The 114,841-nt window shown below is 34.6% G+C and overlaps 2 protein-coding genes across 4 annotated transcripts; both read right to left on the bottom strand.

The window, feature by feature from the left end:
• Positions 1-1,092: 1,092 nt before the first annotated feature.
• On the bottom strand, positions 1,093-11,612 carry LOC140148959 (uncharacterized). The gene is made up of 6 exons (XM_072171072.1): positions 11,161-11,612; positions 7,477-7,665; positions 6,226-6,785; positions 3,771-3,934; positions 2,545-3,194; positions 1,093-1,860 (listed from the first exon to the last, which is right to left on the bottom strand). Exons 3-6 carry the CDS (start codon positions 6,530-6,532, stop codon positions 1,770-1,772), a joined length of 1,212 nt encoding a protein of 403 aa, XP_072027173.1. The 5' UTR covers positions 6,533-6,785; positions 7,477-7,665; positions 11,161-11,612; the 3' UTR covers positions 1,093-1,769.
• Positions 11,613-26,668: 15,056 nt separating this feature from the next.
• On the bottom strand, positions 26,669-63,936 carry LOC140148958 (prestin-like). Of its 3 annotated transcripts, none has more exons than XM_072171070.1 (16): positions 63,756-63,936; positions 52,933-53,261; positions 51,576-51,686; positions 50,769-50,929; positions 48,191-48,355; positions 45,286-45,438; positions 44,631-44,713; positions 43,801-43,948; positions 41,504-41,617; positions 40,316-40,393; positions 39,724-39,819; positions 35,322-35,498; positions 34,251-34,454; positions 32,884-33,382; positions 31,977-32,086; positions 26,669-31,006 (listed from the first exon to the last, which is right to left on the bottom strand). In XM_072171070.1, the coding sequence occupies exons 2-16, from the start codon at positions 53,243-53,245 to the stop codon at positions 30,875-30,877; spliced, it is 2,544 nt and encodes an 847-aa protein (XP_072027171.1). In that variant the 5' UTR covers positions 53,246-53,261; positions 63,756-63,936; the 3' UTR covers positions 26,669-30,874. The 3 variants fall into 3 exon arrangements, with proteins under 3 accessions (XP_072027171.1, XP_072027170.1, XP_072027172.1); XM_072171069.1 differs by lacking the exon at positions 63,756-63,936 and adding an exon at positions 53,544-53,654; XM_072171071.1 differs by lacking the exon at positions 63,756-63,936 and adding an exon at positions 53,405-53,534.
• Positions 63,937-114,841: the final 50,905 nt, after the last annotated feature.

The following is a 114,841-nucleotide window of genomic DNA, read 5'->3' as shown; positions in this document are numbered from 1 at the left end:
TTAAGCTCCACAAGGAATACCAATAGACCATGAACAAGTCTGTACCGTGTGCAGCAGGTGCCAAAATGCTGAAGTGAGTGCATTTGCAAGTGGATTTGACAAACACACACACATCGGGGTACATATTTCATATATGCATTTTACTTAAAAATAGCTTGTGAGGACCAGATTAATTTATTTATAATGAAAATCATGTGAATGATAGTTTACTTGTAAAAACTAAATGATTTTGGGTAATCATTTTCTTGAGTGAAGTGGAGCCATGATTGTGAGCTTTTTCAAAACTTAGTTGCCATTTCTATCAAATCTATATAGTACCGATTTTAAAGTAAACCCAAAGCTTCTCATTCATATCACTTTAACACTGAAGTATCAGTCCAGATGATACTGCAGCAGATGATATGAATGCTTCCATATAAGTCATATGTATAGAACACACTTGCCTAACTAGCAAGTGTGATGTCAGTATAAAACAGTAACAAGGTAGGGTCATTTTAATATCTTGTACATATTTACATTATTTTATACTTGTTTTTAATTATAATTTACAATATATTTGTTCACTTTTTGTTTTTATGTACATAGGATCCCTTTGGGATTTTACTTACCATTGTATAAAATATGTTTCTCTGTTGTACATTTTCAACACGATGTAGTATTTTTACTGAGAACACTGTCCATACAAAAATATATGTATTAAGTCTTCAATCTCTTTTACCAGCACACATCTCACAGTGGGCCATATCTCTATGTTGAATCAATGGATGACGATTAGGCCCAAAAGTGAGACATGTGTTTGTGAAAGAGTTGGATTATGTATCATACTTGGTGTAGCTTGGTGACCATGTATTTATATATTTATTGCAAAATGCTGCCAAGTATAATTATGATATTATCACATTATTTTGATCATAAATCTACTTCACCTAATCTAGAGAAAATTAATCTGCTAGAATTACTTGGCTAATTTAGAAGTTTTAAGGTCAGTTTTATGATCAATTGAAATATATTAGAAGTGTATTATTTCATCTCGTAAAGCAATTGAGGAATAAAAATGTGATGAGACCATGATGAAGTCAAAAAGTGAAGAAATACTGTGTATATTATTTGATTTATTGTGATGCATTATTTCTGTAAAACAAGTTTTTCTCCAACAATTTTTACCAAATATTAAAGGTGTCCACTGTTCCACAGCAATATATATTTTTGAAATATATAATTAACAACTTTATAATTACAAATTGGCACTTTAATTATGCAGATTATCTCTTGTAGAATATGCGCAAAATCAAATTGCCCATCATATTGAGTTGTTTTTAGTATGCAGGAGAGCAACAATCATGAGGAATAGGATTTAAATTCCAAGGTTGAAAAATGGCCTATATGTATATCATATTTTCCATAATATGGAAAAAGTTAACCAAATATCCAAAACCGTCTAATGTTAACAAAATGTTTGAACAAAACAGGAAAATAAATAAGCCATGCACATTATCTTTTTCACTCATGGGCCCATTTCGCAACCTTGTTCTAAAATCCTATTGAATAATTATTTAAAATGTCCAAAGTAATCGTTGCAGCAGATTACACTGGTTTATACACGAGTAACTGGTCTCCAACCCTTTATAAACTTAGTAATCTTTAGTGAGTGAAATTTAGATAGTTCAAACTCGTCTTGCAATATTTTTCATCCAAGCAACTGAAAAGCACACCATCTACATCATTGTCTCTGAAAAGTTGTTGGGCTTCACTGCCGATCTTGAGAGCTTTCAGAACATCAACCACTTCATCAACTGTAAGTCTCTTGAGATTCTGCCTGTATCTAGGTAGATTGTGCTGCGTCTCATCTTGGATAATCTCCTGAAATAACAAAAGAAGTTGATATGTTAGGCAAACCATAGGCACCATCTTTATCTCATATATTCACAATTTACATTTGCTTCAAAGCTTGTCCTATTAATTGATACTGGTGACTCAAATAATGCAAAGGTATTGGTGAACCATTGCTTAACCAATCATCTCTTACTTAAAAATAAATTTACCTTTAAATAGGAAACAGGAGCAACATTGTCAGTTTTCCTCTAAATCCCAGTTAAATATTGGTTTATGTCTATGCTAATCTTACATCATAATAAAAATTTGTTTGGCTTACAATAAGCAAAACAAACTGTATTGATATAGAATGGCATACATGCAGTTGGGCGCATCACTTAAGCTATTTGCATGCTGCATGACTGGTGCACGCTTATGTGAATTTACGCAAGCTGAAGTTGGGACTTTATTGATGTGTGCAGTAATGAGCTGTAATGAAAACCGAATAATTTTCACCAATTATAAGCCAAACAAACTTTAGACCCTTCCAGGCTACCCCTATCCCATGTCTTGAGAATCCCTTTTCTGTGACCTTGATTTCAAAGGAATGGTATTATGTAAGCAAAGAGTTTATATGGCAACTGGGCAATATACAGGTGTGGCATCATATTCTATATCTAGGATAATAGTAACAATGTGCAATCTACTTGATACAGCAAACTTTTATCTTACCGGTGAAGTATCGGAACAAATATCTGGAAGAGGTAGAGTTGTACTGGTTGTTGCTCCTTAGTATTCTGGAATGATGACTCCACAAAAACATTGTCATTTAGATCCATTTCTTTATAGGCTGGTGGTGTTATCGGGCATGAAGGCAACCTGGTGGGTGTCTGTATCTCTTTCCTCTCAGTCTCTCGTCTCTGCCATACTTGGGGGCGTGGATCCTGGCCATTTTCAACAGTTCTTTTGAAAGAAGACTTTCTAGGATGTGGTTTTGGTTTGTAGTGTGAAGGGGGACGGATGCCATCTTGGACTGAGTTTTGGTAAACTATACTAGTTGTTGTATTTGGGACACAGTTTTGGTACATTATATCTTCATCCTCTAGGAAATGTGATCTATTTGGTAGAGAAGTACTAAAGGGTGCATATTGCTCTTGTGTGGTATTACTAGAGCATGGATGGTCATCATAAAGTGCTCTGTTATGAGTTCTATCCAGTGTAAGTGACGGTACAGGTGCATGGGTTGGCTTCCTCTCTGGAGGCACTATAGCAATGTTCACATAGGGGGATGTGATGATTTTGTTCCTTCTCTTTTGTAGTGTGTTTCTTCTGTCATGTCCTGGTTCATTCTTGGATAAGGTGGATTCGTTCATGTGATTGATCTATAGAAAGAAGGAAATGAAACAAAAAATACATAATTTTAAATCAATATTCATAAGTTTTTGTCAGTTTGATATCTGATGGATAGCAGAGTGAATAAAAAAATGCATATATGTGATTGATATCTTGAACATTATTAACCTTCATGCATATAAAAAAATATAATAAAATACAACTTGGATTGGAACAGTTAGCTTTGAATTTACTTGATTTACACCCACACACCAATCTTTGCAATGGAAGATACAAAAAAAACTGCCTACACAATTTTCCAAAGGAATTTTCTTCATTTTATGCTGTTCCTATTTTGTGGAGTTTTTATTTCAAACTTTTTACCATTTCATTTTATTATTCAGCATTCCTGCAATTAAATGTAGCATGCTTATAAAGTACACAAATCTACAAATCTATCACATCATGCACACTCTTTTGGGATATGTGTTTGCAGAATATATACACAAACCATAGACCCTGGAAGGATCTATGCAGAAACTCATTTACCCTGAACCTGTAAATGAGGTGTGAAATGAGCAATTACAACCTTCATATGAGGTAAACAAGTACACATATTAACTTACATTCCTAACTTGACCATCCATGAGATTCTTGTGTCCTTCATAAATCTTCCCAGTTGAAATTGTTGGTTCTTCATCAAGCGTGTCATGGCCACTGTCACTATCTGTCACGCTGTCATATGTCACACTCCTGTAATGACTGTCATCAGAATTTGTTGTTGCATCATCTGTAATGACAAGAAAGATGCATATTATTTACAATTTGACCAAATTAGAAAGCCGAGTCTAGTCCCAGGATGTAAATAATTACAATTTTATCTCCACCAGACAACTTTAATCCTAATCCTATAAACTGTTGCATGTCATGTCTGGATATGAAGGACTAGGGATCAATGATTCAATTCAACCATTCTAAATTGTCAGACTATTTTCTTCCTTGTGCTTGACTGATCTCATCAAATTTATATGAATTGCTACACCTGCCAGACAGAGTTTATCATAAATAAAAGCCTGGAAAATATTAAAAATAATGTACAAAAACTAAATCACAGATAAACATATCATAAAAATGCTGGATTCTACTCCTGTAAATGCCATTGAAAATATTTAAAGAACTTTTCTTTATATTATAATGCAACTCTATCGCTGAGCGATGAGAGATTGGTTTCTAGCCAATGAGGTAGTGCGCTTTTTATTGTGTTGGAGAAAGCGCACTACCTCATTAGTCAAATACCAATTGGTAAAAATTCAGCTTGAATACATTTGGTTGTGAGAAAACAAGAGCATTTTGTAAGTGACAATGAAATAAAAATACAATACTCTTACATGAATCAATCCATATTTTATGCTTTGCATATTGTCTGGATTAGTTTGTTTTTTGCTCTTTGTAAATTATGGCAAGGAGCAATGCTCGTAATAGGTAATACTAAAGTGGTATACAATTCATATATAGCACAAATTCTGTGCTTCCTAGACTCTAATATGCTCGATAGCAGTATATAGTCGCTGCCCGCTTCACTCGCTATTCAAGGGGCATCATGGTTTGCATATGGGGCTAGTTCTATATACCTTTTTTTTACATACAACTAATACAATGCCAAAAACTGTTGAATAATAATAGTAACCATCCATCATACTTGTTGAGAATGTCTTTTATTCAAGAATATCAAGGAAATGTAACACTTTAATGTTGAATAGTGTGCATACCAATAATATTTCAAATTACAATTGAACAATGGCAGGGTTTTCCCATATTCAATAGAGTGTTCTCAAATTATTTCATGAATTTGGCACAAGATCAGGAAGTTTCAAGGACTTGTGCTATCAGACACTGGAAAGAACAATCACGTATACCTTTAACAGTAGTATCATGCACTCATGCATGTTACTATATAGACTACATACATAAAGGAATTTGACAGACTGGGAGAATAAATTTAGCTATTTTTTGAGGAAGAGAAACTACATTTAATTAAATGATATGTACAGGTGGATTAGTCTTCCCATGGGAACACATTTGTTTAAAAACAGAAATACCAAATTACAAATTAAAGGAAAACTGAATACTACAACGTAGTTATTACTATGCTGGTGCTACTTTGTTTGATCCATTGGACATTTTGATTTGGATATATTAACTAATAGTATATTTTAGTATAATTTAGCAACAAAATTGTTTGAATGATATTTCATAAGCTAATTCTATTGATCAGCCCATCTCACACACTACTTTAATTACTTAGGCAAAACAATGTCAAAGTATTGTGATACTGAAAGCAATAATTTTTTTAACAAAATTTTAGTTTTCACTGTCATGTGTCCCTATTTCATTTTAAGCCAAACTATGAGGCAAAATGAAAGAAAATCAGAGAGCAGATGACTTCATTACAATCATTTCTGGATGAAGGAATCTTCTTGTACAAATCACACAATAATTATTGTTTAATTAAAAGTAGTTTTTGCTTGGTAATTCTGGTACCATTGCTATCTTGATCAATCAATTGGCAAGTATTAATGGTATGTCAACATCAGGGGTGTAAACAAGTAAATGACTTATGACATCACTTTATAGGAACCATTATCTGTATCAATTAAGTTGATGCATTTTTGAAGTGGTACTTATCTTACCAAAGACCTTTAAATGGGTGATATAAATCACAGGAAAAATTGTTTTAATAGAAACCACTCAGTGACTTTAGCTGTGTCCTTCTCTGCCATGTGTACAAATCTCATCAGAAAGGAATTCAAAAAGTGCAAAATGTCAGTATCTTGTGTTGTAATGTTGCATTATAAATTGAAACCAGTTGGTTCCATAGATCAAACTCTGATTTCCCTGCAAGCAAAATGCTGAATGCAAACTATTCATTTAACATTACTGTAATCTTCCTGTGATTTTTTTAAAGAATTCTCATCAGTTTGCAAAACATACATTTTATAAATTTATGAAGTATTTGTTTGTAATGCTTAAAAGTTATAAAAAAAAAGAGACTGGTTATGGACACACTAAGGCATTAATTACCTGCAATATTTGATCCTGATGAAACAGATACAGTACTAATCTCTCCGGATGGTCTTCTGAATGGTAGTACAGGTGGTGAGTCTTTGAACAGTTGTTGCCATGGTTTACATAACACAAGCTTTTCCTCCTTCTGACATATCACTTGATCCATACGAAGTTCTCCATTACTCTGAGTACTTTTTGTAAGAATCCTATGAATAATGTCATGTTCACCTGTACATGTATTACTATGGTTACGGCTGGCATTGGGAAGAAAAAATTGCACATCTGCGTCCATGTCCACGACAACACCAACACGTCCATACATATCAACACCAATCACATATTCCTTCTGATATTCACGTTTCAGTGTTAATTTCACATCATCATCATGTTCTTTTGCTGGTAACTTGTTCAACAGTGTATCACAATGTTGTTCTGGCTTTGATATACAAACTTGCTGAGGGAGTGGAAACCTGTCCAGTATCTCTGTCAGAGTATATTGGGTTTTATCTTCAAGAACTTCAAAGTTTCCTTCAAAGTCTGGATGGAGAACAAACTCACGATGCTTTTTCTGCAGTCTGTAATACAAGGATAAGAATGGTACATGTTTGCTTTGTTGACAATATAAATGTATAAACAATAACAAAGTTGGTGTTTATTTTGATTCAAAGTATAATCTAGAGCTTTCAACTAAAAGTTCCTTACTAGATCTATTGTCAACTTTCTGATTTGGAGTAAGCATAAATAGTAGAGAGGCCACTTGTGGCTACATAGGATCCCGATGCATCAATTTTGGACAATATAATTATGTACTTAATCTTCTCATTAAAATTGTATTTATAAGTACAAGTATGAATGGTCATCTTCAGTAGATAGCAGACCAGTTTATGCTATCAGTTATATCACTGAAAATAAATTGAAATTAAATGCCATGATTTGACCTGTTGAAGTATCTTCAGTAGATAGCAGACCAATTTATGCTATCACAGTTATGTCACTGAAAATAAATTGAAATTAAATGCCATGATTTGACCTGTTAAAATAAGTATCTTCAGTAGATAGAAAGCTATTCATATTCAACAATTTCCCACACAAATGCTATCTACAATAGGTCACTTTGATTGATCAGAATTGGTTGTACATCTGCATTGCACCATATCAAAAAACTTTTAACTGCCTAAAAGTTCAGTATTGAATTCCATATGAAGGAGTTAAAAAACAGGCATTACTTGGTTGCTAAATGCTTTACATAAAGAGCTACATGCTTACCTTAGGAATTCCACCACACCCACTTTGGTGAGTCTCCTTGTAGTTCCCAGTACCTCCAATATATCTCCTGCCTCCAGCTGCACTTCAGTAGGTTTACTGACGTATGCTTGTCAATACTTTGATGTATCTTGGCATAGACTTCAAGATGTCTTTAATGCTTGTGGCATGCGTATCATCAGCTGGCAAGATCTGATAGAGAAATTTAAACAAAAACAATAGATGAATGACATAGATATTACTTTAAAATGATTTGGACTCAAATAAATAATACATTGCATGTGTATATAATTTATTGTAATTATATTTAGTTAAATATTCTCTTTTTTTTTTTGATCTCTTATCTAAGTTACTAATAGTTGATTATTTTACTAATTACACTTGCAGGTCATCAAAATCTTGAGACATAGGCAAAATATGGTAATAATTTGTTTGAAAATAAATTGTTCTTCAATCAAATGAACTCTAAAAACATGAATTATTTATTTATTTTACATTTGTATTTATTTTCTTAATTTTGTTTGACAGAATGGTATAGGTTGTGACTAATTGTGTCATTTCGCCTGGAAAAGTCCTGTGCATTCTGACAACTTGCCAACCCAAACAAAAACTACAGGCGTCATATATAGATTATGCATGTCATGCTCACCAGCAATTTATTGCATTGTGAGACGTAGATGCTTCATTAAACAATTTTCACCATACTTTCCTGTGGGAACTTGAGGCCAATCAAATACACACCAAGCCTACTTACTTTAATACTTAAGGCTCTAATCAACCTTGCCATGCATATAGAATGCCAAAGTTGAGTAAATAGCTAACAATAGATAGGGAAGTTGTGTTACAGCTCACAAAAAATGCCTCAAGTAATTAAAACAATGGATTCCTACTAAGAATCAAAATCACAAGTGTTTAATTAATTGAGAGTAAATCACCCTTAGTGAAATCTAAACTTTGTACTCCATGCATTGTACTTTCATCAATTCATGGCACATTCTATTCAACTTAAAATTGAATTCTTTGGCTCAAAATGCTTGTTTTTTATTTCTTGTTTGCTCTGCAAACCAAGCCTTTATAAATAAATGGACCTACATCAAAGGGGCTATTATACCATAGTTACATAAGATTAGGATGTTTTACCAGAGGTATAAAGATAAACAAAGTCAAACAGCACAGGAGCTGTTATAATGGTCAAACATGCATTACACTACAGAGAAGATTTTGTAAAAGATTTATTTAAAATGCATGTATGCCTAGCAGCATGAAATTGGCCTAAATGTTCATTTTAGCTAACATAGTATTTATTCGGATATGACATGATGTTGAATCCTACATTGAGAATTTCTTGTGTATCAATTTCATAGCTATAGTGAATTATAATTTGTTGTTTCCCATCTAACTTTGGAATATTCAACTTCAAAGTGTATTTGTTTTAACTGATATGCTATTGCTTATCAAACATGAATGGCATCATTTATAATAGTATATTTAACTTGTAAGCAATAAAACATAAATGCCTTTCAAAGTTCAAAGATAAAATTCCCCAAAGCTATGATCAAACATGCATAAAAAGACAGAAAACCAACTTCTCCTCTCTCACTGAAGTTAAATGTTGTAGGTATAGTGAAGTATAGGCCAAATGTCTGGCTCATTGAGTGATTTCTTTATGTTTAATTTGGCATATATAGGCTATATGCCAAGATACTTTTGCTGTTTTACATATTAATTTGATTCATTCCAGCAATTTAATTTATGAAAGATGGTTATTTTAAAATTCCTAAAATTACACAAATATTTAATTTTATAATTAAGCCCAGGAACCAAGCATGTAGAGTTCAAAAGTAGGTCTACTTCCTAGGACCTGCTTCTCTGCTTCAAACTGTGCAGGTCAAACATTAACACATGGCAAGGTTTTTAAAAGACTGCAATATTATAATTTTCCATCCTATGCTGTGAAAAGAATGTCTTTACATTGACCTGTTCCAACATTTTATCCACAGGTACCTGTTAGTGCACTTAACACTCTTAACCTGTTCATGCAGCAAAAGATGAACTTCTGCTCACCCATACGCTCAACTTTAGCCGGAGGGGTTCCACAAGGTTCAATATACTGGGGTCATTCCTCTGATTTAACCTTCATTCACACAGGCCAGTGAAAATACCAAATGTTTGCTTATCCTTTATAGTAGCAGGTTGATGGAAGTAGTAGGGCATGCTTGGGCATGCAACTTGAGTGGGTTGGGTCGCCACATTGGGTCAAACTGTTTCAACTGTTCTTTGAACACCGTGGGACTTTTTCTTCCAAGCTTTACAAAATACAGATTTAAGCATAGTCTATGATTTAAGAAAGTTCACAATTTTGCCAGAAGATATAGATGGATTAAGGATTAATATGTGGTATCACGATCATTTAATATAGAAATTACAGACTTTTGAATCAAATACTTTTCTTAAAAGACTTAAATATTCAGTGAGCTTTATCCTATGGGTGTAAATACATATGCACTTTATGGTGATTTTACTTTAAGTTTAGTAATTAATTTAGATTGAAAACAATTTTTGACATTTATACTGGGCATTATACAGTGTTTACAAATGAAAGCAGTAAATTAGGTTGGTAATTTTACTGAGGACTGGGGGTGGACAGTTTAATATTGCTGATCTTCAAAAGTATGGACAAATTGGTGTTTCATATAAGTTATTTACTGAATTGATGTGTGATTTGATTTTAACAGTTAGTAAATGTGCTCTTTCAAAAGAGTGGAATGAGGGACAATTCTTCTTTTGGTAAACAGAAATGGGACAGCAACATTGATTGCTCTCAAAAGAGTGGAATACCCCCATGAAATAAAATTCTTCTTTATTTTCAGACTGATTTTCACTCTTTCAGTAAATGCTATCATCCCTTGACAGAATGACTTTTACACTATCACAATACTAAATTTATACTTTCTAAATCTGAAAAGTGATATATGAGGGTCATTCAAAAAGTTAGGCTGCTAAATAAAAGTTGGGTTTTTGAAGTCCCAAGGCATGTCAGAGCTCAAATAGGACCAAAATATTTATCCTGAGTAAGCAGTTGGACACATCTTGAAAATATTTTTATGGAGATTATCCAAAGCTATGATATGGTAAAGCTTACTAAAATTTTGGCTCCAGTTTCTAACCATTTCTGATGCACCAAATTAAATTTGTATTCGCTTTTTATCTTAACCAAAAGTCACATTTTTATCAAATAACTTTTATTTTGTAGCCTAGATTTATTAGAGTATAAGCATGGGTAATTTCAATATCCTGGCACGTACGGATAACAGAGATGTAATGATGGAGGTAGAACTTTTTGAATGACCCTCGTATAGATGAGAGCAGCTATGTGGAAACATACAAAATTAATGTATAAACTTGTTTAAATTCCATCTAGTAGCATGTGCATATTATTATCAACACCCAATTCAAATTATGGTATTTAACTTTTAAAAGGCATTTTGTTTTCTTGCTTAAACTACACGTTTTCTGAAATTGAGTTTTTCAATGATAGTATACACATACAGGCTACATGTACATAAAACCTGAGGAGATGTAACGACGTTACTAACGTAATATTAGTCCTAAATATCTTCTCTGGTAAAACAAATACGTTTATAAAACGAAGTTATTTGAGTCATTCATAGTAAATTAAATATATACCTGAAAAGGTCCATGATAATCTTTTGGTATGCTGATCTCCATTGCGTCCATACCAGGCAAATTTCGCAAATCAGTCGACAGCGAATCTTCATTCACTTGAGCCAGAACTTTCTGCACTCGTAACAACCGCTGCATGCGGTAAATTTCACCAGCCAAAATACGCCCACCTGCCCCAATTCGAGAACCACCACTTGTAGTTGCCGATTTTACCAGAAAAGGCAGTGGAAACTTCACAACTAACTCAAAAAGAGGTAGTTGATGCGAAGACCAAGCTACCTGCATCACTTTGATATCTCTATCCTCCTCTGCCATGATTACAGATGAACAACCTGTCGCACTCTGAGTTCGTACTCCGAATCTGATCTGAGTCAAGACCATGTGTTCACGCGTCCGTCCGTATAAAAAAATTGCCCCTTTTAACTTCCGTTCCGTAAGTCGAGTTGAACTTGGTACCCTTTCAGGCGATGCGACTGTTGTGTGATGGTGGTTTCATTTTTTCGCGCAAGAGCAATTCCTCACAAATGAAATTATTTTTATTACCGCAAGTGTCACAACCTTTATATTTGTATTCACATGCCAGGCATACTTTTGTCGCGGTTGGTTGTCTTGCATAATGCCCGGTATAATGTTAGTAAAATAATATATCACACATTTTTGGTTAACTTTGTTTAGTTCTTTTTTATTTTCACATTAATTATTTCCGTATCCTTGTGTTTATATACTTAGCATTTTTATTTAAAAGGGAAAAGTTCTACAGAGTACCCGACTTTCTGTTTTTTTGTATTTGGAAAGTTTAATTTTAATATATTTAAAGTGAAATTTTCTTTGAAACTCTTGCATAAAGCATTTTCGTGTGAAAATGTAAGTCCTATACTAATAGCTCCTATTAAATACTAATAGGTTGTAGGAATGTAGGTTGTATTTGTAAGAGAGTTTCTATTTCTTTTGTAAAATAGTCAATTTAGAAAGGACCAGACATCTTCCAAATATATAAGCAAAACTGTCTTGCAAGCTGCATAAAGCTGAAATTCTTTTGCAAAAGAAAGCCATTAAACTGAATTTCAGATCAATTCAATTACAAAGGTTAAAAATAAGCATTTAACGGGAGAGTACATGTATATGGTACGCCAGAGTGGACAAATTCTATTAAAAAAACCAAAAAACATTGAGGGAAAAAAAACACATTGAGAAAAAAAATTAACCAAGGATGAAAAAAAAAGTTAGCCTATAGGCCTATGCAGTGGAATCATTAACATCGTGGCTAACAGGCATTTTGAGTACAGGATTTTTTTTTACACTATTATTTTTATTATTGCTTTAGTAGGCCTACAGTTGTTTTATCGGGGTTGTGCCCAGTGAATTGAAATTTGGTAGTAACGTTTGGACAGTATTTTTTTGTGGGACATGAGAGCACATCAGACATATCGAATTGCATTCTGAATGCAAAGAACGTTCTTCTGATATCAAATAATTTTGATTTTTTTTTTAATTTGCGATATAATACTCATTTTATGGCAAATGATTAAAAATTGATAGTTTTGATATTTTCAAATAAATTTCCGGGAAAGGACTGTTAAAACAGTCCTTTCCCGGTTAACTTTATAAACCTAATGATATCAATTGAAATTTTTGACCTTTTGTATTAAAGATATGCATGGACCCCCCCCATAAAAAAAAAACCCCACCAAAACAATTTAGGTCTTTTGGGTAATAAGATACATATCTTCAATATGAAAGGTCAACATTTTCAATTGATCGCCGGCTTTTCATCCCAGCTACATACACTTGAAGTACATATCATTATAGATTTATGAAGATTTAATACTTCAAGGACTGTTAAATAGCAAAAATTTTTAAAATATCAAATTTTAATGATTTGTCATAAAATTTGTATTATATCACGATTTTCAAAAAAATAAATTATTTGATATCAGACGGACATTCCTCGTATTCAGAATGCAATTCAATATGTCTGGCGTACTCTCAGCTCCCACAAAAAAGCCTATTGTACAAACGATAATATCCGATTCCTTAATTTAAGCCCCAATTGTAGCTATTTGGGGCACTATTTTATACACTATTATCATGATTATTGGTATATAATTACATTGATTATTTTGAGTCTTATTTTTCGTGACTTTTTTTATACGCCATGAACGCATTATGCGCATCGCAGTGGGGCCAGCCTCGCAGCAACGGCCCGAGGCCATAGACCCATGAGACCGATAAATCCTCCCCCCCCAATATTTTGCCAGGGGGGATGGTCCATCCCCCAATGTTGACGCCTGAATATGGGTTTCTGACCAAATTAACCTCATATTTGACCATTTTAGCCACAAACGTGCAAATTTATTCGACTTCTGCACCATATTTCATCAGATTAGCTTCAAAATAGCAAAACATTTCAGCGGGCTTCACGCGCATTTGTATCATAAACTTATTCGGTCGCCAAAAGGTTATGGATTCACTATACTTCAAGATTTTTTGTTCAATCCCACCCCCCACCCAATGTCAAATAAAAGAAATCTACGCCACTGATCACATTTTCAAAACTGTTTTATGATTATGCTATTAAAACCCGTTTATACCCTTTATATATAACTCTACATTTAAACCTTTTCTGTTTGCTGGGAGCTGGTCCCAGATTAGTGTGCAATATGCCAAATTTACCTTAATTTGAAAGTCTAGTGTTATATGAGGGTCATTCAAAAAGTTCTACCTCCGCTCTTCCGCTCTCATAACTTTGGTTCTGTATACCTCGGCATGATTTTATGGTGACTCCGAATCCTGATTTTCATTTTTACTTAGCGACACAAATGGGACGATATTGAAACAAATATTTCTCTCAAGCTAGGTTAAGATCTGTAGGTTACAATCATGGCAAATAATTATGAAAGCACTACTAAAATGCAGAAGCTGAGATATGATGGTGGGGTTAAAACTTTCTGAATGGTCATTTGTTATATTGTGAGCCTTGTTTCTGTTTATACTTCAGGTTTCCAGCTAGTTGCAGATGCAGAGGAATGGCAACACTGTTTGAGGGGACACAATAATTACAGAATAAACAGAGGGGTCAAAAAATGTTCTGCCTCTGGAGAGGAGGGTGGTTCAAAAAGTTTAACATTGTTGAGTCCAAAAGTTTTATATCTGATACAAAGAAGGTCAAATAATTTCAGGTCCATTAGGAGGTGGGGGTAAAAATTTTGGGTTCATTTGAAGGTAAGTAAATGTGGAAAGTTGTGATAATTTATGCCACCATGATAATATTTATCTTTTAAACTACAATGTAGGCTGCAGAAAAGTTGCAAATTATCTTCATGTTTTAAAAACGCAAATATATAGAAACACAATATAATACCTAACAGACCACCCATCTCTTTCAATAAAAAAGACAAAGAGAACATTTTGATAACAGGAGACAGACGCCCAAGATGGAGAGAGGGCAAGAAGAAGAGAGATATGCTACTGAAATTTTTGAATCTCAACATACTCAATGGTGTTACTGTCTGTGTAATGCTGGTGATTGCATGTAAGAATAAAGAGTATGAGTGAGGTATGTACATTGTATGGGGGAGCTTAGGGTAAATGTGTGTGTGTAGGTGGGGGTGTGGGGTGAGGGGGGGTATGTGTGCATCAGCCATTTTGTGCATCAGCCATCTTGATGAATGACTCCTACAACATGTTAGCATAAAACCTACATTTTGTAGAACTTTATTTCAAACTCATTAGTTTCACTGATACATTATTATAAATCTACCCTTTGCATTGTTTACTCAACAAACTCAAATTTTTACAAATAATAATACTCTAGCACACAACAAACACTGATAAAAACACAACCTTACATGCCCTAAACATTCACCACTAGCATGACTAAGGGCCTACATATTGGGGCATGGGTTAAGAATGTCAAAGGGTTTTGAGCAAAATTGTTGGGAGTGGCCTTCTTTGCTTCTTTCTATTTCTTACTATTTTTCTTCCTTTTAACTATGAAGGGTCAGCAAGTTTTTTACAAGCTAAGCTAGCCTGTGTATCTCACATTGATAGGTCTGGACCATAAAGATCCATGGACCAAAGTATGTGTCCATTTCAAGCCAACCTAGGTAACATATAAACACAAATACTAGAATTTAGTCTAATGATGGACACATTTCATTAGAAGCTGGTCCATGATCTAATAGCAGCTAAATCTGCATAATCATCCTACTCTCCTATATATAGCTATAAATTGGTTTTTGTTCCAACTCAGTAAAAAACATTTTTTGTGCACCAGTATCCATGATTTGTAAAATCATTCACTATGTAGTACCATTTTATTTAAATTATGACTAGATCTTTACCTTTGGTACACAACATTTTTTATTAATTCTGAATTAATATATTACATAATATTGTACTTGTATAGTCTGCATACCTTCCTCGAGTAAGTAATTTAGATATTGTTTTTTGTAGTATCTCTAAACTTAATGATGAGAAATATGTCCAGAAAGGAAATGATGCAAGGAATCAAACTAGTATAACAGATTCCTGCAAAAATTAACAGTTTTTGAGAAAATCTCAAGATTTGATTTTACTTTACTGACTCAAGGAAGGTATATGGACCGGACTATAGAATCTGCCAATTCCTTATAGAAAGGAAGAGTTGGTGATACAAGATAACTTGAGTTGAAACCAACTTACCTGTCACATGCATAATCACAATACTGTCCAATGTGACAATTTGGCATGTTGTTTTATCATTACAGGTCATTGATGTTCCAACTTTGATTGAACTATGTATTACTGAAATATTAAGGGATCCAAAATGAGCGTTTATTGCGTTTATTAGTATTTTTTGTGGGACATGAGAGCACCTCAGACCTATCGAATTGCATTCTGAATCTGAAGCATGTCTTTCTGATATCAAATAATTTTCATTTTTTTAAATCACAATATAATACAAATTTTATGACAAATTATAAAAATTTGATATTTTTCAAATTTGTGATATATAACAGTCCTCGAAGTAAATTATATAAATCTAATTATATATTCTTAAAGTGTATGTAGCAGGGAGGAAAAGCCGACGGTCAATTGAAAATTTAGACCTTTCATATTGAAGATATGGATTTTTTCCCAAAAAGACCTAATTTTTTTTGGTGTTTTGGGAAAAAAATCCATATCTTCAATAATGAAAGGTCAAAATTTTCAATTGATCGTCGGCTTTTCATCCCACCTACATACACTTTAAGTATAAATCATCAGATTTATAAAGTTTACTTCAAGTACTGTTAAATATCAAAAATATCAATTTTAATGATTTGCCATAAAATGTGTATTAAATTGCGAATTTCAAAAATCAAAATTATTTGATATCAGAATGACATTCTTCAGATTCAGAATGCAATTCGATATGTCTGATGTGCTCTAATGTCCCAAAATAAATACTGTCCAAACGCTCATACCCCAGCCCTTAAGTGACTTATTATGTTTGCTTTTCTCATATTCGGAATTTTGTTTCCACACACACATTAGGAAGTGAGAGTAGAGCTACTTTCATTTCCCTGTACAGACTTATTCAAGATGTATTTGACAATACATAAATTGCATTATATCCCATGATACAGTTGGTAATTGAATATTGGGATTGCATCACATACTATCCCATTTTTGTGTATGGTTTTCACAACTTGTTGTTACCATTTCATCATTGTATCACAAACTGTCCTATTTGGAAAATGCATTCCTGTGATCACTTTCTCTCTTTGCCGATGTCCACATTTTAAAAGTTATTATTTAATATTTATACATATTTGAGTTAATAAATAACCATGTTACTTGTATTACAACAAGATACTAATTAACATCAACAAGATTAATTATCAAAGTCAAATTAATTAAGTTTGACAAGATTTAAATCTTCATTTTCTTATTTCCATATTTTGTCAAATTGAAAAGTATGAAAGGGTGATGTGGTGGATACCATCTACTTGAAAGCCTTTATTTGTATTAATTACAAATCTTCACCTTCAAATTTAATAGCTACAAATCTTCACCATGTGTTCAATGATGTACTAATAAGTCTTAAACTATGGCTACTACGCATACTTTGTTCAACATATCATAGGTGAAAATAATTACACAAGTCCCAATTTATGCTCACATTAATGCGTTTACAAAAGTGTTCAACGTCATACAATATGCAAACACACTTAGAGTGGGTGTGGTGGCCAATTCTGTATTAATTCATGGCGCTATGAGTCTCACCTTAAAACAAATTTAATATCTTCATACAATTCAGTATTCCGTATTGTGCAACTGAAAAGCCATGTTCAGTCTGCACCACAAAATTTTGCCTCAAACTTGAGATGAAACCCAGGTTAATGCATAAAGAAATCAAAGGCTTATGTGAACACAATCAAATGCCTTGGGAGGAAATTAAAATCAAATTCTTTAACATTGGTTGCACTGATGTGGTTTCAATTCTATACCCAATATTATATGGTGGAAGTGTAAAGGTTTATATAAAGCTTATATATACTCCCAATGTGCATAGTACCGCATTTTCACTTCCAGTGAATATAAAATGCCCACAAGACATTATAGTACTTAAGTGTCCAGGCCTGAAACAGACAATTAGCCATTGACCGATATTGGTTAAAGCCACAATACCGTAAAACCTGGGTAAAAGAGTTTGGTGGTACTTATACATCTAACATGCTCTTAGTCTTAGTATTTTAATACTAATAGTAATAAAAATATATATTTGAGATATATGTGAATAAACTTGGAGTTTAATTTGGGTATTACATTTGATAAATTATGGACAAAATCATCCACAGATACCAATTTGTACTTGAATTATGCCACAAGTGTGCTTAGTTTATATCATATGAACTTTTCCAAATAACATAACTGCAAGTTGTGATTATCTAATGTGCTATATTCCCCAGGGAATCATAGCTACATTGGTGCATGACAGACACACATTTTATCATTGTATGGCTTTGTTTTGTCATACCTGCATGCTGAATCAGTCAACCAGTTTATTTGAGTCCAGGTAGGAGGACCTAATTCTTCCCTTAGCCTTTCTCCCATGATACAGACCACTGGGCATGAAAGTGGAATCACTATGCACCAGAAACTTGCAACCTTTTCCCCATGACTGGATGGTTTTTCTGCATTCACTTGTATATTATTTGGGTTTACGTACATACCGTAGTATGTGAGAAAATATGATCATGACCTACTTGACAGACTAAATATACACTAATGCTGATTTGTACACAATTGTAATGAACTTTATTAAATGAAGTAACATACCCTGCAAAAATCAAAACCTTCTAAAGATGCTGTATATGTTTTTAAAAAATCCGTTTTTTAAGATTTAATTCATACAATCGAAATATCAATCAAAACTTGCATATGGGTGAAATGTGTCATTGCACACAAATCTTGACAGACTGATACACGGCACGCACTGACAATATAGGCAATAGTGATTTTCTTTGTATTACCTCATTTGTTTGGTTCAAAATTAATGGCAAATATCTGATAGTAAAATTTTACAATATTGCTTCAACAGACAATTATGACAATAATGACATGTACCATTTTAATGATTAATGTTATAAATTATGTATTATAAATTAAAATTTATTCATATTCTCGTGAATATTCACAATGCGTGCGATCCAATCATATTTTATTATTTGTAAAAATGCTAACACAAATGGAGGTCATTAATATCTCACAAATGACCGCAAAATGCGTAATTGTTCCAACATAAATATTAGTAACCTCCGCATGTGCCATATGTTGTGCGTCGAGCAAACTGTGTGTGTGTGCTGGCCGCCGTATTATGGATTGCGCGCTACCATATGCACAGATTGTGATATGCACTTTCGTTATTGGTCGTCCAGTTTTAGTGTTATTTTAGTGGAATTTTGTGTTATTTTGTAAAGTGAAGAGATCAAAGTGATGGTTATGAATGAGGTTAATAACTTGGCATCGGTAATATGTCGGGCATTGTGAAAAATCTAAACATTTTTGCTTTGGACCTTGGACTATCCCTCAGGCTCAGGATATTCTTTGGTTCCAAAGATAGAATGTTTAGCTTTTCCACAATGTCCTCCAAATAACCAATGCACAGTTATAAACCTGTAATTGATTAATGTAGAATACAGCATAACAAAACAGACATAAATAACACTTATTAATTTATCCAATTTCCTTTGGAATAATATGGACACACTTGATACACTGCTTTATCATTGTTACATTACAATTTCACAAAATCAAAAGACAGATAGAAACCAAAGACTTTCTAAAAGCATCAAAAAGTCCTTTTATGCACATATTGGATATGTGATTTACACCTTACAACACAGCATAAGTAGAGGCTGAAACTGAACATAAACAAATGTAAATGTAATCAGTACAATTACCTCCGACTTTGTTCATGAACAAATTTGTAAGTTTTCAAATGATAAAGCAACAGGTCTTGATGGTTTTCATATCAAACTTCTCAAGTTAGCATCTCCTATTATTTGTGAATCTATTGCTTATATCTGTAACCTCTCACTTTATTCATCAACATTTCCATCTGATTGGAAGAGAGCCAAGGTAACACCAATCTACAAAGATGGTGATAAAGGTGATGTTGGCAATTATCGCCCTATATCAGTTCTACCTATTATTTCAAAAATTATTGAACATGCAATTCATAATCAACTTAATGACTATCTCAGTATCAAAGGCATTCTTTCCCCAAGTCAATCTGGTTTTCGTCCTAATCATTCTTGTGCCACTACTTTACTTGATGTTCAAGATTATATTTTGAAAAATATGAATAATCGTCGTGCTGTAGGTGCTATTTTTCTTGACTTGAAGAAAGCCTTTGACACTGTAAATCATAATCTACTTTTGAATAGACTAAGTATGTATGGTGTTAACGGGTATGAACTTAAATGGTTCAAATCTTATCTGAGTAATAGAAATCAGTGTGTAAATATTAACTCGGTTCTTTCTGACTTTAAACCTGTTAACATAGGTATACCTCAAGGGTCTATCTTAGGACCACTTCTCTTCATAATTTTTGTAAATACTTTACCACAAAGTGTATCATGTAAATCTGTCATGTATGCTGATGATACCACCCTTCTTTGTTCTTCAGAAACTCCATCCCAACTTCAAACTGATCTTGAAAATAATTTGAATAATATCGCTGATTGGTTTAAAAAAAAACACTTAACTTTGAATATCAAAAAGACTAAATTTATGATATTTGGTACATGGCATGTTCTTTCTAAATTTGATGATATTAAGTTAAGTTATTGTGATCAAACCATTGAAAAGGTTGACCAGTTTAAATACCTTGGTGTTATATTTGATTCAAACTTAACATGGTCTAACCATATCAACTATGTTTCTAAAAATATTTCTAAAAGATGTGGTGTCATAAATCGTATTAAGTATTATCTTCCACAGTCGACTTTGACCATGCTGGCAAATGCTCTTGCTTTACCTCATTTTGATTATTGTAGCCCTGTATGGTCAAATTGTTCTGGGAACTTGCAAACTCTCTCCAAATCCTTCAGAACAGACTTGCAAGAATTATTTTGTCAGCTGACATTAGAACTCCAACAGATGAAATGATGGATAAGTTAAATTGGATTAAGCTTGACAAAAGGTGGTATAATCATTTGTTAGATATTGTTTTAAAATGTATTAAAGATCAAGCGCCTTCATACTTATCATCAAACCTTACATTTACACATTCTGTACATAATATTGAAACCAGAGGCCAAATTTCTAATATGCTTTATCTACCAAAATGGAACTCAAATTCTGGTAAACGTATTTTTAATGTTAGAGCTGTTAAAATATGGAATAATCTTCCATCTAACATTCGTAGTAACTTCAATACAATGAGTCTCTCAATGCTAAAGAATGCTACTTTGTACACCTCAACCAAGACTATTTAATTCATCAGCATAAGTTTATAATGTAAACATAATTATTTCATGTTCAAGTATGTATATTTTTCCTCATGTACTCAGTATGAATACTATTTAAGTTGTATTTTAATTTGTAAATGTATGGCTACTATCTAAGTTGTATTTTTACTTTGTTAATGTACGGCTCTTGCAGTGCTTCCATGAAGATCAGTGTTTTCATTGATGGGATTACCCTGCTTAAAGAAAGTATAAATAAATAAATAAATAAACAAGAAAGGTCTTTAAAAAGACAACTAAAAGAACGAAGACCATTACATGTGCAATTCAAGCTCTATATGCCTCCTTCCCATACCTTCAACACAGTAAAATCGCATAGTTTCCTCACTTACATTCTTTATATTAAAAAAAATTACAGTAAAGATTCTCATTAGTTCTCCACTTAAGTTACAGTACAACCACATCCCGTAAAAATGGGTTCTCTTTTTAGTGTTTATTCCTTACTAGTTCCAGAGAAAACAAATAAACCTGGCATAATATCTTAATTCTAGAATACAGCACAAGTGTAAAGCCCCATGAATATACGACCACATTCCTATCCTTTGTATTACTTAAATTGTTACATGAACACTGGCTGACTTTTATAATGAGCACAAATTATTTAATCTAGTTCAACTTCAAGGTACTAGACAGCGTTATTGAGCTTCTGATCACCTCCTGCAGTCTCACAGAAGAAACTGCCAAAGGCTTCAATTCCAAACAGGGCACCATGGTCATGTTGTGTCTAAAAGAAAATAGTGACAAGGTGACACAAGCCACCCACAGTATGCACCATCACACCCACCATTGGCTAGACAGCACTACTGTTCACTCAGTGAGTATGGCACAGCCTACTAGGATCTGGCGCACCTAAGTCTACTAATCACTACTTCATTAACAATCTGTCAAACATTTTCCAGAAGGAACACTTCACAAATCCTTGGGAATGGGAGCTCTGATTCTATATCTAACCATGACATCTTCCCAAAGCTCCAATAGAGTAGACCTTTCTAGATTTAAATCTCACAGCAGTACAGATATGGCAAAATGGACAATTGCTATGGCACTCAGAGTCCATTCAGATACATTCAGCACAGTTTGCCATTTCAATTTCTTGCTGTTGAAAGTGAACTAATTGCAGTGAAAGATAACACTTGAGTTGGCACCAACTTGTAAGTCAGAAAAATTCTACAGCTTTGGTATTTAAACTGATCAGATGACTGTTTAAAATTTTTTCCATCTATGATGTAAAACATCAGAGGAAAATAACACCAGTACTGAAGTATACATAATTATGTACTGATATCATTAATAACTCAAACAAGATGTGATATTTGACAAGAGCACACACATCGGTCCCACACAAGATCTTCAAATTCTTAAGAAAAACCTACATGAAATACACATAAACCAAAACCAAAACTCGGGTTAGGATCAACTGGGAAAAATCATACAACTCAAATGTATTCATAAATGCTTAGAATTGTGTCAAGTCATTGAAAGTGTGTGACTGCAATTGTAAGATAACATGCAAAATTACATGATATTCATTCAGAAATATAATTTTTTTACTTTTATTGGCAGTTAGTTCCAACTAAAGGATTGGGATTGGGCATGTTTCATTTGGTGAAACAGAGTAATATTTTTGAATCCCCGAATATTTAGTGCTGTATACTTTTCTGAAATTGGGAGTAGTGTCTATATTTGTTCTGAAATAATGGGCTCTGTTCACCCTAGTAATACACTGCTTTGGTATGTTGATCATTGTGAATTAAGGCAACACCATATTTACATAAAACACTTTTAAATGTACAACAAAATCAATACGGAATGGAAGTCATGTTTATTAAACTCTTTGTGAGTTCCTTGTGTATTCTTAAGCAAACATTAATGCTTTTATATTATTTCCATTACAATGTTATGTTGGAGGTAGCAAATGTCAACTAAACCACTATTCCTGTTAAAATACACCAGGAACAAACATTCACTTTGTTGTTTTTTGAATTAGACACCACATATTCATTTCACATAATTACATCAAATGTACACTTTCTGTGTACTAATTGTATAACTGAACAAATTACTTAGCAAGCAAATTTAGTCTTTGACTTCTTGCAAGACAATTTAATTCCCACAACTGTGTTCATTTATTAAAGCATCTTATGATAGATCGATTGAATTTGTGAAAATTTAATTTCTGCTGAACAGTCAGTGGGCCTTAGACAAAATTAAAATATTGCTGTGAAAATAACTGTTTTTATAGTACAATACTGCATATTTACTTCATTCACATTTGGAGGAGGTGGGATTGGAAGTCATGCATTGCTTGTGCAGAATAGGTAAGAGAGCACAAAATACTAATAGGATTAGAGTTAGGGTTAGGGTTAGGATTTAGGGTTAGGATTAGGGTAAGGGTTAGGGTAAGGGTATCCGAACATTTGGAAAAAAAACCCCATTTTTGGGTAAATTTTTTTGATAGATGCATTATCTAATCCCGTCACTTTTAAAACCGAACATTCGGCTAATCAAATGCTTGTAACTTTACTTCTTGAGGTCACATTGGATTCAATAGGGTGTCATAATGTGCAGGATTAGATGGCGCATCTATTAAAAAATAAGTTGACCCAAATATGGTTTGGTTCTAAAGTGGGCGAATACTTTTTTTTGGCGCAGTATAGAAAGAGCAGCAATATATTACGTAACGCATTATTCCTTTGATGCCGATTTGATTTGCCAACATGCTGTTCATAAAAGTGGTACCATTGGGTCAAACAAAGGCAAAACTTTAATCTAATTCTATTTTTTCCGGTGTGCATATTTAGGTGATAGTAATGAAAGATGGTAAAATTCAACACCAAGGAACACTGGAAGAAATCCAAGAGAAAGATCCCAATCTCTATAACACGTGGCAAGATGCCATACACCATGCTAATGATTCTGAAGCAGCTTCTGAGAAGTCTGGTGAAGAGACTGACACAGATACAGGAGGTGAAGGAGAGAAAACAAAAATGGCAAAACATGAACATCTTCTTGCCAGGACAGAACTACACCCACCCACCGAGTTTGAGTACCGTAGGACCTAGTTTCATGCCCATATGACAGTTTTTAGTCATTTGACCTCAAATGACCCCTTGGAGGGGGCCCCGGGGTCGGATAAAAAACGAACATAAACATCTTCTTGACAGGACAGAACTACACCCACCCACCGAGTTTGAGCCCGTCGACCTAGTTTCATGCCCATATGACAAGGGTAAGGGTTAGGATAAAGGTTAGGGTTAGGATTTGGGGTTAGGGTTAAGGTTATGATAAAGGTTAGGGTTAGGATTAGAGTTATGATTTGTTTGGTGCTCTCTTACACGAAGGATACACCACAGAATAGTAACACATCAAGGGTTCTGTGCAACGCAATAACATCAATCCCAGTCTACTCCCCTAAAAACTTGCAATTTATTCCGTATTCATCACTTTAGATTTAGGGAGTAGACCGAGATTTACGTTGCTGCCTGTGCAACACTGCATCATCATTTTTTGGCAAAAATTAGATTTTGGTACCAACAATTTCAGAAAATTATGGACTCTCCAGTGACAATACAGACTTATGTCCATTCCCATCCTCAATAAAGCCACAGACAGACCAGTGAAACATAGCCTTATATACAAAGGCCTATCATGCCAGAATTCTTTAACTACTAATTTTCTCAAATGGCCAAATTGGAGATGAGGCAATGTTACAGTGAGCCCTCAGCATATTTGATTTACAGTACTACATATATCTAGTGTGCATTGCCTGTGCAATCCTTTAAAGACAATACAATTCTTTCTTGCTACACTTGCTCATGGCTGATTAAAAACCCTATGTATAAACAATACATGTCACTTAACCCTGAATAAACTTCCTACATGACAAGACCTTCAGGAACCAGCGTGGGCACTATGGACAAACTGACCACGCCCCCTAGTAACAAGTCCTATAAAGCAAACAACTCCATACCTCTAGAAGTCCTTGCTCAAGTATGCAAACCATGCTATGCACCATACATGCAAATGTCTTCACCCCTCAATCATTATTAATTATGCTCACAAAATATAAAGACAGGTCTGTTTTCTCTCTTATTCCTGCTTTACATTTCCTTAGCATAACCTAATCACCTCGTCATTTTTTCAGGTAGTTTTCGGTTATAAATGTCCAAACAATGTCCTTAAATGTTTATTTTGTGATTCCCCCATCTTCCATATCCCACTATATCTAAAATAAATCATGAGTTCTCAACCAAATATCAGTAGTTGGCAGGTCGGATTTGGCCAGCTAGCCACCTGTTTAGAACCCCTCATTTATTGTGTACCAATGATTACTGTACATGCTATGCTATTAAACATATATATACATATATTTAAAAACAGATAGCACTTGCGACATAAGCTTTTTACATAAAAAGGCAATACATTAATCACAGTTTTCATAATTTACGGATACAATTATACACATGTCCAAGTTTCTTTGGTACTTTGATTCTGCAATTTTTCACACTAAAAGAGCACATAAAGTTATGAATGATAATGAATCAACTTTCTTCACTTATGATGTCTACATACACTAATATTTTGAACCTGTTAAAAATAACTTTCTGAAACAGTGATCGGATTTCTTAACATGGGAGTTTCCCGCTTCTGCGGTGTAGTACTGACTGACCTGGAAAATCACTGTACAATTCCCTACCTCTTTTCTGGTCTGTGTTTGTTTCTATTTACAAATTATGCAGCTCAAATGCCTGCGCTCAAATGCCTGCGTGCTCAACTAATCACTCTCAGACCTGACATGGTATCAGTTAAAAACACATATCTGCTTTATATAATATCCTTTCTAGCTTTTTATTTCACATGTTCTTCAGATAGAATGATAGGAAACATGCTTTGAAATTCGATGATATAAAACTTTTGACTAATGGGGACTATAAGTTGATATTCTGTGAGAGTATCATGATCACTGACATTTTCGTTGTGCTATCCCTCAAGTCAAAATGTTTGTGTATGTTATCACACGAGTTGGCGCAGCCCAACGAGTGTGATAACTTCTTATACATTGGTTACAAACATATATCAACTTGTACCCCCTCATTATCACTGTAATTGATGTTATGATATCAGATATATTCCCTCAACTTGTACCCCCTCATTATCACTGTAATTGATGTTATGATATCAGATATATTCCCTCAACTTTCACAGGTGGTCTGATAACACACTTATACGTTGGTTACAAACATATATCAACTTGACAGGTGGTCTAATAACACACTTATACATTGGTTACAAACATATATCAACTTTGTACCCCCTCATTATCGCTGTAATTGATGTTATATTCACAGGTGGTCTGACAGTTCTGTGTGTTCCCTGTCGTGTGCTCCCAAGGATTCTCATTGCTGGAGTGGATGGTATGATATCAGATATATTCCCTCCACTTTCAGCACACTCTTTGAGTGAATTTCCTCCGTTCATATCACAGAACACCGCATACCAATGTATAAATGTCACTATACCATTCAGCAAATTACTTCAGCGGTGTCCGTCTGCCCTGTCTGATTATCACATAAAAAGAACAAGGTCATGCGCTGCTACGCAGTTTGATCAGCGAATAATGTGATGATGACATGATTCAATTAGCCAATCAGAACCCCACTTCCGTTTACCCCAGAAACTGCGCCAAATTGACTGAAGTTCTCTGCTGAAAACTATAGTTTGCTAACTACAACCTACTACATACACATATAGCACAATAATGTAAAAATTTCAAAGATACATTTTTCAATGTAAATAAAGAATCCTTTTTAACAAATCCTTAACAATCAGCTGCATATATCTACATAAACCATTAGTTTATGTATATAATGTTGCTAAATATATTGGTATATATTACTTTGAATTTTGGCTCTATTTCAATATTGTACTTTTTAATACTATACTATATAATACTATATTATCATTTACATGTTCCCAGACATGTACACAATAAATAATAATAATAATACGCACATATTACGAAGCGCTTAAAACAAGTATATATTTCGATGCGCTGTAAAAACAGAAGAAGCATAAAAACACAAAAACGATAAGCAAAAATTACATAGTATGCTGGCAAAATATACAGAGATAAAAGCATAATAATAAAAACATGATAAAAACAGGAACACTGTTAAATAAGAAAAAAAAGATAAATTGTACAGCAAGTAGACGTTTATGGCAAAAATATACATTAGAAAACAAGAGTTAAACCATCCACGACATGCACTAAAAACATGATCTTGCAAGGCAAGGGAATGGTGAACTGAGCCCAAAGAAGGACAAGCAAACAATGGGGAGAAAAAAGATGCCATCTGTTGACCGTTGCTCAGGCAAAACAAGCAAAAATATAATAAAATCAATAACATGAATAATGGTAACAATGATTGGGATAAACTGATTAAAAGAAAAACTAAATGTTTTAACATGCACTTCACCTTTAAGGTAACTAGCACACCATTTATTCTGCTGACATTGAGATACATGAGAATAATTTCTCTTTAACAAGGGTGTAATCATAGGTCTTCTTTATGAAGGCCTATTGCTATTGTGCAACCAAAGTGTAACTCCTTGCAGCACTTGTAATTGTAATTATCCTACATGTATAACAATTTTATAATTATCTTATTACAGCTCACCATAACACCTGAGTGAGGTACGGTGGGTGAAGTAAATTAAATGGCTTGCCAAAGTGCATAACATGTTGGCGCTGCAGGGATTCAAACCCACAAAATTGACCTCTGTCAAGATTTTGTTTGGAAATCTTTACCCAGTGCCATCATAACCTTTCAATAAATAAATACAACTAGGATTATGCGGTTCATAACCAAAAAAACAAAAACAAAAAAAACCTGCTGCTTCCATGTTGTAACAAAATAAACTTAATAAATTCCATGTTATACCAAAAATTAACGTTCCATACCATTCATGTAGTAATCAAAAAACTGTTGTTCCATACATTCCATATAGTAACAAAATAAACTCTTGTTCCACAAATATATTTTAAAAAAAGAAAATCATTTTTAGTTTTGAGCTTTTCTTTGAAGAGAGAAACTTTTGGCACGTAACTATGCTTTTTTGCATAAGATACTACAAACACATACAAACATAACTGAAATACGTAGAATTCACTTTGCATATCATGATCTTAAGCTCCAAGTGAGCTCACTGCATCATTGTATAGTTTTTTTAGCTGCAAGGTGTTTTAACAGTGATATATACTAAATTATACAATGTGTACCATATTGCCTGTAAAAAATTCCCTGGCGCATGCAATTTGTCAAAAAATGGGGGGGGGGTCTATTAGAGGAAAATTTTCAATGAAAAAGAAACTGCCATGTAAATTGGGTGAAAACTGCAAACTATGGTTCACTTTCGGTTTGTTTCCTGGTTCAAATCCCATATAGTGGCACCCACATAAACAGTGTATGATCAGTAAATACTATGTTTTTATACTTATTCCTTGAAACAAAAATTCTACTCTAATTTGGCAATAAACTGAATGGATGTAGGTGTTAAGGGTATACAAGGTATTGTTGGTTGAAGCAGCCAAAAAAAATCAATTTTTGATTTATCTGAATCAATATATTATTGAAAAATAACACTTTGGTGTTTTCATTCTACAAATAATATACTTTGAAAACTTGCTTAATTTATTGTTGTTAATGAGTTATGTACGTTTTACAAAAGTGTTGTTGTTTCAGACCTCTTTACAACATAACTCAAGAACCACAGGACCTAAAAAAGTATACCTGGGATATTTGAATTCTTCTACACGCTCGCTATGAATTGAGCAATGCAATATTTGCTAAAGCTCACTACCATTCGCAAGATGCTGTGAACTACTTTTTTTTCTGCAGCTTCGACCAACAATACATCCTTAAGTTTTGTCCATACAATTTAGCTATAGTGATGGCCAGCAAATGCCAGTTTTAAGCTTACTTCGCATGATATGGAATGGACATTTGCTTTTCAGTCACTTTTTCATTAATATTGAGGCATTTATTAAAGGGGCATCTACTACAGACAATATGGTATAGGGTACATTACTGTTTTAATCACATTACACATGAACGATACACATATTTCCAAATTTATATAAAAATATCATCCTTTACCTACTAGTAAAATAAATCCCCAGATACAATTTTAAAACTATTTTGCAACAGCTGCCCAGTTTATGATACATCATTAATTCCTGCAATATCTACTCAATTTCACATCAAGGTACTGTAAGTCCATTGTTGGGAATTAGGAGGGAAATGATATCACTGATATGTTCCTATCAGTATGTTCCATTATTATACAACTATTAATGTCCATGATTTGGGCGGGTGGTGAAATGGGGTCTCCCCGTCAGTCCGAACCACCGCTACTCCGAATTTTTAAGGTTAAGTTTAGGGTTAGGTTTAGGTTTAGGGTTAGCATTAGGTAAGCTTAAAATTCGGACCAACGGTGGTTCAAACTGAGAGGGTTTTAGACTGACAGGGTGTACCCGGTGAAATATAATTACAAGGTGGAGGATGTATTGTATTTCACAAGCTGGTATGGTGAGTGAAATAGGACAACACATCATTCTCAGACTGATTATATTTCTAACATTTCACAAATTTAAGACAACTACTATTAATTTTAAATCACACAAATATGAATTCTATAATATTACATTTAAGAATATTTAATACTCATATGTCAACACAATATATCATGTTTGCTGTAAAATAATTCATATTGCAAATAATCACAGCTTCTACGGTCTGACTCTGTGATATTACTGACCCATAACTAAATCAAGGAATCAATGATAGTCGTATATGCATAACATGCATACCATGTGTCTACTGGATCTTTGTCTAGGGCTATTTATAGTAATCTGGATTTATTATCTGTTTTACTGACTGTCATCACATAAGGTAGTGTCACCTTGTTAATTTGGTTTATTGTCCCCTCCAACTATTCAAAATGGTAACCTAGCCGATACTGTTCTGTTTTCATATTGCGAAATGCAACCACACAGCATTTAGTTATATGTACATCAAAAGTATGTGTGGTGCATAAACATGGACTTATGATCAGTACTTATCAAGCACTTGGAAGAAAAAGTACAACGTTAGTGCGGTTAGTCCAAAACCATGCTTGTGGGCCATCAATTTTGGATTAAACTATCTACCAAATCCATTGTTCTATATGCAAGTGGGTATTCATTTTGCCCTCATTCAGATAATGCTCAGTGAAGGAAGCTATAACGAAAGACAGATAAAAAGACTAGTTCGCATCTAGAATTCTGACAACTAGACATAAAATGCCGTACTGCGCAGGTCGGCAGCCAATCACGGCGCGCCTTTGCCCTGATGTCAGACGCGATTTTGTCTTTTTATCTCTGTCTTTCATTATAGCTATGTCACTGCTTTAATTTAGGTCAAATCTTCTAATTCATTCTTATAGTTCTATTTCATAACAATCTGTAATTTCTACACATAATATTAATTACAGACTGCAGATAACCATTTGTTTTTGTAACATTTTTTATCTGTTTTTGAAAATAATACATTCCATAATTGACAATTTCATGACAATAATAAATTATTCAATGGTATTACTGAAAATACTGAGGAATTTTATGAATTACAATTGAATACTAGTAATGTATCTCAATCTATTCATATGTACTGTTGAGATGATCACACACTTGTCACATGACTCATAGAGTTATTATCACTGGAAGCATCATTGAAGGAAGATGGATGTGTTGCTTGTGTATTCAAGTCCACTGCTTCTGAGGTTTCTGCTTCTGTAGCATCACAGCTTCCATTCTGTAAACATTTAATAGTATATCATATGTCATTAAAATGGGCATTACAGCCAAATCGCCCTACTATAACATTTTACTGCCAATTGTTGCTGGTAATTATGAAGGATTCACATTTGATAACAATTATGAACCAGTAAGTTTGGAAAACAGAAAGACACCAGCACACACCCGAACTATCAGCAAATGCCGAAATCACTTTGCTTTTTCCTGTGTTTGAGATTTAATAGCCAAACCATGGACTTTCCAAGTTTCAATTGTACTAGCTTGGACTGACCCTACACCCCAACTGCAAACATTTTTATAATGCATTTTTATGCCACTTGCACAATCTATTAATAACGTCAATTGAAGAAGCACGGCTGTCCACAGTTCCTGTGTGCCCCCAATTACACTGTGTTTTCTCCTCCTTCCAGGTTATTCATTTACACCTAAGCCTCTTTTTATTTAATAGACAGATCCTACTTACCAACTTGTGTTAAAGTTACTTCACAAATTATGACAATCTCTCTATAGAAGGTATGCAATATGGCATCACTCATAACTATTTATCCTCATTTAAATACAATTCTATCATCCAGGGGAATAACACAGGTGGTAGGTATGAATGGTTGTAATTATGACGATCTCTCTATAGAAGGTATGCAATATGGCATCACTCACAACTATTTATCCTCATTTAAATACAATTCTATCATCCAGGGGAATAACACAGGTGGTAGGTATGAATGGTTGTAATTATGACGATCTCTCTATAGAAGGTATGCAATATGGCATCACTCACAACTATTTATCCTCATTTAAATACAATTCTGTCATCCAGGGGAATTCCCCCATGATACAATAACACAGGTGGTAGGTATGAATGGTTGTGGAATAGATTTAGAGCCCTGTCCCATTGTTATCTTAGAACTAACCAAGAGTGTCCTTCAACATAGATACCATTTCAATTGATATCCCCATAAAATACCTACCTGCAATTGGCCCTCTGCATACAGCACAGCATCATGTAGTGTAAGAAACATGCGATCCAAACCAACAACATCTATACATCCACTCTCGAAGAGAATATGTTGTATATTGGCTGAAAACAAACAGATGGATATGTAAGTGTAATGCCTGAAAAAGGTATACAAATGTTTCACGTTCACACATAATTTCCATTTCTAGAAGCTATGGACTATAATAGGCAAAATATCTAATTCTCGATCATGAGAGCCAACTTCGTTACGCACAGATATTTGCGTCAAGTGTACTACGCAAAGATACATGCTTACAGCACAACCACATCTTTTGAGGATTAACAAGTCACAAGCTCTGGTCTCATGAGTGTTGTTCCACAAAAAGTACGCTGATGCAACAGCATGCAGAAGGTACATCCTGTCATGATCAAATTTGTGATATTTTGTCTATAGCATAAGTTATCATGTGGCAGCCTCAAGAAAGTTGATAACATTGAGTTGTTATAACAAATGAATGTTTGCCAATTGAATTGGGTAACAGGTTTAGGAATAAGCAATCACAGTTATATTATATACATTTAATACTGCTTTCAGTTTGCTTTTTATGAAGGAGGTCAGCTTCGCTTGATGCTATTTATTGAATTGGTAATTATCATAGCATATGATGAATAAAGTCTCACGATTATCCACATGGAATAATAAACCTACATTGTATGGCCAGTTTTTACAAACCAAAGCTTAATTTGATTGGGCTCAATATTTGATAAATAAACATAAAAACCGCAGAATATAAATCTCCGAGTCCACAGATTCATTAAGGGGAACAACCTTTATTCTCACATGATGAAAGTGCCTTGAATGTCATCATTGACGCACAATTTTCCGGCAAATTTACTCATTTACAGTATTTGTTTCTTACCTCGACACTGTGCAAGTAACACATTGACTCCAATCTTCTGGTAATCTGTTATAAGGCCTTTGATGGTATTGATCCCTACAACATCCACAAAACTCACACCGCCTAGGTCCAATATGATAGTATGAATGCCTACAAGATTATCTTCAGGCACTTCTTCTGTTAGTATTGCAACGCTTCCATTTATTACTGCTGTTTCATTCTTCCCATTAGGATTGCATATAGAAACACCAGTTGGTGTATTAGAGTGATTATTATCATTGGAGTGGAAATTATTAGCGGAACAGTTTGGATCAAGCTGATGATCTGTGTTGTTGTCTGCAAGTGTTGATATCGTGTCATTATGGGAGGAATCAATTGTTTGATCTAATTCAACTAGGATATGATGTTTTCCATCATTGTGGTGATTGTCACTGTTATCATTTGGGACGGATGAGTTGTTCTTAGATTTATCAATGGTTGATGTGCTGCTCTTTGGTTGTAAAACATTTTCAGCTTCTTCCTGTTATGGAAAAATATGAACAAATATAAGCATTTCCATGTACAAATACAACCAGTTTATTTATTTTTCTTACTGTTACAGCAATCAAACAAATGCAACAAACATATAAACAAATAACATAATACAAAGCACCTTTGATCATGAGCGTCTTTTAAATACTTGAACTTATCGAGCAGCAAATGTATAATTAGTCTGGGTTACAAACAGCAAGATATTTAAGAAGCTGGGAGTTGGAGGAAGAAATGTTGTGCCAATAGCAGTGTAGTTGGAGAGGGAGAATCTCTGATACCAAAGTGCTAAACCTGGTGCTGCTATCCCAGCAGCACAGAATATACTTTGTTTTACCTCGAGTTTGGTAGTGATATAGGTGTGTATATCACTGGTCGCAGTTTCAAAATTGCATGTGCTAACCTAATCCCTCAGAAAAAATACGCTTGCGTACAAAGGCGGCTTGGCTCAATTGCATAAAAGCACTGACATCACTAACTTGGAGACTCTCCAGCCTAATTAGCGCTCTGGGCACTTAAATAAGTCATCTGAAGGCAACGCTTAATAATTTCCATGTTTTGAAAGTCAAACAAGATCTTTTTCATGGAAACAATTCTGTAGTTCAGAAAATATAATACCCATAGATCAAATGTCACAGACATTGTAACTTTATGTATGCAGAAATGATTTTGCTGTGATGCAATATGCATTTTACATGCTAAAAGTGCATTAAAAAGGGTGGTGCTTAAAACACATGCAAGCTAGAAAAGTTCACATGGAAACTAATTGTGTCATATACGGGTATATATTCCATGGAAGATACTTGAGAGCCCCTTTGGATAGCTATGGTGTTATTTCATAACTAGACTTTATTACTTACATCATTCTTTGACTGTTTCTTCCATTTCTTTTCTTTGTTCTTTAGTTTTGCAGCATGTTTTCTCCTTGCCTTTGCTCTTGCAACCTGTACCTTGAGTGGATGTATACCCACTTTGCTGTACAAGGTTTCTTTGATATAGTCAGCATTTGCATAGTAAATTGGTGAGTGTGCACAAAATATTTTGATATGAGGAATTTCTTGTGCCTGTATGGAAAGAATACAGATAATAATATAATATTTATTGAATGGTGTCAACATGAAAGGACAAAACAAATTGTCAGTCATATTTTCCCATTTTACTTTAGTATAAGGCTCACACCTTACGGGTAATCATGTACTCGGGTACCCAATTGAATTTTCTTTTTTTCTTTGTACAAAAATTGAAAACAAGAAAAGAAGTTACAGACCCTAAATTACTTTTGGTTGGATGTGGGTAAAACATAATGGAATTTTGACCCGGGTAGGCCAAGGACGGGTACCCGGAATTGGTGAGAGTCTAACTTTAATATTTACAAGGAAGCGTCCAAAGTGAGGAAGAAAAAAGAAACCTTTCACCTCACAATTTAAACTTGGCCATTTTTATCTCATCTCATAACCTGTGAGTGAGTGACATCAGTGCATGTTTCCTCGGGTGCAGCTGCAACTTAAAATTGTGAGCATTTGAACAAAGCACTACCATACATGGAGTGTTGCTTAGAACAATAAAATACAAAGGAAGTTTAATACTATTATTGATTATATCTCAAAATCAATATTCCCAACATCCGACTCATTTTGCCTGATCTCATCACATATATAAACAGAGCATTATAATCAAAACATTGACTACGTATATTGCATATTATACCAAATGCTCTGAAGTACGAGAAACTTCTTATTGCTTCTTACGACTGAGATAATAAAAAATTATGTTCTATATCCTGACATACTTGCCTTGTTCAAGTGCGAAGCACAACATAATTTTCATGCAATCTCCCACAACAAAGTCATTTCACTCATGTCTTATTACATGTGCCATATAATGCTGTATACAAGTTTATATGGTTCTATTTATTCCAATTGACTACTTACCATTTCATAATACTGTATATCTCTGTATATATCTGTTTCTGGAATTTTGCCCAACATATTATACTGAGGATGCTGTGTCCTGACGATGACAGTGTATATAGCAAATGCTACACCAACACCAAGACCAATGTCTACTCCTAAGAGCACCACAGCAGAGAATGTTACTATCCAGATCAACTACAACATCAAATACAAAAGTACAATCATCAATTAAAGCACAGCCAATTAGAGGTTAATGACTGCGCATCAGTTGTTTTGAGGGTATTGTGAAATATCTAAACATTGTGCTTTGGAAGTGAGGAATATCCCGAGGAGCGCAGCCCCAAGGGATATTCCAAGGTCCAAAGCACAATGTTTAGATATTCTACAATGCCCGAAAAATAATTGATGCAAAGTCATTATCCTCATTCATAACCGTCACTTTTCACTTTTTAAATTCAATTTTCGTCACATTTTCTTCTTTAAAATTTGAAAACAAAATACAATTTTAACTGTATCTTTCATTTTCCCTGTAAAAAATCGAATAGCCTATTAGGGAAACATCGCTAGTCACCAATCATACTAACGCACAATCACGCAACGTCCAAATATGGTAGCCAGCGCCCACGTAAATTTTACGAATGCCTAACATTCATGTAACACGGTCATTGTAGAGCGTCCTTTTAGCTATGTCACGAGACGCAATCATTATACTTTTTCAATGACCTGCATTTACATCCGCGTATTTACAAGTTACTATCTGTGATTGGATTGAACACATCGCGTGTATTTATGAGGTTATGAATAATTATTAAAATTGTAATGCTTATTTATCTCATAATATATTGCCTTATTGACAACAAGGCCAAAGTAACACCCATTAGACAGTTACAAAAGTGTGCATACCTTCTGAAATATGGCCATTGCCATTTTGGAGTTGGACATTAACATATTTACTTTTGGGCACTGATATATTAGACTTGAAACAGAAAATCCCATTATGCAGTTACAATAGGTGATGAATGGATAAAAACAAAACTAATTGCTGTTGAGAACCCTGCAAATCCTGCAACACCACTCATGTTACAGGTTAGTGTGTAATTTCATGATTAAACATGTCAAATTGATGATTTTTTTATAACAAAATTTAATGTATTCACAGCATAAAAGTACCAGTAGACAGCTAAATCTGACGGTATTGGCTTACAAAATAAACACATTCAGCAATATATCAGGGTTGGTAAAATTTGTGACCCTACTTCTCATACCCGACTTTTCATACCCCACCTGACTGGACTTTTTTTTCGTTAAAAATCTGTTTAAATATTTCAATGAATACTAAATAAAGTGTAAATGAAATCTACTTATCAAATCTATCTAAATATTATTTATAAACATTGCGCTTCCTCGTTCGCCGCCATAATCTCCAAACCAGTCGTTTATAAGCTGTATGTCGCATTAAGATCTACGCATGGTGACATTATAAACTTTTATATTGTCATTGCATGTAGGCCTTTTCATTGCTAGCAATATTTGGCATTTATTGAACACTGACTTCAACGTTTCTGCAAGCCATATCAACCAAGTTAGCAAATCAAGGTATAACCAGTTATTGTTTTTAGCTACTGGTAATTGGTCAATGCATTGTGATATGAGCAAACACTTATTGATTGGCTTGAGCAAACATTTTAACCAGGCTTAGCATGCTTAAAGAGATAAAAGCCGAATGCCATTTTACTCAGGGGATTGTAAACTTTGCAAATGGTCATCATTGATTAGAAAATTAAATATACAATACAAATTTGCTGAAATAGGAGAATTTGAAAGTTTCCGCATTATTTTGTTGCATTTTGATGACACAATTCTAGACAAAAATGGGTCATGACTTTTTAATTAAGGGGTCATCGAGTATATTCGACTTAAAAAATGGGGTCTATTGACAGGCACATACCGTTACTTATAAAGTTGAGTCCCCCGGATGGTCCTCCCCGCGATCTTACTTATGGCAAACGTTCCATATTATTAAAATCATTGTATCGATTAGCCCGGGCGATTAGTATTGCACAGGGCTCAAAACTCATCAATGCTAACCACAATTTGTTCAAAAAAATGCTTGAAAATGCTGTTTTTTAATCGATAATAAAGGAAATGTGTATGGTATTTGTTCAATATTTGATTACTTACTGGATACGCTGCGAATATCTAACAAAACTTTAAAAATAAGTCTGATCAAGTGGGTACCGGTATGAAAAGTCGGGTATGAGAAGTAGGGTTACAAATTGTACCAACCCAATATATCAATAGTATGAGACTTGCAACCAGGTTCCTTTCGAAGGTCAAGGACTATGTCAACAGTATAAGCCTTGTTATCTAGATTACAAGTGTATTTGTTGTAGTAGAGTTCTGATTCCTTTTTCTGGGAACAAATTGGTTGGAGCAGATGATATTGTAAATTAATATGATATCCTAAGCAAGTATCATTCTTAATCCATCCTGAAATGCAACAAATTGAATAATAATTGATTTCTGAAGCAATATCTAGTCTTCTACTAATCAGTAACCAGTCAATGAATTTTGAAAAAAGCAGGTGTGCTATAAATCGCACTCCTGGAAATAGTCAGGCGAGCTACAGGTGTGCTGTTAATTGCACTCGGTAAGGATTTTAGGTGTGCTATCATTTGCACTCGGTAAGAAGTTTAGGTGGGCTATTTGAATTATTGCACTTGATATTCAGATAAGAAGCATTGGTGTTGAATGTGGGACTACAATGTATAGGTGGGAAATCAAACTTCTTACCCAGTTAAAATTATGCAAATTTCCTAGCACTGGCCCACGCACCACTGCATGACATCACGTGCACAGAACTGACGAATCGTGTGCGTAGGATCGGTGCAATTTTTGTAAAATTTGGTAAGAAACACCTCGTGCATATTGTCCGTCTCCGTTGAAAAACTGGATCCTCCGCAGTAAAATCCACCACGACCACTTGAAATAAGCTTCCAGCAAAGTCAGAAAAAATATTCCATGTCCAACAAAAAATTATAACCAAAATTACAGATAAATGAAATTTGAGTATCTTCAGTCATCGAAATTTTTGCTCGTTTGATGCTAGAAAAAAGTCAATTTTCAAACGGCAATATTTTCCGAATGGAACCATTGATTTTCATTCCGTCTTTGCCAGGACCCAGCAGCCATCTTGAATATATATGAATATGCATTTGTCTGAGCCCAGTAAGGTCAAAAATTCATTCATAAAACCATGTCGGGTTAATTGCAACGATTCTGATCGGCCGAATAAGACCATGTGTTTGTGACGTGTTGGGTTCATGAATATTTAATGAGCAGCTCGCCCGTGTCTGACACGGTAAAAAAAGATAACGGGGATCACCAGAAGTCCGATGCTATGCACTTTGCATGCTTAGTGGTGCCTGGCGTGCTAACTGGCTCCTTTTTTCTAACTTCGTACAGCGTGAATGGGGGTAGTTCGTTCGTGGGATGGGCTTACTCAAACAACTCAAACACCAAACTTTCGACACGAATATTGTCCCGTCTGCCTCGGTTTTTTTCAAACCCCATTACATCATTAAGCTTGTAGGTTTTCCATGTCTTAATACTGGACCCATTTGTTCTTTTTGTCCGCCATGAATCCATGATGAGTAGTATAAACTGATATTTCTATCGGCAAACCTCGGTACAATTTTATCATAGCGCTACACTCACCGCTGACAGATCGCACGTGTGTAGGTCATGTCAAAATATTAAATCAGCCTTGTTCAGCTTCTAAATAATTATACAGTTCAGTTGAATGCATAAACATTATCTCATTTACTACGGTGGGCAATGGCATGTCACGGCTTTGTTGTGACATGAACAGAACGTTATCATATTTCGGTAGCATGATCTCACAAGAAAGGTCAGCTAATTTACATATTAACGTGTGTAGGTCATGTCAAAATATTAAATCAGCCTTGTTCAGCTTCTAAATAATTATACAGTTCAGTTGAATGCATAAACATTACCTCATTTACTACGGTGGGCAATGGCATGTCACGGCTTTGTTGTGACATGAACAGCACTTATCATATTTCGGTAGCGTGACCTCACAAGAAAGGCCAGCTAATTTACATATTAAATTGTCGAAAACGGCCAATCAGCGAGTAGAAAAGATATTGTTTGGGTCGTCACTTTTGTAAAGGCCATGACATCGATTTATTTTATGCAAATCACTTTCAGGAACCGCTGCAACTTTGGAAACTCCTTCAGGTGACAAGGTGCGCTATAAATCGCACTCGGTAAAGTGATTTAAGGTGGGCTATATGCGCGCGATCGCACTCGCGCGCCTTAAAATGCATTGACTGCAGCAACTAGTTATTCCTTTCAAGGGAAGGATTTTGATCAATCTCACTTGTTATTGTTTACTTACACAATCAAGTTTGGAGTACTTCCATTGATCCTTGATATCTTTAAACTGTCTAAACATCCCACGTAAAGCTACCACCACAATTGCTGCCAATACACTCTACAAAATATAAACAGTAATCATATCAGTTTCAACATGGCAGTTTCAAATTGACAACATACCACAACATGTATCTCTAGTCTAAAAAGATGCCATTTGTCAATTAAATTGTAGTAGTTGGAGAACACAAACTGTGTATTGCATGTCAGAGAAGTGCAAATTAGACAATGTTTAGTACATGTCGCTTTCTACCGACACTGACCAATTCCAAAACTGTGCTTTTGAACACAAATTTACCATGATTCACAGTTTGATAACTTAGTGTGAATAATTACAGCCTTTGCTGGTCATTCATGAAATGTATGAATTACAGCTATTCAAGTGATGAGGATAACATTATTCAAACACATTATAGGGTTGAAATCTATTTATTCTTGGGTTTTTTTAAATATTTTGTGTTTTTTTGCATGCATTGCATGTGTTGTATAAACTATTTAATGGAAATTTAAATGCAATATGATCAACCAATCAGAGGTAGGGTTGTAGACTTACTTACCTTTGGTAAAGGTTCAAATAGGGGACCCATAAATAACAAAACCAGTAGAATAAACATGCAAGACAAAGTACCAGCAATCTGCAATAGTAGAATAGAAAAACATATCATAAATATATCATATCATAAATATAAATATCCCAATCTCAAAAGTTTTAGTTCAATTCAGTTCAGTTCAGTTTATTTATTTATTTATTTATTCTTTCTTTATCCAGGGTAACCTCTTGTATCTTGTACAGTTTTGACAAGTTTCCAGTACCCCTCGAGGCACGGACATATCTGTGCAAGTGTAGAGTTTTGGGGGTGGGTAATCCAATAGAAGGATGCACAGAATGCCAAGTTAACCCCCTGAGCATTACCTGCCGATCTAACATTGCCTCTGATTGGTCAATTTCATGATATCTTCACTTTAACCCTATTCTATTACCCCCTATTAATTTCGTGACATATGGCACGAAATCGCTTAATATGCATGTAAAAAAATTATTTACACAAATAAGGTCTTATCTTTGGAACAGTTTTGATAATTTATCACTTCTCTATCAACAAAGCACCATTTTTCTAATGTAACTACCATTAACAAATCATAAAATGGTTTAAAATGTTGGAAACCTGCATTTTTGACCATTTTAAGGCCAAATTTTGCCCTAAAAATAGCCCAAAAATGTCCATAAACTTTTTAAATATGGTCCAAAGTAACTTGGATTTCTTTTTATTATATGTAGAAACACGGCAGTGTTTTTAAAACTGCATCAAAATGCCACATTGATGTACTCATACACTTCAAAATTGTAAATGAAAATAATTTTTTGATCTTATTTGGCTATGAGCTCATTAATTATTCACGAGCTAATTTGCATAAAATGTACATAATTAAATATTAAACTTGTTTTTCTAAAAGCTTAAAGTCCAAGCTTGCCAATGGTATGCCACTTATTGGTTTTTACCCAACCAATAACACTGCAACGCAATAGTTAATATGATACCTCCACACCACTCAAATATACCACTTTTGTGGGGGTAATAGAATAGGGTTAATCACCAATCAGAATGGAGCTTTGAAAATAATTCAACCCATTTTTTTGTGAAATTATTCTAACAATGTTGCTGATTGGTCCAATTGATAATGAAAACTTCAATTTGACCAATAGGCAGGTAGTTCTCATAGGGTTAAGATTGTGCATAGCTCACCTGAGTAGTTCCCCCTGCTATCTCTTGTAGTAATGATCTTGATAATGATGATGCAGCAGGGTAACACAAGAAGAAGGAACAGAACACATTACTAGCACCAATAGCATACAGCTCCTGCAAATGCAAATAATATAACCAGTAGTGTTAAGAGTTTGTTTCCCATTGTGATTGGGCACCCATATTTCACTTTTGTAGCAATTTTACTGCATTTCATGATTTTCTTATGTGTGAAATCCGGACAATTTTCAAAATCTTTTTCTCGTTTGTTTACAAAAAAAAAAAAAAAATGAATGTAGATATTTATATAGCGCTTTATGCCGTAAACAGCCTCAAAGCGCTTTACATTTATTCCGCCGTCATTAGAATATGTCGGAACCACTTTTGCAGCCTTCAATTGGCGCAGGGTTCATCAGTACAACGACTGTGACAATCCCTAACAGCTTCCCATTGCACCTGGGTGGGGTGAGGCAAGCGAGGCAAAGCGCCTTGCCCAAGGGCGCCACACGGTGGTGGGACGGGGACTCGAACCCATGCACATCAAGCAAACTCTCAGATTATGAGTCCAAGGGCATAACCACTGAGCCACCGTGCCCTCCGTTTACAAGCACAATGAAATCAATAACACTGGAAAGAAAAATGAATATGCAGTTTAAGTCATAATTTTCCCATGTATAACCTACATATTGTACATTGCACCAGAATAAAGTTTTCTAACGTGAAACAGTAAGAAAACAACTTTGACCCCATGCGGAACATTTCCGGGTCATCGGGTCATTTTTTCCCGGGGTTTTCATGAATATTGGCGCTATTGGGCTTTGGCCTATCAGAGCTGCTCTTTCATATCGCTAGGTCGTGATCATTTCCGGGTCAGATTTTTCACGGGGTTTCCATGGCTCTATGACGCTTTCGTGCTTTGACCAATCAGAGCTGCTCTCTCAATTGCGCTAGGTCGTCATATTCGGCGATTTAATTCATTGCATTATTGGATTCCAGTCAGGATAGACGGAAAATTTTTACTCCCACCCACCACTCCCAATTTAAGGGGAGCTTATTGGGTTTAATAAAATAAGTTAAGCAAGTGCAGCTATTCAAGAAAAATCATAGTCTGTTTATAAAAACAGGTGCTGTCTTCCTTACATGAATAAGGAAAACAAGAAAATTTTTTGTTTTGCACGATATAGCATGCGTTGGGCATGCTGACTAAGCGCTATAAATACATTTAAATGAACTTTTGCACACAACAAGTGGAAATTAATTTATAAGCTCCTGACATGTTCGGTCAGTTTGTAATGGAATAATATTAAATTTTATCATAATGCTTATAGCTGCAGCAAAGGAATTAGCATCAGCTTATAGCTTTAATAATGCAAAAGCCTTGTCTTCTAGAAAAAATTAACAGATAGAAAGGAATCCGCACAGAAGAAAGACACTTCAACCAGGATTTTACAAGTCTGTTTAATTTTAACTAATCCATAAAAGACAAGTCAAATATTTAAGAAAAATGGAGATGTTTGTTTTATTTTAGCTTACATCGTCCAATTATATGCACTTGTATACCTATATCCATTATTAATATTCTTTCACATTCATTCTTTCAGTCTTTGTATTTCTTCCAGGTAGGATTACCTCGAGGAATCTCCAAGGTGCCAACCTTCGGAACAACTGTTTGTATGCACTAATCACAGAATGAAAATTAATTGATTGAAAAATTCCAGCCATTATAAATTCCCCTTTGTTGGGTTTGTGTGAGCACTACGTTCCTCAGCACCGCTTGCTGTAGAATAGAAATTGGGTGGAGTAATTTTACTCTTATTCTGGAGTTCACCTTTTGATTGTGCTTGATTGGGATTCGGATTCTCCAGTAGGGTAATTACTGTTGAACAGAAATTGGGTTGAGTAATTTTACTTTTATCTTGGAATCCCATCTTTCTGATTTTCCTTTTTTGGATTTGCCTTAAGGTTCAGATTCCTCAGTTGGGTGTTTACTGTCGAACAAAATTGGGTCGAGCTGTTTTGCTCTCATCTTGGAATCCCAGGCATCCTTGTTGATTCAGGGTTGTGTACAAACCCTTTGCTTTTAATGATGTAATGGCTGGAATCTTTGCAAATTTATATGAAAATAAATTATTGTCTATCCTGATGGCCAATAAGTAGACCAAAAATTCATGGTTCCTTGCGTTTCATTGTCTCCGTCTGGGGTTAATTGGTGCACAGAGTTGGAACATTGCACCATTGTAACCAAATGCGAATGAATGAGGTTCTTATGAAAATATGTAAATATGAAGTACTATACCAACCTGATTGGGATCAATTTCATAATTATTTCTTTTGCCAAATATGAATCCCATGGAGACGGCTACAGAGAATGTGACTATAGCTATTGTGAAGGCATCTGTGATAACGAGGCTCATGTACTTCACGGGCGGCACTATTGGACTGGGTAGGCTGAAAATGAAAAAGAATAGCAGGTATGGTTAATGAACAGCATATATGAGATATGCCGTTGGAATATCTTTTGCTATATATAAAATATGAGAAAACCAAGTTGAATGATAGGAAAATCGGGTAAGCAAAACATAATGTATCTGAAATCAGAGTTGGATCAGATTAAATGATTTGCACAGTATAAGAAAAGTACAAAATCTTTTACAATTAGCATCAGGTCAGAGGGGAGCATGGCATAGAGGTGTTTGCATTCAAGTATTGAGTCAAATAAAGCTGATACACAAGAGGAATGGTATGTGTTCTATAAAGGAGGGGATAGATTGCAAGATATGATGAGGACCAGTTTGCAATCCTATATCCTTCATACAATAATGTGAAAATCACAAGTATCCTTAACAGAATACTTTGATGTGTGATGCAGTCATAAAAAGTGACAACTGAGTGAAGCCTATGGTGTAAAGCTCAGCCTTTTCAACTATGCTATGAAGAATTTAACTTTGTTAAATTATATCAACAAGATTGCCTCATAGCATATTTTTTTTAATATGTCATGGGGAAAATAAAATCACTTTTGTGATTTAAAAACATGTAACACAAGTTAACAAATAACACAAATGGCAGTAAGTGAATGAAATTCATTTGCCATTCACAAAGTGAACACAGATAGTTAAAAAAGACTTACCCTGTTGGTATATCACCTACAGTATTGACACCAAATCTTTCTTCAAACTTGCCACCATATGAGACGGCAGTTCCAATGATTATCTGTGGAATTCAATGAGGAGCGAATATTATGAACTCATATTGGAGAAACATTTGAACTGTGATAACAATTACTGACTTTGTCTGATTCAGGAACTCATGAGATTACACAATAACCAAAAAAGTCTTGTGTATACATAAAGCTGAAAAATTGTCTCTGTGTTATTCTTTTTACACAGAAAGAAAATGAAGTCAAAAAAGTTGTTGAAAATTGGTTATCCACAATAAAAACCTATGTAGTGAAGTTCAAACAGTAAATTATCATAGCATTAGATTTCAATTCTAGCAGAATCAAGTGTATCAAATGCAAACTGATATTTTTTAAATGATCAAGAAGCACAAAATCACATCCAGAAACAAACGTTTACCAAACGTGTGCATTAGTTGCTTGGTCATGGGAGCTTCCATCATTAAACAAATCAAATATTTTGAGGAAACAGTCACACAATGCTTTTTTGTCTCATCAAAAGAGGTAAAAATTATCAAATTTTGTACAATTTACCAATGGCTCTTATTGTTGTAACAACAATGAATTAATGTTAATACAAAGAAGCAACACAACAATATCAACTTACCACAATGAGTTCTATAGGAATAGGGTATTTGACTTTCTTGAGATATTTGTCCTGTATCTCTTTGACCATGACCAATACAATAATACATGACAGAGATATCAAGAGTTCTGCTGGATTGGTTTTATGTAAATTTACAAGCACTTCAAATATAGACTGCAACAGAAAACAAACACAACAAATTATATAGCTAATTGCTGACATCCAAACTACATTTTTGTTTTAAAGCCAATGAAATATGGCTAAATTGGGTTACATAACATCATTCTTGTCCTTACGTCATTTTATAAAAAAGGGAAACATATATGTCATAAGAAAGCTTTACATCCAAAATATACACTGAAATTTCTTGGTGGATTGGTGAGAGAGATAGACAGGTGGAGGAGGGAGAGAATGAGAGACTCTCCTTGTCTTAAAATGAAAAATATTAGGCTTACAATATATTATTTATAAAAATAAAGTATATTTAGGTACTAGCAGGAAATGCAAGAAAACACATTATCTGTATCACAGGATCATATATACTGTTCCTACTATGATTATGATGTGTGAATTTCCAACTGTTAGTATTGTGCACTATGCAAACATAATTTTTTCCATTTAAAAAAATAACAACCACAAATGATCACATCACTTGGTTCTAGGTCAAGGGATTCTCCAAATCCACAAAAAATTAATTAACAATTGCAAAAGTTTTTTCCTTTATAGATTTTTAGGCCTGCAATAAATTTATTTTTCACATCTCGTGAGCATTTCAGGTGTGCGATGAATGATTACAGCACTTGGCATATTCTACAGGTGTGCGATTTGTAGCACACCTACATCTCACCTAAACATTTTGCAGTGTGTGATTTATAGCACACCTTTAATCTTCAAAATACAGGGCCTGATTGTTTTACATGCAAAATAAAAAGTTTCCTCCCTCTTTTCAAAATGTTGCAAATTTGTGTGCACATTATGGAAGCTATTAAATCCTCCTCTGGATCTGCACCTGCCTATTCCAAATAGATTACAGCACATACAAATTTACAAATTTAATTGTATATAATTATACAATGCAGGTGAGAAAGTGTAAAATGAAAATTACTTGTCATCAAATCTGCATAAAATAGACATTGACAAGGCAAATGGTGACATGTTGACAGTTCACACTCCCAAGGTTTGCTCATTCCCTCTTGTAGAAAGAATCCATGAGGAATAATAAGGCTCCCAAAAAAGAAGCAAGTTTATTTCAAGTAGCTTGTGCACATTGCTTTCTGGCACCAGTTTTTTTTTGTGTTGCTTTAAAAAAATATTTGTGCTTAAGCTAGAAACAAGCTACGGACCAATTTACATCTTAAAAAATCACTGGCATAAACAAGTCTGACAGTAACAAACAAACAAACTATGATGCTTCCCAATGTTTGAACACATTACTATACCAAGGAAGTGAGAGTAGAATGAGCTCAATTGATGACAAGGAATTTGGAAACCAACAACATAGGAGGAAATCCATAATACTGTGTGTGGTACTCGGGTTGTACTCATGTTTAATACATTTTGTTTCTTCAATTTTTCATTGTGCCTTCTTTAATTTCTTGTTCTTTTTATGAAAATACCAATAAAATTAAATCTCAGGCTACCCCACAAGAAAATTGTTCAATGAGAATGCGGGTCCGGGAACCCAATTTGAAGTGCCATCCCCAATTAGTCATCCAGATTTACCATGCAACAAACAATTACTTTGATTTGTTGATTAGTTTCATTGACCGATAATGTCAGACATGAACTAGTTTCTTTAACCCTAGCTTTTATTATACACACAATTTTTAAATTGTTTAAAAACCTTTATGCTTGACAGCTCTGTAGGACTTTTTGACTGAGTCAAGTAATAGGACATAACTTGCAACTCATTGATCTTAAAACATCTGAAAGATTTTGTGAAAACATCAACAACTTGTGGTATTTAATTCTTAAACAAAATCATAACATATTTTATACTGTACTAAAGTTTGAAGTTGAAAAAAATACCCAGACTCAATAAATCAGTATGCACAGATTGCAATATGGGCAACTACAGATGTCTATATTCAAATAGATATCCTGCAACACATGTCATTATTCTCTGCTTTTAAATTTATTGCACTTTTATTATCTGTACATATGCTTGCAATAAGGGTTGTAAAAGTAATAAAACTGAATTACTGGTACACTGAAGTGTGCTCCAAAAAATGTCCATTTCACAAGCTCAGCATACAGTCAAATTGTATTCTGTATCTGGTTTTGAATTTTTAAATGACATTTGTACACAGCTGTTTTCTGTCAGTTAATCAATCTGTCTATGCAAGGCTTATTGATTTATAATATATGGTTTAATTACTATTTATTTCCACACACTTTCCAAATATCATCAGCACAACAACACAGTAATTTTTTAATTTATAATTATGCTGTTCTAATGTTCAAATTACAAAGATCTCATATTCGCCTGGCAAATTTAAGTACAGTCCCACTTTTGTGTCTGACCATGATAGCACAGAGCATCTGGATAAGTGAAAAATCTGAATAAGTGAATTATGTGAAATTCTGCATTGAACATTTAAAATGTGGGAATTTAAGACAACAAAAAATTACTTAACATGAGGTGTGTGAGTGCAAACATTTGAGGCAATATTGTGTTTTTTGGAGTGGGGTTTTTTGTCCAAAATTGTTGTTTTTGCAACAAATCTGTGTTTATATTACGATTCCTTGACTAATTTTATTTCCAAAATGGCAAACTTTACATAATATTTCATAAATAATTAAGAAGTTACAGCACTTTTAAATAATGAATTTCTGAAAATGCCCAATCCCCTTAAAATACTATCTCTGGCTAAAAATACATATAATTAATATAACATGATAATGACAGCTTGTTGCACCAGCTCACCTTGATAATGGCAAATGGTCCATCATACCTGCTGATCTGAATACCAAATAAACTCTTGAATTGACTATTGAATACATAGCAGGCAGCACCGGTGGTAAATCCACGGACAAGAGGTAGAGCCAAATATGTACTGATGAAACCAAGACGTAATACAGCTAATCCAATCTATAGAAAATAGCAAAGCAACCACATACAAACAAAATCAAATTCTGTAAAACTTTTCAAGCATTATATCATGTGAATAATTTTGGCAGATATTTAATTCACAAAATAGAAATGCCACAAACAAGTTTCGTCAAGTAGTTTTATGGCAGATGACACAGAGTAATGTAACCTGCTAAATGCTTTAAAACACAAATGAAGATTCACCTCAATTTGACCTTTCTTTTCTTTTCTTTTCCTTTTTGCTTGGCGAAATAGCATTCTGCAAATGCTCCACGGTTATTTTGAATTTTTTCTAACAGATATCAGTTTGTGTTATTACAGATTGGCCAAGATCAATGATGTAAACGTATGATCTAAACCCCTGGATCTAAACATGACTTGTGGCACAACTTGATAACAGCCACAACATGTAGCTGAACTATCAACGAGGCTTTGGGAACAATACCCACATAAAACTTCTGCAAATTCATGAATGTACAATTAGTCTGGGGGAGATGTATATTGTTATTACATTTTTTATGGGAGTTACTAACCAGGGACTGCCTTTTGAGGAGAGCGAGAGCAATCACTCTCTACTGCTCTCCTTAAATCTGATATAGGAGAGTGATTTTTAGCTCTCCATAGTTGACCATTCTCTTCTTACATTCACAGCTCTCCCATATTCGAAAAGACAATCCCTGTACTAACTGCTAGTTGCAGCCTCCCATGACTGACTCATATTAATTCATCTACAAGTCTGATTTCATGAATGTTATACACTAATTGATATCATGAAATGTTATACTGTCATATGAAATTAAGTAGATAATATCAAGTAGAAAAGCAGATGTAAAGCAAGATGGTAGCGTAATCATCACTGCAAATTAAATGCTGTGTATCAACTACAAAAGTACATGCGCATGATTGAAGTTACTATTCAAGTTGTCATAGTGCCAAGTGTCAAGTTTGGATGGATTGAGTATAAAGTGCAAAAAAAACATCAAATTTTTTCATAATTATATTTTTTGAATCTTACAATGTAAATGAAAAAAAAAAAAAAAAAGGATTTGTTTCCTTTAAATTTATTTCCCCGATTATTTTTCTGATTTTCTGTATCTACTTGATTTAAGGTTTACTTTTTGTCATCATTAAAAACATTGGAGTCAAGGTTAAAAAAGGTGCCAATGCTTTAATAACTATTGATGGAAACTATGGGGTAATAATTATAAGTGTTTATAATGAAATGGCAATAAAGTAAAGTATACAAAACACACAGTATAAGGCACTAAGGGTCCAGACTTTGGACCAACCATATCTGATTCATATCTAATTTTGTATTTAAAAAAAACCTAGTGTGTCTGTGTTAAGGGCTGGGGTATGAACGTTTGGACAGTATTTTTTGTGGGACATGAGAGCACCTCAGACCTATCGAATTGCATTCTGAATATGAAGAATGTCATTCTGATATCAAATAATTTTGATTTTTTGAAATTCGCAATTTAAAAATTGATATTTTTGATATTTAACAGTACTTGAAGTAAACTTTATAAATATGATGATTTATACTTAAAGTGTATGTAGGTGGGATGAAAAGCCGACGATCAATTGAAAATTTTGACCTTTCGTATTGAAGATATGGATTTTTTTCCCCAAAACACCCAAAAAAATTAGGTCTTTTTGGGAAAAAAATCCATATCTTCAATATGAAAGGTCAAAATTTTCAATTGACCGTCGGCTTTTCCTCCCTGCTACATACACTTTAAGAATATGTCATTAGATTTATATAATTTACTTCGAGGACTGTTATATATCAAAATTTGAAAAATATCAAATTTTTACAATTTGTCATAAAATTTGTATTATTATTGTGATTTTCAAAAAATGAAAATTATTTGATCTCAGAAAGACATGCTTCGTATTCAGAATGCAATTTGATAGGTCTGAGGTGCTCTCATGTCCCACAAAAAATACTGTCGAAATGCAATAGACGCTCATTTTAGATCCCTTAACATCATATCCTGCCAAATCTTCTAGTAGTCTTTAATTAGTCCCAAAAGTGATATTAAGTAGAGGTGTAAAGCACCCAATTTCAAATTTAGATTTCCCGGCACGCATAATATATTGTTTTATTGGTCTTATAAAATGTGTAGAAAATTAGGAAGAAAGATTCTCAAAACATAATGATTGCAATTGCATTTGATGAACTGTTCATGAAACCAAATTTTAACCACAAGTCTTACATGTATGTTTTCATGGACACACAAACCCAAAAAATAATGTTGCCATTCTAATTTGTCCCGACTTGTAGGATTAATTTATCACAAGTTTATCACCAGATTTTCAGATTGATACAATCAAACTAATTAAGGCATACTGCAATGACCATGTATTCATTGGCAAAAATATTTGTTGAAAATAATTTAGCTTGACCCACCTGTATAAATCCAGTTAAGAAGGCAACAGTGGTGGCTATTCTAGCCCTCTCATACTCTTCATTGAAATCTGTTTCGTTGTTGGCTGTGGATTCCTCTTGAGCAAATTTGATACCTTTTTCTACAGCTGTCCCTGTCATGATGCTTACCACTGCAAAGGAACCTGTAAAAAAGAAAACATATTGTTATTATGCAACCACTTCTGACGGAGACCTCCTATACTGGTTCCTGAGAGTAAAATTCAGTAGGAAAACAAAATCCGAGAAAACACTAACCCTAGGAGCTATGAGCACTCCTGTCCAAAATCAGAAAATAGAAAATCTAATTCAATGTTACTGAAAGACTATTCAAATGAAAGGTATTTTTACCCAAATAATTTGCCCTTTTAATTTTGATACTGAATTTGTTATAGTTGTATTAAAATATAATATTTGCAAAGATAAAACTAAATTTTCTGTTGTTGGCGAATGCGATGAACACAATATTGTGGAATTGCTCAAGCTTATTCAATTAGTATAGAAAAAAAATCACTAGGTGATTTAGAGTGCAACACCAAACCCTCATCAAGCCTCATCATAATACAGACACAAAATGAATGTAAAGACCTAATGTCACACATGCCCCCTCCTCCCAATCAAAGTGAAAATATGAAATTTACATTGATCAATGGGCAAAAAATGGCTTGTGGCCCCCAATCAGTTTTGTTGCCTCCTCAATCAAGCCCAGTCTTCCCACCCAATCATATGACTCCCACTACACCTCTACTTCAGGGTGAGTTTATTCATCGCTGATTTTAAGTTTACTCTTACCTATAGACAAATGCATACAGGTTCCCATTAGACTGTATATTAGTGCCGGGAAGAACACTGTATAAAGACCATATACAGGAGCCAATGTAGCCAAAATCCCATAAGCCATACCTGTAAGGGAGATGAATGAAATATACTCATACACTCTTGAAACCACATAGACAGTCAGAAAAGCTGTAAGAGTGCATAAATATTGTATAATTGCATTGCACTCGACAATATTAAGAATTGGAGGGTGCCTCACCTTCATACCCCCTCTGGCGGCGGCCCGAATGCTTTACACACAACGAGATGACAACATAATCTAGTAATGGTATTTTAGATCAATTACAATTGACACCAGCATTTTGTGCACTTCTATGTTAAAAACATGTCATTGTGACTTTTCGTCAAATAAACGCCCCCGGGGGCATTACATTTTCCCAAGGGGGGTGTTTATTAGAGGTCATTTTTAGCACGACAATTCCCATTAAAATCATTAGGTAAGCTTAAAAGTCACGCTAAAATGACGAACTATGAACTTTTGACACTGACTTTTGGTTCACTTCCGGGTTGCCGATGCAGATTTTCGCCATTTATTGCTGCTATTATCAAAGCGCAACTTGGTAAGCTTTACACAAGATAGCATGGAAATATCAGAATTTTTTAAACATCTTGGTTGAAAAAAGTGGTGGGGGGCATTTATTTGAGGGGGGGCGACTATTTGACGAAATACGGTAGTTTGTTATGGTTATCAATTATTGACATAAAGAAATATATATAATTCATAACTTCATGAAACATATGTGATGCATGAGACTCAATCACACTTTGTTATTTGTTGAAAAAAGAACATGATGCACAGGTTTACTGATATTTAACAATGGACATCTGTGTGTGATGTGGTATTGAACTACGCACAATAATGACATCCGTGTATACGTATATCCTACGCAAATGAACAATTTACGTATTACGAAACTACCATATTTGTAAATCACATGATTAATCGCTTTGCAATTAGTCACTAGTGGGTCAACTATTTAATTTTTCAAAGAGAAAATGAAAGATAGAGTTATAATTGTATATTTGAATAATATAATTGTATATTTGAATTATAATTGAATATTATAATATTATACAAATGGAATCAAACAAATTGAAAAGTGATGGTTATGAAAGAGGGAAATGACTTTAAATTGATCAGTGATTCTTTACGTATTGTGAAAACTCTTTAGTTGGCTTGGACCTTGGTACATGTATATTGTTTAGAGCTGCGCCCCTCGGGATATTCCTTGGTTCAACAAACAAAATCTTTTAATTTTTCACTATAATATTAAAACAACTGTTGCACAGTCATTAACCTCTTAACACCTACCTTGCGGAAGTCTGAGTATCCCAACGGTAAAACCTGACATCACATCTCCCAACAAAGCACCCCTTACATTGTACTCTGGTAGCCATTTCAGGATAGGGAAGAAACCCTGTATCATCTTCTTAGCATCACCAGTTGTACAGGACCATCTTGTTATCTTCTTCTTCACCAACTGTGGGATGGAGTCATCTTCTTTGGCAGATTCTTGGTAGACTCTTTGGAAGTGTTCCTCACTATAGGCAGGTCTGTTGATAGTAATTCGTTGACGGAGCTGTGGAGGCTGTCCATCGTTCTCACCTATTTCCATGGTATTCATAGGATTATGTGAGCATCTGGAAGAACAAACAAAAATATTGTCATTGTTCTGTTTATGTATGCAAGTTTGAGATTCATCACAATACAATTCTATATATATCTACATACCATGTATGTTTTGCTTTGTTAGGAGTGAATTGCATACATTTATTACACTTACTAAACCGAATAGTAAAATTTGGAGCAAATTTCACCGTTGAACCAGAACAAGTCTGCCAGTGAGTATGCCACAAAATGGGTCAAATCCAGCTGCTGACAACGATCAGTTAACAGTGTTCACTTTGTCAACAGCAAACCACCTCCTCATCAGTAAAAGTGTTGCATAAACAATCTTGAACCTCAGAAACCTGTTATGAGATCAAAGATGTTCCACAAAGAACTTGTCACAGAGACAGCTATAACACATATGCTGACTTTCACTCAGTTTGATATTTAATGATGACACTGTCGATAAAATGCTTTAAATTTCCTGGCATCCACGTTTTATCCGCATGCTCATAGTAGTCCTATAAACATAAGCTAATAAACATATAATCAACTCAACCTAACTACCTAGGCTCCTGCTGTTTGCAATCTCTTTGGTATCTTTCTACATGATGTGAACCAAAGGAACATTTTGTATCCATGTAACTTAAACACAGCATGTACCTGCTATCTAACTATGAGACACATCTGAAGCATTAGGAGCACTCTCTGTGCAGTTATACATGAACATAACAAGTCAAAGGGCTAACATTCCCTTTCTATTCCCATTGTGATTTGTGTACCTCAACCTTGAACAAGAATTGTTCAGGAAAAGTTCAAGGAACTACTGTAAGATATCAAAACTGTAAAAGGCAAGACACTGTCACTAGTAAAGCATAAAACATGTTCAAAATGTGTAGGAATATAGCGAAGGAGAATTCAATAACAATTTACAATAATTGGCCATTGTGAATTGCTATACTGTGTCCATATGATATGATCAGAAACTGCCAAGATTGAATTGAAATATCAAAGTTTATCCTAATTATTACACTATCATTTTCATCACTTGCCTAATGTCAGCACATCTAAGTAAAACAATGCAAAAATCAGAATTTTGATAATTAGTTCAGATTCTCCGCTCTCTGACACTAGTGCTTGTAACTTCTGCATCAGTGTTTCCAATAACATAGAAGGCCATGTACTGTTGCTATAATGAAGGCATGATTCAAACAGAACAGATATAGCCACATTTGCCAAAGATCGTTGAGAAATCCGGCGGTCGTCTAGCTGCTCCACCAGGATGACAATGATGAGTATGCCAACCAAGGCTGTACAGGTTTTAAACTGCCCCAATTGAAGTAAAAACCTTCAAAACATGAAGATTATTAATTGAATCTCTTGGAAAGTACTTTTCACCAATCATCTTGTAAAGCTAACTGATACTGCTATAAAATGGGCAAACACCTACAATGTAAACAATGATGTCCTACAGTAAGGTCAAGTGAAAAGGGTAATTAATGCCTCTGGACATAATTAATAACATGATTTGGAAATGCTTTCCAGTTAAATACCTTTCTTTGACAGGAAACACTTCCTGGAATAACTGACGTTTCTCAAGAATTGGAAACACCTTCCATGAACATGTTTCTTCTGTAATTTTGTACTGTTTTTATATGATTCCATTTGATTTGTTATCTTCTGTCAGATTGTTTTGAAATGATTTGTATGCTGTATTTTTTTAATCTGGTCAATGGTTATGTAAAATTGAAAAAGTTCACATTTAAGGACACATAACAATGGAATGTGAACATGACCTATAATCTAATAAATCTCCCTTGTTATGGCTAATTATTTTAAGTTACCGCTCAATCATAACCTAGGGAGAAAATCAATATAATGAAACATCATTCCTGTAGTCATAATTTGATTTAAGATTTGAAACACAGAAACAGCATGATTATGTTGTATAACAGCTCAAAATGAATGTTCTAGAAGATCAATTCAAAAGGATAAAGTTTTGAAACATCCGGACTGCAAGCTATGTGTGACCCATGAAAGTTTGCCCATTCCTGGATTTGCTGGGGCTATCACTGGGGATCAATTTTCCAATAAAATTATTCCAGAACTTTGATAAAACCCTATTCTTTATTAGTAATTGGATTGAAGGTTACAAGCAGGCATTTTTTGTATTGACAGATATTGTATAAAACAAGATCTCACGCTCGTAATATCTCAGTTCAATCCCTCCCATTGCGCATCTCAGGAGTGATCCACCTGTCATGAAAGCAATTTAATATGATAGAAATTGGAATTGAAATCAACTGAATCTAAACATACTTTTCACTAACTATCGGGCAAAATCTCAATCTTCTCGTGGGGAAAGTATTCATAGGGCTAAACAAAAATTACCTTTGCCCACCAATCTGATACTGATTTTATAATATCGGCTGATATACAATCTGATATTGTATTGGCTTACATTACATTTTGTTAAAAAAGAATAATGATAAGGCGACAGAAAGAAAAAAACCTTTTTTTAATTTGCTGTATGTATATAAAATCTGCCTTTTTTACAGCCCGAGTTGGACGGAAATTGTTGCAAAACCAGGTAAAAACTTACAAAAAAATTTGTCACTTCCTAGGATCATAATTTGTGGTTGGTTTAAAAAAATTGGAAAAAGATTTGGAATAAACATATAATTATCTATTAACAATTTAGAATACATTGGTTTTTGTAAGCATTTCTTATTTTTAATAGATATCGAACTGAACATAAATTATAACTTTGCCCATTTTAGATATATAAAAAAGCTCGCAAATTCTGAAATTTTGGGACTTTTTGTATACTTTTCCAAATGGGGGGGGGGGTGCATCGCACCCTGCACCACCCCTGCATACAGGCCTGGTTATATGGTCTACAACATAATGGGACATTTTTTGGATAATTGATTTTATTTTTGAGGTATGAGCTGTTAAATTCAAATCCAGAGACAAAATTTCATTGTTTTCATTTATTGGATGCCATGGCAACCTGAAGAAAAAAATTACAAATGTCTCCAACTCTCTATTAAGTCTATGCCCATAAGATACTGATATCTCATGAAATATTCCTTCTTAATTATTTATTTTTGGGGGTAAATTTTGCATTTTTCCTAATTTGTTGGCCTCCCGAATTTGTATAAATATAATTTACCTTCATTTATGACAATTCTAACAGTTTTGATAATTGCATTGATAAATATGCTATATTTCTATGCAAATAAACTCTTTATCATCTATATTACTGGTGATTTCATCTCAAAACGAGCATAGATCATCCTAATTTTTACTAACTAGAAGATCAAATACATGCTCAAGTGTGATGATCCCCATCATCGGTTATCAGTGGCCTGGAGTGTCATTGTGGATATATCACAATATCGATAGTCATGATTTAGTAATACATGTATTACTAGTATATGTATAAAAGGTGAATTCAAATTTTTCATCAAACCACATTGTTTTATATCAAATTTAAGCCCTTGAGTAAAGAAAGCCAAGCTGAAAACATTTTTGTCATAGCATTTTCCATTTATAACCAAGATTGACTTTCATCAAAAACGTTCATCCAACATTTGATGCATCACTTGCAAACAAAACAGCATGGTCTCAAGATATAGCAGCTTTTCAATCTACAAGGAACTGCTATTAAAATCCCTCTCAAATCCCATTCTCACATCACAAAAATCATATATCTGGGTCAAGTGAAGTACAGACAACATATTTATGTAGGTTTCTCTTGACTATCTTTTACATTTAATTTTCTATGTAAAATAATGTATATAAATACATAAATTTCAACACATTTAGTCCATGATATGGGTTGGTACCCTGGGTTTCACGTCCGTATGCTACGGGCGATCATCATCTGATATTGCATTATATAAAATAATGTATGTGACATGATCAAGGGGAATGAGTCACATGTCGACCCTAGTCGAAAATGAGTTTTAAATATGTTAATAAAGAGTACATTTAGAGCTTTCAGAAACAGAAAATCCCATGTTGATACGACTTTTCTTTGCAAAGTTATGTGAATTTATCAATCGCTGAAAACAATATAAAACAAAAGAATTTTAACACTTTCTTTGCCAATATCTCAAAATCAATACCAGCGACATCCGACTCATTTGGCCCGTGTCACATATGTGTTTGAGCCAATTTGGCTGACTAGCAAGTTATGTTTTACAGGTTTGCCTTTTGTTTCACATTATACTAGAAATTTCAATCAACAGCTGTCCATGATCCAACAGCGATCATATTTTACTTATTTCAAACTACAACACGAATGCACAACCTTGGACACAATACTAACCAATCACCTTTGCATTCAAAATCTAGATGGATTCGCTGAAGCATGACACCGTGTAAAGCAATGGAAGTTCAGAAGTAAACACAGCCGATCACGACGGGTGATCGCATCAAAGATGTTGCTAAAATTGCACTTTAACAAAATTTTAGACTGTTCTACAGTACCAGTGCATGTCATGCACTGCATCAGGGCCGTAGTAAGCAGGGCAGCTGGGGATGCCATGGCCGCCCCACTTTTTGAGAAATTTGTTATGTTTTTCTTTATTTCAATTTGGGCATATATTTGTATTTTGGCCGCCCCACATTATGATGACCGCCCCACATTTTCCAACGGCCCTGCACTGCATGGACTTTTCCAGTCCTGTCATTTTGCTATTTTGGGATTTCATTCTATTGAAGGACAAAGTACCTAGGCTACTTTATCAATAGCTTTATTCAATATCAAGTCTTTATCCCACTGCAGCTTATTTTGTTATTCTACTATAGAAGGATGTCCCTTAATTTGACTGGAGTAAATGTAGTCTTGATCCGAATTCTTAATGTTTGCCCATTTCGGCAACTTTTAAGAAAATAGCACTTTCAAAGAAAATAGCTTGTTTCCTTCAAAGATCTTTTCACAATGCTCCTCTTCATATCCGCCGTTCTCTATCTGGCTCTTGTTGGTCCAACACTTGAATATGTCTCAATGGCATACCACCCTTTAAACCAGACCAAGTGCCAGGCTGCATTGTGGGGTCCCAGACTCACCAAAATACAGTCGCACGACTAGTGTTGGGCGAAGAAGTCGACTTCAGTCGGAGTCGCGACTGTTAAGAACAGTCGGCAACTCAACTTCTTCTATTGTCAAAGTTGACTTTTTACCAGCTTATAAAATGCTTATTTTTATGCTGTAAAAAATCTCCACTGCCTTCAAAAACAAAAAAGAAAAATGCTCAGAATCATCTAACTATCATAGAATTTGTTGATATTTATTAGTTTTCTGTACTTACATATACTTTGTACAAGTGATAAACCGCGGTGCATTTTTATTGGCTTCAAAAAAACCCACTGTTTAAGCACGTCATTGTTATTGACATTCCCCTCCCTCCGTGTATTGCTCTTCTTGTATAGCACTATCTCTAACATGTGGAGATATAGTCGGGAGTAGTGTTATTTCCTTCAAAATCGTGTTCACTTACATCAAACATTGATAGCGCACGCTGCCATGTGCAGGCGCTTTAAGCTTCCGATAGGGGTGTGTTTGGACAATATGAAGAATGGACTACAAACAGTTTCATATTTTATTCACATTTCAAAATGTACATTATTATTGTTTAAAAATAATATTAAAACCAATATACATGTAGTACACTTCCCCTCTGACTCAATGGAATATCCCCGATCCGAGTGGACGGCCTGCCTTTGAAATTAGGAAACCCGTTACGATGAGTGACGATCTATCAAAAGTTGACCTGTTGTTTTATCTTTTTTAATTTTTCTCATCCAGACCACTTGTTTCTCCTTTTTTTGTCTGTCCTTTTTATTTTGACCTTTGACCTGTGTTTGGTGTATAGGCTTCTACTTCAGTGCTAGGTCTCTGACAGAATTGTTATCTTTAATAAATAGCGAAATGTTGTATGTGTGTGATTATGTATAATATGTGTGCCCATGAAAGGCTCCATCAGTGTAACTGTCAAGAATTGGCCTCAAAATCAGTGAAAATGAAGCTGGTTGCTAATTAGGTAAACAGAGAAAAGTGGTAGGTTGCTAACCTAGCCATGCGCGTACTACAAAACGGGCGTATCTGTAACGCTCGTGTAACGCAGCAATACCGCACGGGTAACGCAGCACTATGCCATTGCACGGGTAAAGACGCAGAGCCACGTAATGATATTACAGGTGAACGACTGTAGACATGCTATGAGAAGATGTAATAAATACGGGAAAAAGGTGTGTTTGTTAAAAATTATGAACAACATGAAGCGCTGCTGCTTAGCGGTACTATAAATCAAAAAGAAAAGAAATGACGACAAAAAAGGTACGGGTGTGTGGGTTATAAAAAGAAAATGAAAACAGGAATAAAATAGGTTAAAGAAGGAAAGTAACTTATCAGGAAATGTAAGAGAAAAAAGAAGCTAAAATAAGTAACTAATCAGGAAATATAAATTTAAAAAGCTAACTGAGAACTAGCCCGAGGTACTCACACCTCCGTGACTACAATTTCCACTGACTTTTCCGCTTCGAGGTCCGAGATGTCTACCTTGGACCTTTCCAGGGTACACAAAAAATACTACTTTTTCACACAAATACCACTTCCTACTATTCCTCACGTGAAGATGAGACTTAAACAAAACATATTTGGTGCATGTTTGTAAATTTTGAGCACATAATTTTGAGGATGTAAAAGCCCAGACTTGTGACCATTATCGTCGCCGTGTTTTGAATTCTTCCTATAAATGAAGAGCTTATTTCCAAACCGTGTTAAGTCCACTATCCCATGTTTCTGATTTCCCTGTGTGATATTGCAATGTGTTGTGATGCTAGATATTATAATTTCAGTTGGATGCACCATTTAATACAAAGCAAACAGTGGATGGACGCAGAGTAACAATACTGTGCGAGGCTTTTGTTTCCCAAATGAGAACAATAGTCTGCATATTGTTATGCAGCATTGTTACATGGTAAATAATAGCTTGTTGATGGTACAACTCATTGTTGCTAATGTCAAACTTGTCAAAGTAATGGTGATTGTATCTCACAAGTAAATGAGACACATGGGGTTGTGGACTTAACACGGTTTGGAAATAAGCTCTTCAAATAGATGCCGTCAGTGTGAGTTCAGGGTGCCCGACTTTTTAACATATATGGTACCGCATTCATGACATGGCCCTATGGTGAGTAAGGAACAACTAGGGCCATGATGTTTCAGGCTAACTGAGAACAGAATTACCGTAAATAAATAATATAAACACTGGTTAAGGTCTTTGCCTTTGGTGCGAGAGGTCCCGGGTTCAATTCCCCGCAGGACCAAAAACAAATCTCCGCTCTCCCCATGGTTCATCTGGTAATGGCGGGGCAGATATACTATATATACATATAAACGAGAAATCACAAGCAAAGCAGCAAATAAAAAAGAAAGGGAAATGTAAGAAAGAAAAGATTTAGCAAATAACAATTTTGACAACTGGACAATGGTTTATAACCGGCTCCATATACACTCGATATAGCCAGCATCGGATCATGACCCGTAGCGTACTACATGTACAAAAAATAACAACAACACATACATGTACACCACCCTGAGTAAGGCTAAACAGTAACACTTGTGCTGAACGTCAAATTGGTCACTTATCGCTCACTGTTCAAATTGTGACATCTACACCAATTACAGTCCCCGAAACGGTCTACTTTTTAGCCGACCTCAATTCCGAAACATTCAGTGATAGTTAAAAATGCGATCCCCAACCCTTTGGTTACCTTTGGACGAATTTGTAGAAATCTCCGCGGAGTCTCCGTGTCTGAAATTCCCCGGTACAAACATCGAAAATGTCGCATTTCTCAGTCCCGGTGATGATACTATATCCGCATCTAGTACAAGGAACTTATACGATGTCCTCATTCACAAAAGGATACTATCTGTCCACTGTCCATCGTATAAGACTGTCCCCGTACGGCAATGTGGTGAAGGAATATTACACAGTCAAGAATAGGCTCCATCATTTTTTTGTTCTGATCCCTCCCAGTCTCCCAAAACATCAAAACATCAAAAGCGTTGCACATTTACTTACTTAAGACTGTCCTTTTTCATATAACGCAGATAAAGTAGGGCCAAGCTACCTAGAAATGGTCAAATTTGGGCAAGAAATATCTCTGTGTAATCCTATGTACATGTAAGTCCCATATCACATCGTTATCGGCGATCGTGATTTTTTTTCTGAAGTTTGGCTGGTACCCATTAGCGTCATGCACGTGACATGACACAGCTAAAATAATCGACCGGAAATCGGGGATCATTAAAACGTCAACAAATTTCAAAACACAGAAAGCAGTAAACTTAATGGCGAGCGGTCCGAATTTTGAGCCATACAAGTTTACGTGGTTAACTAATCCGCATCGCTGTTTTCATACATGAATATGCATATCTCTGACCCCTGTAAGGTAAAAAACGTGGCGTTGATTTCAACCAATCCGATCCACCGATTGTGACCACATGGTCGGTTTCATGAATATTTAATAAGCAGCTTGATACTGATGTCATATCTGAGGTGACCAGGAGGCAGGAGATACCATTTTGGTCAACTGAACTCGACTTGTGCGTTCTTTTGGTTCACATAAATCGAACAAAATTTTCAATAACGGGTAATAGTAGGATTTCAATTTTTTTTTAATGAAGTTACTTGTAGTTTTGTGGAATGACAAAGTTGTTTTTGGAAACTTTAGATGTTTGTTTCAACTGATGATGCATGATGTAGGATCGCAAGGTGAGTGAATTCGTGAAGAGAGTTGCTTGTTTGAGTGATAGTTATCATAGTAGGATACGGGATGTAGCATGATGTAGGCTAGTCCTCTGTGTTTGATCTGCTCCGACGTCTCAATTCACGCGGAATTATTCGTACCTTCTTACCAGACAGCAAATACTGCGTATTGCTGTATGGAACCAGACATACATGTACACGCAGTAACACACATACAACATTAACTTAATGATTAAGGTGGCTGTGTACTCTCAGACATGCATGTAGTAAAAGTGCAATAACTTTGTAATAATTCGCGCAAAACATATAAAAGTATACATTTTTATGAAGGCAAGACATCAATAAATCTTAATATATACAGATTGGGGTAAAACAACAATTTTGAAGAAAATCACAAAAAGTGAGTTTTTGGCAATATTTGTTAGGTACATCATAACAAAAAAACACTCTTTCCAAAATATTTTATTTTGTTTTTAGCTCAATCTTGAGGCTCCATTCCAAAAACAGTTTTTTTTTTTTTTTGATATTGGCCTTATTTTTTGAGATATTGACCATATAAGGCATCAAAATGAACTTTTTAAAATTCAAAAACGCCTATTTGCACAAAATGATGCCCAAAATCGGAAATAGACCAAAATATAAACAAATGAGAAAGCCGTTTCTTGAGTCGATCATGCTTTTTACGATGATCATATTTGCTTACCTATAGATGCTGTATTTATTGAGTTATCGTGTACCTAAATCGTCATTTTACCGAGAAAATGAACATTGAAATAATGGCCGTTGAAGTTTAAAGTGGTCACATTTTGCACTTTCATCGAATCTCACAGGAGAATCGACAGTTTTCGTTTTGTAACTTATATTACGTGAACATCGGGTAAATCCACAGCCCCTTGAGAAGTTTGAGCGAAATCCATTCATAACTTGACATTTAAATCGGGGGAAAGAACTTGAAAAACCCCACATTTTATCAGCTAAAACGGAGCCATTTGACCACTAGGTTTTTGTGAAATCAGTGCTTCCGTGGTGTTTCCATAAAATGCGCCGCGCATGCAGATAAGCATTGCGTATTTGTGCGTTAACAAATTGCGCGATACGCAACGCGATGAGTTGTTGCGCGCGTGTACCTTGCTGGTACAACAAAGATTTTCTTTCCTTTTCAATTTCAAACACGAGTGGAATAGTAAAATAAAATCCTTAAAATATTGCAGTTGGAGTTTACAAATCTGGATTTTCATTCCTTGTATTTATAAAAAACATAACAAGGTACAAACATATCATAAAAAGAAACAATGGCTAGAGTACACAGCAGCGTTAAGGGGGTACTACACCCTCGATAAATTTGTCTATTTTTGCATTTTTCTCAAAAACTAATAACACAGTGGTAACAAAAGTTATGTATATTATAGGGGCAAGGAATCCAATTACTACACTGGAATTTCAGTGACCCATGACCAGCGGTTTGTTATTTATGATAAGAAAAGAGGTACCGCTAGAGTGTACCTCGTTTCCTATCATACATGCATAAAATGATTATAGAACCGCTTGTCTTGAGTCACTGAAATTTCAGTGTAGTATTGGATTCCTTGCCCCTATAATATATGTAACTTTTGTTACCAGTGTGTTATTATTTTTTGTGAAAACTGCAAAAATAGTCACAAATTTACCACAGGGGTGTAGTACCCCCTTAAGCTTACCCCATTACTGAAATTTTTAGTACTTTATGTTTATAAGACTCACTTGTCCCTGTCCTGCTCCTCTGCTTTCCTTGCCAAAATCAGAAAATAAGTAACCCCAAACCTGGAAAAATCGAGACTTCATGGATACGAGCTACTCATCACGAAAACTACAGATTTCTTATTGAAGTCAAGATTAAAATAAGTAAATCAATCACGCCGGTCGATGGACCTCGGCTCTGCTGTGTAACTGTAAGAAGGTCATGTGGCACTTTGTTTACACACTTCTATACCACTACCAATTTCCTGACACTACATACGTAGAGCAGATCATGAATATTGATGACATTCTGATGACGTCTTTTCGCAAAAATAAAACAGCACCTTTTTTGGTTTAAAAAATACTATCCAGTTGAATATAGCTTTATCGGTTATCCTAATCCTTTAGTTTAAAGTCAAATTTTGATATTTGGTCATTATATGGTGGACATTCTAGAAAAGCCACTCAGCTGATGCAGATATAATTAAATTCAGTATTTCCTTTGGATTAAAAAATATATGTTTTGCCCCCGGGGGGGTCACTTGCATACCAAAGTGGTACGCATGCTCGTCCCCAAAAACGTCGAAAAAGGGTTGATTATTGGCGTCGACGTTTTTAGAAAAAAGGGTACTTTTCAGGTAAAGTTTCGACGTTTAGGGTATATTTTTTCATTTTCAGTGGGTTTGTTTTAGAATTTACGCCATTTAGGGGTGCATTTTAGTTTCTTACGCCGAATTACGCCATATTTTAGGGGTAAGATTTACAGAGCCTTACGCCAATAAGGGGTGAAATTTTTCCACACTGATTACGCCATTTAGGGTACATTTTTGAGGTGCTGGGACGAGCATGCATACCACTTTGGTATGATCCCCCGGGGTTTTGCCCTTTTAGTGCCAAATGAAACATAGGGCCTAGGCCTAAACTCTAATCCTTTAGTAAGTTCTAACATGTCTTTTGGATTAAATAGTTTTTACAAAAAGCACATTAAGTTGTCTAAATTGAATGACTAATGGGCCTGTAGCTGAAGAATTAAGGTATCATTGCGGTTTTTTTATTGTTTTTTTTATTTGTGTTGTTGTTGTTGTTGTTGTTGCATGTTTTTTTCAGTTTTTTTTTCAGACTCTACGATGATGCCTATGAATGATAGAGCCTAGGGGGAAGTGGGACAATTTGGTCCACCTAAGGGGGAAAATGGGACACCAGATTTTACTCGGCTATAATACCCGACAAAGTGACCACTACAACTGAACAAAATGTAGCCTATATCAGAGTCATTAGGGGTTGTGCAATAATTATGTGTATACCCCCGGGGTGGTGAATTTTCAAAATGGTCTGCCAAAAACATACTGAAATTAGGAGCTCCAATTCGGTATATTTCCGAAGATAGGCCTATCATCAAAAAACTGCTGCATTAGTCAAAATGTGGTGTACCATATTTGAGACTAATTCGGTAGTTTTTTGACGATTTCTTCGGAAATGTAGGCTACCAATTTGGAACGCCTAATTTCAATATTATGTTAATGAGAAAAATATGAGCTTTCACCTGATACCAAAATCTGCACTTTGATAGGTAAAGTTGGGGATGAGGATGTCAATCAGGTCACCCACCTTTATCAAATAATTTTGATTTTTTTTTTTAATTCGCGATATAGGCCTAATACAAATTTTATGGCAAATTATTAAAAATCAGGGTGGCATCTGTTAGAGCACTTTACTTGATATTTCTGTAACACAACTGCAGCAATAATATAGCCATTTGTCGGGCCATTTGTCAGGCAGATATTAGAACTCTTTGTCCTCTGCTGTAATTTAGATCACTTGATGCTCCCATTATCATCTTGGAATGTTAACCTAATTGCAGCTATAAAATAAAAATTCCTTTAAAAAAGGAATGGGGCGCCCAAATTATGTGAGCTTGGACGTGATATGGTGAATTCCATGGCATGGTGTTTAGATTTGGTCCCGGGGATTTGGTATCATAATGATTTTTTCTAGGGAAGAGTAGAAGATGATCAAATGCAAGAGAAATGTGTTTGATTGGGGAAGGTGTATCACAGGACCGTTTTGGATGAAGTAAATTGAATTGGAATGAAGCTGTCGTGTCAATTTTCGATTATGTGGGGTGGGGGAGTTCAATTTTCACGGGCATGATGATATTGCTTTGGATATTGAATATTGTTGAATTTCGTTATGCAGGGGGTATATGATGGATAGTATAGAAGAGGATCTACCCCTATGTTGACCAAAAGAAAAGTTTTTATGAATGTATAACGTCTGTGATACATATACATCATAACGTCTGTGATACATATACATCATCTACTTGCTAATACACTGAAAATCTAATAGAGATGAAGGATAAAAGACAATTACAGAACATTCATTCTTCATAAAAGTAGCTATATGGGTATACAATGTTTACAAGATAAGAACGTTAATGTTTTGTATATGAACGTAACATCTTTGATACATAGTTGTTAACACACTGAAAATCTGACTAGAGATTTACAATTTGATGATATCCAAAAGAATACTTACTAACTTAGCATTGAAGAATTAAAATAATTACAGAACTTTCATTTGTTAACATACACGTAGCAATGATTAACAATGTTGAAAATACAAACGTAACGTTTTGTTCATAAACATAACATCCTCGACACATCTAGGATCCGCATAATTTGTTGATTAATGTCATAAACAGTCACAAAAGATTTATGGTCTGATCATTTTATCATTTTAAGGGGACCCGATATTGCATTTGGAAGAACCAGGCTTTTCAATTACTATCAAAACTGCTGGGTACCAAACTTTTTGATACAGCTTGTATAGTAATTTGTTCTAATTTCCATGCAAAAGGAGCCAGTTGTTTCATCCTTAAAACAAATAGGCTACACCATAATTTCCAATTACCCCATGCAGATAGATAAGACCTTGGTAAGATAAGCATGTTAATTGTTATTTCACTATCACTATCTTGATCTTGATAAGATGCCTGACTTTGAAACTTTGGGTACAAAAACTCATACTCTGCAAGTTAGGTCAAATTTTGCACTATGATTGTTTATTTGAGGTTATTGGACTATGCCATTCAGATTAGGCTATTGTAGTCCATAGTGTTGGTCACCGTCTATCGGGTTCTAAGAGGCGGTAAATTGGTTACAAAGGTCAAAGTGGTTACAAAGGTCAAAGGTCTCGAATTATTTGGTGTTTTTACAAATCCATTAATTTGGTCTTTTAAACAAAGAATATACGCACACCATTTTATCCTGTGCATAACAGAAAACAATAATCAAATCAAATCCAAGCATATTGTGGATTTATTTCTGAGCAAGGGCATAATTTTAGCAAAATAGCACAACAATTTCGGAGTAAATCTAGTAAGACTGAAATTAGAAGCTACTCACAAATACATGCCTATATTGTGGGACGCCTCCGTAGAGGGCGCCCCAAAAATAAAATAGCCATTTGCAAGACAGTCTGTTTGACTTTAGAACGCTTTATCTTCTGTTGTAATTTAGATCAAGCGATACGGAACACCCCCATTTATATATCATATGTAATTACCATAGCCTCGGGGGCCTATTATAGGCATACTTTCATAACTTGTTCACTAGATATTTCTGGGATTATTATCATAATTGCAGCTATAAAACACATTACAAGAGCTTACAAGACAGTCCTTTTTGTCATATAAAAGGTGAAAACAAAAGTTAAATAGACTCACTAAAAATAGGTAATAATAGGTAACGACTGGCAGAGCAAATATTAAAACTAAACAAAAATAACTTTTCTCTATAAAGTTAAAAAGATCGAACATATAGATCGGACAATCCAAAGCTTAATTTAGCTTAAATATTTTATTAAATTATTGTTCTATGTGTATTTTTAGGCATATATTGTAATTGTATTGTGATTTAGTTTTGCTTTTTCTCTATCTACTCAAGATAGTATTTAGTTATAAAATACAAATAAAAAAGGTTGATATTGTTTATCTGCTTATGTTAGCATTTGGAACCTAAACAAAAACAAAATTCTTGATTTAGCATGAGACGAGTTTTAAAAAGTCATTTGGCATCTTTTTAATATTTCATGTTTGTTTGTTTATACGGTAATCTACTCATATTTTACAGCGCGATTGCCCAATCATTATAAACCTGTTGCGACATATATCATCGTCTGTGACGGTTTTTCGCTCTCTTAGATAGCATTGCATTGCGGGCCTAATAAAACAAAACAGAAATTATAAAACAATTATAAGAACGTGTGTTAGGAAAGTTTATCTTGATGTTATTTTTATCTACTCAAGATAGTATTTATTTATAAAATACAAAGAAATTGAAAAAGGTTGACAATATTTTGTTATCTACTGATGATATAGCATTTGGAACCTAGGGGTCCTTTTATCTTTCTAGTTTCTGTTTCCGTATCCGTATTCGTTTTCGTAAGTCATTGTTATTCTGAAGTGTTAGCCTGCTAGGGGAGTGTTCAGAAATACTCTGGTGGGGGGGGCTGGAAAATATGTAGGGGGTCAACAAATTTTAGGAGTTCTGAATATGTTAAAAAGTTTTGGGTGTATGAACAGGGGGGTTAAAAAGTTTTTCGGCACGTAGGGGGGGGGGGGGTAAAAAATTTTCGCGCGCTGCGCGCGCATATGTTCCCATATTAAACCAGAACAAAAGTACATTTGATCCAATGTTAACAATTGTCGTCTATAACTTAATTTTGAGGTTTGTGCCAGTTCTTTCTGGTCAGCAGCTCTTTAAATCACTAAAAGCTGCAATACATTTGCTCTTCTTTAGTGTTGACAATTTTTACAATAATGTTTCATGTTGTAGGCCTACAGATTATTCATTTATTATCACTGATACAACTAAATCATGTTGCATTACAATATAGGCGGAGGAAGCTTGGAAAACCGGGGTCCTCCCCCCCCCCCCCCTAATTTTTTCCATGGGGAACATCTCCTAAAAATCCTTAAAAAAAAAAAGATAAAGCAATAATTGCCATGTGCAACTTTTTTTATAGTACATCGAAAAGCACCATGTTTTGGGCCCAAATAGGGTAAAATTGCAAAATTTTGCGCTTCGCGATCACGCAAACTGGCCCATCAATTTAATAGCAAAACACACCATTTCGGCAGTAGTGTAGACAGGGGGCGGAAGGGCCCCTGACAAAAATGAAAGAGAATAGTGCTCCTCTGACAAAAAATGAAAGAGAAAATCTGGAGAGCAAAGAAAAGGAGCAAGGAGGCCCTTTTCCATATAAATTCAACCCGATCATGGGCCAAAATATTGTCATAATAAAGGTACATTTTGTATTTTCATCCCATCATGGGCGAAATACACAATTTTTGCACGCGTTTTGTCCCAATAAAGCCTTTTTTTGAAGCTCAAATACATGTACAGTCTCTCTAAAAAACAAAACCGGTGTTGCAACTGCAATTTATTTATCCCGTCTGTGCCCCCGAAATTTTATTCACCCCTCGACCAAGAAAACTGGCTACGCCCCTGTATTTTGGGCTAAAATAGTCTTGATTTTGCGCGCTTCGCCACAAGAAAAAGTCCCAGTAAACATAGGCGCGCGTAGATCCGGGGGATGGCACGTTCAATCATCCCCCAATGTTGACGCCTGTATAGGCCTATGTGTGTTTCTGACCAAATTAAGCTCATAATTGGCCATTTTAGCCCCCAAAGTACACATTTTTTCGCGCTTCGCGCGTATGTAATCCACTTTTACATCAAATTCCATTTGTTTAGCTTCCAATTCCAAATGGCAAAAATTTTAGCGTGCTACTTTAAAACATTTTCACAATTCCACATATTTTATATCAATGACATGCGTGAGTACAATTTCATGAATACCGGTACAAATTTTAGTATCATTAGTGCCATTTGAATGGTAGAAGAATTGAATTAGTAGAATGGTACATTATGATGGGGGGGGGGGGTCAAAATAGTTTTGAACCTATCTGGGGGGGGGTCAAAAAGTTTTAGGTCCATTAAGAGGGGGGGGTCAAAAAAGTTTTGGGTTCGCGAAGAGGGGGGGGTAAAAAAAATTTCGACATGAAAAAAAATTTGCCAGTGGATGCCGGCGCAGCCGGTATCCACTACGATAAAAATATTGGCCAGCCCATCCATTATGACACGATATTGGATAGGCAAAAGACAAAATCCTATCTTTTATTCTCTAATTTTAATTTGTTACACTTTGCGCTGGGATCACTGAATGGGTCTTTAATCAGAAGAGAAAATATTTATTTAGGAGAGATTTCAGTTAAAAGGGCATTTCGTGATCCACAGCCTCATCCCCCTACTTTAGTCTCAAAAAAAGTTAAGATTTTTATTCAGTTTTAATGTAATTTTTGTGAGAAAAACTGCCTTTTTTCAGAAAAAAATAAAGTTACTTTTGTGAGGACATCCCCGTTGTTTTAAATGAACGAAACCATCACGAACATCTAAGCCGCCGAATCGCGTTCTTAGTTCTCGCACGTGTATTACGCGAACGCATAATCGCGCAATCATTGAGAAGCAACAAGCGTGCCGCCGTTGCGTGGCGGCGCGCGCCCTGACTAATATCACTATCAACTATTGTGAGATATTATCAATGAGGTAGAAAGGATAGAGTGCCCTGCTCGCCGAATCTGTGAAGCAGGTTTCGTCCCGGTTTGGGTGCTGTATAAATACACAAAGTTGAACAAATCATGTATTAAAACGCATTCTTATTCAATGGGTGCGTCTTGTAAAGAATTCACGTAATTTGATTGGTTTTCGGGTGTATAATATCTCACAATAGTTGATAGTGATATTAGTCAGGGCGCGCGCCGCCACGCAACGGCGGCACGCTTGTTGCTCCTCAATGATCGCGCGATAATGCGTTCGCGTAATACACGTGCGAGAACTAAGAACGCGATTCGGTGGCTTAGATGTTCGTGATGGTTTCGTTCATTTAAAACAACGGGGATGTCCTCACAAAAGTAACTTTATTTTTTTCTGAAAAAAGGGCAGTTTTTCTCGCAAAAATTACATTAAAACTGAATAAGAATGAGAATAAATGATAGATTTTGTCTTTTGCCTATCAATATCGTGTCATAATGGATAGGCTGGCCAATATTTTTATCGTAGTGGATACCGGCTGCGCCGGCATCCACTACTCAAAATATTGGCCAGCCCATCCATTATGACACGATATTGATAGGCAAAAGACAAAATCCTATCATTTATTCTCTAATTAAATTTCCCAGTATACCGTTGTTTTTATCAAAAAATTGCTGAATTTAAAGGCAAGCACGCCTGAATCTGGTATATCACCAGTGTTGCCACGCTAAACAACTCTACTACTTTTCGAAATTTCGCCTTCAGTCGCCGTTCCTGTAGAGCCCTCATGGCAACGGGCGAATGAACTAGATTTAGGAGCGTGCTTGCCTTTGTTATTCAGCAATTTTTTGATAAAAAATGGTACACAGTAAAGTTGAATATGCTAAAACAAGTAATTTATTTAATTTTATTAATCCATACATGCTAGAGTAAATTCAGTTCCCATTTTAGTTGCATTTGATGCTGATTTTGTTAGGTCCCTTCATTTCATAATGGCTTATTCAGTGTGTGATTGTCAATGAAACGGCAACGTACCAGTTCGAGCTCAGCGATCTATGTTTTTCTACGTCATTGGATGAAAACCAATCAAATTACGTGAATTCTTTACAAGACGCACCCATTGAATAAGAATTGTTTATAAATTGCTTAAAAGTGAAGGATATGTCATTCAAATTGTCATTTGATATCATGAATTGAAAATTCTGGCAAAAAAACCCCAAGAAAACAGCAATATTGACGAAGTTGAAGCCCCATTGAAACACATGTAGGTTTATAGCTAATTTATATACTGTCAGTATATAAATTACAGATTCGTGTAAAATGCCTTATTTTGTCTTAAATACGCGGCTTTCGGCTAAACCACTAGCAGGCATATGACAATGACTAAGGTACCAAAAACTTTATGCAAAAAAGACAAAACGTTAACTTGACCTAAGTGAACCAGGTGTGTACTTTCTTCGAGCTGTAGCTAAGTAAAAATAATGACAAGTCAATTAAAGGGATTTACATTTTAAATGAAAACCTACCCTTCTAAATAAAAAAATCTCTTTTCTAATTAACATTTTAACAAAGATTGTTATTTTATAAAATTGTAGGCACCTGGTTTCCCGGTCTATGTCCATTTTTAATACAAACTTGGCATAAGTGAATCATGTGTGTAGCTGTAACTATAGGTTCAAATAATGACAAGAAGAATACCAAGTACACACTCTCAAAGTGTATACATTTTATGTATAGCTATTTAGTTATGTTAGCAAAAACATCACATCACAAAATAATGAGAATGTTTGTCTAACGAGCTGTTTGGTTAACATGTTTATTCTTAATCGCGTGACCAATCGTGAAAATATTTTAGAAACAAATTGTCCTTATCGGTGATATTACGCGAAAATTGGGAAAACCGCCAACCCCCTCCCCCCCCAACCAATGTCAAATAGAAATCTATACGCAACTGGTTGAGATCAAAAATGTATCACCAAATTCAGCGATTAAAAAAATCACAAACTGGTGGGGGGAACATACACCTCGAGGCTACTCCACCCCCAGCACGGCCTGCTTGGTATTGAGGCAGAAGTAAATAAAAACATTCCATTGGCCAACGTGTAGTGTCTTTTCGCCCCTAAAATAGCCCACGGCCTGCATCATTTACTCGGAACGCGCAAACAGGTATTATGCGTGTTCGGAAAGTATTTTGGTATCATGGTTTTTCGCCAACTACTGAAGATAACGTTGCGGGCCTGATAAAACAATACAGAAAATATTTCACACATTTAGAAGCACGCGTGTTAGGAAAGTTTATTTTGATGTTTTTGTTTTTATCGCTGTCTACCCAAGATAATATTTATTTATAAAATACAATGAAATTGAAAAAGTTGAAAATATTTTGGTTTTTCGCTATCTTCTGAAGATAGCATTGCGGGCCTAATAAAACACTACAGAAAATAAATACACATTTAGAAGAACGCATATTAGGAAAGTTTATTTTTATTTTTTTAAATTTTTTTTTTTACTTGTTTTTTTTAGCTATCTACTCAAGATATTATTTCTTTATAAAACACGAAAAATTGAAAAAAGTTGAAAATATTTTGTTATCTACTGATGATAGCATTTGGAACCTAAACAACAACAAAATCATAGATTTAGCATGAGACGAGTCAGAAAGGTCATTTGATATCTTTTAATATTTCATGTTTTTTTTGTTTGTTATCTACTCAAGATAGCATTTATTTTTTTCATTTATTTTTTTTAATATTTTGAAAGAATAGACAGTTTAAAGAAAAATGGTCAAAATATTTTTCTTCTATGTATCTTAATTACATAATGAGAGCGTTTTTCCGAAAAATGGCAAATGCCGCTTTTGTCACATTTGAGCCAAAAAAGCACGTTTATCTTGCATTAGGCCTTTACCCTAAACACGTGATGTAGGCCTATCTAGTTTTACCTCTAAATGCTCAAATTTTCTTTAAATAAAAGAAAGTCACGTCAATAATTAATTGTAAGGGTCCAGAGGCTAGAAATTGTGCAGTAATTACCCCCCCCCTTCATAAAAACAAGTTTGGAAGGGTTTAAGGACCCGGGCAGATTTATAACCTTCAAACCAAATCAATTAAAATCATAGAAATCTTATTTTTTCACATATCTCGACACTTTGTTCAGCTTTGAAGCCCCCTGACGGAATTATAACAAGCACGATTTGCATCTAATTCGATTTAAAATTACACATTAACATCTAAACTATCAATATAAATCGAAATTAACATAATTCAAGCAAAAGCCGACTTTAATTTTGCCTGAATTTATCAAAAAGCCGATTATAGCCCCAGTTGAAAAAAGCGCCTTCGAAGGGGCACACCACTAAATAATCGTCCCATTGAAATACACGTGAAAACACAAGAAAGTAAATTCGTTTTTCTACCCTTTTGCCTAAAGTTGAGAAAATGTCGTATGGATTTTCTAAAAGTATAAAGTCTGAAATTTAATAAAATTTATTTTTTGGGGTCCCTTCAGTCGAACTTTTGAGCTACGGGCACTTGAACAGCGCCCTCACTAATTTCAGTCGATAATTTCGCCTCTTTACCAGTTCCGGCCTTGATATTGTTCCGACAGCCTGTCACTAATTCACAATCGATTTGAAACATTTTTGGAACAGATTTTTAATGTTGAGGTCCTACTCTATTCTTTTCATAAAAACAAGCACGATTCACTTAAATTCAGTACCCTCTAGAGGCTGATATATGTCGCCCAGGCGCTATTTTTACCGGGACTATACAAGGTTACACCAAATGCGGAAGGATTTAGTGTAGTGCCCCTTATAAGGAGAAAAATTTATTTTTTCCTTTATTTTTTAAATATTTTGAAAGAATAGACAGTTTAAAGAAAAATGGTCAAAATATTTTTCTTCTATGTATCTTAATTACATAATGAGAGCGTTTTTCCGAAAAAGGCAAATGCCGCTTTTGTCACATTTGAGCCAAAAAAGCACGTTTATCTTGCATTAGGCCTTTACCCTAAACACGTGATGTAGGCCTATCTAGTTTTACCTCTAAATGCTCAAATTTTCTTTAAATAAAAGAAAGTCACGTCAATAATTAATTGTAAGGGTCCAGAGGCTAGAAATTGTGCAGTAATTACCCCCCCCCCCTCATAAAAACAAGTTTGGAAGGGTTTAAGGACCCGGGCAGATTTATAACCTTCAAACCAAATCAATTAAAATCATAGAAATCTTATTTTTTTCACATATCTCGACACTTTGTTCAGCTTTGAAGCCCCCTGACGGAATTATAACAAGCACGATTTGCATCTAATTCGATTTAAAATTACACATTAACATCTAAACTATCAATATAAATCGAAATTAACATAATTCAAGCAAAAGCCGACTTTAATTTTGCCTGAATTTATCAAAAAGCCGATTATAGCCCCAGTTGAAAAAAGCGCCTTCGAAGGGGGCACACCACTAAATAATCGTCCCATTGAAATACACGTGAAAACACAAGAAAGTAAATTCGTTTTTCTACCCTTTTGCCTAAAGTTGAGAAAATGTCGTATGGATTTTCTAAAAGTATAAAGTCTGAAATTTAATAAAAATTTATTTTTTGATAGTCTAAATCAGGGTTATGTAGAGTATAGTCCTCTGGATGCCTTCAATTAATCGAAGATTACGTTTTGATGTATAGAGAGCTGGCATACTCCACATCACTCCTGACCAGTGCAGTAAAAAGTGTCCTTGTGACCCTTTCGGGAGCATTAAAACCTACTGCACGTTTTATCATACCCAACTTTTTATTGCACTTGTTGACAGCACGTCTAACATGGTCATTCGATACAAGACTAGATGAAATATCAATACCAAGATCCTTGATAGAATCAGTTCTGGATCAAATATTGTTATTCATACGATAGTCAAATTTCACCATATTTCTTTTTCTGGTGACTGAAATTATTTGGCATTTGGATGGATGGTAATGCATGTCCCATGTTTTGCCCCATTTATAAAGAGAATTGATGTCATCCTGAAGGAGCAAGCAGTCATGTGTACTATGGATTGATCTAAAGCATTTGGAATCATCAGCAAATAACGCAGTTGTGCTGTTTCGGGTACAGTTAGGCATGTCATTGATGTAACACAAAAAAAGCATGGGTCCCAAGATGGACCCTTGAGGGACACCGGATAAGACTGGGAGCCAGTCTGAGTTTGAACTATCAATGACTACACTTTGCTCCCTATCAGTCAAGTATGCTTGAAACCAACTAAGAAGATGCGAATGGAACCCAAACGACTGTAACTTGTGAATGATTTGTGAGAGACGCTGTCAATTAGAAAAATCCAAGTACAACATGTCTACTTGCCCGGACTCATCCATTATGGAGCTTATTTCATGAAATACTGTTAGAAGCTGTGTGACAGTTGATCTTCCTTTAACAAAAACCATGCTGTAAGTGATGAATTTGATCTTTAATTTGTGGGAAAACAATATTAAACACAGCTCTTTCCATGATCTTACCACAAATGCACAGCAAGGAAACAGGCCGATAATTTTCCACAAGTTGTTTGTCACCCTTCTTGTAAACAGGCACAACATTAGCTTTTAACCATATGCTTGGTAGTTTCCCAGACGAGAGAGAACAATTAAATATGTGACACAGGGGATGAGCAATTTCAGAGGCACATTCTTTCAATAACCTTACGGCCTGCATCGTTTACTCAGAAGGCGCAAACAGCTACATGCGTGTTCGGAAAGTATTTTGGCATCATGGCCCGGGCATCATGGTTTTTCGCTATCTTCTGAAGATATATATACCGTGTGTCGAAAGTCCGTTCCGCCTTTATTCCGACTTCCCATGGAGCGTATAGCATCAATATGGAAGTACCCCCTCTGTTTATTTGCCTTTTGGCTACTAGCTGCATGTGCAATGAATCCAAAGGCGCATTGCAAAGAAAAAAATATGTTGGCCGTTGTTCTAGATTTTTAGAGTTAATTTTGTATGTATTGACAAATTCAAAGGTCTGCAAACCTCGGATTTCAATAGAAAAACAACAATAACCGAGGTTTGCATACCTTCGGAGGTTATCGACCATAAAGAGACAACAACTTCAAATAAATTGCTAAGTGACATTTTAATTAATCTAAAACAATAATCAGTAACAAATTAATTTCAAATTAATTGTGTAAGTTTAATTTAAAGCATGTTAAAATGGTTTTCTTATGGGGGGAGGACTTATGACACACGGTGTATATATAGCATTGCGGGCCTACTAAAACAATACAGAAAATATTTCACACATTTTGAAGAAAGCGTGTTAAGTTTATTTTTTTGTTTTTTTTGTTTTTTTTAGCTATCTACTCAAGATAGTATTTCTTTATAAAAATACGAAGAAATTGAGAAAGGTTGAAAATATTTTGATATAGGCCTACTGATGATAGCATTTGGAACCTAAACTAACAAAAAATCATAGATTAGCATGAGAAGAGTTAGAAAGGTCATTTTGTATATTTTTAATATTTCTTGTTTGTTTGTTTGTTGTTTGTTTGTTTGTTTAATATCTATTCAAGATTGCATTAACGGCGCGATCATTTGGATTTGGATTTGGAAGATACCTTCTCTTAAATAACAGTATTGCGAACCACCAGCATACATAACTCGATGTAGAGAGTCTTTCCTATTCAGAGGAAATATTGCAATTACACACCTTATTGCCTTTTAACAATAACCATTGACACTAGCACACAAAGAGCTTTTAAATAGAAATAGAGTCGCAATAGATTATATAATCTTTTGTTCGTTTGATGCCGATTAGAAGTTGCGACAGGCTATTCATAAAAGTGGTACCATTGTTTCGAATAAAGGGGTTCCGCCATTAAATTGGTCACTGATCCGGCATCATGTTAACGCTCTACACAACAGGCGAGTATCAACAGGGATATAAAGGGATAGGCATCGTAGCTATTACGTAACACACCGAATGATGTAGTTTAACTCTAGACAATAGGCGCCATATTGCAGGAGGGTTAGAGTTCATAGAGGAAACGTTAAAGGTTAGTAGATTAGGTCACCCAGGCACATCACTAATGTGTTTCACGAGTTGTAATACCGACAGGTAAAAACATTGATTTTGTAAAATTCTCCTGATTTTTAAAATTACTAAATAAGGTTAGTACTTCAAACCATTCTTTGATGAATCTATGCAATATGACGGTAATTTTTGAAACATCTAAGAATCAATCTTAAACATCTTCATGATATTCATTTTTTTGCGCATGGTCAAAGCATGCTCTTGCGCTATCCACAGACTATCCGGTGGAAACTTCAAAGCAACGATCATGCGTTAATATTTACAAAATGGCGAATGATGTAGTTTAAGTCGAACAATGGCATTGTTCCTATATGCACTTTCACCCTCCTGGTATCAATAAGTGACCACACTATACAGTCATGTGTAAGGGCAGTCATGTGTAAAGTGGTACCATTGTACTCATGTATCCCAAATGTGTGCTTGTGTGGGTCTGAAGACTATAAGGAGGCTTTAGCTGTCGATGCAATCATCTTTACCACCCACCTGACGATAGGCGTTTCATCTTACTATAAATAGGGGAATGTTGTATGTATCTATGTATCTATGTATCTATCTATGTATGCCTATAAAGGCTCCGTCAGTTTCGATCCAAATGTCGCCAAATTCATACGGGAGATCGAGGAATATACGGGGACGTGTTTAAACTTTATTTGGTTGAAAACGGTCAAGAATTGGCTGCAAAAACAGTGAAAATATGGGTAAAAACGGGGTTTTTGTTATGAAAATCCTTTGCCAGACTACGCGTCACTGCAGCTGGCCGGCAGCGCGTCGGCGCCTCGTGCGTAATGCGCACTACGCCAATGGGCGCGTAAACGGCGCAGAGCCACGCGACTGCGAGCCAGAGACCAGTGGACATGATAATACGGAAAGAAGGAAAAATAAAGGACAAAAAGGTACATGGACGGGTCACGGGATTATGATAACGGGTGAACACGTCCGCAGACACGCTATGAGAGGACGTAATAAATACGGGAAAAAGATGTTTGTTGTTTAAAAAAGAAAGTGTAAGAAGAGACAGGTTTAGAAAAATAAAAGGTACCTTTTCAATGATTCTACCTGTTCAGTAATTATTCCTGTTATGGTGAACGCTCCCATCTAGCGGGGACCCGCGCGAAGCGCGGGTATCCCGCTAGTCTTACTATAAATAGGGGAATGTTGTATGTATGTATGTATCTATCTATGTATGCTATAAAGGCTCCGTCAGTTTCGATCCAAATGTCGCCAAATTCATACGGGAGATCGATGAATATACGGGAACGTGTTTAAACTTTATTTGGTTAAAAACGGTCAAGAATTGGCCTCAAAATCAGTGAAAATGTGGTCCGTTGCTATCCAAGGTAAACAAAAAAAGCAGTCAGTTACTAAGCTAGGCCTGCGCGTCACACGGGCGTATCTAATGCCAAGCCGCTCGCGTAGCGCAGCGATACCGCGCGGGTAACGCAGCACTACGCCATGGCACGCGTAAACGACGCAGAGTCACGTAATGAATGATATTACGGCTGAACGACCGTAGCGTAATAAATACGGGAAACAGATGTGTGTTAAAAAGTACAAACAACATGAAGAGGTAGGCCTACTATAAATAAAAAAGAAAACAAAATGAGGACAAACAGGCTGTACGAGTATGTGGGTTATACTTAGTCACAAAATGAAACCGGGAATAAAATAGGCTAAAGAAGGAAAGAAAGAAACTCTTCAGGAAATGTAAGGGGAAAAAAGCTATAATAAAATCAGGAAGTTTAAATAAAAAAAGCTATTAAACTGAGGACAGAATTAAATAAATAACATGAAAACGGGAAATCACAAGCTATGCAGCAAATAAAATAGAAGCTAAGATGGAAATGTAAGAAAGGACATATTTAGAAAATAACGGGAACGGGGTTGAATAAATAAAAAAACATGGTAACGGAAAATCGGAAGCTTAGCAGAATTTTTTTTTTTTTTTTGGAACAAAATTGGCCCATGTAGAAAAAACTAAAAAGAAAGAAAGAAGTTAAAATGGAAACGTAGGCTTAAAGAGGGTCAGGTTCAGATAAATAAAATGATTCTACCTGTTCAGTAATTCCTCCTGTTTTAGTGAACGCTCCCATTTACTCATCTAGCGGGGACCCGCGCGTAGCGCGGGTGTCCCGCTAGTTTAAATAAATTGAATGCTCTTGGTGATCGATTACACATTAGAATGTATGAAGGCTGCCATGTCCAGTCCATATATCTATATTACAGTATGGTAATCGCTATACGTATACATGTAAGTATAAGTATAGGCCTATAAAGGTTGTTTTAAAGAAATTTCCATTTAATTTTATTTTAAGAAGGAGATTGGTATAGATATAGTGGCGTACCCAATGAGGGAAGGGTGTTGGGAAGGGGCAGATTCACCCCTGTGAGAAGTCTTGGGAGGGGAGGAGGGAGGAAGAGGGGAGGAGGGGATATGGAGAATGAGAGAGGGCTGGAGGAAGGGAGAAATAAAAGATATAATAAAGACAAGTAGATAAATAGAAATATAAGGAAAATGATGGGAATGATAGAGGGAGGGTGAGAGGGGACAATGAGAGCGAGGGAGTGATAAAGTGTAGGCCTAGGAAAGAATAAGTACAGAGAAGGGAAAAGAAAGGAATGGTGAATACAGTTAATAATAATTATTAGGCATAACCAGAGAAGATGATAAAAGAGGAGGTCGCTCGCTGCCCACATCAAATAAATAATGTGTGCATCCGCCTATTGATGGAAATAATGATCTAATCCGATTGATCAACTAATACGATAAGTGGCTTTGCGAGTCACGACTGTCTAGCTCTAAACAGCGCATGCCCGGATATCAATTTGTTACGTCAGTTGACCGCGAAATATAATTTCTGTATTGTTTGGCGTGACCGACTGCTAAGGTTGACCTGAGATCCCTGTGAAGAAGACCCTCATTTTGGATCCAAATAGCATTTTTGGACACGTTTGGACACAAAACGGGAGTATATGGAGAAACTGACACGAGTTTGAATTACTGATTGCACTAGTTTTAAGTTTCCGTAAACTGCCGCAAATATTCAAATGCTTATCATTTAAATTTCTTTTCCTTTGACCTTATATTAATTTTACTGGAAAATTAATTATGCTTGACTTTCCATAACTTAACAAAACTTTTGATTTTTTAATGGGAGTTGCGATATATATGATGCTTTTTCACTCGTTTAAAAATCATGGTCACCCTGGTTAGTATTATTTTTCTTTAAAGAAAAAAAGCATGATTTGACTGCGAAATTGGGAATTTAACGATGTACTTCCGTGTGTGGAATATTTTCTCCACTAAGAGAACTACCGAATCAGTCGAGCGTGTGTCGGATGAACAGATTACCACAAAGGAAGCTTCAAGTGGTATTTTAAGTACCCAAAACAAAGAAGAGTGAATGGAGGTTAACTGTGGGTAATCGGATTATATGTTCGAGCGATCTCCTCTTTTCTCATCTTCTCTGGCATAACTAAACACATAACAGCACTGGGCAGCCATTCGACGATGTCAATGCCTTTATTCGTTACGTAATTAAAACGCCCAGTCAGATGTATTTCACACCTACCAAACACAACTCACCCAATTTCGCAAACTGGACGTTGAATGTACACTCTCATGAATATTGATTGGCAACATTTTCCAATGTCAGCGCTCTAATCGGAAACAATAGAACAATAGACCCTGCAGAGCGTTGCTAGCACATATCAGAGAAGATGTAAGAAAAGGATGGAGAACAGAATTATATCCTTGAGATAATCCCGTAGGTAATCCTGTTGCACCTATCATAGTCCTTTATTCTCAAGTGGTGGGTTAACCAACAATTAACAATGAGAGGAAATTCCTGAACCTAGTTCTGTTGTGGATGATTTGAAGTGACCGCCAATTATGACCATTTATTATTTCCCAGTCTTTAAAAAAATTGCAGGCAGAGGTGGGAATCGATCTCCGAACCTCCAGGTTAAACAGCACTGTGCAAAACCACTAAGCCAACTAAATATCTGTTGTGAGATGTGTGACATTAATCTTTGATATTGCTTAATGGAACAAATCGTGGAATTAAATCAGTAATTAAAGAAGTAGATTCTTATGAGCGGTCAAATTAGATAAAAGGGGAAATATTTGTCCCTGCTCTAAAGAAAATATAGGTTAGAAAATTATCAAATAAATTTAAATTAAAAATTGAGATTTTATATTTCTTTCTTTCACGAGGCGGACAAACACTGACAAACACTGTATAAGCTAAAAATTCGACCCTTATCACTAGATCCTGTCATAGCTCAATGGTAGAGCATCAGACTGCTAATGTCAATATCGTTGGTTCGAGTCCTCCTGCCAGCAATGGTTATATCTACCAAAACACGTTTCAAAACGTAAAAAGGGCCAAGTTTAAAAATCTTTCCTGTGTGGCTTTTCACCCTTTTTTAAACTTGGTCCCATTCAGTAAAGTGGTACCTTAATAACATGAAGAATGAGTCCTAATTTCTACATGCAACAATTAGGTTTAAGACTGTTCGAAAGCGGTGCAATATGACGTAGGCTATGTATTATCAAAAACATTTGAAGGTTTATGTTTCATTATATTGCGTGTTCATAAAGAGTAGTAGAGTATTATATATACTTAGCAAATTGACTGTCTGTCAACCTGTTACATATTATAGGCCCTACATCTGTACATAAGGCGCAGGATCGCACAAGACGATGAAGAATTTAACAAAGTGAGTATTTGCTACTTTTGCTTAAATCAAAATACATTATAACGTCTTTACGGAAAAACTTCAATCAAGCACGAACATTAATTAATTTACTCTACAAAATGAACACTGACAACTAAGAAAACAAACAAGTAGCCTAAAGATGACTTCGTATGGGTCTTTAGAAACTTTCATAAATGGGACCAAGTTTAAAAAGGGTGAAAAGCCACACAGGAAAGATTTTTAAACTTGGCCCCTTTTTACGTTTTGAAACGTGTTTTGGTAGATATTAATTCTTTTTTTGAGGTAAAAAGATATTGCGCGGTAAGTGGTTCTTTGTAGCCATGCGAGGCGAAGTAGTTGGATATCCATATTTCGCGGTTAATGGTTCTTTGTAGACTTTGCGGGGCAAACTAGTTGGATATCCATATTTCGCGATGAGTGGTTTTTGAAGCTTCGAGGGCAAACTAGTTGGATATCCATATTTCGCGGTTAGCAGTTCTTTGTAGCCCTGCGGGGCAAACTTGTTAGATATCCATATTTCGCGGTTTGTGGTTCTTTGTAGCCCTGCGGGGTAAAGTAGTTGGATATCCATATTTCGCGATGAGTGGTTTTTCACAGCTTCGAGGGGCAAACTAGTTGGATATCCTCATTTCGCGGTTAGTGGTTTTTAAACGACCCGTAACCACCCCAATCAGCTGCATGGGGTAAAAGAATTATTAAAAAAAATAATAGATGAACCCTATAGTTTATATATGTATTTTCCTGTCATTTCCTGCAAACCTAATAAAGATATTTTGAAAATTGAAAATAGTCTTTATCATAAATCGTATTGAAAGAGTCAACAAGCGTCAGAAATTATAATTTGCCATGGAACTTCGGTCATATTTTATTTGAAATATAACTGGATGTTAGGGTCTGCATGCATAGTATGCATAGTATGATGATATACAGACACTGACCTTTCCCTAAAACTATTAAGCAGCAAGTTGTGTATCACACCCATCATGGGTTCGAACCCCTTTATTGTATTTTATTGTTAAACCTGAATAGCGTGATTACTTTTGAATGAGCGGCAGCACACATATTTTGTTTGAGGATAGCTGGATCTATCTCCTTTTCCTCACATCTTCTCTGTAGTACAAAGCTGTCTTTTTATCTAGTGTTTAGACAATGTTTACTCAACCATTGCTATCAATGGATGTTGCCATTTTTGACGACTTCTAACTTTTGAAATGCCCAAAATGAATCAATAAAACCGTGTATAAGATATTTGCGGGGATATTTGGGCGCGATTACAAAAAATTAGAAAATAAATGGGCACTTCTGGGTTGGGACCGGGTATCTATAGAGGCCCTGCATGAAATTATTGATTGGCTCCAAACAAAGAATTTGAACCGGTGTCCTTCACCGTAGTTATGGCGGAGTACAGTCCATTCAATCAAATGTTGTCATCAACCTATTTGATCGTAGTGCAGGGTTATGTGTGTGAGACGAACTGTCACGGTAGATTGCAATCATGCTTTTGTTGAATGCATTTGAGTAGTCTGCCATATTTACGGGATGATACGTCACATGCAATGCCTATATAGATTCTATAGAATTTAAGTATGATATATTTTCGATGGTAATATATTTTCACTTTCAAAGTTTGTAGTTTTCATAATTGCAATTTCTGAATATTATATAAAAGGTGGGAATAAGTCTATAAATGAAAGAGTATCGGATCATTTTGAATGTTAATAAATACGAAACGCCGGCGGTAGACACCAGCAATATCAGGGATTGCCGCGATTCTTGCAGTAGCTTTTATGAATAGAATACAATAGTGGATACAATAGCGGATACAATAGCGGAACAATAGAGCTCTCTTTACGGGCAAATAAACCTCGTCGCGTTTTGCTAAATCGTCGCGTTTTGCTAAATTTCACTTCTTCTTTTTCATGAACTAACCGTTATTTCATTAAGTAACCGTTATTTTTAAAACTTGGCAAAACCTCGACGCGAGGTTTTTAATTTATGATTTTAATACTACGCTACAATTTATTCAATTTTTTTCGTTTATTTATTTATTTATTTATTTATTTATTTATTTATTTATTTATTTATTTATTTATTTATTTATTTATTTATTTATTTATTTATTTATTTTTGTTTATTTATGTAAATAATTTGATATATTTGAAAGAGGTATTTGAGCAATTGAAATTTTGATTTTATAATCCTATGGGGTCATTTTGAACCCCATCCCCACCCCTCCCAAATTGCCAAACGCACAAAACCTATGAGTTTGCATCATACATGTCATCATCATAAAAAAAAAACAACATTCTATGTATACCTGACGCCGCCGGCAGCCTATATTAATTTACTAGTCCATACTGCAGTTACTGTCCGTTTTCCTATACACAATACACAGTGCTCTCACGGCCTGCATCATTTACTGGGAACGCGCAAACAGCTATGTTCGGAAAGTATTTTGGCATCATGGTTTTTCGCTATCTTCTGAAGATAGCATTGCAGGCCTAATAAAACACTACAGAAAATATTCACACATTTAGAAGAACGCATATTAGGAAAGTTTATTTTGATGTTTTAGCCTATACTCAAGATATTATTTCTTTATAAAATACGAAAAATTGAAAAAGTTGAAAGTATTTTGTTATCTACTGATGATAGCATTTAGAACCTAAAAAATCATAGATTTAGCATGAGAAGAGTTAGAAAGGTCATTCTGTATCTTTTTAATATTTTTGTTTGTTTATTATCTAGGCCTACTCAAGATAGCATCTTACGGCGAGATTGCCCTATATCATTATAAGCCCGTTGCGCCACATGCATCATCTTTTGTGAACACACTCGCGCATATAGCCAACTTACGGCCTGCATCATTTACTCGAAACATGCAACGTTCGGAAAGTATTTTGGGATCATAGTTTTTTCGCTATCTTCGGAAGATAGCAAATGTCATAATGATGTCAAATGTTCAAGTTGTCTTCAATCATGATGTAATGTGACTTGCATTGTTCCTAACACATCATATTTCTGTAGAATGTCTATATAGTTCAGGGATTATGACTAATTTTAGAAATGCTCTGATTCGCCCAAAACTTGTCTCAAATCATTGCTCTAATGATCCAGACATTTACTGTTGTACCCATTTTAGGCTTTTGCATCCATTAACTAAATAAAAAGCATGCGCAAGTTGACATTAGACCCATTTGTTTCATCAGAAACTGGGGTGATGCTTGAGTAAGATTTTCATGTTTCTTTTGTCTAAAGGAATAATTTGAGACAAGTTTCAGTCGAATCGGAGCATTTTCAAAGTTTGAATACTACGTAAAAGGTCATTGAGCTTTGATCTATTTGACTTCATAATATTAATATCCGAAAGATGCATCCTATGACAATTGACCTTTTGTCCCATATGATGAGAGGAAGAGTTTGAGTTATATTACACCATGATTGAAGCAACTTGAATATTTGATATCGTTATGACTTTTGACCTAAGCCAGTGAAAATACAATGTACATGAGATTTTGGACACAGGTATTTTAGCATTCCTAACAGCCAATAGCTGCATCTTTTAGCTCGAATTTAAGACCTCATTAGTTGAAATTGTTCAAGAAATAAAGACATGACGAAAAACCCAAGGAAGATGCAAAGTTAAAAGTTGCAGTTTGCCGCATTGCATGCCCTATTGATTTGTACACAGAGCGTTCGCGAACAAGAGAACTAGCGCCGTGCTTTCATTGATTAGCACGAAAAACTAGTGTTGTACTTTCATTGATTAGATCACAAAAGTGCAACTTTTTATTTCGTATCTTCATTAGGTTTTGGATCACCGTTTCTTTACTTCTCAACCAATTTCAACAATAAGGTCTTAAATCAGAGCTAAAGAGTACAGGCATTGGCTGTTTGTTTTTAATTTTGCCATATTTGTCTTTGTTTAGGATATACAGGGGTGAACACAACTGGTAGCTTAATTCATTTGCTTACTGTAGCTCGTGATATCTGGTTGCCCATGCTTTCTTCTGAAGATAACTCACATCTGGTAGCTCACATCTGATAGCCTTAACGTTGAATATATTCAAAGTAACTCACATCTGATACGGTATATTGTTTTATCAATGAAACAATACTATTAAAACATACACTGTGTGCTAATTTTCTGAAGATACGAATTATAGTAAAGGGCTTTTATTTCAGACATCTGCTGTACCCATCTAATTGAACGTCCAAAATACTTCAACTTACAATTACTTTTCGATCATGTCGCAACAACATTTGTATTCACCATATTCCCCATTGATAGCAAATGTCATAATGATGTCAAATGTTCAAGTTGTCTTCAATCATGATGTAATGTGACTTGCATTTTTCCTAACACATCATATTTCTGTAGAATGTCTATATAGTTCAGGGATTATGACTAATTTTAGAAATGCTCTGATTCGCCCAAAACTTGTCTCAAATCATTGCTCTAATGATCCAGACATTTACTGTTGTACCCATTTTAGGCTTTTGCATCCATTAACTAAATAAAAAGCATGCGCAAGTTGACATTAGACCCATTTGTTTCATCAGAAACTGGGGTGATGCTTGAGTAAGATTTTCATGTTTCTTTTGTCTAAAGGAATAATTTGAGACAAGTTTCAGTCGAATCGGAGCATTTTCAAAGTTTGAATACTACGTAAAAGGTCATTGAGCTTTGATCTATTTGACTTCATAATATTAATATCCGAAAGATGCATCCTATGACAATTGACCTTTTTGTCCCATATGATGAGAGGAAGAGTTTGAGTTATATTACACCATGATTGAAGCAACTTGAATATTTGATATCGTTATGACTTTTGACCTAAGCCAGTGAAAATACAATGTACATGAGATTTTGGACACAGGTATTTTAGCATTCCTAACAGCCAATAGCTGCATCTTTTTAGCTCGAATTTAAGACCTCATTAGTTGAAATTGTTCAAGAAATAAAGACATGACGAAAAACCCAAGGAAGATGCAAAGTTAAAAGTTGCAGTTTGCCGCATTGCATGCCCTATTGATTTGTACACAGAGCGTTCGCGAACAAGAGAACTAGCGCCGTGCTTTCATTGATTAGCACGAAAAACTAGTGTTGTACTTTCATTGATTAGATCACAAAAGTGCAACTTTTTATTTCGTATCTTCATTAGGTTTTGGATCACCGTTTCTTTACTTCTCAACCAATTTCAACAAATAAGGTCTTAAATCAGAACTAAAGAGTACAGGCATTGGCTGTTTGTTTTTAATTTTGCCATATTTGTCTTTGTTTAGGATATACAGGGGTGAACACAACTGGTAGCTTAATTCATTTGCTTACTGTAGCTCGTGATATCTGGTTGCCCATGCTTTCTTCTGAAGATAACTCACATCTGGTAGCTCACATCTGATAGCCTTAACGTTGAATATATTCAAAGTAACTCACATCTGATACGGTATATTGTTTTATCAATGAAACAATACTATTAAAACATACACTGTGTGCTAATTTTCTGAAGATACGAATTATAGTAAAGGGCTTTTATTTCAGACATCTGCTGTACCCATCTAATTGAACGTCCAAAATACTTCAACTTACAATTACTTTTCGATCATGTCGCAACAACATTTGTATTCACCATATTCCCCATTGATTAATATTTTTTACATGAAAGAAAATATATCCGCAAATCACGTTAGATCCCATAAGTAATAGATGACATGCTAGCTATGAAGACTTTTTCATTCTTGTTTACGACAGTCTTCACTATTGACGTCTGATGAGATTACCAGCCGGTGAGTTGCAGTTATTAATAAAAACCCGTTTAAGAAAAAAATGTATACAAATTTGCCATGGAAATCTTATTTCAGCATAAAAGTTCACCTGTATTGGTAAAATCCATAGAAATCTTATTTCGTTTAACACTTTGAGTTAATGTTTTCAAACAAACACCATCATTTTATTGACACACTGCTACAGTTAAAGTATACAGAATAAAATTGTGTTGTTAAAATTCGCAGGTTTGATCATATAATTTAGTGTGGGACATTGTGTATACCATCAACTTCCTAATTAATCACAACCAACGTATATAAATGCATTTTTTCAATACATCGCTGTCTCCAATTTCTACACGTGGCTATTAGACGCACTTTGTGTTTTAATAATTACCCCATAATAGATTCTGATGATATTGTGCTCATGAAGCGTCAATGTTAAGCATCAATAGAGAAGTATTATATAATTGCATCATTTGTGCTTTGAGACCATGACCACTTTCATATATCATGCTTGATGGAAGGCATATGTGTAATTATACACATCATGTATTAAGACGAATTAAACGGAATAGTAGGTTATGATCCGTAAAACTGACCTCTATCACTTCTGCTGCAAATATCTAAGGAGGGAAACAGTATACACGATAGATTGCTATCTACCGTAGACGGGCGAAAATTACACTGAAACTGATCGCAGCGTTTTGTGATGACATACATGTTTGGTCAGAAATGTTCTTTCGCCCATGGAATACAATTTGCAGGCAAATCGAATTGTAAGTAAATATAACTCTAGAGGAGGAAGTTTGTCGAAAATGCTACATATGGTGCAAATTATAATAGTTACTGGATGCTCAAGTCAGAAGCCCGACTGTGACTAAAGATACGACGGCGTTAACTACAATTACATAAGACAACTTATAATTAACTACAAATAAGATAACTTCGTAGACATTCAGACAGTTATCATAAAGTGCGAGTTTGAGCTTTTGATATCGCCTTTTCCCAAAACTTCACATACCATGGAAACACATATGAACTTTCAGCGTAGTATTTGTCAGTGTAAGATAGCAACACTCTTTTATTTGGTGTCAATATGCACACACATTGCCAACTGTGGAGACAACTTATATTGGACTATCAATAATTTACAACCGAGTGAACTTTCTGATATTACTAGCATTACATGTGATAATATCAATCACGGTTTGTCAATTTCAGATGATAAAAACATCGCAATAAAATCAAAAGACGTTGCCAATGGGTGCATAATAGATGTCGCGACTACAAATGGATTCGGAATTGCCCTAGAAATTTCCGTGGATGGTGAGGAAAACGCACTTTCTCAGTATCTTTACGTGGAACGAATATCTAATACCTACTGTCAAGCAATCGTTGCCTTACATTTGAAACATACGTCTTGTTGTAGTCTGCCCTTGCGAGAGAACATTGCTAGAGTATTTATGAGAGGAAAATTTGTGCTTCGATTTCATTCAGTGAAATATAGTGATCATGAATTCTCAGATTGCATAGAAAAGAAAGAGAATAAAAAAGATGGCAACGTGAATGCTATCGATATAAATTCCTCGCGCAAAACTGCATTTTGTCCAGTATGTCACCAATTTGAGACGTACGATTATGTAGCAATGGGATATTCCGGTAGTGTATTTGCCATTCCAATGGATAGTGAATTCATACCTATGGATAGGAATAACATTACTTTGTTTAATATTTCTTGTCCCTTAGACTGCACATGTATTCTTGGTTACAGAGAATGGCGGATAGAATGTCTAAACGAAACTACAAAGATATTACTCGTATATCCAGACAACACTACAGCGTTATCGTTTTCTACTACAGGCCTTAGTAAGTTTCCAATGCCAACAGTTTTTGAGGAACTTTCCGATTTACTGGAATTGTATTTGGATGGCAATAGATTACCATATCTACCGTCAGGTGTGTTTCAGCACTTGATCAAGTTACAAGAATTGCATTTGCACAGGAATAACTTGCTTGTAATTAAGAAAGTGAATAATCCGTCCAAAGTAGAAGTATTTCAAGGATTACAAAGTGTGCTGGTGTTAAATCTAAATGAAAATAAATTACACTATTTAGACCCTGGCGTATTTACTACAATGATTAACTTAAGAAACCTGTTTCTTGCTGCAAATAATTTTACGGTTCTTCGAGACGGCGTTTTTGAAAATTTGAAAAGACTTGAACTTTTAGACCTAGGTTTGAACAAATTGGTTCATTTACAGCAAGGGTTGTTTGACGATTTGGTAAACCTACTTATTCTAGACTTAAGATATAATCGCATACAATCACTATCGAGTGACGTTTTCAATTCCTTATCGTCTCTTTGGCATCTATATCTGAATGATAACCTCTTAACGGATCTTCCAATAGGAGTCTTCCAAAAATTAAAGGACCTTATGTCATTAAACCTGACCAGCAACGCCATTACCACGATACAACCCGAGATCTTTGATGGTATTTCTGACTTTAAACAACATGGAATTGGTACCATTGGATATATTTAATGGAACACGAGGTCTACTGGTGTGTCAACTTGATAACAATATGTTAAAAGAAGTTCCATCTCAATTATTTCAATATATGAGTAACTTGACAGTGTTGTATCTAAACAACAACCGGATAGTACGACTTGAGCCTGGTGTGTTTGACTCCCTCGTGAATCTATGGGTCATAGATCTTTCTTATAACCATTTGGTAAATCTTCCTGCAGGATTATTCAGCCAACAGACAGTACTGGATACAATTAACCTCAGTAATAACAGGTTGATTAAATTAGTTGCTGGGATTTTCGGTGAACGAAATACGATAACATTTCTACAGATCAACCACAACCAGTTACGTAGCATTGATATTGATACCTTTTCTGGAACACATTTAATAACGTCAATTGAATTAAACCACAATAACATATCAGATCTTCAAGCAGGTGTCTTTAATGGCATGTGGCAATTACAGTCACTTGATATTTCGTCAAATGCTTTAAAAACTATGCGTCCAGGTCTTTTTGATGATTGTCAAAGCTTAGAAACTTTGAATATTAAAGACAATCCTTTAGACTTTGTGACAAGTGATTCCTTTGTGAGGCTTGCTAACAATACAGCGGTGCTAGTCGATAGATATGCAACTTGCTGCTTCATATCAGTTGCCAAGTGTTTTGCAGAACATGCGAGGGGACCATTCCTTACCTGTAAACGTCTTCTTCCATATCCTGTCCTGCGTATAACAATCTGGTTTCTCGGCGTATGCGCTCTTGTTGGAAATGTTGCTGTTATTTGTTACCGACGTACACACTTTCGTCAGCAACTCAAAGCACAGTTGATACTAATAGCAAACTTAGCAATGTCCGACTTTCTGATGGGTGTTTACTTAATAATATTGTCTTCAGCGGATGTTTACTTCGGAAAATATTTTCCAAGTTACGCAGAAGAATGGAGAGAAGGTTTTGGTTGTCAATTTGCCTCCATTTTATCAACCCTCTCTGGAGAAGCATCCGTTTTCTTTGTAACACTGATTAGTGTAGACCGGTTTCTTGGGGTTAAGTTTCCATTTAATCAACGAATCTTAGGAACAAAGCGTTTGATCCGGATTATTGGTGTACTCTGGTTGATAGCATTCTTTCTTAGTATGGCACCGACAATATTTTCAGGATTTGACGAACACTTAGATGACGTTTCGGAAGTATGCACAGGTCTTCCATTAGTTAGAAGACTGGTCATTAAAACGGAGAACAGATCAGTGGAAGTGTATAGTGGATTCTTCCTCTCCACCTACACTACTGTTTATTATGAACATAGTGAGGTTATTGGAACTAAACCAGGAATGCATTTTTCCCTCTCAGTTTTTGTCGGCCTTAATTTGATATGTTTTCTCATCGTTGCTTTCTGCTATTTGCAAATTTTTATTTTAGCTAAAAAAAGTTCTAAAGGAGCCGGGCGAAACCAAAGTAAAGATGAAGAATTAAGAATGGCCTTGAAGATGTTTGCTGTTGTCTGTACGGATTTCTGCTGTTGGGTACCAATAATAATACTCTGTATTTTAGTACAAAGTGAACTTGTGACTGTTTCACCAGAAACATATGCCTGGATTGTAGCATTTTTTCTTCCTATAAATTCATCAACTAATCCTTTCGTTTATACATTTATGGGGGCAATTCTAACTTCACGCAAACACAAAGATGTTGATTCTTCCGGGTATTATAGTCCTGAAAGTGAGAATACTGCGTCAATAACGCGTGAAAATAGTTCACGACGTTCTCAAATCCGCAATAGGCCTACCAGTTCAGACGTATAATAAACAATTACATAAACCAATGAAGGATATTCCACATTATTGAATTATGGTAATAAAGACCATGAGTGAAAAATTAGCCACTGCAATACGTTGATTGATTATATTATATCTGTTACTATAAAGACAATTTATTGTTGTTGTTGTGTTTCCTTTTTTCACCGTTGTAACCTTTTGACACTGGGCATTATGACACCACTGTTGGCACCCATCTTATACCAATGTACACAGTGCCTTTAATTGGTCGAAGCAGCCAAAAAAAAAAATCGATTTTCATTACAGGTATCTAAATCAATATATTATTGAAAAATAATACTTTGATGTTTTGCAAACGTTCATTCTAAAAAACATATACTTTGAAAACTTGCTTGATTTATTATTGTGAATGAGTTATGTACGTTTTACAAAAGTGTTGTTGTTTCAGTCCTCTTTACAACATAACTCAAGAACCACAGGACTTACAAAAGTATATGAGTTTGAATTCTTCTAGACAATCTCTATGAAATGTCCGCTACGTGATGAATTGAAAATTAGGAAAAAAATAATGTAAAACATTATGCATTACTTCTAGAGTAGAAAGATGTGCTGAATCGGGATGAGATCCTAAATGCTATCTTCAGAAGATAGCAACAAAATCCTAAAAGGCGCCCAATGCCGCACTATAAAAAAGAGGTAAAAACAGAGAAAATGTAGATGCGGAAAGTAATGAGTCTGTAACATCGCTTTAAACTTTCCGATCGGGACTGATGTACTAGAAAGAAAAAAATTCGCCGCTACGTGATGAAGAGGAAATTTAGAGAAAATAATGTTAAACATTGGGCCTACTTCTAGAGTAGAAAGATGTGATGAATCGGGATGAGATTCTAACTGCTATCTTCAGTAGATAGCGAAAAAATCCTAAAACGCGCCCGGCTGCTTTGCGCGCATTAAAAAAATCGGCATTGGGCCTAATGCTGCACTATTTAAAAATAGAGGGTGAAAACAGAGAAACATGTAGATGTGGAAAGTGATGAGTTTGTAATATCGCTTTAAACTTTCTGATCGGGACTGATGTACTAGAAAGAAAAAAATTAGTCACAGTGACTACATGGTGAAGTAAAAATTGAGAGAAAATAATGTAAAACATTACTTCTAGCGTAGAAAGATGTGATGAATCGGGATGAGATTCTAAATGCTATCTTCAGTAGATAGCAAAATAAAATCCTAAAACGCACCCGGCTGCTGTGCGCACATTAAAAAAAAATTAAAAGGAAGATTGCCCATCTTGTGCGCGAGTGTTCTCCAAATTGCCTAGACTTTCGGCTTTGATTTAGCGGTATATTGATCGGGTACATATTGCCATTTTTCCATCGGACATTCGTTTTTGCAAAAATTGATGGTAACTAAGAGAATAACATAAAAAACTGTCGTGTTGCTATGCAAAATCGATCGCAGTGGCATTGTGGGTAATAAGGACAGTGTGAACCGCGTAATAATATTTCCATTCAAAAACCATACGCAGAGCAATATTGCCCCGTTTTCTGCCAACTGCGAGGTGGCCAAGAAATGATTCAGGCTATCTAGATGCACAACTGCGAATAATTTAATAATGATCCTACGAGCTTTTCGTCCCCACGCAGAGCTACGCGCCCCATTTTCCGCCACTGCATCGAGGTTGGCAGCCAAGAAATTAAGGCTACGACGCGTGAATCAGGTCTTTGCGTCATCACTAAGGTAACGTAGGAAACAGTGGTCTGGTAGTCTAGAGTGGTGATAGTGCCTGCGCCCGTGCCTGCGTGGAGACCCGGGTGCAGACAGTCAGTGTACACTTTCATTATTTATTCTAGGCCTATGAATCGTCGAGATTGAGGAATATACGGGAAATGCATTGCACTTTATTTGGTTGAAAACGGTCAACAAATATGGTTAAAACCGGGGTTTTTTTTCCCAGCTTTTTATTGTCAAAACTCAGTGGTAGCGCGTACCGTAACTGGCAGTGGCAGCGCGTTGGTGTTAGTGCGTTATTTTTTGGCGTACAAGGGATGTGACTCGCACGCACGGGGCGCATATGCATAGGCCAACTTTCCGTGCTAGAGAAATAGAAAAGAATAGAAAGCAGGACAAAACTGAAAAGGTAGGCCTACTATGGATGGGTTATGGGTACAGGGTTGTGGATTAGAGTAAATAAATAAATAAATAATTCATGAAAAAAGGAAGCTAAAATAATGAGAACATAATTAAATGCAAATGGGAAATCACACGCTAAGCAGGAAATATAAAAATTGGGCACAAAATAACTATGTTTAAAAAAAGTCAAAGCTAAAAGAACAAACGTAAGAAAGGGTAGATTTATAAAATATCAAATAATAAAAAGAAAAAGACAAAAAAGATACGGGTTATGGTTAAAATAACTAAATGAAACGGGAGCAAAATAAAGAAGGAAAGAAAGAAACTAATCCGGAAACGTAAAAAAAGCTAAAATTAAATTAAAATTAATCGGGAAATATAAGAAAAGAGAAGCTAAAATAATGAGAACAGAATTAACATGGAAACGGGAAATCACAAGCTAAGCAGCATATAAAAATGAAGCTAAAAGGGAAACGTAAGAAAGGACAGATTTAGAAAATAATGGGAATGCGGTTAGGCCTAAATAAATAAATAACATGGAAACGGAAAATCACAAACTAAATAGCAATTTTTTTTTAAATGGGAACAAACTAGGCCCATGTAGAAGAAATTGAAAAGAAAGAAAGAAGCTAAATGAACTGCCAGAAGGGACAGGTTAAATCAGGTTTAGAACATTAAAATTTACCTTTTCAATGATTCTACCTTTTCAGTAATTCCTCCTGTTTTAGTGATCGCTCCCATTTACTCATCTAGCGGGGACCCGCGCGGAGAAAAGAAAAGAAAGGGAGACAAAACTGAAAAGGTAGGCCTCATGTAAAAAAAAAAGAAACTAAAATAATGAGAACAGAATTAAATAGATAAAATTCAAACGGGAAATCACAAGCTAAGCAGGACATATGAAAAATGCGATTCAAATGTAGAAAAAAGCCAAAACTAAAGGAGAAATGTAAGAAATAGTAGATTTATAAAATAATGCATGGGAACGGGGCTCAATAAATGAATAACATGGAAACGGAAATCACAAGCTAAGCAGTATGGGAACAAAATAGACCTATGCAAAAGAAACTGAAAAGAAAGAAAGGAGCTAAATAAATTTAAAAAAAAGAAAAAAAAAAAAGAAGAAAAAAAAAAAGGGTACGGGTAGGCCTATTATACGGGTTATGGTTACAGTAACTAAATGAAACGGGATCAAACTAAAGAGGGAAAGAAAGAAACTAATCAGAAAAATTAAGTTAAAATTAGAAACTAATCAGGAAAAATAAGAAAAATGAATAACAACTGAAGGAAACGGGAAATCACAAGCTAAGCAGCTAATAAAAAAAGAAGCTATAAAGGGAAACGTATAAGAAAGGATAGATTTAGAATGGGAATGGGGTTAGGCCTAAATAGATAAATAACATGGAAACGGAAAATCACAAGCTAAATAACATTTTGTTTTAATGGAAACAAACTAGGCCTGTGCAGAAGAAACTGAAAAGAAAATGGAAATGCAAGAAGGGACAGGTTTAGAAAAATAAAATTTATCTTTCAATGATTCTACCTTTTCAGTAATTCCTCCTGTTTTAGTGATCGCTCCCATTTACTCATCTAGCGGGGACCCGCGCGAAGCGCGGGTATCCCGCTAGTTAATAAAAAAAAGAGGGAAAAACATAGAAACATGTAGATGTGGGAGGTGATGAGTCTGTAATATCGCTTTAAACTTTCTAATCGGGACTGATGTACTAGGATGAAAACTTTAACCGCTACGTGATGAAGTGAAAATTGAGAGAAAATAATGTAAAAAATTGCTTCTAGAGTAGAAAGATGTGATGAATCGGGATGAGATTCTAAATGCTATCTTCACTAGATGGCGAAAAAAAATCGGCATTCGGCCTAATGCCGCGCTATAAAAAAAAAAAGAGGTACAAACAGAGAAATATGTAGATGCGGAAAGTGATGAGTCTGTAATATTGCTTTAAACTTTCTGATCGGGACTAATGTACTAGAAAGAAAAAAATATTAGCCACTACGTGATGAATTGAAACTTTAGAGACAATAATGTAAAACATTACTTCTAGAGTAGAAAAATGTGATGAATCGGGATGAGATTCTAAATGCTATCTTCAGTAGATAGCGAAAAAAATCCTAAAACGCGCCCGGCTGCTTTTCGCAAAAAATAAATCGGCATTCGACCTATAATCATAATAATGCCGCACTATTAATTAATAAAGAAAATAAGAAACAAAACAAAAAAGAAAAAAAACAAACAAAAACAAAACAAAACAAAACAAAAACAAAAAACAATGATGATTCAGTACGCACAAAAAATCCTTTTTTCTCATATAAACCCACCTTGCTTGCTATCTTCGGTCAAAATGATAATCATTAAAAAATGATTAAACAAAAAGTAAAAAATAGAGGTATGAATTATTTTCTTTGTAGATCCTAATTGCTATCTACAGAAGATAGCAAGCAAAGCAAAAAACATGCAAAATAATAATGTTCCAAAAAACATTGCCTAACACGCGTTCTAGATGATGATGATTCAGTGCGCAAAATGTGAGGATTCAGTACGGCGAATCCCCGGGCCGGTAAAACGACTATAATTTGCCGCGCGCCTATAATTTGCCGCGCGATTAGGCCGAATACAAAGCTATAAAGAAATGTAAAAATGAAGAAGCTGACCAAAATTTAAAACGGCTCTTATATAGCAGAGATAATTGGGAACATGAAGGAAAGAAAATAAGAAACAAAATAAAAAGGTAAAACAAAAACAAAACAAAAACAAAACAAAACAAAACAAAACAAAACAAAACAAAAAACAATGATGATTCAGTACGCAAAAAAAATACTTTTTGTCTCATATAAACCCACCTTGATTGCTATCTTCGGTAGACAGTCAAAATGATAATCATTAAAAAAATCATTGAACATAAAGTAAAAAATAGAGGTATGAATTATATTCTTTGTAGGTCCTAATTGCTATCTACAGAAGATAGCAAGCAAAGCAAAAAACATGCAAAATAATAATGTTCAAAAAAAAAAAAAAAACATTGAATAACACGCGTTCTAGATGATGATGATTCAGTGCACAAAATGTGAGGATTCAGTACGGCGAATCCCGGGGCCGGTAAAACGACTGTAATTTGCCGCGCGCCTAGAAAAAAAAATCGGCATTAGGCCGAATGCAAAGCTATAAAGAAATGTTAAAATGAAGAAGCTGACCAAAATTTAAAACGGCACTTATATAGCAGAGATTATTGGAAACATGAAGGAAAGAAAATAAGAAACAAAACAAAAAAGTAAAACAAAAACAAAACAAAATAAAAAACAATGATGATTCAGTATGCAAAAAAACAAACTTTTTGTCTCATATAAACCCACCTTGATTGCTATCTTCGGTAGACAGTCAAAATGATAATCATTAAAAAAATCATTAAACATAAAGTAAAAAATAGAGGTATGAATTATTTTCTTTGTAGGTCCTAATGGCTATCTACAGAAGATAGCAAGCAAAGCAAAAAACATGCAAAATAATAATGTTCCAAAAAACATTGCCTAACACGCGTTCTAGATGATGATGATTCAGTGCGCAAAATGTGAGGATTCAGTACGGCGAATCCCGGGGCCGGTAAAACGACTATAATTTGCCGCGCGCCTAGAAAAAAAAATCGGCATTAGGCCGAATGCAAAGCTATAAAGAAATGTTAAAATGAAGAAGCTGACCAAAATTTAAAACGGCTCTTATATAGCAGAGATTATTGGGAACATGAAGGAAAGAAAATAAGAAACAAAACAAACAGGTAAAACAAAAACAAAACAAAAAACAATGATGATTCAGTACGCAAAAAAATACTTTTTGTCTCATATAAACGCACCTTGATTGCTATCTTCGGTAGACAGTCAAAATGATAATCATTAAAAAAAATCATTAAACATAAAGTAAAAAATAGGGGTATGAATTATTTTCTTTGTAGGTCCTTATGGCTATCTACAGAAGATAGCAAGCAAAGCAAAAAACATGCAAAATAATAATGCTCCAAAAAAACATTGCCTATAACACGCGTTCTAGATGATGATGATTCAGTGCGAAAAAAGAGAGGATTCAGTACGGCGAATCCCGGCGCCAGTAAAACGACTGTAATTTGCCGCAAGCCTAGAAAAAAAAAAAATCGGCATTAGGCCAAATGCAAAGCTACAAAGAAATGTTAAAATGAAGAAGCTGCCCAAAATTTAAAACGGCACTTATATAGCAGAGATTATTGGGAACATGAAGGAAAGAAAATAAGAAACAAAACAAAAAAAAAAACAAAACAAAAACAAAACAAAATAAAAAAAAAAACAATGATGATTCAGTATGCAAAAAAAAAACCTTTTGTCTCATATAAACCCACCTTGATTGCTATCTTCGGTAGACAGTCAAAATGATAATCATTAAAAAAATCATTAAACATAAAGTAAAAAATAGAGGTATGAATTATTTTCTTTGTAGGTCCTAATGGCTATCTACAGAAGATAGCAAGCAAAGCAAAAAACATGCAAAATAATAATGTTCCAAAAAAACATTGCCTAACGTTCTAGATGATGATGATTCAGTGCGCAAAATGTTAGGATTCAGTACGGCGAATCCCGGGGCCGGTAAAACGACTATAATTTGCCGCGCGCCTAGAAAAAAAAATCGGCATTAGGCCGAATGCAAAGCTATAAAGAAATGTTAAAATGAAGAAGCTGACCAAAATTTAAAACGGCTCTTATATAGCAGAGATTACTGGGAACATGAAGGAAAGAAAATAAGAAACAAAACAAAAAAGTAAAACAAAAACAAAACAAAATAAAAAACAATGATGATTCAGTATGCAAAAAAAAAACTTTTTGTCTCATATAAACCCACCTTGATTGCTATCTTCGGTAGACAGTCAAAATGATAATCATTAAAAAAATCATTAAACATAAAGTAAAAAATAGAGGTATGAATTATTTTCTTTGTAGGTCCTAATGGCTATCTACAGAAGATAGCAAGCAAAGCAAAAAACATGCAAAATAATAATGTTCCAAAAAAACATTGCCTAACACGCGTTCTAGATGATGAGGATTCAGTGCGCAAAATGTGAGGATTCAGTACGGCGAATCCCGGGGCAGGTAAAACGACTATAATTTGCCGCGCGCCTATAGAAAAAAAAATCGGCATTAGGCCGAATGCAAAGCTATAAAGAAATGTTAAAATGAAGAAGCTGACCAAAATTTAAAACGGCTCTTATATAGCAGAGATTATTGGGAACATGAAGGAAAGAAAATAAGAAACAAAACAAAAAGGTAAAACAAAAACAAAACAAAAAAACAATGATGATTCAGTACGCAAAAAAATACTTTTTGTCTCATATAAACCCACCTTGATTGCTATCTTCGGTAGACAGTCAAAATGATAATCATTAAAAAAAATTAAACATAAAGTAAAAAATAGAGGTATGAATTATTTTCTTTGTAGGTCCTTATGGCTATCTACAGAAGATAGCAAGCAAAGCAAAAAACATGCAAAATAATAATGCTCCAAAAAAACATTGCCTAACACGCGTTCTAGATGATGATGATTCAGTGCGAAAAAATGTGAGGATTCAGTACGGCGAATCCCGGGGCCGGTAAAACGACTGTAATTTGCCGCGCGCCTAGAAAAAAAAAAATCGGCATTAGGCCGAATGCAAAGCTATAAAGAAATGTTAAAATGAAGAAGCTGACCAAAATTTAAAACGGCACTTATATAGCAGAGATTATTGGGAACATGAAGGAAAGAAAATAAGAAACAAAACAAAAAAGTAAAACAAAAACAAAACAAAATAAAAAACAATGATGATTCAGTATGCAAAAAAAACCTTTTTGTCTCATATAAACCCACCTTGATTGCTATCTTCGGTAGACAGTCAAAATGATAATCATTAAAAAAATCATTAAACATAAAGTAAAAAATAGAGGTATGAATTATTTTCTTTGTAGGTCCTAATGGCTATCTACAGAAGATAGCAAGCAAAGCAAAAAACATGCAAAATAATAATGTTCCAAAAAACATTGCCTAACACGCGTTCTAGATGATGATGATTCAGTGCGCAAAATGTGAGGATTCAGTACGGCGAATCCCGGGGCCGGTAAAACGACTATAATTTGCCGAGCGCCTAGAAAAAAAAAAATCGGCATTAGGCCGAATGCAAAGCTATAAAGAAATGTTAAAATGAAGAAGCTGACCAAAATTTAAAACGGCTCTTATATAGCAGAGATAATTGGGAACATGAAGGAAAGAAAATAAGAAACAAAACAAAAAGGTAAAACAAAAACAAAACAAAAACAAAACAAAAAACAATGATGATTCAGTACGCAAAAAAATACTTTTTGTCTCATATAAACCCACCTTGATTGCTATCTTCGGTAGACAGTCAAAATGATAATCATTAAAAAAAATCATTAAACATAAAGTAAAAAATAGAGGTATGAATTATTTTCTTTGTAGGTCCTAATGGCTATCTACAGAAGATAGCAAGCAAAGCAAAAAACATGCAAAATAATAATGCTCCAAAAACATTGCCTAACACGCGTTCTAGATGATGATGATTCAGTGCGAAAAATGTGAGGATTCAGTACGGCGAATCCCGGGGCCGGTAAAACGACTGTAATTTGCCGCGCGCCTAGAAAAAAAATCGGCATTAGGCCGAATGCAAAGCTATAAAGAAATGTTAAAATGAAGAAGCTGACCAAAATTTAAAACGGCTCTTATATAGCAGAGATTATTGGGAACATGAAGGAAATAAAATAAAAAAGAAAACAAAAAAAGTAAACAAAAACAAAACAAAAGAAAAAACAATGATGATTCAGTACGCAAAAAAAAATAAAAAAAATAAATCGGCATTAGGCCGAATGCAAAGCTACAAAGAAATGTTAAAATGAAGAAGCTGCCCAAAATTTAAAACGGCACTTATATAGCAGAGATTATTGGGAACATGAAGGAAAGAAAATAAGAAACAAAACAAAAAGTAAAACAAAAACAAAACAAAATAAAAAACAATGATGATTCAGTATGCAAAAAAAACACTTTTTGTCTCATATAAACCCACCTTGATTGCTATCTTCGGTAGACAGTCAAAATGATAATAATTAAAAAAATCATTAAACATAAAGTAAAAAATAGAGGTATGAATTATTTTCTTTGTAGGTCCTAATGGCTATCTACAGAAGATAGCAAGCAAAGCAAAAAACATGCAAAATAATAATGTTCCAAAAAAACATTGCCTAACACGCGTTCTAGATGATGATGATTCAGTGCGCAAAATGTGAGGATTCAGTACGGCGAATCCCGGGGCCGGTAAAACGACTATAATTTGCCGCGCGCCTAGAAAAAAAAATCGGCATTAGGCCGAATGCAAAGCTATAAAGAAATGTTAAAATGAAGAAGCTGACCAAAATTTAAAACGGCTCTTATATAGCAGAGATTATTAGGAACATGAAGGAAAGAAAATAAGAAACAAAACAAACAGGTAAAACAAAAACAAAACAAAAAACAATGATGATTCAGTACGCAAAAAAATACTTTTTGTCTCATATAAACGCACCTTGATTGCTATCTTCGGTAGACAGTCAAAATGATAATCATTAAAAAAAAATCATTAAACATAAAGTAAAAAAATAGAGGTATGAATTATTTTCTTTGTAGGTCCTTATGGCTATCTACAGAAGATAGCAAGCAAAGCAAAAAACATACAAAATAATAATGCTCCAAAAAAACATTGCCTATAACACGCGTTCTAGATGATGATGATTCAGTGCGAAAAATGTGAGGATTCAGTACGGCGAATCCCGGGGCCAGTAAAACGACTGTAATTTGCCGCGCGCCTAGAAAAAAAATCGGCATTAGGCCAAATGCAAAGCTACAAAGAAATGTTAAAATGAAGAAGCTGCCCAAAATTTAAAACGGCACTTATATAGCAGAGATTATTGGGAACATGAAGGAAAGAAAATAAGAAACAAAACAAAAAAGTAAAACAAAAACAAAACAAAATAAAAAACAATGATGATTCAGTATGCAAAAAAAACCCTTTTTGTCTCATATAAACCCACCTTGATTGCTATCTTCGGTAGACAGTCAAAATGATAATCATTAAAAAATCATTAAACATAAAGTAAAAAAATAGAGGTATGAATTATTTTCTTTGTAGGTCCTAATGGCTATCTACAGAAGATAGCAAGCAAAGCAAAAAACATGCAAAATAATAATGTTCCAAAAAAAACATTGCCTATACACGCGTTCTAGATGATGATGATTCAGTGCGCAAAATGTTAGGATTCAGTACGGCGAATCCCGGGGCCGGTAAAACGACTATAATTTGCCGCGCGCCTAGAAAAAAATCGGCATTAGGCCGAATGCAAAGCTATAAAGAAATGTTAAAATGAAGAAGCTGACCAAAATTTAAAACGGCTCTTATATAGCAGAGATTACTGGGAACATGAAGGAAAGAAAATAAGAAACAAAACAAAAAAGTAAAACAAAAACAAAACAAAATAAAAAACAATGATGATTCAGTATGCAAAAAAAACTTTTTGTCTCATATAAACCCACCTTGATTGCTATCTTCGGTAGACAGTCAAAATGATAATCATTAAAAAAATCATTAAACATAAAGAAAAAATAGAGGTATGAATTATTTTCTTTGTAGGTCCTAATGGCTATCTACAGAAGATAGCAAGCAAAGCAAAAAACATGCAAAATAATAATGTTCCAAAAAAAACATTGCCTAACACGCGTTCTAGATGATGAGGATTCAGTGCGCAAAATGTGAGGATTCAGTACGGCGAATCCCGGAGCAGGTAAAACGACTATAATTTGCCGCGAGAAAAAAAAAAAAAAAATCGGCATTAGGCCGAATGCAAAGCTATAAAGAAATGTTAAAATGAAGAAGCTGACCAAAATTTAAAACGGCTCTTATATAGCAGAGATTATTGGGAACATGAAGGAAAGAAAATAAGAAACAAAACAAAAAGGTAAAACAAAAACAAAACAAAAAAACAATGATGATTCAGTACGCAAAAAAATACTTTTTGTCTCATATCAACCCACCTTGATTGCTATCTTCGGTAGACAGTCAAAATGATAATCATTAAAAAAAAATCATTAAACATAAAGTAAAAAATAGAGGTATGAATTATTTTCTTTGTAGGTCCTAATGGCTATCTACAGAAGATAGCAAGCAAAGCAAAAAACATGCAAAATAATAATGTTCCAAAAAACATTGCCTAACACGCGTTCTAGATGATGAGGATTCAGTGCGCAAAATGTGAGGATTCAGTACGGCGAATCCCGGGCAGGTAAAACGACTATAATTTGCCGCGCGCCTATAGAAAAAAAAAAAATCGGCATTAGGCCGAATGCAAAGCTATAAAGAAATGTTAAAATGAAGAAGCTGACCAAAATTTAAAACGGCTCTTATATAGCAGAGATTATTGGGAACATGAAGGAAAGAAAATAAGAAACAAAACAAAAAGGTAAAACAAAAACAAAACAAAAAACAATGATGATTCAGTACGCAAAAAAATACTTTTTGTCTCATATAAACCCACCTTGATTGCTATCTTCGGTAGACAGTCAAAATGATAATCATTAAAAAAATCATTAAACATAAAGAAAAAAAAAGAGGTATGAATTATTTTCTTTGTAGGCCCTAAATGCTATCTACAGAAGATAGCAAGCAAAGCAAAAAAACATGCAAAATAATAATGCTCCAAAAAAAACATTGCCTAACACGCGTTCTAGATGATGATGATTCAGTGCGAAAAAATGTGAGGATTCAGTACGGCGAATCCCGGGGCCGGTAAAACGACTGTAATTTGCCGCGCGCCTAGAAAAAAAATCGGCATTAGGCCGAATGCAAAGCTATAAAGAAATGTTAAAATGAAGAAGCTGACCAAAATTTAAAACGGCACTTATATAGCAGAGATTATTGGGAACATGAAGGAAAGAAAATAAGAAACAAAACAAAAAAGTAAAACAAAAACAAAACAAAATAAAAAACAATGATGATTCAGTATGCAAAAAAACCTTTTGTCTCATATAAACCCACCTTGATTGCTATCTTCGGTAGACAGTCAAAATGATAATCATTAAAAAAATCATTAAACATAAAGTAAAAAATAGAGGTTTGAATTATTTTCTTTGTAGGTCCTAATGGCTATCTACAGAAGATAGCAAGCAAAGCAAAAAACATGCAAAATAATAATGTTCCAAAAAAACATTGCCTAACACGCGTTCTAGATGATGATGATTCAATGCGCATAATGTGAGGATTCAGTACGGCGAATCCCGGGGCCGGTAAAACGACTATAATTTGCCGGGCGCAAGAAAAAAAAAAATCGGCATTAGGCCGAATGCAAAGCTATAAAGAAATGTTAAAATGAAGAAGCTGACCAAAATTTAAAACGGCTCTTATATAGCAGAGATAATTGGGAACATGAAGGAAAGAAAATAAGAAACAAAACAAAAAGGTAAAACAAAAACAAAACAAAAACAAAACAAAAAACAATGATGATTCAGTACGCAAAAAAATACTTTTTGTCTCATATAAACCCACCTTGATTGCTATCTTCGGTAGACAGTCAAAATGATAATCATTAAAAAAAATCATTAAACATAAAGTAAAAAATAGAGGTATGAATTATTTTCTTTATAGGTCCTTATGGCTATCTACAGAAGATAGCAAGCAAAGCAAAAAACATGCAAAATAATAATGCTCCAAAAAAACATTGCCTAACACGCGTTCTAGATGATGATGATTCAGTGCGAAAAATGTGAGGATTCAGTACGGCGAATCCCGGGGCCAGTAAAACGACTGTAATTTGCCGCGCGCCTAGAAAAAAAATCGGCATTAGGCCAAATGCAAAGCTACAAAGAAATGTTAAAATGAAGAAGCTGCCCAAAATTTAAAACCGCACTTATATAGCAGAGATTATTGGGAACATGAAGGAAAGAAAATAAGAAACAAAACAAAAAAGTAAAAAAAAAAAAACAAAAACAAAATAAAAAACAATGATGATTCAGTACGCAAAAAAATACTTTTTGTCTCATATAAACCACCTTGATTGCTATCTTCGGTAGACAGTCAAAATGACAATCATTAAAAAAATCATTAAACATAAAGTAAAAAATAGAGGTATGTATTATTTTCTTTGTAGGTCCTAATGGCTATCTACAGAAGATAGCAAGCAAAGCAAAAAACATGCAAAATAATAATGCTCCAAAAACATTGCCTAACACGCGTTCTAGATGATGATGATTCAGTGCGAAAAAATGTGAGGATTCAGTACGGCGAATCCCGGGGCCGGTAAAACGACTGTAATTTGCCGCGCGCCTAGAAAAAAAATCGGCATTAGGCCAAATGCAAAGCTACAAAGAAATGTTAAAATGAAGAAGCTGACCAAAATTTAAAACGGCTCTTATATGGCAGAGATTATTGGGAACATGAAGGAAATAAAATAAAAAAGAAAACAAAAAAAGTAAACAAAAACAAAACAAAAGAAAAAACAATGATGATTCAGTACGCAAAAAAAAATAAAAAAAATAAATCGGCATTAGGCCGAATGCAAAGCTACAAAGAAATGTTAAAATGAAGAAGCTGCCCAAAATTTAAAACGGCACTTATATAGCAGAGATTATTGGGAACATGAAGGAAAGAAAATAAGAAACAAAACAAAAAAGTAAAACAAAAACAAAACAAAATAAAAAACAATGATGATTCAGTATGCAAAAAAAACACTTTTTGTCTCATATAAACCCACCTTGATTGCTATCTTCGGTAGACAGTCAAAATGATAATCATTAAAAAAATCATTAAACATAAAGTAAAAAATAGAGGTATGAATTATTTTCTTTGTAGGTCCTAATGGCTATCTACAGAAGATAGCAAGCAAAGCAAAAAACATGCAAAATAATAATGTTCCAAAAAACATTGCCTAACACGCGTTCTAGATGATGATGATTCAGTGCGCAAAATGTTAGGATTCAGTACGGCGAATCCCGGGCCGGTAAAACGACTATAATTTGCCGCGCGCCAAAAGAAAAAAAAAATCGGCATTAGGCCGAATGCAAAGCTATAAAGAAATGTTAAAATGAAGAAGCTGACCAAAATTTAAAACGGCTCTTATATAGCAGAGATTACTGGGAACATGAAGGAAAGAAAATAAGAAACAAAACAAAAAAGTAAAACAAAAACAAAACAAAATAAAAAACAATGATGATTCAGTATGCAAAAAAAAACTTTTTGTCTCATATAAACCCACCTTGATTGCTATCTTCGGTAGACAGTCAAAATGATAATCATTAAAAAATCATTAAACATAAAGTAAAAAATAGAGGTATGAATTATTTTCTTTGTAGGTCCTAATGGCTATCTACAGAAGATAGCAAGCAAAGCAAAAAACATGCAAAATAATAATGTTCCAAAAAAAACATTGCCTAACACGCGTTCTAGATGATGAGGATTCAGTGCGCAAAATGTGAGGATTCAGTACGGCGAATCCCGGGGCAGGTAAAACGACTATAATTTGCCGCGCGCCTATAGAAAAAAAAAAATCGGCATTAGGCCGAATGCAAAGCTATAAAGAAATGTTAAAATGAAGAAGCTGACCAAAATTTAAAACGGCTCTTATATAGCAGAGATTATTGGGAACATGAAGGAAAGAAAATAAGAAACAAAACAAAAAGGTAAAACAAAAACAAAACAAAAAACAATGATGATTCAGTACGCAAAAAAATACTTTTTGTCTCATATAAACCCACCTTGATTGCTATCTTCGGTAGACAGTCAAAATGATAATCATTAAAAAATCATTAAACATAAAGTAAAAAATAGAGGTATGAATTATTTTCTTTGTAGGTCCTAATGGCTATCTACAGAAGATAGCAAGCAAAGCAAAAACATGCAAAATAATAATGTTCCAAAAAACATTGCCTAACACGCGTTCTAGATGATGAGGATTCAGTGCGCAAAATGTGAGGATTCAGTACGGCGAACCCCGGGGCAGGTAAAACGACTATAATTTGCCGCGCGCCTATAGAAAAAAAAATCGGCATTAGGCCGAATGCAAAGCTATAAAGAAATGTTAAAATGAAGAAGCTGACCAAAATTTAAAACGGCTCTTATATAGCAGAGATTATTGGGAACATGAAGGAAAGAAAATAAGAAACAAAACAAAAAGGTAAAACAAAACAAAACAAAAAACAATGATGATTCAGTACGCAAAAAAAATACTTTTTGTCTCATATAAACCCACCTTGATTGCTATCTTCGGTAGACAGTCAAAATGATAATCATTAAAAAAATCATTAAACATAAAGTAAAAAATAGAGGTTTGAATTATTTTCTTTGTAGGTCCTAATGGCTATCTACAGAAGATAGCAAGCAAAGCAAAAAACATGCAAAATAATAATGTTCCAAAAAAACATTGCCTAACACGCGTTCTAGATGATGATGATTCAGTGCGCAAAATGTGAGGATTCAGTACGGCGAATCCCGGGGCCGGTAAAACGACTATAATTTGCCGGGCGCCTAGAAAAAAAAAATCGGCATTAGGCCGAATGCAAAGCTATAAAGAAATGTTAAAATGAAGAAGCTGACCAAAATTTAAAACGGCTCTTATATAGCAGAGATAATTGGGAACATGAAGGACAAGAAAATAAGAAACAAAACAAAAAGGTAAAACAAAAACAAAACAAAAAACAAAACAAAAAACAATAATGATACAATACGCAAAAAAAATACTTTTTGTCTCATATAAACCCACCTTGATTGCTATCTTCGGTAGACAGTCAAAATGATAATCATTAAAAAAAATCATTAAACATAAAGTAAAAAATAGAGGTATGAATTATTTTCTTTATAGGTCCTTATGGCTATCTACAGAAGATAGCAAGCAAAGCAAAAAACATGCAAAATAATAATGCTCCAAAAAAACATTGCCTCACACGCGTTCTAGATGATGATGATTCAGTGCGAAAAATGTGAGGATTCAGTACGGCGAATCCCGGGGCCGGTAAAACGACTGTAATTTGCCGCGCGCCTAGAAAAAAAATCGGCATTAGGCCAAATGCAAAGCTACAAAGAAATGTTAAAATGAAGAAGCTGCCCAAAATTTAAAACCGCACTTATATAGCAGAGATTATTGGGAACATGAAGGAAAGAAAATAAGAAAAAAAACAAAAAAGTAAAACAAAAAAAAAACAAAACAAAATAAAAAACAATGATGATTCAGTACGCAAAAAAATACTTTTTGTCTCATATAAACCCACCTTGATTGCTATCTTCGTTAGACAGTCAAAATGACAATCATTAAAAAAATCATTAAACATAAAGTAAAAAATAGAGGTATGTATTATTTTCTTTGTAGGTCCTAATGGCTATCTACAGAAGATAGCAAGCAAAGCAAAAAACATGCAAAATAATAATGCTCCAAAAACATTGCCTAACACGCGTTCTAGATGATGATGATTCAGTGCGAAAAAATGTGAGGATTCAGTACGGCGAATCCCGGGGCCGGTAAAACGACTGTAATTTGCCGCGCGCCTAGAAAAAAAAATCAGCATTAGGCCGAATGCAAAGCTATAAAGAAATGTTAAAATGAAGAAGCTGACCAAAATTTAAAACGGCTCTTATATGGCAGAGATTATTGGGAACATGAAGGAAATAAAATAAAAAAGAAAACAAAAAACAAAACAAAAACAAAACAAAAACAAAACAAAAAACAATGATGATTCAGTACGCAAAAAAAATAAAAAAATAAATCGGCATTAGGCCGAATGCAAAGCTACAAAGAAATGTTAAAATGAAGAAGCTGCCCAAAATTTAAAACGGCACTTATATAGCAGAGATTATTGGGAACATGAAGGAAAGAAAATAAGAAACAAAACAAAAAAAGTAAAACAAAAAACAAAACAAAATAAAAAACAATGATGATTCAGTATGCAAAAAAAACACTTTTTGTCTCATATAAACCCACCTTGATTGCTATCTTCGGTAGACAGTCAAAATGATAATCATTAAAAAAATCATTAAACATAAAGTAAAAAATAGAGGTATGAATTATTTTCTTTGTAGGTCCTAATGGCTATCTACAGAAGATAGCAAGCAAAGCAAAAAACATGCAAAATAATAATGTTCCAAAAAAACATTGCCTAACACGCGTTCTAGATGATGATGATTCAGTGCGCAAAATGTGAGGATTCAGTACGGCGAATCCCGGGGCCGGTAAAACGACTATAATTTGCCGCGCGCCTAGAAAAAAAAATCGGCATTAGGCCGAATGCAAAGCTATAAAGAAATGTTAAAATGAAGAAGCTGACCAAAATTTAAAACGGCTCTTATATAGCAGAGATTATTGGGAACATGAAGGAAAGAAAATAAGAAACAAAACAAAAAGGTAAAACAAAAAACAAAACAAAAACAAAACAAAAAACAATGATGATTCAGTACACAAATAAATACTTTTTGTCTCATATAAACCCACCTTGATTGCTATCTTCGGTAGACAGTCAAAATGATAATCATTAAAAAAATCATTAAACATAAAGTAAAAAATAGAGGTATGTATTATTTTCTTTGTAGGTCCTAATGGCTATCTACAGAAGATAGCAAGCAAAGCAAAAAACATGCAAAATAATAATGCTCCAAAAAACATTGCCTAACACGCGTTCTAGATGATGATGATTCAGTGCGAAAAAATGTGAGGATTCAGTACGGCGAATCCCGGGGCCGGTAAAACGACTGTCATTTGCCGCGCGCCTAGAAAAAAAAAAAAATCGGCATTAGGCCGAATGCAAAGCTATAAAGAAATGTTAAAATGAAGAAGCTGACCAAAATTTAAAACGGCTCTTATATAGCAGAGATTATTGGGAACATGAAGGAAATAAAATAAAAAACAAAACAAAAAAAGTAAACAAAATCAAAACAAAATAAAAAACAATGATGATTCAGTATGCAAAAAAAAACCTTTTTGTCTCATATAAACCCACCTTGATTGCTATCTTCGGTAGACAGTCAAAATGATAATCATTAAAAAAAATCATTAAACATAAATTAAAAAATAGAGGTATGTATTATTTTCTTTGTAGGTCCTTATGGCTATCTACAGAAGATAGCAAGCAAAGCAAAAAACATGCAAAATAATAATGCTCCAAAAACACATTGCCTAACACGCGTTCTAGATGATGATGATTCAGTGCGAAAAAATGTGAGGATTCAGTACGGCGAATCCCGGGGCCGGTAAAACGACTGTAATTTGCCGCGCGCCTAAAAAAAAAAAAAATCGGCATTAGGCCGAATGCAAAACTATAAAGAAATGTTAAAATGATGAAGCTGACCAAAATTTAAAACGACTCTTATATAGCAGAGATTATTGGGAACATGAAGGAAAGAAAATAAGAAACAAAACAAAAAAGTAAACAAAAACAAAACAAAAGAAAAAACAATGATGATTCAGTACGCAAAAAAGGAAAAAAAAAAAAAAAAAAAATCGGCATTAGGCCGAATGCAAAGCTATAAAGAAATGTTAAAATGAAGAAGCTGACCAAAATTTAAAACGGCTCTTATATAGCAGAGATTATTGGGAACATGAAGGAAATAAAATAAAAAACAAAACAAAAAAAGTAAACAAAAACAAAACAAAAGAAAAAACAATGATGATTCAGTACGCAAAAAAAAAAAAAAAAAAAAAAAAAATCGGCATTAGGCCGAATGCAAAGCTACAAAGAAATGTCAAATGAAGAAGCTGACCAAAATTTAAAACGGCTCTTATATAGCAGAGATTATTGGGAACATGAAGGAAAGAAAATAAGAAACAAAACAAAAAGGTAAAACAAAAACAAAAAAAAACAATGATGATTCAGTGCGCAAAAAAATACTTTTTGTCTCATATCAACCCACCTTGATTGCTATCTTCGGTAGACAGTCAAAATGATAATCATTAAAAAAATCATTAAACATAAAGTAAAAAATAGAGGTATGAATTATTTTCTTTGTAGGTCCTAATGGCTATCTACAGAAGATAGCAAGCAAAGCAAAAAACATGCAAAATAATAATGTTCCAAAAAACATTGCCTAACACGCGTTCTAGATGATGATGATTCAGTGCGCAAAATGTGAGGATTCAGTACGGCGAATCCCCGGGGCCGGTAAAACGACTATAATTTGCCGCGCGCCTAGAAAAAAAAATCGGCATTAGGCCGAATGCAAAGCTATAAAGAAATGTTAAAATGAAGAAGCTGCCCAAAATTTAAAACGGCACTTATATAGCAGAGATTATTGGAAACATGAAGGAAAGAAAATAAGAAACAAAACAAAAAAGTAAAACAAAAACAAAACAAAATAAAAAACAATGATGATTCAGTATGCAAAAAACACCTTTTTGTCTCATATAAACCACCTTGATTGCTATCTTCGGTAGACAGTCAAAATGACAATCATTAAAAAAATCATTAAACATAAAGTTTAATGATTTTTAGAGGATTCAGTACGGCGAATCCCGGGGCCGGTAAAACGACTGTAATTTGCCGCGCGCCTAGAAAAAAAAAAAAATCGGCATTAGGCCGAATGCAAAGCTATAAAGAAATGTTAAAATGAAGAAGCTGCCCAAAATTTAAAACGGCACTTATATAGCAGAGATTATTGGAAACATGAAGGAAAGAAAATAAGAAACAAAACAAAAAAGTAAAACAAAAACAAAACAAAATAAAAAACAACGATGATTCAGTATGCAAAAAAAAACCTTTTTGTCTCATATAAACCACCTTGATTGCTATCTTCGGTAGACAGTCAAAATGACAATCATTAAAAAAATCATTAAACATAAAGTTTAATGATTTTTAGAGGATTCAGTACGGCGAATCCCGGGTCCGGTAAAACGACTGTAATTTGCCGCGCGCCTAGAAAAAAAAAATCGGCATTAGGCCGAATGCAAAGCTATAAAGAAATGTTAAAATGAAGAAGCTGCCCAAAATTTAAAACGGCTCTTATATAGCAGAGATAATTGGGAACATGAAGGAAAGAAAATAAGAAACAAAACAAAAAAGTAAAACAAAAACAAAACAAAATAAAAAACAACGATGATTCAGTATGCAAAAAAAAACCTTTTTGTCTCATATAAACCACCTTGATTGCTATCTTCGGTAGACAGTCAAAATGACAATCATTAAAAAAATCATTAAACATAAAGTTTAATGATTTTTAGAGGATTTAGTACTTCGAATCCCGGGGCCGGTAAAACGACTGTAATTTGCCGCGCGCCTAGAAAAAAAAAATCGGCATTAGGCCGAATGCAAAACTATAAAGAAATGTTAAAATGAAGAAGCTGACCAAAATTTAAAACGGCTCTTATATAGCAGAGATTATTGGGAACATGAAGGAAAGAAAATAAGAAACAAAACAAAAAGGTAAAACAAAAACAAAACAAAAACAAAACAAAAACAAAACAAAAACAAAACAAAAACAAAACAAAAAACAATGATGATTCAGTACGCAAAAAAATACTTTTTGTCTCATATAAACCCACCTTGATTGCTATCTTCGGTAGACAGTCAAAATGATAATCATTAAAAAAAAATCATTAAACATAAAGTAAAAAATAGAGGTATGAATTATTTTCTTTGTAGGTCCTTATGGCTATCTACAGAAGATAGCAAGCAAAGCAAAAAAGATGCAAAATAATAATGCTCCAAAAAAACATTGCCTAACACGCGTTCTAGATGATGATGATTCAGTGCGCAAAATGTGAGGATTCAGTACGGCGAATCCCGGGGCCTGTAAAACGACTATAATTTGCGGCGCGCCTAGAAAAAAAAAATCGGCATTAGGCCGAATGCAAAGCTATAAAGAAATGTTAAAATGAAGAAGCTGACCAAAATTTAAAACGGCTCTTATATAGCAGAGATTATTGGGAACATGAAGGAAATAAAATAAAAAACAAAACAAAAACAAAACAAAAGAAAAAACAATGATGATTCAGTACACAAAAAAAAAAAAAAAAAATCGGCATTAGGCTGAAAGCAAAGCTACAAAGAAATGTTAAAATGAAGAAGCTGCCCAAAATTTAAAACGACACTTTAATATAGCAGAGATTATTGGGAACATGAAGGAAAGAAAATAAGAAACAAAACAAAAAGGTAAAACAAAAACAAAACAAAAACAAAACAAAAACAAAACAAAAAACAATGATGATTCAGTACGCAAAAAAATACTTTTTGTCTCATATAAACCCACCTTGATTGCTATCTTCGGTAGACAGTCAAAATGATAATCATTAAAAAAATCATTAAACATAAAGTAAAAAATAGAGGTATGAATTATTTTCTTTGTAGGTCCTAATGGCTATCTACAGAAGATAGCAAGCAAAGCAAAAAACATGCAAAATAATAATGTTCCAAAAAAACATTGCCTAACACGCGTTCTAGATGATGATGATTCAGTATGAATTATTTTCTTTGTAGGCTCTAAATGCTATCTACAGAAGATAGCAAGCAAAGTAAAAAACATGCAAAATAATAATGTTACAAAAAACATTGCTTCCCAGCAAACACAAAACGTTTTCGACATCATTCGCAAAAGGTTATAAAAGGTTGTCAGAAAACGTTTAAATGTCGGGTTATATAAAGGGTACATTAATGGTATAAAACGTTTTCATAACATTAAATAACATTTGTTGGTAATTTACTGCACAGCAAATACAAATGTTTTACAGAAAACATTTAAATATCGGGTTATATAAAGGTTATAAAAACGTTTTAATAACATTCAAAAACATTTTTGAAAACTTGGTACAAATCATTCTAAACAGAATTTTATTTTGGGGTTGAAAAAATATTTTGCAAAAAATGTTTGCCCAAAATATTTACAATAACGTTTTTAAAATGTTTTCACGACCTTTATATAACCCGACATTTAAATGTTATTAAAACGTTTTGTAAAAAACATTTTAAGAACATTTCTGTGTTTGCTGGGTGCAAATATTTTAAAAAAATGTAATTTAAGAGATGACAAAATATTTGTACAAAAATGTTTTCAAAAATAGTTTACAATGACATTTTGAAAACATTTAAAAAAATACTGTTGTAGTGTGTTTTCATACAAAACGATTTAAAACGAGGCATGACCTTTATATAACCCGACATTTTAATGTTATTTTAAAAAACGTTTTTACCTAAACCAAAACCCAAAACAAAACAAAACAAAAAATAATGATGATTCAGTACGCAAAAAATCCTTTTTGTCATATAAACCCGCAGTGATTGCTATCTTCGGTAGACAGTCAAAATGATAATCATTAAAAAAGTAAACAAAAACAAATGATGATGATCATTTTTTAATCATTTGCCATAAAATGCGTATTAGGTACCGTATATCGCGAATTTCAAAAAGATTATTTGATATAAAAAAAGGACATAACTTCGTATTCAGTATGCAATTTGATATGCCTGATGTGCTCTCATGTCCCACAAAAAATACTGTTCAAACGTCCATACCCTATCC

Source organism: Amphiura filiformis, chromosome 3 (assembly GCF_039555335.1).
Source record: "Amphiura filiformis chromosome 3, Afil_fr2py, whole genome shotgun sequence".
Taxonomy (NCBI): domain Eukaryota; kingdom Metazoa; phylum Echinodermata; class Ophiuroidea; order Amphilepidida; family Amphiuridae; genus Amphiura; species Amphiura filiformis.
This window is presented reverse-complemented; position numbering and strand designations above follow the sequence as displayed.

Coding starts and splice junctions, on each gene's coding strand:
- LOC140148959 (XM_072171072.1), bottom strand. CDS start 6,532: ATGTATGGACGTGTTGGTGTTGTCGTGGACATGGACGCAGATGTGCAA. Junction 3,935..6,225: donor ATCAGGATCAAATATTGCAG/GTAATTAATGCC, acceptor TTGTCATTACAG/ATGATGCAACAACAAATTCT. Junction 1,861..2,544: donor TTTGTTCCGATACTTCACCG/GTAAGATAAAAG, acceptor TTGTTATTTCAG/GAGATTATCCAAGATGAGAC.
- LOC140148958 (XM_072171069.1), bottom strand. Junction 51,687..52,932: donor GATACTCAGACTTCCGCAAG/GTAGGTGTTAAG, acceptor TCTCCCTTACAG/GTATGGCTTATGGGATTTTG. Junction 35,499..39,723: donor AGTACTCCAAACTTGATTGT/GTAAGTAAACAA, acceptor TTGATGTTGTAG/TTGATCTGGATAGTAACATT.